Source organism: Haemorhous mexicanus, chromosome 11 (assembly GCF_027477595.1).
Source record: "Haemorhous mexicanus isolate bHaeMex1 chromosome 11, bHaeMex1.pri, whole genome shotgun sequence".
NCBI classification, from domain to species: domain Eukaryota; kingdom Metazoa; phylum Chordata; class Aves; order Passeriformes; family Fringillidae; genus Haemorhous; species Haemorhous mexicanus.
This window is the reverse complement of record NC_082351.1, coordinates 8,924,357-9,046,252: the sequence shown is the minus strand read 5'-3', so window position 1 is coordinate 9,046,252 and position 121,896 is coordinate 8,924,357. Positions and strand designations below refer to the sequence as shown.

General features: G+C 43.4%; 3 protein-coding genes and 1 long non-coding RNA gene across 6 annotated transcripts; 1 reads left to right on the top strand and 3 right to left on the bottom strand.

The window, feature by feature from the left end:
- Positions 1-208: 208 nt before the first annotated feature.
- MUSTN1 (musculoskeletal, embryonic nuclear protein 1) lies at positions 209-14,367 on the bottom strand. 2 transcript variants are annotated; one of them, XM_059856284.1, is made up of 4 exons: positions 14,356-14,367; positions 3,591-3,664; positions 743-863; positions 209-551 (listed from the first exon to the last, which is right to left on the bottom strand). In XM_059856284.1, exons 2-4 carry the CDS (start codon positions 3,597-3,599, stop codon positions 445-447), a joined length of 237 nt encoding a protein of 78 aa, XP_059712267.1. In that variant the 5' UTR covers positions 3,600-3,664; positions 14,356-14,367; the 3' UTR covers positions 209-444. The 2 variants fall into 2 exon arrangements, with proteins under 2 accessions (XP_059712267.1, XP_059712266.1); XM_059856283.1 differs by lacking the exon at positions 14,356-14,367 and having other exon boundaries at positions 3,591-3,915.
- Positions 6,287-39,026, bottom strand: STIMATE (STIM activating enhancer). Its single transcript, XM_059856282.1, has 8 exons — positions 38,843-39,026; positions 22,147-22,195; positions 20,251-20,346; positions 18,020-18,141; positions 12,994-13,106; positions 12,029-12,106; positions 11,127-11,276; positions 6,287-10,271 (listed from the first exon to the last, which is right to left on the bottom strand). The coding sequence occupies exons 1-8, from the start codon at positions 39,009-39,011 to the stop codon at positions 10,155-10,157; spliced, it is 894 nt and encodes a 297-aa protein (XP_059712265.1). The 5' UTR covers positions 39,012-39,026; the 3' UTR covers positions 6,287-10,154.
- A 134-nt stretch (positions 39,027-39,160) lies between these two features.
- On the top strand, positions 39,161-48,745 carry LOC132332221 (uncharacterized). The gene is made up of 2 exons (XR_009487840.1): positions 39,161-39,356; positions 47,322-48,745. It is a non-coding gene; the product is annotated as an uncharacterized LOC132332221 (long non-coding RNA).
- SFMBT1 (Scm like with four mbt domains 1) lies at positions 41,240-114,636 on the bottom strand. 2 transcript variants are annotated; one of them, XM_059856280.1, is made up of 21 exons: positions 114,499-114,636; positions 77,397-77,558; positions 70,712-70,806; positions 66,033-66,273; positions 65,570-65,658; positions 64,399-64,645; positions 63,624-63,721; positions 62,748-62,849; positions 61,741-61,891; positions 59,411-59,493; positions 57,399-57,525; positions 56,617-56,730; positions 55,169-55,211; positions 54,218-54,282; positions 52,648-52,787; positions 50,707-50,816; positions 48,870-49,045; positions 48,097-48,275; positions 47,726-47,971; positions 47,374-47,502; positions 41,240-46,675 (listed from the first exon to the last, which is right to left on the bottom strand). In XM_059856280.1, exons 2-21 carry the CDS (start codon positions 77,422-77,424, stop codon positions 46,535-46,537), a joined length of 2,604 nt encoding a protein of 867 aa, XP_059712263.1. In that variant the 5' UTR covers positions 77,425-77,558; positions 114,499-114,636; the 3' UTR covers positions 41,240-46,534. The 2 variants fall into 2 exon arrangements, with proteins under 2 accessions (XP_059712263.1, XP_059712264.1); XM_059856281.1 differs by lacking the exon at positions 114,499-114,636 and adding an exon at positions 113,392-113,493.
- Between the last annotated feature and the right edge of the window lie 7,260 nt (positions 114,637-121,896).

Genomic DNA, 121,896 nt, shown 5'->3' with positions numbered 1-121,896 from the left:
GGTCTCCAGATTTCTGTGCTGCCCCTTTGATCAGCTCCTCCTCAGCTCCCTCCTGGTGAGGGCACGGTGTGAAGAAATTGCACTGACACTGAGCCATCAGGTTGTGTTTTCCTTGCTTTTGACAGACAAAATCATTGCCTGTAGTGCCAAAGTGCCCACAAAATTAATCTGAGCCCAAAGTGAAATGAATCACCACAGTGTGCCAAGCTGAGTCCAACAACCTTTTTTATTAAACAATTATAGCAAATGTTATCCAATATATAGAAAGGAAGCATGTAATAAAAATGAACATGGAAGTTTTACTCTTTGACATGAGTATATTCCCTACTTAAGGACTTAGAGTGGAAATTATCTGCTTGAGTCTACAGTGACTTTAGTGCAAGGAACAGAAATTTTGAAAAATGTTACAACAATCATTTTGGTGAGTCATGTCCAGCTCCACTGTCAACCAAAGACGCTCTTGGCTGGCTCATCCTTCGGTTTCTCAAAGACTGTTTCACCCCCTGTCCGAGCCCCGCTGAATACGGAAGGTGCTGCAGAGCCCATTTGTTCTTAGAAAAGAGAACCAGGAGACACAATCAGTGAAATACCACCCAAATTCAAGGGAGTCAAATTAGTGCTGCTGAAATACATATATGATAAATACTTCACTTGTCCATCAGATGAGGAACCCTTTCACTTGAAAAGGGCAATTAAGTCAATGTTTTACTCTGCTTAATTTCTTCCAGTCGAGGAAACTTACCACACTGCCTCATCACTTGGTAGGTTTTAGACTTTATTTCCTGGTTTTTGGCAAGGTTTCCTCTGGCTCCTTTGAGGTCTTCTTCCTTCACTGGAGGACGCTTCTTTTTCACAGGGGCTGGCTAAGAAACAGAACAACACATCAGTATTTTGTGCTCAAAGCACAGGGAACAAAGCTGCCTTCACCCAAAGGCTACAACATACAGAGTTGCTAACACAATATTTCACCTATTTCAGTTCTGAAATTACATACTCAACTCCCATAATCACAATTTCACTGCCCTTCCCAAAATCTGCTACCATTCTTACTGCTCTGAAATTGTCTTTTTATTGTACAGTCTTTGAAAGAGCAATGGACTGCTTAATTAAAAAAAAAAGAAAAAAAATCTTAGATTTTTCTCTGTCCAGCCCTATCTGCTTATTCTGCAAGTACTGATTGGTAATTCAAGAACCTGTCCAATAGAAAGGAAAAATCACTTTATTACTAAATTTGGCTTGTGCCTCAGTCGACTTACTACTTCTTTGGGAAACCTGTCAGAGAGATTCCAAATCTGGACTTGTCTTAAGTTCAAATAAACACTTGACCCATAGTTGATCATCTTAAATTTAAGGAACAAAAGTATCTAAGCACTCAACAGGGCTCTCTACTGAACACATCTAAAGGCCTGGACTTGGAACCCAAAGAAGGAGAAGGAAACCTAATACAGAAACAGATGCATCATCAGGTGGTGCACTGCTAAAGCCAAGTACTAATCTGTTCACAGTTTATTCCACTACAAGGAAACAAGGATAGCATTGCTTCATCAGCCTACCCCTATCTTTAAATTAGGACTGCCCAGTCAGACACAACCCCACTCTGCAGCAGCCAACACCATAAGCATTCCTCCATCAGTTTATTATTCCATGGACAGATTTTCAATGTCCCACCAGGCAGCCCTCATGGCAAGATTCAGGGGCACAGGGATATGATTAAGAGGAACAGAAGACCCCCACACTCCAACTCTAATAGATTTGCACACTGAAACATCAACAAGAAACTTCTCTGACCATCGCTACATATTTGGGCTCTGGCAGTGGTGGAGCCCACCCAGCATTTCCAGGCACTGCCTGTGAGGCTAAAAGCAGTTGTGGAGGGAAACAAATCCCTCAAGGCCTACGGATGGCTGGAGCAGCGAGTCCCGGGGAGCCTGCAGAGACAGTGCCTGCATGGCTGGCTCCTGGAAGGGTGGGCTGGCTCCACTGGAGCCTTCAGCACGATTTCTGCCTGCAGCAAATTCCTGGGAACGCTCAGAATAGCTCACTGTCAATCCCACTTGCATGTGTTGTGGGAAATAAAACATTTATGAGATCTCTGGGGAAAACACTCATGAGTAGTAAAGCAAGCGAGGGGAAAGGGTGTCAGCAAACCCTTCAAAATTCACAACACCTCGTGCATGGTTGTTCTGCTGGTGAGCCAAACATGCCCACAGCCAGGAGTCACCTGTCCTTCTGGAATGACAACTGGCACATGATGGGAACAGTCCCTCATGCCCATGGCATGCTCCACAGGCAGCCAACCCAGGAAGGGAAAAAGCCCCTTGCTTTAAGAGCAGTGTGAAGTCTGCAAAGGTCCTTCACCCATTATTGGTAACAGACAGTTACTGTGAGACTTCTACCCACCGGGACAAGGGAATTCCTGGGGACAAGATGAGGAAAGGTAGCTCTTGGCATGCACAAAGATACAGCCAGGCTCAGCAGAGCTCTTGAATGTCACCCAGTTATTTTAAAATAAACCATCTCATGCTTTGATCACAGAGGATTTTCCAGCAGGACAGTTGCTGTGAATTAGTCGGCCCCAGCTGAAGAGCAAAGCTGGTGCACAGAGAGGTTATGGTTAGCCCTGGCCAGCAGCTGCCACTGTCACAGCCCCACCACTGCTAACTGCTGCCAGAATTTCTGAGCAGGGGTTGCCAGGAGCCATTCCTGGCACGGGAGTGCAGCCTGTGCTTTATCTACTCCTGTCACAAGACAGAAAGTGCTACTTTACAAGACATACAACTGGGTTTTAAGTACGATTTTCTTTGGAGTAAAGAAAATCAGCTGAACTGAGTTACTCTCTATGGCTGAAGAACTGTGCTCTCCTACTTTCTCTGTGTTCCTACTCTCCATTGCACCACTCCTGTAAAACTCTCATGCTGAGGAGAGCTCTGCCAAGCACACTCAGCTTGTGATGCAAATGTAACATTTACCTGAAACCTCACCATTTCTGAGCTCATTTCAAGAGCACTTTGAAACACTGATTATTGTGGCATGCATTAAAGACAAACCATTAGTTATAAAATGAATATAAAAGTATTCATTTTATACAAAATTTCAGTCTCAAATATCTTATCCTAACAGTTAGAATTTTCAGTCACACTCTTTTCTCCTGCACGTTAATGCACTAAGCTTTACACAGGAACATTTCAGCACAGGCACCTCTTTGCAAAACAGAATTTCAGAATCACTGTCTGAGAAAGTGTGTTAGAAAGGCAGAGATTCCTCCATCTGTGAAACATCCCAATTCAGAGCAGGGGAAAGGATTTTTCCCTTTCTACGAAAAGAAAAATATTTAAGGTAAACCAGAACATTTTAAAGCTAAATTAATTAATCATGTAGAGAGCAGCTGCTTTTCTTCTTCACTGAATAACCCATGATAAGTATGTCCTTGTTAAAATATTTTAATCACACAGGTCACAGAGTAGTAAAGCTGAATTCACTGGTTAACCAGAGGAACTCGCTAATAAGCTTTTCCAAGCACAGCATCCAAACCAGTAGCAGGTTTGCCAGGCGCTGCTCCGAGGGCTGGCAGCGCACAGATGTCCCCGTACCTGTGACATAACTGCGGTGCTCCCTCGCTGAAATCCCTCCCAGGTCGTTCCCGACTTTGATTAAATCCAGCCCGTGAGCTCTGCGAGCGCCTGTTGTTTTTCTGGACTTATATAGAGCATCCGAGCGAAGTCATGGGCTGGGTCATGTTCCCGAAGCAGCGGCGGGATGATTCAGGTCGAGGCAGGCTGTTGTTGTCGGAGGTTTATTCCTGGCGATGACTCGGGCGTGCAGCACTCACCGGGCTGGGCTGACGGGGGCAGGCAGCTGCGGCAGCGGGGAAGCCGGGTCCCTGCAAAAACGCTTCCCGGGAAGTCCGCTGGGGCTCTATTTATAGCTTTAAAAGGCAAAAATGTTGTTATGGACACAAAATTGACTCTGAACCCTCCTGGGGGAGGGAAAAAAAAAAAGAGTGGGCATTGCTTTCCCAGCATAACAAAATATGTGCTCTCTAAAGATGATACAAACCCGAAGTCCAAAGCATAACTGTGCCCTGAATCACTTTAGCACAGGAATCTTTAACGGGAGAGTGCTTTGTGTCTTTTGGAGAGCTAATAAAGTAGAGTATGGTTATACCCTTACAGCTCTATCTCTGATTGTGCTCCAGTGCTGGCTCTTACACAACTGAGAGAGTAAAATCACTTTCTACTTCCAGCACTATCTGCAAGTTTAACCATTTCACCCACATCTGTACAGGAACAGCTTACTGAGACACAGATAAACTCAGTGTTCCCCACTGCACTTGCTGACAGCAGTAAAACCTTTCTCAGAACTTTTAATATTTGTTCTCTAAACAATTTTTTAATTAAGTAAAGCCCTACTATCTCTGAGCATGAATTCTATTTTTCATTACTGACAGAGGTTTGAGTGGAAGATTGTTTCCCTTTGTGTTTTTTATATGAAATCTTTACATCATGCAAAAAAAAAAAAAAAAATCAGCTTCTGTGACTGCACTAAACACCTACAAAGAACCAAGACTCCAGCCAGATAGGTTAATGTGAGAAGAGCAGGCATGGCAGACCTCCAAACACCTTCCACTAGAGTGATCAACTGTTGTAGTGGTAGAAATCTGCCCTAGCCTTTCCTCAGGCTCCGCCAGTGTTTTTAGGGTACAGAGAAGCACAAGAGGTAACAAAAATTTGTTTTTCACTATGAAAACATGACATCAAAGCAGAGCTCCAGCACTGTATGAGCAGGACTGTGGGATCTGTTGGCTATGAACTACTTCCCAGGCCTCCCAATGCCCAAACTGCCTTTAAGCTGAACTCTTTCCAGGCCTGAGATCTTCTCCTTTATTGGGGGAATTATTTGTAGGCTAAGAAGCAGTTTGGATGTTTCGTCCTTAGTTATTACTTAGGTTTTCTATTTTAAACCCATGTCTTAGTAACCAAAAGAAGCATTTCTGCAGAGCAGCAGTGCCCTTAGTAGGCCAACAAAACAGAAGAATAAAACACTGACCTTAGAAAAAACAGATTTTTTTTTCTGTTGTACAAAGTAACAGTTCTCTACTGAGATGTTTCTCTACAGTCCCACAAGTGTCACTGTTCTGACTATCTATTATGACAGCAAAATAACATTCTGCATGTTTAAAGCAAATTTTTAGAATTCAAGACACTGAACTATTATTTTCCCTTCAGCTTTCAAAATTGCTTCAGTTAATTGGTACTACATATTCCTCACTCAAAAGCAACAGAGTTGTGCTTTCATAGCAATTTAATCTATACAAACAAAATCAAACCACTCACACCTTGCTTGCCATTTGGGGCAGGTGAATTGCTTAGAGAGGCAGGCAGCTTATCCTGGGGTTTCTAGAACATCCCCAAAGCCTGGAGTGTTCTGTTCTCTTCCATTTCCTAAACCAGCACTCAACAAGGGGCACAACCATTTGTTTGCACAAATTATGGGCTATTTTTCCTCAAAGAAAAAGAAAGAACCCAGCCTAAATCTACATTTCTTAATTTTTAGAGTAGAAATCCTGTTCACCTGGTTGAGGTTCTCGAGATCTGTTAAATGGGACATGAATGACAATGGAACAAGATGGCTCCTTTATCCAACAGTGGCTATTAAAAATACAAGTTGTAATCTTCCACTGCAATAGGAATTGTGGAAAACTCCTTTGCTGGAGGAATGGTTCCAACTAAAATATATCAATGACCATAGAGAATTAAGTGAGTGTACACACGGCTGCCACTGTGGTCTCCAAATCTCAGGGAAGATTTGACTTCTCCAGGAAAGTGCTAACAACCTCTCAGGGGACTGACACTTTAGGTAGAGTGAAGATTATACTCTGAATTCCCTGTACAGGTGCAGTGGGTATGGGGCTGCTTGGATGTGGTAGGTGGAAAGTATGAAAATAATAGGGAAATGTAACAGAGGAGGTACAGAGGCAGGATTGGGTCCATCCTGTTCAGCTCCAGCCCTAAAAAAATCTTCCTCAGGAAATGGATCTGAGAGGAGCCTGCAAGGATTCTTAAACTTGTAAACAAAACTTGCATCTTAAGAACAATGGCTCTTCCTGACCAAACGGGACTTGCCATTAAGGTAAAGAAATATACTGAAATTAAAATCAACATAACAGGGTGCACAATTAGTGCTGATGTTAAACTCAAGTAGCAGAACTTGCTTCCCACAAGAGCACACCATAGACACTGAAATACAGGCACTCTGACACAGAAGAAGTATAAAACAAGTGTACAAATCTGTAATAAGTCAGACTTTATTGTAAACCATTATAATGTAATTACATCAGATACCCTTAAAAGTTTAAGGTAACACCACTGATTAAACAATATGGTCCAAACAGAGGGCAGCAGAATACAGCTGTTGGTTTTGCTCACATTGGCTATACTCTGAATTTACTTACAAACAAACCCCACATTCAATTTGAGATGGATACCCACACAAGACGAAACACCTACAAAAGAGTCCCTTTTTTAAAGATACTGCAGTTTTACTTTGTAAAACCATAGTAGTCATTTTCAGTAATTGAACTGGAAACTTCACCTAAAAAAGTTTGCACACCTATGCTGTAGATTTACTCTGACTTGGTGTGGCTGAATTTATTAGCTTTCACTACTGGTTTCTCCTGTAAAAAGCACAGCAAAGTTGCAAACACGGGTTAGTCAAGCACAGTGGCAGAGATTCCTTGTGATGCTCAGCTCTGAGCAGAGCGGGAGAGCCCAGGCCCCCCTCCCCAGGCTCGGCAGGGATCAGAGCAGACACCTGCCCGAGGGGATCACTTTGCATTGCTCTAATTTGCAACTCAGTTTCTGAGTTTTCCCTGAAGAAAAGCTATAGTACATTTTAGTTAGTAACATGAACAGACAGCATTCACCTACTTAAAGTAAGACAAGGGGACCTGAACATATTGAAGCCAGAACTTGGAAACCACACACTAGACAACACCAGTGTTTTAAGTTTATGCAGATGTGTCACAGGTCAGATACTAGGAACAGTTAATGTATTTAGGTTGACCACTCGTGGTAAATTCCATCTCCACCAATATTTGTGTCTCTTCACTAAGTCCCTTCCTCTTACTTTGGCATTCACTACATCACTTATTTTCTTTAAACAGAATCCTATTTTCTAAGCACAGCCTGAATTAAACCTTTGCTACAGGTTGTCCTGAAGTACATTTGCCAGGCAGAAATCTGAGTGACAGCTGGAGGATAATGCAAACATGGTGTTGCAATCTCACACTGGATCAACTCCTTATGAAAAGTCCATTTCAGACTGCACTGCCAGTACATTTTAACAAGTGGTAAGACACAGTGAAGCACTAAGCACACACTCCCTGCTCACACATGCAAGCCTGTCAGACAAAAGGACTTGTCCTACTCATAATTACTATTTCCAATTTTCACCTTACAGAGAGGAAAATGACTAGTTTTACATTTTCCATCTCTTTCACAATGGTAACAAAGAATGTATAGAAAAAACAGCCAAATTTTGTTACTTACCTAAAATTCTGAATAGAATTATTGTCTCAGTAGAGAATTTATTTTTTTCCCCTCTGAAGGTTGCTCCTCCTGTTACTACTGTGGTATTTAAAATACTTCTGTGTCTTTGGATCATAGTGCTTTACTACATCATCTGGCTAGCCATATCTAGATCTCACAAGAAGAGACATTTAAGCACTTAAGACATGAAAAACTAGGAATTCAGAACCTTTTCTATAACCACCTTCAAAAAACTGCTCCGTAGTGCTTCATACTGTTTTTTACTTGGTCAATAAGCTTGAGGTCTGCTCAAAAGAAATATTTTTACATGATTAAGGCCATAATTTTATACTGACACTTCACAGACTAAACATGAGACTAGAACCATTTTGATAATTGAAGTAACTGCAGGAGGGAAAAGGAAGATAAGATGCAAGCTCGCACAGGTAAATTTGTGTGCGCTGCTCAGTTATCTCAGCTGGCGAGGACAGCCATGGCTCCGCACTGGGATGTAGCATGTGTTCAGTAGCCTGAGCTCACTATCAGAAATAGAACAAATCCTATGCTAAAAAAATAAATGCTGACAATTGTGACAAGAGCCAGTCCCAGCTCTTAAATCCCTTTGGAAAAGTGAGCTGTAGGAGACTATTCTGTTGATGAATTCCTTGAAGTACTGTGCTTTTGGAGATGTGCGCCCGCCCAGTGGTCAATAGTCAAGAGAAGGTGCGAGTGATACAATCAATAAAAAACCCACACCCCCCAAACCAGAGGCAACACTGATTAGGGACATTTCCCCATCCCCACCCCCCCCCATGTCAAAAGGACTCAGGTAAGCTTCCACTGTCATTAGTCTCTAAATTTAGTCTAAAGGAAACACTAGTACTGTAACTTATTGCAGTTCTTACGTTTCAGTGCACAGTAACAAAGGTCAGGGGCTCAACTAAAACCTTGGGTTTGGTAAATGTTCCTTTGAGCTGGCTGGACACCCTGAGGTGTCAGAGCATCGTGTCCCCTTGGAAGCCACCAGGAAAAGGGATGCTGGAATAGTGAAAGTAAGCATGGGAGCGCACAGTTCAGTATTTACTAAGGCCCAGTTAAGTGGTCTGGATAATAAATCACATTAAGACCTAGTAAATCTATAAAAAAATGTAAAAAATCTTAAAAAGTTCTGAGCAGTTTTCCAATGAAACTGGTTTAAGGCTTGGAATTTTTCTGGTGTCCAGACACTACAACAGATTTTCATTCAAGGTCTGTTGTCACCTCTTTGACACATCGCCTTGTCCTGCACAAGGTTTAGCTAAGCAAGGAAAGCTGTCAGAAACAATCATTTAGAAAATATGCAAAGCAAAAGGATATCACTGAAAACATGTCTGCTAGGTTTCAGATCACCACGTGCTCTCAATTATCAGAAGAGACACTGAAAATCCCAGAAATGCTGCGGTAACAACTGCACTGTACCCCTTGGGGCTGTTCTTTCACTACTGAAGGATAATGAAACTTAATGGAAATTAAATAGGAGAAATTTTGTTGTTGTTGCTGTTAAGCACATTAAGTAGAAGATTGCTTTTCCAACAAAAAACAAGGGACAGAATTGTATTTGCAATATTGTAGCACAACTGCTATAATGAGATCACAGTCCTGTACTGCAGGCCCTATAACAGGAAAAGTATCAGAAATGTTCCATCTCTTTTGGGTCATTTGAGAGGTATGCACAAGAGACTTGCAGAAAAAGAAATAATTAGAGTATCCATAGATACTCATTTCACAAATAACTTATCACAATGGATTTTTGTTATACACTAAAGTGCACCTTTGTCAAATATGCAAACACCACCTCCTACTGAAAAAGGTATTTTCAAATTACATGGTCAAGAGCACACAGAGGACTGCATTTTTTAGTGATATTTGGTGACTTCAGCAGTGACAGAGCTTTTCTCTTTGCAATCCCTTTGTCTTAAATCAGGAGACAAGGATAAATAAGATTTTCATTACAAATCTTTTGACCTGTTCTGCACAAAAAAGGGAACGGTACCCATTTCTCTGATAAAGAGAATTTTTAAATACAACTGTATGAAAATATAACTTAAATATAAAATAGTCAGATAGATTTGAGAAGACTTGGAAAAAAATCTTTGTTCCACCTATTAGTTCCATAGGTACCCGGTAGCAAGTAAACATTTGTACTTAAAAAAATAATGTTAAGTTACAGCTTGTAACCATAAACTATTCTGCTCTAGGAATTATGCTGCAAAAGCCAGTTTTAGTAATAAAACACACTCCTTTAACTTAGTCAACTTTGATGCCTTTTGGAGAACTCCATACACTGTCCCATCAGTAACTGAAAGTGAAAGATTCTGTATCTGTTCTCTCTGATCTTCTCTGACACCTCCCACACGAATCCTTAGTGACTCGTCCATTTCCCACACATGATGAGGAGACATTCTTGCATAACTGGTCAGTGTGTTTGTAGTGCAACTGAACTGGAAGTCTTCCAACTGCTTTGCCTTCTGTTGGTAGACCTTGCTTCTAAGTCAGTTTGTATGAAAAGGGAGATGCAATTGCAACATTAAACCCCACTGACAGAAGTTTTTGCCATGAAACCTGCAAGTCCACAGGCCAAGGAATGTGTCATACGGGCAGACCAAAGCGATGCTTCTTCTTCTTGATGGGCTTTAAGTTGGTCAGTCTGCGCAGGTCCTCCTCAGCATCCGACTCCTCCATCTCATCATCTGCTGAAATAAGGATCTAAAAACAAATTACAGCTTCTGAGCACGTGGAGCAGACTCCTTCTTTCTACTTTTAAACTTTACTTTTTTATGCTTGCAAAGCATCTTATTATTTGCTCAGGAAAGAGCTTAGAACACAATTAGGATTTACTGTCACGTCATTGCAGATACTATCAGAAACCTCCAGTAAATTTTGCAGAAGGATGGATGCATATTAATCTCACTGCAGCCCACTGACTCTGAACCCAAAGAGTGATGCCAGAACAGTGGAGGCAGCTCGAGAGAATATTTAAGGTCTTGATCCACACTGGTAACAAGGCACTCACATTACCTGGCAAGCCCCATATAAATAGCACTGTTTATCACACAGAAAAGTTACATTAACTTACTAAACCTAAACCAACTCACCTTCAAATAAACCACCCATCTTTCAGCTGAACTAAAAACTGCTCACTTAATGTAATTTAGAATAACGTTATGCTAAGGCAGCTATGTAAATAGTTCTCAAAAATCAGGTCAGTTGCCTCCACCAGCTCCCTTTCAGTTTAAGCTATTAACCTCTCTTCGAATTAGAATTGTCTATTAGTTTGGATTCCCTGTAAGGTTTTTTTTAGAAGCACTTGCAGCACAGCTCACTGGTGGTATTTACATATATTATTGTGTCTTCCTGCCCATCTGCAAGCAAATTACCTGCCAGAGTGGTACAGCAATGACTTTTTCCTTAACTGGTTCTCAACTGCCAATGCCAGGAGCTACTGCTAGAGGTACACGCTCAGCAAATCAAACCTAAGTTGACAGTGCTACAATGAAATCAGTATCAGGAGGGATGAACTGGATTGATATTGCATTAACTGCAATAATTAACTCTACATACTTCTGACTCTGACTCCTCATGTGATGCTGCTCTCCTGTATCGGACTTTACTTCCATTTCTTGAATCTTGTCCTGCTTCCTTTTCTTCAAGTTTAGCTTTTGTCTTCCCTTTCTTCATAAGGAAATTATCTACTACCCAGAACATTAACGCCTGTTAAAAAGAAGGGGAAAGCAACAGTTCAGCTTTCTTCAGAGTAGAAGAAAGTCCAAATACTGACCAAATGAGCTTGAAAATAATTCTCAATTGGCCAAAAGCTAAATCTTGCATAGGCACAGTGTCACATATCTTATTACACCTTTCAGGAATGCTCTAGAGCCCAGCTACTTTATCCCTTAGTGGAAGAGAAGAAAATCAGAAAAGTAGTGATTATTCACAGTGATTGTATATTAACTCTTCATGTAGCAATGCTTTACCAGCAGTTACTACATGCAAGGACACCCTCTGTCTATGGCTCTAATCCCTAAATCCCTGATTGCTGCAAGAGTGTACTTTGGGAAGGATGACTGCACGCTTGCCCTTTTCCTCTGCTCCACCACAGGTCAGCTGCTATTAGCTATGGTCAGACACAGGACACTTCACAGGAGTGTCCTTAGACCAACTGCTTCCTGAAGCAAATTTCTCTGTAATTTTATAATCTCTGTGTCAGTCAATCTACTGAAGTCATCAGGCCAAAGGAGTCGTCTAAAAGACATTTCTGCCCCTCTCCTGAACCTGGTTCTTTTGCTCCATATGGATTTCAGCTTTGTAAAAATCTACATATTCAGACAATTTACCCATTCTTTAGCAGCCCTTAGATTAAATTAAGCACCAAGGTACAGAGTATTTTAAGGACTGATGTTAATTAATGAACACATGGCAGAAGGATATCCAAGTAAACATCTCATGAAGTGAGTGGTACTAACGTTAACAAAGAAGGGAACTATCAGCATGACGATTGCCAGCTCCAGCTGGGGGTTCTCTATGGGGTTCAATAAAGCCACCTGTGGAAAGAAAAGGACTGAATTCAGCTCACAGCAGCATGTGCACCCAACTGGCTTAGGCAGGGCAATGTTCATGTACAAGCTAATGTGACAGAAATAATGCAGGTGAACCAAAAAAGGGCAGCTTTGAGAAAAGTAAAGTATTTAGGACAGCTCATAAATTACCACAGATAAGTAAGTGGGGCTGACAAGAAACTTATCTCTGTCATTTTTGTTTACAGAAGACTGAGGAGTTGCCTTAGAATCATCTTGAACATTTTAGAGCTGCTCCCAAGGAACATGTTGCAGATCCATTTTTAGGAAATTTAAACAGAGCAGAGTTTTACAAAATACCCAGTAAGGAGAACAGAGTTCCTGAAGTAGTCCAGGGCATATAACAGAGCTATCTGGTTTTAATGGGCAGTAACAGCACCACTTTGAATATATGGTTGCACAGAGTCCATCAAAATAAAGGTTAATCCAGTCAGCACCAGTGGATTCACTAATCCACCACAGATTTCTAAAAGTGTACACTTCAAACCTATCAACAAGGTCAGGCAAAGAAAATTCTTCAAAATACTACAAGAATACAAAATAGCTGTAGGGAAGAATTAGAGTTAAGAAAAGAAATAACCACTTAGTAGTTTCAAGGGTACTTCAGACAAGGAGATAGAATTAAATTTTGGATATTTCAGTTTACAGAAATCCTCCAAATACAATATGATATTCCTGGCAATGGATAAAGGTCTCATTAGCAGTATCCCAATTAAACTAAAAGAACATAACACTACTACAGAGTTAATTGGCAATGAGTGTAGACAATCACGATGCTTGAGCCAAACCAATAAACACTGCTGGAAGTCTTTACAGCTTCCACCTAAAATTCACTTGTCTGTAAAAACACCAACCTCTTTCCACTGAGGTATAAGCAGCACTATGATGATGATGGTTTTCTCAAATGTCATAATCATTATGTACAGAGCACATTGGCCCATCCAAGCACTGCACTGCAGGGGGTCACCTGCAAGAAAGAAGAAAGGTTCAATATATGCATAGGTTTGATTTACTTCATAGTAAACATCTTAAAAAATCAGTTTTGGAAGAGACAGCAGAGCAGCTAAATCCTCCAGAAGTGCCTTCTCCAATTCCTTCAGTGCTCCTCCTTCCCCTCCCTCTGCCTCACCCCAGCTTTCAAAAAGTATCAGAAACTGAATCTAACAGGACTTGTCCCATCCAGCAGTACCTGTGATATGCTCATACTGTTTCATATAATCTGATGAAAGCAAGACAGACAAACTCTTATTGTGTTTATCCTCATATTGTTAATTTTTGATCCTCTGTCATGACATATTAAGTGTCTTAAAGGGGAAAATTTAGGGAAACATGGTTGGGGAAAACACATTTCCCTTCAGTCTAAATAGAACTTAGATTTCCACCATTGTCTCTGGGCTACCTTAAAGGTATCTTTCATCTCTACAGAGTGAGTTACCATAAGTAACCAATTGAAGGTGCAAGAGCTGCTATAAAAAATTAGGCTGAATAAAAAATTAGGATAATTTTCTAGTTCCAGTGTGAAAGGGTTTGAAATTCTGCTGCACCTGAGTGCAGGAGGTGCACTCAAGAGAGTGAGAACCTCAGTGCATGAAGTTATCTGCCAGAACATAAAGAAGACCACAAATATTTGAACAGGAAAACTTAAGCACAAGATTACACTCTTTGAAAGAAGGCAGAGAAAGAAAAAGAAGACAAAAAAGGGGAAAAAAGAGGATTGGTAAGCCTAACAAGCTTTGCAGGTGAGTTTGAAGCTGCACTTCACCAGAAAACAAAAGCAAGCTCTGGAGAGGGGTGACAGATTTTTAGTCTTTGCAGCAGCCTCTGCAATCTCATCAAAGGCAGCTCCAAACCCTCAGCCTGGGGATGAATAATGTGCAATGGAAAATCAGATGCCTTTATGTGCTTGTAATGCATAATGGACAGTTGCTGCTTCCTTTTCTGGAACACTCCTGAAGGCTTTCAGTATTAATACTTGGTAATAGTCTGAGACTGAGGGTTTGCTGCTGAAATGCTACACAGAGAAACTGATAAATCAGACTGGAGTCCAAAACAACAAATACTTCCTAACCAAATTTTACAGGATCAGTTTCTGATCAACACTCAACAGTCTGAGAGGAAAGCAATTAAAATGCTCAAGTTTTACAATTAAATATTGCAGTTGCAGCTTCTCTTGCAAATGAAGAGCTGGAGGAAAAAGATGCATCAAATACAATTTCCGAGCTCTGCCATGGAGAAGCAAAGCCAAGGAAAGAGGCCACAGCACAATTCAGTTGCCAGTGGAGTTTATAACCACCAGGAGGGATTTATCACCTGTCTTCTACTTGCAGCAGCTAAAGTAGCTCAAGACAAGAAGGGAAGGAGAATGCAGGCAACATTCTTTTCAGTACAGATCATGACTGGTTTTCTCCTCTTTACAGACTCAAATATATTAACTGATTGTGCACGTCTATTAAAATCCAACTGCTGAAGTAATGAATCTGAAAATACAAAACCATAGATATGAAGAGAAATCCAATAAAATTAAAAATTCTGATGTAAAAAGCCCTTGAGGGAGCGTCATGGCCCTTTGTTCATAAATCAGACCAGAGTGCTGTTTTGCTGTACAAACAGGCACCATTTATAATTGCTGATATTTTGGTATCCATTCCTTCCTTGAGGCATTTATGCTTAAAAACTATCCTCCATATAAAGAAGAGGCTTTTAAAACCAGCAGGACACTGCTATTTTTGTGACAGCTTCAAGTAATGAATCACCAGGGATCAAGTAATAGAGCTAAGAAGGGAAATGAGCTCACAGTGAGAACTAACTTGAGACAAATGATTATTTAGGCTCTAGAAACACAAACATCACTCAGTCACAAGAAGAGACTTGTCGGGGGTGGAAGGAGGGCTCCTGTTTGTTTTCCCACATTTACAAACAAACTGAAATCCCACTGATCTCCAAGCTGAGGACTTGACTCTACTACTCCAGATAAAATGCTCTAAGACTCTGATACTCTTTAGAGAACCGTGGGTGGAGAAGAGAGGAGATGTGTGGAGAAGAGAAAGCTCCAGGGTGATCTTATTGCAGCATTTCAGTACCTGAGAGGGCTCCAAGAGAGCTGGAGAGGGACTGTGGAAAAGGCTGTGGAGCAAGAGGACAAGGGGGGATGGCTGCCCACTGCCAGAGGGCAGGGAGGGTCAGATATTGGGAAGGAATTGCTCCCTGGAAGGGTGGGCAGGCCCTGGCACAGGGTGCCCAGAGAAGCTGTGGCTGCCCCTGGATCCCTGGCAGTGTCCAAGGCCAGGCTGGATGTGGCTTGGAGCCAGCTGGGATAGTGGAAGGTGCCCCTGTCCATGGAACAAAATGGGCTTTGAGTTCTCCTCCAAACCAAACCACTCTGTGATTCTAGGCTACACATTCCATGTTTAATTTTAAAATCCCAAGTTCTAAACACACTTGCAACCCCACTGAGCTGCATTTTAGTCCCCTCTTTTACCCTACATTATTTTAAAAAATCTTACAAAAAATAACAGTGTTCTTTGGGTCAAACTGAAAAATGTTAAATAAACTGGTGACAGGAAGGTTTTCACTTCAGGAACACCAAGGACACTTAAAAGAAGATGACAGCAAATGATCCAATGCAACTTGTCCTTTTAGATGGGATTTCTTACAGAGGGCCTAACCTTACTGCACCTACTTAGTTTTAGCCAAAACAAATAACTTTCCATCTGCTCTCTAATTCTCTTTATACCAGGAGCCTCTCCCACATGATTAATGGAAATGCAGATTTGCAATATGCTTTAAAGCAGTCCTGACAATAGCTTGATTAAAAATCTAACACACTAAGGGCAGGACAGCACATTAATAAAGATGCAGAAAAGAAAGTTAGAGACTAATAGAATGATCTGACACTAGAGAGAACAACTAACAAAAGAGGGTTTATGTAATTTCATACATCACTTATACACACACACAGAGGAGAATACTCAATAAACAGGTTCAGGTGTTTCAGATCTCCTAAATCGAACTGACAATACTGGAGCAGCCACAGACCACCTCCAAAGCACTACACAAGTTCATCTGTTGATTTTAAGAGCTTAATTACTGCAGTCAGAAATGCCTCATAACTAAAACAGACCTGGGTTTATTTTGAAAGTCAGTAAGAAATAGAGAAATTTCAGGGGAGTGAATATATTCCTCACATCTCCCCATCCACAGACTGCTTACTGTTGAAAGAACATTAAAACAGGAAAGGACAACAGATTACAAACAAAAAATTCAAAACGTTATTAGGAAGAAATAAAATCTAATATCTGACATGATTACAAATACCTACCTATAACTGTAATAGATACACTTTTTTTCTCTCTAAGAGGAAACTCAAGTTTTATATGAGCTGAATGCTGCTCAAACATCTTTAAATGGCTTCAAGCCAAACCAACAATCAGAAAACGGGGCTCTGGGCAAGAGGCCTCACCTCTTTCCTTGCCCCTTTGCCTTCCCTGGGCATTGGTGCTTACCTAATCCCTTAGAGACACGAGCCTGGGACTAATCTGGAGGAACGATTTCCTTTTTTTACATCTAGTGAATTTTTGATGGTTTAGCTCTCTTGGTCAATTCCCTGAAGAGTCAGATATGCACCAGTCCAAGGAAAAGAGTGGAAATACTGGACTGTGGCACGTGGGATAAAAGCAGACAAGCAGCGTTGCAGCAGTGCTGATTTAAACAGCTTAAGTGGCTACAAACTGTACCCTAAAAGATAGACATTAAATCTCTGTAAATCTAACATGCCCTAATGGCATAGGCAGTTATTTCTAAGTTACTTGTTATCATACCTAAACCTCCGACATCAAAGCAAATAGCAATTAATGTTATTTGACTGCAAACTTCTCAAGCTTTTAAAGTACTCCAATTTCACAAGGCCTTTACTTATTCTTAGTTCTGTCAGCTACTTAGGATCATTAAAACCAAAGAAATCTACAAAACCAAAATCCTACCAGTAATAATTATAAAACTGCTGTGAAAGCTCCTAATTTGTTAGGCAAACATTTTTAACTTTCTTAAACTTCTTCCCCCCTAAACCACTGGGGTTGTTGTTTTTCTCTCTGATGAAGAGCCACAGCTCTCTTTTAAGGCAACATCTCCTCCCATTCCTGTCTTGAGGAGCTGCAAATGTGATTTCTAGCATGTACACAAAAATTTCATTTTCATTTTCAGCAATCTGAGAAAAACAGACTGAACAAAATTTAATGCTGATGTTAAGAATGTGTGATTCTCAACTGCAGCTGCAAATCCACAACTTCTGCACATCAGTGGACTCCTGAGTAACAGAAGATAAACTCTGCAACTTCACCTGGAAGTGATTTCACAGTCTGTCCCCCACGCATTTTTCCCCAGTGATACAGCCCCTACATGCACAAGCTCCAGATCATTACTTGAGGAGCAGCACAGACCATCTTGCCATTCCCTTCTCTGAAGGGATGTGGCTGCTTAAGAGGGCTGGCAGAACTCTTGGTCTGTATCTTCAGACAGTGGCACGAGGAGCAGTGCAAGCTTTACTAGGAAATGACCTTCCAGCAATCATTTTTCTAGAAGTGTTTCAGAGTAAATTCATCATGCTGGTATTTTTTCCATGAGATTAGCCAATATCATAATTTGTAGAATCACTCCTTAAAAAAATATATTCAAGCAGTCATTCCCAACTCAGTGAATACTCAGAGACTTGTTGAGCTTTCTAAGACACAAGGTGAATACTGAGATATAGAACTTAAAAGAACCCTCATGACAAGTGAAACACTAAAATGACTGTACAACGATTTTAGGATGAGTTAACCACTTGCTGAAATACTCTGGGATTCCACCCTGAGAATCACCTCAGCACCAGAGCAGAACATTTACCATATTCCCCAAAGCGAAGGGACTCCCACTGCTGCCACTCCACGATGCTGCTGACAGCACGGATCCCGATGTAGATCAGCAGCATTCCTAAGGTGGCATCCAGCAAGAAGTTGATAAGGTACCTGAAAGGAAAGTCAGAAAAAAACCCCAAGGAGTCAGGGTCTATTTTCTACAGGTTCGGGATATTTAAACACCTTGATTGATAAAAGATCTTTAAGTATGTTGAGAAGCCAGAGTATTGAGAACAATCATTTACCCACTTCTGTAATTACACGGAGTGCCTACAATTTAAATAATTTTAGCAGTCTCAACTTATTTTTTCCTGTCCTTAAAGATCACCAAACTTCCTAAAAATAGTTATCTTCAAATAACTGTTCACCAAATCAGAGTTTTAATTAATGTTGCATTAGTCAAACGTTAAAATCAAGGCTGTGTCTGCAGAGGAACGTCGGCAATCCCGATTCTGCACGAGTCCCGCCGAGGCCACAAGAGGCTGCTGTAAGCCCGCAGCAGGAAGGCGGCAGCAGCAGCAGGAGGGAAGTCAGAGGTGCCAGCACCTATTCCACAGCCAGAGAGGGCTCCCGGTCCCCAGGGATGCCCAGGATTTCCCAGAGCACCGAGATTCTCCAGCACGCCGGGCTCACCCCGGGATGCGTCCTTAACCTGCCCACAGGACCTGCTGTGCTGCTGCCAGGCAATCTGGACCCACCTTCAAACTCAGGGATATTTTTCCAAAAACAGATTTTGGTTAATGCTGTGTCATATTTTTTCTGCTATCAAGAACCTGCACCCTTGTCTGAGAAATTATCTAGCTCCACACTGTAATTTCAGTTATCCTGAGAGCACTGAATAATCTCACTGTCTTACTGGTTTTGTGTCATGTTACACTTAGATTAAAAGTGAGATTTGAAAATAAAAATATGTAGATGCAGGAGAGAATGCACAGGTCAGTAAACCTTTTATTTTGCCTAACAAAATGCTTTGTGTTATTTTTAATAAACAAAGTATTTTTAATTTAAAATACTGTAATACACTATGGTGCCTTATCTTTAAATGCTGACAATTTCTGACATGCTTTTGTTACCCCACTTGAATATATACCTTGAGTTATAAAAATTGAATGAAAGTAATTTTCACCTGCCAGTTTTTAAACCTATGAGGAAATTCTTAAATCTATAAGTAAGGAAAATCCTACAATGATGCCTGGTTGAAAGTGCCATAATTATAACTCAAATTTTACATTTAATGTGCTAAAATAAATGCATTTTGCCTAAGAGAATGCTTTGTGGTAGGAAGAGAAAAGCAGTGTTCTTGCACATTTCTACCATGTAGGAGCACAGAAGGAACCAAGGAGGAATTAGGAATAAAAACTGTCTTGTGCAGCAACACAACCACTTTCCTTGAGCTGGGTCTCTCCTTTGTTTACCCAAGAACAAGAAGTGAGCAGATGCCATCGAAAGGAACTGGACTGGTTCCAAAAGGCAAGTTACTGGGCTTTTAAAAGTAATTTCACAGCTTTCACTACCAGCAATGTGTAAGCTACTTTGAGCATGAGCCTTATCAAGAACAAACCCAAACAACTACCATTTGCTTCAGGAGCTCCTGTAAAGAGCCTGCTGGGGTCTTAGTCATAAAATCTTCAGGTTTAATACACTACAGAGAAATGCTTATCTATTTAGTCACACTGCTCCAAGCGTGACATTGCAGAATTAATTTCTGTACCAACTGCCTGGCTACCAAGCAAGATTTCCCATTTTTAACAAAATGAAAAAAATACTGCAGCAGCCAATGTAGGTTTAAGAAGCAAATACCAACACAAATGATTTTTGCTAAATAACCCTGAAAGCAACCTCACTTTGTATTACAGCCTTGCTTTTCTACAGTGAATACAACAGGATATTCATTTCCTTTGGTCCCAGCACCTTGAGTAAACAAACCTGAACTGCAATGTGCATCTCAAGTCCCCATTCATTCACTGGAGAGGGACAAGTAGCAAGGATTTGCCCTTTAGGTTAAAGAAACCACACACAGTCCAGACACCTGCCAGCCATGAACTTAAACAGAAGAATCCTGATCCTTGATTACCCAATTTTAAACCACAGGTTTTTTAAAGTGACTGATTTTTACCATGAAAACTGTCTTCTCAGCTTTATCTTGCCTTACTATCCACATACACCAACTCAGCCCCAGAACTTCCATAAAGGCCAGTTATTCCAAAATCAAACACTCACAGTGAACAGGGGTCTTCTTCTGTCAGGTCTGATAAATAGACATTTGCAAAGTGGATGAACAACATCCCTATGGCTTGCTTGGAAGTATCTAAAAACCTATGTAAAGTAAAAACAGTTTTTAAGACACACAAAACTGTTTACAACACAGCCAGACATTGCAAATTTATGCTAATTAAAACTCCATCTCTGTTACTAATGTTTTTTTCTCCAAATGAGAACACCAGAATGACAAAAGTATCATAGTATTTAGTTCTTTTTTAACGTTTCATTTTCAATTCTGCCCCTATTTTTTCTAACAATAACCCAAATCATATTAACTCGAAACCTACCATTGTAAATGTAAAGTCTACAGATATCCTCTTGGTATCATATGCATGATCCAAGAGCTAATCCTGACTAACTCTAGCTAAGTCTTTAATAACCTCCTGGAAACAATGAGTATCTCAATCCTGATAGGTATTTTGGACCTTTTGTGTTTATGCATTTTTAGCAAGCTTATGGCACAGACAAAAATAAAATCCTCATCATGTGCTTGTAGGCGAACAACTTAATAGTGACTAATGAGTCCTTTATCTACAGTATTTCATTTAAAAGCCAGCATATTTTTCACCTGGAAGCATGAAGTGGTTTCACTGACTTTTATCTACAGTGCAGAGCTCAGAACACACTGCAAAAGAATTCCAACCTTGACAATATTATCTCCAAAGCAGATGATCAAGTCAGAGAGAAAAGAGTTTGTTACTCAAGGGGAAAATATAAAGCCTCACTTAGACAGTGATTCAGTAATGACTCCAGCCCTTAGCATTCTTTTTTCATCATCCTTTGCATACAATCAAAACTTTCAGCGGATGTTTCATTAAATGTAAAACATAAGATTCATAATAAACATTCTGCAGGCAAGAGTGTGTTCTTTGTATTATTCAGAAAAACAACCATTTTGCCTGATGTTTGCATGTCTAAAAAGATCTAAACACCCCAACAGATCCAAATGACATTTTATGCCTGAATTCACCTACCCTCCCTGATAACTGTCTTGAACTTCAATCTCTTCATTCATTGCATGACACAGAGAGTTGAGTGTTGGAGATGAGGCAGGAAGCCAGTGAGTTACATATCTAATCAGTACACTCTGCTATAAATAACAATACTTGAGTCCCAGAACAAGATTCTTTGCTTAAAAATTAAGGGCTATCAGTGCACTTGTCAGAATTTCAGGCTGAGGTATACTGTAGTACACAAAGATTTTGCACTTCTTTTTTTCAGTAAAATAAAGGTCAATGTTAGTTTTGAGAAGCAGCTTTGTATGAGTGGAATTTAAACCACTGAAGTCTCAAACAAGTGGAATGGCAGCCTAACACACACCAGTCTCAAAACTGGTACAGTTTATGTTGGCATTGCTTCAATCCAGGAGCTTTTAAAGTGTAATAAACACAAACACACTTCTTATACCTTGTATTTTTTATGGTTGATGTACTTGTATTTTTTATCATCCTGATCTCTATTTTATACATAGCAGGATACCAAGAAGACATGGAATTTTATTTGAGCCCAGCTGAGATCTTCCTCTAAGCTTATGCAAGTTTGTAAATGTTCACATGCATCTTAGGGCTACTCTAATTTTCTGTCTTTAGGAAGAAGCACAAATTGAAGCTTTATGGCTAAGTGCACACCTCTACATATTCCTGGAACTGTTCAGTAAGAAATGACTACCCAGGAAACACACAGGAGGTAGCCTGACTCTAGTATTTTGGTAACTTTTTTGGGTCCTCACTGACAGTTACCAATATCTTGTCATCACTTTTCTTTATGTTAACCATCATACACTAACACCATCCCTTCAATTTCTACAACATGCAAGAAGAAAAGAAGTTAAGAATAAAGCATGCAGAAACTTACCATATCCTCCAGGGACGTCTTTCATGCTTTGGTTCTCTGAAGCGTTTTACTAGGGAGAAAAAAAATGAAATTGAAGACAATCAGCAGCCTCCAAAGCAACAAAAATATAGAAAAGTGAAAGCAAACAGTCTTGCAGAAATGTTACAGCCTTCAATGAAATGGATCTTTCACTACTGCACTTCACCATATCAAACTCCAAGGATCCATTTTCAAAGAAACTCCCTTCTGTCACCCCTCAGTTCCGAGAGCTCCATTCTCTGACTGCCAGTATCCCTCACATGAAACAACAATCCACAATGACCACCATGCCATTGGCCTGAGCTTTTATGACTGCCCATCCAGAAAATTTAATTTCCAACAATAAAGCAGGTATTAGACAGAGCTGTTTCTTTCTCTCACTGGAGACCCAAACCCAAACTGGGAAAGTATTCTCAGAACTTGGTCCAGTCCATAATATCAGAATGAAATTAAGTGAATCAGTAGAAGGACAAATACATTCTCTGACAACGTGTCTCTATTTTGTTGGCAAACTGAATTACAGAAGGAAAGAAGGACAGATTTTTTTTTTCAGTCTGAGAATCCCTTCACAGAAAGGCAGACAATTTTAATGTACTGGAAACAAACAAAAGAAATCAGTACTAAAATAATGACAACTACACACAAAGGCAAGCAAGTAGCTAAGTTGGTCTATTGCAGTTTCATTGCAGTTTATTATAGAAACTGCTTGAGATCTGACAGAAAGCTCCTCTCACACCCTGCCCAGCTACTTCCATGTACTTCCAACCCAAGCCAGGTCCATCTGGAAGGACTCCTGAAGAACAAGTGTGGGAAAACAGAGGAACAAGGGCATAAAAGCAGTTGCTGATGTGCAAACTGTGCCTGGTCCATATATTCACTCTGTCTGAAGTTTGCCCCATCTCTTTAAGAAATTCCGTTTCTAACTCCTTCTGGGCAAGAAAACCTTTTTCCTGCTGGAACCTCGGGTCAGAGCTGGGGCAGCCTCACCTCTGTCAGATGTGGCCTCATATCCTAACACAGATTTACTCTTTGTTACGCCTGCAAGATACTAAATTCTTACACATCCCAAAGAACACAAACACAACAAGCTAGTGCAAAACCTTTCCACTAAGAATGGGGTTTACATAAGGGTTTTCCTTCCTTCTGCCCAAATTTCAGTACCACTCACCAGTTCCTTCAACATACATTCTTGAAAAACAATTATTTAGGCTCTTATTTCAGAAATGACCTCTTATTAAAAAAAAAAATAAAAATCCTTGATTCTCCTCCACCCCTTCAAATTGCAGATATTCTGGTTCAAGAGGCACAAACCATAGCAGGTATAGTCAGACAAAATATCAACAGGCATTTTAACCTGCTTCTCCAGGTATTAGTGATGAATTTCAGTTTAACATAGGATGCTCTGTGTACATCATGCTTGCCCAGCTTACAAGCCTTTAAACCACATTCTGGTTTCTGAACCAATCATAACTTTTTCACAAGTAAGGCAATTTTCCCCAAAGTCAACTGTCCTCATAAAACAATTAAATAAATCACCTCCAAGGTGGAGGGGCAGCACTTTCAGGGAACACCAACCTGCCACCTCACTGTCACTGCTTCTGACAGCAGAGAGAAACTGTTTCACCCCCACGAGAAGCTAAAAAGTGACAAGACAAAAACACTGTACATTTACACCAAAGATAAAGTTGTAATAGCAACATTTGCCAGCAGTTTTCCCTGTGAAAAGCATGACATAAATACAAAACTTCTGTTAAAAATGAGCAACACTCAGCCAAGTTAACCAGTTTGTTATTTATGACAAGTCCTCCCCAGTCACACTATGGATTACTTTAATTAGTAGCACTTTTGAGTAAAAACAGGAAGCCACAAAGCATCACAAAACAAATGCAAGAAACAGAAGTTTCAACTTTCTGTGGAGTTAGTGCAAGATGCTTTTCTGCAGAAAAAAATGGCAATAAACTGTCATGGTGTGCCTGCTTTGGGTAGGGGTTGAGTTCCAAACCTCAATTCTGTTATTGCTATGAAGTTGTACATTGCCTCTGGATTCATTAATTTCTTTTAAAAACTCATAACAATTCATTTTGGAAGAGGATATTCAAAAGCAGTTCCACTAACAGCATTTCAAATTTTATCTGTACTGAGAAACAGCCTGGATAAGGTCTGTGTTTCTCTGGCCAGTTCTAGAAAGACAACATTTCATCTGAGTTCACATTAAACAGGACAGCAAGCTTGGAAAGCCTCTGCAGCTGTCTTTTTGGAATGGACTGACTGGCTGATGTCACCACAAAAATGTATGCCCCCAAATTAAATGAATAAAATCTTGAGGAGGTGCAACCTGATGAATATGTACCTGTGCACTTGAAAGCCCAGTAGGTCCACATGAAAGTGCTGTTTGCCCAGCCCAGCTCCTTGCAGCAGTGTCTGTGAGCATCAGGTGTTTCTGACAGATACAGACATTGCCAGGCACTTCTCAACATACCCCTGGTGCAGAATTTGAGCCTTCCCAGTAACTAAACTGAGCAAAAGCCCAACAGGCTGCAGACAACCACACTGGTAAGCTCAGGGTCCTCAGCATGCTTGGTAGGAATACATTAATTTTGGAACCAAAAGCCAGCACACGCTTCTTGCAGAATCTTTACTGGCACTTTCTAAGCACCTATCAAGTTGGGGAAGGGAAAGTAATTTCTCCCCTTGTGCTCCCCCAAAAGCAGTCAGGATTGCTGCTCCCAGCCCCAGCCTCAGCTTCTCTTGGCAGTCTGAGCACAGAGTGGGGCTGGTGCGTGTGTCAGCTGACAGATGGATCTCAATCTGCCGGCTCTGCCTGCGAGGACGCGCCGCTGCTCCATATGCTGCGGCTCGGAGCGCCGCGCTCGCAGCGGCAGCCATCCACCACAGTTCATATTAATTAACTAATAACGTGCACTAGCTCATGCTGAATTATAAATGAAGAAAGAAGGGCTGCTTGTTTACGTATTCCATGCCAGAATTTTTCAGGAAAGGAAATAAAAGCACTTCTGCCAACAAGCATGTGAGTTGCCAGATGGACAGATAATAGATAAGCATATAAGACACAGTATTATTGCTAATGCAAAATTCAAGTTCATTGAATTGTCTTCCCACTTCATTGAAATTCTAGGAATAATTAATGCCAGAGTACTGTGGAAGGGTTTCTAACACTTACTTGAATGTGGGAGTTTGGCAATCAGAATTTCAGAAGACTCATGGGGAAAAATAACGGCCAGAACAGAGACAAGAAATGAAATAAAACCTCTCCAAGTTGTCAATACGCAAAGCAACACTCGAAATCCAGCCTTTCTCTCTCTCCTTCATCTCCTCAAGAAGTCCCACAGGAACTATTTTGCTGATGTGAAGTAACTTCAATATGGATTCAAGAACTCTTAGTTTCTGGATGATTGCTCTTGTAGCAGCACAAACCTGGCTCATCTCACACCTTTGAAATGTTTCTATGTATCATGCACTACTGCATGTCTTAGATGCAGGTTCTGGAAGTTCTCATTAAGAATCTTTATGACCCCAGTAAAGATCAAAGATTGCTCTAGTTCATTAACTTGAAAAAAAAAAAATAAAATCAACATGTTCCATGTCCTCTGCAGCTGCACTATGACAACACTGCTCTTCTGAGGCGAGAGCTGGGAATTTCACCTGTGTTTCCAGGGCTTCTCAAAACTTTTTCAAAGCTGGGTTACAGACAAAGCATGTGGCTGATTCATTTCATAAACCTCCTATACATTTCTGCCATCAGACCTCAGCAGAGCGACAGCTGAGCTGGCCAAAGAGAAAAGGAAGAAAGGCTGGTGAAGATCACATTTGCAGATCACATTCACATTTCCTCACGTGCGTGGGCACTTTCAGCTGGGGCAGGATGGGACCCTTCTCTCAAGTGCACAGGCCACAGGAAACAGCCACAAGCTGGAGTGAGGGAAATTCCAAGGTGAAAGAAGTAAAAAATTTCCAGTGAGGGCAATTAAATTCTGCAACAAGTTGCCCAAAGAACATGCAGCGACTGCAGTCTGACAGAGCTTGAAAATTGCCCTGGACAATGCTCCAAGCAAGGGGACATGGGCCAGCCCTGCTCTGAGCAGGAGCTGGGAGCAGGTGACATTTGGAGTACCTTCCAAAAAAATTGGAACTCATTTTCCTGTCATCTGACACTTAAAAAGTTCTAAGATTTAAACCAATTATCAAAGGACTAAAGTATGGCTAACTGAAAGCCACACACACACATATGTGGAGGGACAATCTCACACTGAGAAATCTGCTGCAGTGTCAGCTTCCCAAATAACACATTTGCAACCAGACAGATCCTCCAACACAGCCCTCAGAGTGCAAGACTCCTGAGATCTGCAGGCTACTTTGGTGTTGATTCACACAATCTCCAGCATTCCTGACAAGGATTACAAGTTTCCTGTACAAGGCTGTTTGCTCACTGTGTGTGGAGTAACACAAAAGTTACACCAAGCAGTAGCAGCCGAGCTCGGAATCCGATGCAGATTTTCAGATGACCACTCCCAGAGAATGGCACTATTTCCAGAACATTTGGTTATCAGACCATATGCCTCACAAATTTGAACCTACACTTTCTAACCTTGTAAAAAACTTGTAAAGTCAACTACATACGCAGGCCAGATTTTTATTTTTTAAAACTCTGTTTGGGAAGACTTTGAAAAGCACTATTCTACTTGTTAGTACCAACACTTCCCACAACAGTGGAACCGTGTCTGTTCTGAACAAGCATATGCATGCTAATAAGTCCTGAAAATTCACATGACTATGGAATGACAACTACCAATGAATTTCATGTTATTTGTGATCTTTTTTATTAAATTTGCACTTACCTCCCTTTACTATTAAAGCAAAGCCTTTAAGAGGCTTGTCTTGCCATTTCACTTTGTCCCTTTCCCATTATTTTCTTGGTAGCAGCACAGTGAGAATAAATAATTACGTGAGCTTACATAAAAGATTTCCCCAAAATAAAATATTTCTTTTTAGAATTAACTGTGCAAGAAACAACATGTCCAATGAGAATAGGCTACAATGATGCCTTACAAAAGATATATAGTTGTGCAGACCATGTATCACTCAATTGCCAAAAGCTTTTGTGACACTTAGGAGCTCAGCATCTCCCCATACTCCAAGTTTAAAAAAAAAAAAAAAAAAGTTCTGTCTACATCTGTTTTAAAAGAGGTACCAAATGTGATTGCAATAAAACACCAAAAGAACCAATGGTTTTGGTGTGCTGCTCATTTCTCCAGCCCCAAAATGGACTATGCTCTTGGCAACTCATTTTTTGCCCTTCTGCAAATTCTTCCTTCTACTCCTATGTCCCATTAGCTACATACTCAAATGCAGGACACCCTAAGCCTGCTGCTTATTTTCCTGCATAAGAGCCCCAGAATTGTACATAATATTTTTTGCTTAAGGACGCAGACTTCTCCACACATGAGACACCCACGATACTAAAGCAGAAATTATATTGGACTAGAACTGATTTCCAGTGATATTGCTGCATTGGAGAAACACACCAGGAACCATGGCTTCTTCATGATGAAAACAGTTATGGAATAACTCACTCAAGGGAAAATTTTGTTCTAGTCAGTATCAGACTGACATACTATGAAGTGCATGAGCCCCCAGCTTTGCTGCCCAGCAAAAAGGATTTTTAAAACTTCTGTAAGAGAGAAAACAGCATTAGCCATCCAAGAACCCAAGCCCTTTCTTAATTCCACTGTGCCCTTGGCCTTAATGATTCTGTAGTGTAATTAAGAACTGGTCCATTAAAGATCACCCAGGGAGAAACTTTATAGAAAGCTGGACACGATAAAGTTTAATGACCCAGCCAGCTGGTTATTCAGGGACACGTCACACTAAAGATGCAGTGCCTGGACAGCCACGAGGTACCTGCAAACCACAGATCTTATCTCAGTCTCTGTTCCACTGCCAGCAGTGACTACAATGTTGTGATAAGGCAGCAAAACCTTTGTGTGCCTGACTGGAACTTCTGTCAGAGCGCAGGAAAAGGGGCCCTCTTTTACTGCAAAGTTAAACCCTCCAGTGCCAAGCATCCATCAAGCCCAGCTCTCTCATGACCTGGGCTCCTTTGTCTCAACACAGATGACAAGAGATGACTGAAAGCAAGGTGTCAGCACTGGATTTCACATTATTTATCAGAAGGGCAGAAGTGCTTGCTAGATAAACGCTGGTGAAATACAGTAACCCAAAGTTACCTGTGTAAAAGCATTTACTTCCTACCTGCTTCCACAGCCAGCTAAAAACCTAGCCTGTCCCTTCAAAGGTTTAGTGAGAGCTAAAACTTTATAGTCATTCTGCAGGAAATGGCTATCACAAAGTAAAGCTCCCCTTCACAGTGCAGGGGAGGAGAGGACAAATCATTATCAGGAAAAGAACCCTAAATACTGCTGTCTGAGTTTTGGAATAAATCAGATTATTCTGCTGCTTAAGGAAAGGCAGCCAAATGCATTACATGAGGCTGGTGAGTTTTTTTTCCCTAACATGTACGTACTTTAGGCTCCAAAAAATTTCCTAAATCCTTAGCTTGGATAGATTGGCTGTGAGAGACACAAATAAATCATATTACCTGCATACAACTCAGCCTAAGACAATTTCAGCAAGACTGATCTCATGCACCCTGGTAGCACATGACTGTGTGGCTCTGACAGATGCATTAACTTGGCTGTCAATAGAGGAAACAAATACAACTTAGCAGAGCCAGCAGCCCAGGCACACCACATCAATAGCCATTGTCATGGGGCTTTTTTCCTTTTTCTTAAAGGTAAAGTTTACTTTTAAAACAACTATAACTTAGCAGAGGGAGGATTGCACACAACTTCACACTTTTGATTACTAACCTATTTGCTGTCTCCCTAGAGAAAGGAGCACTTTAGAAATCATAAAATGCATCTACAACACACCCTGTAAACAAAAGCATCCAGCCCTCAGCTCCCAAAAGCCATGGAAATACTAAAAATAAAGGGATGCAAGTAACTGCTTTAAGAACTCTAAGGTAAACAGCACAAGTAGCTTAGGAAATATTTATCCAAAGAATAAAGTTAAAAGCCACGATTCAGTCTTAAGAGACAGGCATTTGTTATCTTTGCATTTAGCATACACAGCATGGTCGGGTCAAGGTGTGCTCTGTTTGAAAGTCATAATAAATCAGTTTCCCAGCACTTTCAGAGAGAGATGCATTTGCTATTCTGTTTCTTCAACAGGTATGAGATAGTTAAAGCAAAGCAAATCTAAGCTTCCACTGAAAATGCCTGTGAGATTGGCATTGGAAAGTTGATACAGATCCCTCCTGCAAACACTTTTATATTCTGAAGCAGGTATCATTAAACAACTGCCAAATGAAAAAGCAAGGTTGCTAGAAAAACAGCTGTGCCACTCCTGCCATGCTATGCAAGCACCCAGTGAAGACTGAAAAATACAGTCTGCTGTGTTCAAGTGGATTTTTTTTTCTCTGTTAGAAATCAGAACCATTTGGGAAACATGAATTATTTAGTACAAGACAAATAGAATCAATCCATATTAATGTGCACTAAGCAGCAATTTACGATTCACAACACCATTTTCACATACAGCATTCACAAGATCACTCAATAATACATGAAGCTTTCTGAACATTATTAGTATGACAACAGGTATCAATGAACTTTAAGTCATTCAAGCTGCTTCTTTTAAATCAGCTCTTGGGAACGGGCAGAACTGCCACAGCACAGCTCCAAACTCAATCACCATTCATTAAAATATTAAGCAAGGCAGAAACTGTAGCAGTTTTAAAAGCAGAAAGCAAACCTGAAATGTAAGTTCAGATACAAAAAGATGCAAAAGGGAAACTGTAAAAACTTTGCAAAAAATTATAAAACAGCAAATATGTTAAATCAAGGAGGCCAAAGGTAGATGTAAACTGTATGTTCAGAGGCCATTGAAATTCTAAAGAGCCTTGCTTACCAGATTCAGTCTTTCTAGGTTGGAACTATCAGAGCACTGAATTGCAAGACAGGCATTTCATACAACACCAACTGTTTTAAAAAGAACAAAAGATACACAACCTACTTTCATATATTCTCTTTACACATGATCAAATATCATGAGAGGAGAGTCAGAGGTCAATTATGCAGACTTCTTTGATATAATGTATCTAACAACTAGCTATACACGTCATAAATTAAATTTATGAAATCAGAATGAAATCATGTAACGATTTCCACCTGCAAAAGGCTTTTTACTCCTTAACTCCATCAAGACCTAATGCCAGCACTGAAAACATACTGCCATAAGTAACTCATGGTGTTAAGATTAGATGGAGGAGGGTAGGACTTCCCCCCTCCCCCCCCCATAATTTTAAAGCTCCTTAGACTATTTCATCTTCTAACATTACAATTACCTTCCAAAGAAAGCATTTAAGTCCTATGTATATAAAATGATGTAGGCTGTTAGACACACCACCTGCCACAAAGCAAGGAAGATGTGCTGGAAGATAGTGAATAGCAGCTTCTCCAGTACCAGGAAGGAACTAAAGGAAGTAAATTATTTTAAAATGGAATTAAAATTTTAGAGCATAGTATCTTCAGAAATTATCAGAGACAGAGGTAATATGCTGGTAGTTGTGAATAGCTGCTTATAATTTAAAAGTCTTTTTTGTTCCATGGAAAAATCCTGTATTTTTGAGAAACAGAAAAAAAATTTATCACAGTGAAACAAGAAAAAGCAAGCAAAGATTGTTTCTGTAACTAAAGAACTTTCTCAAGGGGACTGCCTAGACTGTCCAAGATTGCTGTGGTGAACCTTACTTGTATTTACTTCCTTTTCACAGGGTCAGTGGAGCAATGGAGAAACCTCTCAAACAGAAGCAGCACCCAAATAAACTCCTTGTCACAAATCTTCACCTCCTGAGCATGCTGCAGCTCCCAGACCAGCTGCTCCCGAGCTTGGTACTGTCCCACCACCAGAGAAAACAAGGAACTGTGGCACAGTTCTCCTCTTCTCTCAGGCAAGCCAACATGTATCAACCACCATGAGAGGAGGAATGCTTGGCCTTAGAACCTGGGGTAGCCAAAAATGTGACAGAAGACAAAATGACCAAAACCATATCAAAACATATCAAATTACAAAACAATGCTTGCTTATTATTATTTTTTAAAAAGTGCAACATTTAAAGGAAGAAACATCATAAAACCCAGAAAAAAACAAACTTAATAACTTTCTTGACATGACTTTTCCCTGCTGTAGCTCTGCATGTCTGTAAAATAACTCACACCTGGAACTACAAATATGAACCTTGAACAGTGAGCTCTGAGGAATCTGAAGTGTAAATCCATTTTAGCTCATTTTTATCTTCAACCTTCCTTACATATGACAACATATGTATGAGGTTAAGACAATACATAAATATAAAATGTGTGATTCAGGCTAAGTGGCAGAAAAATAGGTCTTCTCTATCATGACCATCACTGTGAATAGGTTTAGTTATCCCTGACTAAACCCTAAAACCTCAAGCCCACACCACACTGCCTGCAGACTCAAGCAAGCTCTGAGCTTGTGTTCAGTCTGCCAGAGATTTAGCAAACTGAGTTTCACAGGGAATAAATTTTGCTGAGATCAAGAAATCTTTGAGAATGCAAAGCATTTCCTACCAGCAGGCATGAGAAAGTAGACCTGATTTTTCACTTCATCAACAAAATCTACATAGATAAGACCTTGTTAAATACCACTTCAAGAATGTAAACTTCATTAACCATGAAATTAATATCATCACAGAATGCAAAACTGCAGCCTGTGTGTCTGTACAAATCAGCTCCTTACAGATTTAATTATAAAACACCAGTCAGAAGACATTCAATATGCACTTTAGAGTTAAACACCAGTTTAGCTAACAGTCCAGAAGTTCATCCTAATTAAACACAGCTTCAGAGTTCCTGGATAATTTATCATTCTAATAGTTTACAAATGTCAACATAACTTATCCTTTTCCCTAAACATTTCATAATGTGAATGACATGTGTAATTATACTTAGAACAATCCTATTATGGGGCCTACAACTACATCCAGCAATCAGCTGAGTAATAAGAAAATGTGACACTTCCTGAGCCAGCAAGACAGAGTAGGGCATCAGACCTAATGAAGAGAGACTCAGAGACTGCAGATTATTGGTCTAAATTGGTGCCTTATTTTCCTTGTCTTAACTTCTACTGGCATGGTGTTTCAAGGATAGTTAGTGACACTAAAATATTAATGACCTGTCATGATCAGGACACGAGGACCAATAAAGTGCTCTTACAATCTATGGCAACTAAGAACTGGACATCTTGGAAGCAGTTTTAATAAAAAAACCAGGTTATTTCCTTCACTTACAGAGGATCAGTTTCCAAACCTATTATTACATGCTTTTGTACAGCATGAAATTTGTCAGCAAGATCTGCCTTCTTCTGGAGAGTTCACCATGGACAGAATTTATTCCATGGAGATTTTTCATATGTTAAATAGTAATACAATATTAGCACGGCAAAAGAAAGTAATTTACTTTGCTAACTCAGCCAGGGTTGGACTTCTTTTTTCTGCTACAGCTCGTGTGCATCTCTCCTATTTGTCTCAAACACAGCTCGGGATGTCACAGAGGCACTGGAAGGGCTGATAATTTATTTAAAACAAACAAGCAGCAGCAATGCTACATGGCTGCAAGCGACACCTCACCATCTGGGGCTAGGGAAACACTGGATCATTGTAAGGCACAATTTACTTGGCCCTGACCAAAGTGACCTCACAGGGCTTTTCCAAGTCCCGCAGCTACAAGCAGACACTTAACCTACACAACAACAGCTACTGCATGGGCCCGAAGGAGGAAGAGAGTAACACACATCTCTACTGCCATCACCCCATCCTGTTTCCTGGCTGGCGCGCAGCCGGGCGGGAGGAGCTGCCTCAGCCGTGCGCTGCCAGCGGCCGAACCCCCGCGCACGGTGCCGCAGGGTGCCCGTCCCTCGCCCCGCAGCTGCAGCGGCCGCAGCCCCGCCTCGGCCCCGGGCAGGGCCCGCTCGGGCCCGGCGGGGCTGCCCGCGGCCCCGGGAGCTGTCCAGGGTCCTGCCCCGACCCCGCCACTCGCGAGTCCCGCTGCTCCCCGGGGGAGCTTTTGGCACTCCTACTTCTTAAAAATGCTCTCCCGAGCCTCGCCTTTTAGCACAGTTCAACAGCACATCTTGCCAGTGCTCCTTTACCTGCAGAGGGATTCACGCCCTGCTGCGGTACCCCAGAGCGCTCCTTCGACTCGCTCCAAGCAGACATTGCAATGCCAGCTCTGCATTCACCTGGCAAGCCACCAGGAGCCTGCACTTGTGAGAGTTCTAGGAGAACGAATAAAGTGAGTTTTGCATCGTGCCTGCGGTGTGCGAGCACAATGCTGTTCATATTTTTACAACTAGGAAAGCTCCCATTTGTAGTCTGACACTTTTGAGACAAGTTTTACTACCAGACACAAAAAGGACCCTGCTGAGAGGTCCTCAGGAATTCGTGTGAACATTAACTGCATCACTCAGAGCAAATACATTCAAAGATGCAGTATTAGCAAGTCAGAATCATATATAATCTTTTGAAGAAATGCTTTCATTAATAAAGCTAGCAGGCCACTGCCCAGCATCTCAGGAAATGCCATGCATAATAAGCTAGTTGCTGTTACTCAGAGGTCTGTATTCCACTGCTGATGTTACAGGCTATCAAATTTTCATATTTTCTAAGCCTGCTCAAGCAGAAAGAAAATTGCTATAGAAACAACTAAATCATATGGTTTAGACCTTTTGTATCCATTAGCTTATTTTATGCTTTTTTCTTAAAGGCAACTGGAAGTACCTTTAATTCCTTCTCCCCAGAACATTATTCCCATAAAATTACTCCGTTACCTTCATGTAAATATGAAATAATTCCTCTGAAAAGCACATTTTTGCTAAGGCATTTCAAATTCTACTAAATTACCTACTAAGATAGCTTATTATGTGAAAAAGCATTCCTTCTCCTTGGACAGCTTTCTAAGTGGGAAAACCTTGCTGTAAAGTTCGATGGCATTAAGGATGTAGTTTTTAAGGTATTTCCTTTAAGGTACTGTAAGCAAAGAGAGCAGCTTACAACATACATATAATATTTTTTATTGGAACAGTTTCTTTTTGTTTCATCTGTGACTCACAGCAAACCCACCTACTGGGTTATTCACTGCACCTGTACCCAATCACTCCACTTTTGTAAACCCTTCTCAGCTTGAGTACAGACACAAACTGTAACAAGGCCATAAAAAAGGAATAGACTCCCCCACTCTGGTTTCCTTTACAGCATATTTGTATTTTCCTCACAGACAGACACAAACCTTCTACTTACAGAGAACCAACTGACTCCTCTATTTCAATAATTCATCATACAACTCACATCTGATTTCTCAGCCATTCCTAAGTAGCCCAAAACAAACACTGCCACACTCCAATAAGGTACCCATCTTCTGGCAAACAAGCTTAGTAAATAAACTACTTTAAACAGTTTGTCAGACAGAGTAACGAGATGGGCAGTGGCTTTTCCCCCATGTCTATCCCAGGTTTGGGTAATAAAAATGGAGCTATTTAAACCTCCATCTAACATCATACATGTATGAGAATACTGTGCTAATATCCCTCTCTTATCATGCACTACCAATGCTCAAAAGGTGCTTGTAATTACAGACAGAACACATGGTATTATACTAAAGTATTTAAAACCTGCTTTGTGGCATCAGGAAAAAAACACAAATATTGCACCAAGGAACCTCAAACACCTAAGGAGCAAAGTTATCATTTAAAATCAAGATCCTGTGAAACAGGATACAAATATGATAGCAGCAAACTTTGAAAAAATATTATCTTTGGCTTAGTGACCTGTTGCATAAACATCATTTCTTCCATCAAGGGAAACTCATTAAGACTTCCTGTTATGAAGTGGCTTGGTACAAACAAACCAGGGTGAAAAACAGATGCATATGTAAGGCAGGAGGAACAAGAACAAAACCAAGCAATACACTTAAAACCAGAGTCCAAGAGGGCTGCCAGTCCAAGCAGACTTGCCAAAATGAGGTGGTTTTTCATCAGTTAGTTCCCTTGGATAGGGAGTGAGAGCCTGTGGTCAGAAGAGACCCAACAGAAGTTGTCACACCCAACTTCAGATCAGCTCTTCCTGTACTGGAACCTCTGTAGCATCTGGGTGAAACTGTTTCACACATCTTTAGCCTCACAGCTGAGCAGTAAAATTAATTCATACTAATTAAACACAACAGGTGGGCTCTGATAGTATTAAGTAAATTCACTACTGCTTCAGACATCAGAAAAGGACCTCCCTGCACATGCTTCACATCAAGAACAGCAGGGTACAATCTGGAATCAGAGAGACTAAGGAGTGAATTTAGGTGGCCTTAACTTAAAACAATAAAAACCATGTGCAAACTTCAACTCTTTTAAAGGGAGATAGGGAAGCTCCCATATAAACTCGAGATAGATGATCACTAGCTAAAGCACCTCCCACAAGAAAAAGGTTAGGGGATGTGACAGGTTATATTTGAATCTGGAAAAAACTAGAATGAAGTCATTCATTTAAACAGTAAGGTGGGGTGAGTGGGTGAAACTGATCCTCATTCCCTGTGTGTGTCAAAACAGGGAATCAAGAACTACAAGGAAAAGGAAACCTAGGAATTCATGTCAAATGAACATTTTGTCAGCTCAGAGTGAGAAATTCAGCATTCCTGTCACTTCTTGGTTGTGCCCATTCAGTAGTGGGAACACACAAGGTAGGCTGGTAATGTGCCTGGGGTAAAAGCCTTTCCCACCAGTATCAGAAGACAGACACAGCAGGGCAGCTCCCACACTCTCCCTGGCAGAGAGCCACCACATTTTCCACAAACTAAAAACCTGACACTTAACACATTTTAGCCCTTCAACTATGAAGTTTGAATGATGTCATTGGCAGGTCAGCTGACAGCACAGCTTTACAGCAACTGAACAGGGGCATGAACAAAAAGGTGGCACACTGGAGTGTCAGATCTTAAATAATTTTGCTTTCAGAACAGTCCTTCAGTTCTTTGTAGATGAACATCCAGCAGTGGGGCACAGAAAAGGTCCTTCTTCTCTTACAGCTTACATTTAAAAATATTTTCTTTCTTCCACTGAATGCAAGCATGGTAAAATTTGTCTAGAAAAGGGCGCATCTGGGTCAGCCTTTGATTTAGCCACTTACCAAAATTTCTTATTCTTTACATGTCAAATCAAATATTTTTCAAAGAAAGACAGTTTCTGTGCATAAAGAGCAATTGTGCAATGTATCTCTGGTGCCATTACTTTAATTTCTTTCACTACACAGGGCTCAGTACCATTAATCTCAACTGAAATATTAGAACATCTCCTTCTAGTGCTTCCTTTCGGGAAAAAAAAAAAAAAAGACAAAAGACAAGTGGCTTCCTCCTTATTAAATTTAAATACCAGACCAGTAAGGCAAGAGCTGGAGAAATGATACAGCTGCACACAGAGAATTACTGCTATTCCCAAGGGGGCTGACTGCAGTCACAAATCTCAAGCAGCCTCTGCCCACAGCCACTTGTTTCTCCCTCTGTGCCAGACAGCTTCAGGACCAGAGCTACTCCAGCTCAAATGCAACCAGTCCTGTGATGCAGCTCCAGCAGCTGTGTCACCCCTCCTGCCCCAGCAGCCTGGGGGCAGGAACAGCTGTGCAGGTGCCCAGATGTTTGCTGAGGTCACACTCTCCCTCCATTCTCAGCCACAAGTTCCTGCTCTTCTGTCACATCTTACCTGTCACAAAAAGCCCCATTTGTTAAGGAAACTTTAAAGGGTTTGGAACAACACACTAGGTGTTCTCCATACGACATAAAAGGTGTCCTGGGGTGACTTTATGATGCTAGTGAATAGAAACATGCAGAAATAGCTATCAGACAAACAGAATTTTTGCACAAAGCAGCCCCTAACAGAGAGAGCTGCTCTTGTACCACTGCAACAGGCCCATGTGGGTCTCCAGCTTCTCCTCCTGCTCAGGGAGAGGCACAAAATACTGTGGAAGAGAATGTGGCTGGCAAAGCTGGGACAAACAAACCTGTCCTGTTTTTGAATACATGCACTTTGAAGAATGATAAATTGCTATGTTTTTGCTCTAGTCTGCTTTGAACACAGACTCCTTTCTCACCAGTACATTGTGAGGACTGGCTGCCTTCCACTCCCTTCTGCCACCAGTGCATCAACAGTCTCCTCCCAGTTCATGGTTTAACAATTCCTAACTCAAGTCAAAAAGTGCAGCCAACAACAAGGTTTTCATTTTTCTACTCCCTGCTTTCTATAGGTGATTTTTATTGGCATCACTTAGTCCAGTGTTACTGTAATATGCATAAAGACACTATTTCCAGAAAAAAATATACCATCTTGACAACTAACAACGTAGTTCTTCATCTTTTGATGCCAAATCCATAAAAATTACCTATTTGTATTCCTTAAATCTAAAACCAACACTGTGTACTCATCACCTTCTTACACAGAGGTACTTCTGTTTAGAAACTGCTAAAACTTCTAATTATGAGGCTGCTGTCACTGGCCAAATACTACACTGCTGATTAGTGCTGCCCCTCAGCCACAGGATGACAGCTACACACATAGCTTTTAGAAGAGCAATGTAATTGTCAATAGCGACTGAGACACTAAGTAAGGCATGCAAATATAACGTGGTAGCAAATGTCTGAGTTAACCATAAGGGTATGACAGCAGCATGAAAAGGCATCAGTGCAATTCTAATGTAAACAGGATGTAAGTCTTCAGATCAAACTATAAAACATGTGCCTGATGTTCTCTTTTTCCTCTCCCATTTTTTGCTACCAGCAAGGTCACAGTCAGCTGAGTAATGACACCGGGCTTCTTTTCCACTCCTCCACCCAAAGGATACTAACTAGACCACGGGACAGAGACAAACCCACCAGAATTGTTTCACGTTGCTGTGACTGCCTCACCACAGGGCTGGAGCCACCAGACCTGCCTTGCCTTTCCACCACACTCAGAGAGCAGGGTCAGGAGTGCTGCCCATCAGTGGAGCTCTGCCAGCGGCCACACAGCTCTCGGGCTGCTCCAGCTCCCAGGAACGGCCCTCCAAGGGAGCGAGGCACGACCGAAACAAGAGTGACTTTGCTGCTGGTGACATGACAGGGTAGGTGCACCTGCAGCAAAACCGATCAGCCAAACCCGTGACTTGTGTACATTCCAAACCCGAGCGGCTCCGCACACACCACCTCCTCCTGCTGGCAGAATCCCAAGCAGAACTCACACCCACCCAATAAATTCTACCAGCACGGGTACGAGCATTGGGAAGACAAGTTTAAGAAAGCGAAAGGACGCGAGCCACCGCCTCTGAGGCCTCCCCGCACGGCCCCGCTCCAGCTCACCCGGCGCCCACAAAGCGCCGCCGGCGGCTGCGCCCCCGAGGCCGCCGCGGCCCTTCCGAGCCCTCCCCGGCCGGGAGCCCGGGACAGCCGGGCCCTTCCCGGGACGGCCTCGGGGCAGCGCGGCCGCCGCACCGCTACCGAGCCCGACCCGTCCGCGGGCCGCCCCCGCTCCCCGCCAGGCCGGAGGCCGCGGCCCCGCCACTCACGCATGAGGGTGCTGAAGGCCACGACGCCCAGGAGCCCCTGCAGGAAGATGCCGAATCTGTCCATGAGGGCGCCGTTCTCGCAGCCGCGGTCCCCGGGCCCCGGCGCCCCTGCGGGCCGCGGGGTGCCGGCGGTGAGGCCGAGGCTGCCGTTGGGCGGCGGCGCCCCCATGGCGAGGCCCGGCCGGCGCCCTCAGCGGCGCATGGCGGCCGTGCCGGCCCCGCCGCCGCTCCGCCCCGCTGCCTGCGCTGCCGGCCCGCCCCGCTCCCCGGCCCGCACCGCCCCTGCCCGCCCCGCCGCGTCAGCGCGCCGCCCCTGGGCCCTCCGCCCGTGACACGGACTGCGAGCGGGAGCCGGGGCTTCAGCCGCAACCCTCCGGCAGCGCCGGCTGAGGAGCACGAAAGAGCAGTGCCCGTGGCGGGCAGCTGCCAAACGCTGTCTGGCTCCAGCATCCAAACACCGGCTCCAGCGTCCATCCCTTTTCCAAACCGCGCCACAGCCCCGAGGAATCCCCGGGTAAGAACCACAGCACAGGAGGCTTTGCTTAGCCCAGACCGCACAGGGTCGAGCAAGGCTGCTATCACCCTAGCAAGAAGAAAATATGACCTGGGTTCTTTAGCGAAAATGTTTCATCCTTTGTAAAGGGCAACCCCCGGCCCAATGGATTAAACAAAACATGTCAGCACTTTCATTTGGAAAACTGTGAAACTGGACGTGTTGGTCAGTGAGCCTCGACTGGCCCCGTTGTGCTGTGCCCCTCTTCATCCTCGCCAGCCACAACTGCATCAAGTGTCGGCTCTTATTTTTAGTGCAGGATCAACCCAGGTCACGTTGCATTGTATTGCTTTCTTACACAATTTCTTTAATTCCTTTAAATAATTTAAAATCCCTGTCTAAATAGGAATTCACTTACAAATATGACCCAGAAAGCACGTGTTTAAGTCTATCAGAAAGCAAAGCCAGGCACATGAACCAATAGTTCTTTAAATAACATTTGTTGTGTCTACATCACAAACCTACCTATGTGACTGTCCTTCCTGGCAGGTGATGCCAAACAGTACTGGCACACGACAGTGATTTTTCTGATTTTTAGGTGGTTTATAAATGTCTGGAAGTTGCAGCTAGAAAAAGAAATGCTCTCAGCTCTCTGACCTAGAGAGCACACAGCCAAAATGCTCTGTCCAGTGTCTCTGGCCCCAAGTCAGCTCTCTTCTGCTCTGAGCTGCCGAAAGCAAGAGCTCAGGAAAGCAAATAGTTAACTAACAGAAAAGACATGGACCAAAGCAGGTTACTTTTTCTCCCCCTTGCACACAGTGGTAACAGCCATCAAGCACTGCATTTGCAACCTGGACTTGACCTATTTGCTTGTGGCCCAGGGTGGATTTTTAGCTTTCACAGCTGCTGCTGAACATCAGACATCCCACACACATACCTGACCTTAACCCCAATATTGGTTAAAGATTTACCTAATGCTATTTACACATAAAACCTATGTTTCAGACATGAATCTGGAAACAAAACTCTAAGGGCTTATGCCTCATGTTACTCCACATTCCATGCTTTAAACCAGATCATTCCCCCAAAATGCCTCTTCAAGGGTTTCATCTCATCATGACTCCTATAAGCCCTTCTGAAACCTGTGGCAGACAAATCACTGCCTCCTGCTATGTACTATTCACAAGCCTTCAGATTTCTCTCAGGCAGACAGTGCTCTGTGAAGGCAAGTAGAAGATTTATGATAAATCCCACTTATTTATAGAGGTCTAAAGACAGCGTTAAGCAAATCAGTTTCATCCCACTCCTATGCATTTTTTGCATCCAGTGTAAAATCAGCTCAAGGTAACTGAAGTGCAGCCAAGAAACAAGTGTTGAGTACAATCTGTTGGAATGCCAAGTAAGGAAACAAGAACTTTGCAAGGCAAAGTTTTCTGAAACATCTCATGTTATTCAGAGGAAGCAAAGCCAGCCTTTTTTAAAATTTCAGCTTGCTGGGGTAGCACTAACCTTTACAAAACCATCCAGGAGCTACAGCACCTGCAAGGTTTGCAGTGGATTGTATCAAGCATCTTCCAAGGTTCAAAGAATGCAATAAAAGAAAATTACTCCAATTTGTAGGTCCTGTCCTCAGCTCCTGTATATTAATTGGATTCAGCATCCTGTGAAACAAAACCTGTAACCTTAGAAGAAGCTTTGATAAAGAGGACTCCTACATTTGAGGGAACTGAATAAACCCAATCAAGCTCTTCAGCATGAAGGCTCTCCATGTGGTATTTATGTGGCTTGCATTTACGTTTTATGCAAGCAATGGAACATTCCAGACAACTTTCCACAGTTTTCCAAGATGAAAAATTGCTCATGGTTAGCAGCAGTATTTATGATATTAATACCAAAGTCATCAGTAACAGTTTAAGTATCTTTTTTAATTTTCTTACAACCACTTAAAACTGTCATATAACACAAACTTTTGTACACTATTTACAGACAAAACAAGTAAAATATCCATCCAAAATATTTTTTTAAAAAATCCTCTGATTAAATTGTTACACCTGCTCAAACAATGGTGGGACTTAATAGGCATATTTTCTTGTGCATGTTTCTCTTCCATGTAGTACTTCAGTCTCACTGCATATATATTTTTTTCTTTTAAAAGATAAAGAAAGATAAAACAAGCAGAAGGGACACAACACAATATGCATTTAAATCTTTAAGAACAAGCAGCTAATTAAAAAAGGCAAAATACAGGAAAAGTGCATCAGTTCCAATGAGTTAGTATAAGAAAGAGGCCCACAGGTGTGGAGCTGGCACCCTTTTGGGTAGAGATTCCTAGAAGACCTCTGATTGTCTATAGAGATTATTTATTTTAAACAGAAATAATAAAAAAAAAAAATAAAAAAGGAGAGGAGAAACATGACACCTCCAGATTTTGTTTGTTTTGCCATGAGGTTTCTTGGAAACTGGTGCCCAACAACTTTCAGAGTGGGTGAGAATTCCTTTGTGCCCAGAGCTCAGTGCTGACTCCGTGCCACGAGCTGTCCCCGAGCCCCAGGGCTGCTCCCCCTGGTCTGTGCCAGGCCAGGGGTGCCATTGTTTGTGCTAAGTCACTCAGACCCCCTGCCTTGGAGCTCTGTCAGCACAAGATCTGCTCGTTTCCATGGCTTAAAGCTGAGCCAAACACTGCAGGCTGGGCACCTGGACTGAGCAACTTGGTCTTCTCATCAAGAGTCCACTTGCATGTCTGGTGCATTTCAGAACAGACACCACCAAAATGACCACGGAGACAAACTGTCACTAACCTTAACTCATTTTTGTTGTGTTTCATACAGATTGGTATTTTGGTTTTGCAACAATAAAAGAGGCTTGTTGTCTCTGGTGTTCCCAAATCCCATTGCAATCCTTTACCCAAAAGGCTGCCTTTGAAAACAAGGCTACATGCATGTTTGGGGAAGGGCAGCAGCACTCTGAAACAAGGGCTCAGCACATGATCCCTTGGAAGGGGAGCCTTCATCCTACAGCTGAAGTCTCCTGACCCAGCCTATGTCTTTGTGCTTAGTTACTTTTAGGTAATCTGAGCTCACAGTAGGCAGTAACCAGGCTGACACTTTGTGACAGGACTGGTTAAGGAGTAGCTTTGTACAGGATCATATTTTTGGCTTTCTGGTAAGGCTACTTCATCTAGTAACAAGAGATTTGGTCCAAAGGTATCCAGTCTCCAACTCAAGCTTGATAGTTTTGAAGCCTATTCCATTACATTCAAAAATCTCACAAGCCACTGGGCTTTCTGCCAACAAAGTACCAAGGCTTGTACTTCATACAGAAGAATGGAGTGCTCAGTCCAATTGCCTGTAAATATATTTACACTTCTGTGGACTTAGCAGCTAAATACTCCTTCCCTCCTTTAAAGCATCACTTGAATAAAGAACAAGCACTAGCAAATCCTAAAACAACAACAAAATACTGCTAAAAGTCGTGACAGAGAAAGTAATCTTTAAAACCACTCCCAAACTCTGTATTCCATTAACCCCAGGAGAGACTGCAAACAATCCTGGAGTTCTTTACAATACAGAAATTAATCTGCCTTTTATTTCATTCCTCAAAGAGGAACTTTCAGAAATGTTTAGATATAGGAAAAAAGTAGTCTTCATTCACCAAGATCAGTGCTGTACCTCTCCTCTCCTGGAAGGACTGCTTTCAGTTTAAGATGGACTGCAAGCTGCTTGTGCTTTGGGAATAATTCTACCACATTAAACCTCCATGGCATTTTTGGAGGTCAAATACTTCTCAAGTTCTGTTACAGAATCCTTGAGCTGGTGCAGAAAGCACACAACAGTGACCCAGCAAAATCCTCCTGCCTAACAAGGCTAAGCTTAGCACAGTCAAAGTGGCACCACCAGGTTCCTAAAGCTACAATGTGCAAACCCAGGACTGCACAATGCATATGAAAACATGACAAGCAAGAACACAAACCCTCAGTGGGTCAAGCCAAGGGTAAAATCCTGTTACCAGCCACATTAAGAGTACACAAGGCTCAGTGGAGAGTTCATTTTCTTGCACTGGAGACATTTGTTAAGACATCAGTGCCTTTTCCTGGACTCCAGCTTTGTTGTACTGTATGGTGAATTATGTGCTAGAGGACAGCACAAACCCCTGAACCTTAAATTACTGCAGTCCCAGTGATTTCTGATGGTGAAACACTGCTGTCACCCAAATCCAAGATTCAGCCACCAGCTACACACAATCCAGTTTTGAAGAAACAGAGTGACCAAAGCAGCACGTGAGCTCATTTCAAGTCATACTGGAGTAAGATGAACAAGTAAGTGCAGTTGTGTCATCTGCCACGTGTAGAGAAAGAGGAACTTGAAACAGAGTCAAGTAGAAACACCATCCATCAAGATAAAGCCCCAATTATCCCTTTTAAATCCAGCAATAAAACAGAGTGCATTTTTTTTCCAGGAAACAGAGTGTACAGTACCCGTGTGCAGCATAAAAACATTTCACAAATAATGAAAACATCCCTTTTGAAAATCTCAACAAAAATAGATCCCATTGGGACCAGACTGTCAGTGCCTCCCAAAACAAGGCAGAAAAATCCAGCCTATAAAACATGCCAAAGGTGACCAGTGAGTATCCCGCTAATAGCTGAAACTGCTGACTGCTTTATTTACTGAGAAAAGGAGTATGACATTTGTATTTAAAACCCCAGGCACCATGTTAACAGGTCCACTAAATGACAAGTTCAGCTCTGTTCTCTCCTGACAAGTACTTGAAAAGACATCTATCTGTCCATGGGGAAAGGTGGAAGCAACATCTCCTGGCTATGCAGGGCAATCCTGCCAGGCACCAGGACAACAGAACCCTGGGAATTGTACTGCACTGACCCAAAAGCATCATCTTCCAGCCCAGAAGTTCTCTGCTGGTCAAATTTCTCAAGACAAGATGCTGACAGCAAAGCAGCAGTGTTTCTTTAGAAATTTTTTCAAGCCTAATGGCTTATGAATGAGTTTGTCCTAAGGGACTGGAGTACAGGCAAATGATCTAAGCACAATATGAAGAGGCAAAACAACCATTTATTGGCCACATATCTGGTGTAAGGAGGAAAAAGGGACACTTTGATTTAATTTAATTGTGTCTTCACACTCTGCTTACAATATGGGAGAAAAATTGTCCTAGCTACACACTGCCCTCCCTCAGGAATATTCAGCTATTAAATAATCTGACATTTATATTTTGATTCTGGACTGAAAAAAAAAAATCTGATTTTAATAATTGTGTGAATAGTTCTGCCTTGACTGGGGAGTTACTCTAAGGAGCAAAAGCAACCACCCCCAGTTACTGAGCTCTGCTTAGTCCCAGCAGTTTTCACTGGAGGCAGCTCCCCCTCCACACCAAGCTGGCAGGTGAAGTCACAGGCTGTGCCAACTCAGCTCTCAGCCTACAGACCACATCCTTGCTGAATCCTGCAGCTCACAGCTTTGGAATGGCCAGTCACACTGGGCCTAAGGGACACTCCAATCATTCCATTTGACCAGAGTAATCCCTGTTCATCAGAACCCAATAACTGCATCCTTCCAAAACCCATTCCTGCAGCAAGCACCTTCCTAACTCACATGTAGGCCAGGGGCTTCCTGCAGAGGTGGATTTGAACAGGACATAAAGGAGCAGAGCTTCACACATCCAGCTCCTGCCTGTGCTCCTCCAAACACTCTGAGAACAGGCAGAGTGAATGAATGCAAGCCAGCTGAAACTCAACACGGATGTGATGCAGATCTTGAGCCTGGTGTGAGTTTCCCCACACCTTTAATGGAAAGTAACGTAAGCCCTGTTACTCCAGGTGTAAAGCACTGGCCTACAGCAAGTGGCTGACTGGGTTTTATTACTATGGAAAATTAAAATCAGCAGTTCATCCTACTGTGAGTCTACTGACAGAACTAAGATGTCCCACTGGTCCTTTTCCTTTTCTGTAATAAAAGCACACTAATCCCTTGCCAACCCACCAAATTTTCATCAAGTCTGATCCTGAGCATCTGTAGATAGTTAAAAATACAAAGTCAAGCTCATAAGAGTTTCCAGAATGCAAACACTGGCAGAGCTATGTTGCAGTCCTCTATTGATTGCAGTTTCCTTAGTGTGTTCTCTAAATAGATGTTCAGGTAGCAAAGCAAAAGTCTGCTGACAGGCTCTATGTACATGGCCCAATTGTTTGCTAGAAGAAAAAGGAAATAACTTCATAGAATAAAGAAAAAAAAATCTGACAACCCAAATATAGAAAATGCAGAGGCACTTTCTCTTTCCTTCCTTATGTCCTACAGCCTGTCTGTAAGAGAAGTGCAAAATAATTCAGTTTTCTGACATCTGAAAAAAGGAAACATCCAGGTTATGCCTACAGAAGTTTCAGCTAAAGCTTTGGAACAGAAGCTGACATTGGTTTGCACTCTGGACATGCCCACAGAAGCCAGACTGCTGTGCAGCCACTGACCACGTGTCCAGAAAGAGCAGTTCCCTCCCTTTTTAGTTCATCACTTCTACTGTTCAGACTACAGAGGTAGTAAAAACAAAAGCAAAACCAACAACAGTGAAACAAACCAAACCAACCAAACAAACATAAAAAACCTTCAAAAGGAACCACACTCTTGCTATACTGTACATTCAGAACCCTGTGGCCACATTGTTGTCCTAACAATGAACAAATTCATTAAAAATCTCAACATTAACACACGAATGTGCAAAGAACACATTCCAAAGTCAGTGCTGTGGTAAAGCAAGTGTTCATCCACAGGGAGGGCAGGGGATTCTGTGAAACATCAGGAACAGAAGGTTATTTCTGGCAGCCTACATGCGAACGTAAACAGGATCCGTTTCTCCTTTTAAAGTTCCGTGCCAACAGAACTATTGAAATGCCATTTCCTACAAGAGGAGACTTTTCTGTCATCATTAAAAAATACATTAAAAAAAGGGAACCATAGAGCAAGAGACTATTGTGTTCCCGAGCTGGCAGCTGGTAGAGTAGCCCCTGTGTTTGCATTGGCATTTTGCTCCAGATGTTGTCTTCCTTCTGTTGAAATAGAAAAAATTGAGGCTGACACACACTTTTAGGTCACCAGGGCCTCAGTTTAAGTTCATTTGGCTTTACTTGCTAGAGAGGAAGGAGCATGTTTTTGTAGTTGTGCTTCAAAGGTCCACTTCAACTTGGCTGCTCCTCAGTTTGCAAACTGCTGGTAGAAGGCAAGTTTGACCCTCTCAATGTGATGGCAGAGCTTAATAGCTGGTCCAAGCTTCAAGTCCATGCACTCCTGAACAGTGGGCAGGGTCAGCAGCAGCAGTGCCTGGCCATCGATTTCCTGTCAGAAGACAAAAATTCCAGAGTGACTTTGTTGTTATTCTCCCTGCTCCTTCAGCTTTGACTTGCTGTAATTTCAGATTTGTGATTGTTTGTGAATTAGATGTTTCTTTCATGTTCCCCCAGGCAGCTTGAAAAATCTCTCTCACACACAACAAATTAACTCCTTTCTTAAAATGCCAGCTCAAATCCACTGAGGCACAGACTCTTGGGAGATTCTACTGTAAAAAATACAACCCAACAACAGAAACCAAGGGAATTTCAAGCAGAAAGTAATTTTAACCAACCATGCATCTTTCTGTAGAAACAGAGGTTCCACAAGGTGAAGTATATCTGCAACATCCACCACTACAAGCCACCCCTACCATTAGTGCTAATATCACAGTTTTAATGGATACTGGTTTTATGGCAAATTTTAACCAAGACGCAAACAAAATGTTGACTTTTGTCATGGTGCTTTGTTGTAGGCATTATTTGTAGTTTTAGGATTCAGATGCTCTGCAGACCAAAATATCCTTCCCCCCAAGTAGTGAGAAACCTGAAAATTCTGGTCATTCCCTGAACTCCCCTCTCAAACTGCTGCAGGTTGCACAAATGTATGTTTCCTCTGAACCCTATTAAAAAAATTTCATTTTCTGACTCCTTAGGGGATAAGAAGCCAAGTGACAGATTCAACATTCAACAGCCAGAAAATGATACCTGATCAAGGAAAATCCTTGCCAGGGGAGCACAGTCAGTGGATTTGAGGAATCGTACCACATCAGCCACGCTCCATTCCAGAGGGTTACTGTCCAGCTGCAGCTTTTCAGCAACTTCCATCTTTATGTCCTAGACAAGCCAAAACAATTCCCAAAATATCACATGCTTGGCCTTTATTACAGTCCTATGACCCAACCATAACAAACATCAGGGATTTTAATTATTCTGTAGAGTTTTCACAACACCCTTCACGGGGAAACAGAGAACACACATATTGTGGTTAATACCCCCAAGATTTTGGTGCTTGCCCAGCAGGCAGCAAGCCAGGGCAGAAATCTACATTCCAAGCTACCTTTGGCGAAGGAGGTTTATTTTCATCATCAGAAAAGGAGAAGGTCCTGAGCTTCCTCTTCCGCTTGTCTCGGTCCTGAGCCAGGGAATGAGACAGTTCACTCTGGGTGGGAGATGATGATAGGGATTTCTTCTCTGACACCTCTGATTCTTCAAGCAGCTCATCTTGGTGCTCTGAGGTGCTGTCCTCAGTCAGAGACTCTTCATCCACCTCGTCCTGGTCATCCTCCTCCTCTGCCCCACTGCCCTGAAGAGTTTGGAGAAAAGAAAGAAAGAAGGCAGCTGTAACCCTGAAGTTGCAAGGAACTAACATTTGCTGTTTCAAATGAAGCAGTCAAAGATCACATCCCAGATCCATGAGCACTGTCCTACCTGGGGAGATCCAGCTGGAGTGTTATCCACAGACGTGGAAGAACGTTTTTTCTTATGAACAAAGAAATGTTTTCGTCTCTTCCGTCTTTTATTTGGTTTCTTCATGGCTACTTCCAGGTTGCTGTGGCCACCCGGGGGCCGCCCTATCCGCTTGTTTTTCCGCTTTCCATAATAGTGTGCTGCCAGGACAGAAGGAAGGAGCACACTGTTGAAATGCACCTTCAGTGTCACTAGTTATGCTTGCCCCTCATCAGGACTGGAAAATCAGTAGAAGGACATTTCCCAATAGGAATCCCAGTTCTGCAAATCTTCAAAATCACTATGTCTCCATCTTCCACTTCAATTTGGTTTAAGGAACAAGAGTTACTGATCAGTTTTGTTTGCCCTGTAAAGATTTACTTCCTCCATCTCTGGGAAGCCCCCAGATGATCCTATTTTATACAAAACTTATCAAGGATTTGGTCCAATTTAATGGTGCTTTTTATGATGATTTGTAGTTTTTAAACATAGCCTCAATGCACTGTTCGTTCTCGCAGTGTCAAATGGTTAAAGCCAGTCTACAAAAACCCTAAAAACTAAGAATAGAGCTTGAGGGTGTTGCATGTTTTTCCCCATGACAAATCAATAAAAGGAATTATAATGCCATGAATATTTTGTAGGCCTCTCTTACGTAGTGCTTGAGCTGCTCCTTCTGGAGTCAAAGCCAAAATTTAGCCAAAACTAAAATATAACGCTCCAAATTCCACCTTGGTGTGGACTGGGGAACTACTCACTGTATTTTGTCTTTGTCAGGACAGAGCAGTTCTCTGAACACTTATCCAGCACCATCTGAGGGCCAAAGAGGTTTGGACAACATTCCAGCTTGATGCAGGTTTTCCTGCAGAAATCTGCCACCCGATCTGCCGTCCTCACAACCTCCACGGTCGCACGGTAGCTCTTGCCTTTGTATCTAGCATTGAAAATACAGGCATAATTAGCAATCTTCTAATTACCAGGATAAAAGGACTTCCTTGAAAGGTGTACAAAAATACTGAGATCAAACTGAGAAAAAAATATGAGCAATGATGAACTGTATGGACTGCCAAGTCCAGAAAACAGGAGCTCCTGTCTCTTCTGTCAGATCCCCAAATAAAGAAAATCCATCACAGAGGTGGCTGCAGTACCAAACAGCAGCACTGCCCCATCAACAGCTACAAAACACCATCTGAGGGGACTGTCCCAGAGTTCAGATACTTTGTTTTCTTGGTTCACAGATGGTTTGCTCTCTCCTTGCTTTTATGGGACTGCAGAAATGCCCACTGTGACATGGACAGCTGGTTCCTCAAACCAAGGCTGAGAGCACCCACTGAGCTCATTCAGATAACAGCAGACAGCTCTTGGTGAGCCTTTCTGTGCTCATCCTATGGAGGCAAGGGGACCACTGCCACATTTCCAATCAGCTTTTGTCCAACTGCTGAACAATTCCCTGGGACAGTCACTTGCACAACTCCACATACTGCTCCTCTTTGATTTAAATGAAGAAATTATTCCTTTTTGTTCACCAACCTTGCCATTACACTGAAAGAGCTGCACTGGGCAATACCTACCAAAGCTGCCCAGCATTTCTGCTTTGTCCTCCCAGCACAGCTACAAGCATGTGCTGATATCTACCAGAGATGTTTCAGGCCTGCAAGTACCTAGGTAATACCTTGTAAAAACCAACAGTATCATCATAGTCCAGATACCCCTGGTGTCACTACTGTGGCAAAAGAAAGTCAACAGCAACTTCAGTGAGACTAAACAAATATTTTTTTCTTTATTCTTCAGCTACACCTTCTGTTTACACTAACCTTTGTCATCTTCCAATTGCCCAATTCAGAGCAGTCCTCCAATATATGGAAAGATGTCTTTTTATACATGAAACTGATCCAGCAAATGAATTACTGACACGTTCAAAATTATGTAGGGAAGTGTGCAGTGGCACATTGGGAAAATCTAATCTCTAATATGCAAACACAGTGACCTAATTACAAAACCATCCCTAGACTATAAAGGAGTATCTGGACTTATCAAATATATGCAAATATGTTCACTGCTCTTTTCCTAGCTGTAAAAGTAATCTTGCAAAGAAGCTTCACCCAAAAAGCTCAGCAGGAAAACTGGGAGTGCTTTAGGCTAGACTGCTGTAAAAAGACATCCATATCAGGCCATTTCAAAGCTTCTAACTTTATTTCTGAAGAATCTTTTTCCACTAAGAAATTTTTGTGGAAATGCCTGAGAAGCTTCCCAAGCAGTACATGTTTTTCCTTTAAATCACTAACAATTATCTTCAGGGGAATTAAATCATCTTAAACTTCACCCACAGGTCTGTCAGTACAATGCTGTACCAGTGCCACACCAGCCTCTAGCTGCTCACATGCCTGTAGCAGAGTACACTGCCATATTACAGAGCATTAAAATCACATGCACTCCACCAGAACTCATAAAGAAATTTATAAAGAATGCAACAGTTAATGGCTGCTGGCCTCTTGATATGCTCTGAGCAATTTTTCCTTCCCTGCTTCCATAAAGCAGAGCCTGCAGAGAACAACTACTGGGACTGAGGAGCCAGGGAACAGGACAGGAATTTACTTGGCTTTTAGGGTCTCTCCATGGCCATGCCAGGCAGCCTCTTCATCCAGCTGCAGCTCTCGCAGGACACGGCTGGGTTTGTAGGCGGCGTTGATCAATAAAGTGAGAACCTACAGCGCAGGAGGGAAGAGCAGAAAACACGTGTAAGTTATTTGTACAATAAATCTGTTTTAAAGTGCCAGGGCAGAATAGGAAATTACTCCTATTCATCCAAATTATCTAGCATCAAAGCACTCATTCACAGCAGGATTACAGACACCTCCTGACAGTGCCAAAACGAACACTGAGAGCAGCCGACACTTTGGGCCTTCCCAGCCCTCAGAATTTGTCTGCAGAGTCACGAGTGTATCCAGCCATTTCCAAGTCATTGCCCTTGAATTACACATCACTAAATTAATGCCTGGGGCTGAGAAGTCCCAAACTTGCATAACCTTGGCTAAATCTGAGCGATTATCTTAAAGATTGTATGTCATGTGAAGTCGTGCCAAAAAACGCTGCAGGATTTTGCTGCCTGCTTACCTCCTGCTTACAGCAAAACCATAGTGCAGAATCCTAAACTCTTCTCTGTTTTGCTTCCATGAACCATGATAAGGTCTGTATTTTAATAAAATAATAATTTCTCGAGTACTGTAACTTGGAAGTTGTGAATAACCTGAAGTTAGTGGGGGATAGTACAAAATGTGCACTCTAATTGTACTTTTTATTCCAAATCATTCCCAACTGGGTGCATAACAACTTTGACATTACAAATTTGCAGTTTTATTGCTACTAATGTAGCAGTCCAGAAATCAAAGAAAAGTATTAAATATAATTCAAGCACCAAACTCTCTCTAGGATTCCTACAGGAGCAAGACTCACAATGGAAATGAATACAACTGAGCAGACTGGCTGAGCCTTCAGCACCACTCAGCACCTGCACATCAGCAGGATTTGTGCACACTTTCTGCTTTCAGGCAATGAAGCAGAGTAAACCTTCAAGATTAAATGAAGCTGCCACAGAATTTCACATTTGCTCTTTTGCAGTTCTTTCAATAAAATACTGAAACAGGCAGAAAGGATAGGGGACTTTTCTGCACGCAAAATTGGACCTTTTTCAATAGTCTGCTTGATTCTTGACAACCAGACTCTTGTTTTACAGCATGCCTGCCAGAAAGTCTTTCTTAAGGTCTCTCCCCGTTAAGATACTTGGTAGGGAAGGTAAAAATTCCAGGTATGTTGAGCCAATTCTTTATATATAAAGTGATCATTTAATGACAGCTCAAGTGTGCATATCCAGTTAGTTATGTCTTGGGAAATTTCCAGCCTCTCAGGTCAGATAACAACCACCTCATAATCTTTTTTGGAATTTCAGAATGATAATTATTACATTGAAGTATCTGTAAATTCGCTGTGAAACACCTTCTGGAGAAGAAGCTCTCTGGCATTAAAGAATGGCCTCCTCCTCCCTCAGTTACATTAAGAAGCCAAACTGTAACTTCACCTGATCTATGCAAATTGTATCCAACTTATAAAGCACAGATAACTCTTTTCATTTCCCAGTTACTGAATGTAGTTTGCATTTTGACTCAGAAAATCTGCATTTCCTCTGTTTTACCATCAACAGCGCAAACTGTAAAGGAATTTTGGGATTATCTCCAGCTAATTTCTGTTAATTAAAATAGCAACATTTATTACAGCTATAAAAAGATACTAACTCCTTTGATTGTGGTAATTACAGGTTATACTGTTTTAACAGAAAATAAAATTCAGCAGTAGGAGGCTGAGTGTTACTTAGATAAATGAGAGGCTTTTACTCTTATCAGCCATTCATAAAAGCATTCATGATTTATACTTTATTATATGCAAAAAGACACTCTTTACTTATCATCAGCTTAAATTTCTGAATTAGCCATCTGTAATTAGAGAGATACTCTGCTGTTTGCAGTGTATCCATCAGCTCACCTCCTTCAGCACCAGCACACAGTTGCCAGGTCCCACGGACTGGGGCAGCTCTGCAATCCTGCCTTTGTTCAGGTAAGGCCCCGAGAAGCACCGGTGGTTGAAGTAGATCTTTGGGCAGCAGTACTTGCCATTAATTACCACTGGGAAGTGAGAAATGAGAAAACAAACATTTAAATCACACGCTGCAAATGCCCCAGGAAAGAATCTCACAGTAGGTAACAGTTTATCTGCTGTAAAAAAAGGAGGGGAAAAAGTCCTGAATGACAGGGATTTGAGGTAGTTTCTGTGTCACGTTTGCAATGGCACCATTAGTTATTCCACGTTGTCAAAACATTTTTCATGCTTCACACCCGTGCTTGCAAATTGTCAAGCTGCAGTAAATAAAGATGGTCATGTATCAGAAAAGAAACATTCCCTCCTGGCTAGTCTGCTGCTTCATGGTATCACACCAGTGAGAACAGCAAAGACAAAGACAATCTCAACTTTTTGGTAGCAGAAGCAGTTCCTACACAGCAATTACAGACACATTTTCCAGTAAATTTTCTCTCCCCCAAATTTCTGCCACCAGAGAAACTGGCAGTTAATTTTCCACTGTTTATCCTAAACTGCAGCATCACATTGTTTTGCATTTTTAAATCCTTTTCCTTTGATTAGCAAACAAAAAATTCAGCAACTGACAAACTGACCTTTGATGAAGTGACATCAAGCTCTCTGAATCTATTTAATGGTTCAGCATTGCTCAAAATTCAAGTATTAATATATATTGCAATACACTTATGTACAAAACCAATATTGTTTTACCCAGCAGTGTTCTAGTTTTTCTTGGCTGAGTAACACTACCACTTAAAGACCTTAAATTCAGCAGTTGAAAACTGGCAGATAAATAAATGAAGTCAAATTTACATTATGACTCTATTAAAAGCCAATTAAAATGATAAACAAGGACACATCATTTTTATCTTGCTTTCAGTGAAGCTTCAGATGTGCACTTCACTGTACAGAAAACAGCAGAGGAGGAGGCACTGTGTTGCCAAATGGAAGGATCTGTGTGACTTTCACCAGCAGATGTACTTATTCATCACATTCCTTCTTGCAACAGTTGAGAAAATTATTAGATTTTGCCATCTGGCACACAAAGCAGTTTGCTGTTTGAATTGGTTTTGTTTATCACCATGAAGTTAACAAAAAAAGCAGAGAGATCTGCTTCTCAAAGCCAGAATCCAACAATCTGAGCAGAGATACAGCACACCTGCTTCTCCCACATCATCAGACTGAACAGGTGACAAGAGGTCACCTGCACAGTCACAGTGCACATTGAGCTTCACATATCCTCTGCTGGAGGGGCAATGTTCTGGTGTAAGAATCTGATTTTCAGGCTTAATGCACATATTACATGCAGAACACAAGTAACTGCAGGTTTTTGTTTGTTATATCCATTTCTGAGGTTCAACAAATCATCAAGGGATGAAAATCTCCAAACCCTTTCCTCATCCTCCCTCTTGTAACAGGACTGAGCAGGTGAACTCTTACAGGATATTGCCTTTGTTAGCCTGACCTCTGTGATCAATACCTGAGTCAGAAGAGTTCAGTTCCTGGTTCTTTAGTCCATCATGAACTGTTCTTGAAGATAAAATTCTGAAATTGAAAGAAGAAGGTTGGGAAAACAAACAGACAGTCATGACAGTCACCTCTCTGTGACTAAAACACCATAACACTTTTTTTCCTCAGCTCCAGCCTTATTAACCTGCTTTTTATACCTCCCCTGTTTCACAATAACATGCAGAAACTACCAAATTCCAATTGGAAAGGACTTCTGTCCTGCTACAGACAGCAGCAGTCCTTCCTTGCTTGAAGTCCATGGGTCACCATGGTGACAGACACCTCCCAAAGCTACCCACAGGATTTTAAACCCCTTGACTCCTCCTAACTTCACATTTCATAGCACAGGCAGTGCACCCTCACCTTATGCATTCTGAAAAAGCTGCATTGGAAACAAAATACAACCAAAATGACTCCAGTACTTTGGTAAGGATCCCAACTGCAAAACATGGGGGAACAGTCTGCTCAGTGTTTTAGGAGCAATGCAAACACTGGCAGGACTACTGACAGCTCTGGTGTTTGTAAAGCTGTAAGAGTCAATAAAGCCAACTGTGAGCATTCCATGGAGCATTTCTGAGCAGGCTCACGAGACTGAGCTCCACTGCCTGAAAGAGTTTCTAGACTAATTGTAGATATTAGCAGAACTCTTCTTTCTGCCTGCTTTGGGCCAAATTTTATCTGGGAAGGAGCAATTACAAAAAACCAAATTCCAGGCTTTCTATCTCTTCTTACTGTAGTGCAAAAGGTCTTTCTGAACATCAGCAGAATCTACGAGCATTAACACAAATGGACTGTGGAATCTCTCAACCCTCAGTACAGCACTTTTGCAAATGTACATCTTCCCTAACACAGCATATTTTCCAGTTGAAAAATAAAGAGAAAAAACTCAACAAAAAACAACAGCAAATAACCTGTTACTTACTGTTTCTCTGGTTGAACTACTGCAATTTTTTTCTGCTTGTTTACTGAAAGGAAAAAAAAAAAAAAAGCAAAATATGAGAGGCAAACTAATGAAGCATCCAGAACTCTATATATATATATATATATATATATATATATATATATATATATATGACTCATTTCATTAAATTATACAGCAAAAAGGATCTATGTTCCCATCACTGCAGTGTCAGACAACTGACCCAGCTGCATGAGAGGTACACTGGCCCAAGTAATTTGAAGAGAACCAGAAGGTTTACTTCAACTTCCATTAAAAATTCTTTAAATCAAGCATGCATATGCCCAGTTTTCTACAAAATTTTACCTTCTGTGCCTCTTCATTTGCATCAGAGCCCCAAAATCACCTGTACTACCAGCCAGAAAAGGAATGACATGATTTCTTTTTCAGCACCCAAAGGTTAATGTTCTTTGGCCCAACGTGTCACTTTACTGGCACAGTAACTTCAGCACTTTAACTTTGAAATGGAAGGAAATCAGCTGGTTGGAAACACCAATGACTTCAGCCAATTGCTAGGCAGGAAAACACTGTTGCAACCAAGTCAGTCATTTAGGTGATGGGTCCACTTGCTAATTCTGGCTTTCACAACCAGGTAGTAAAATAAAACAAGGTAATGCAACATTATGCCTCTTCAGCAATTTCATGCTTTGGCCCCAAAAAACTTTTGGATTTCTTTTTTCAAATCATCTTTTATCTAATTAGGATCTCCCCTCTTCTTCCTCATCTCTCCTTGGCACTGCAAGCAGATTAATTTCTCTTGCCCTGACTTGCAGAAAATGACAGCTTGTTTCAATTTAAAAATTTTCTTATCTTACTTAGTGAACACTGAAGAAATTCTTCAGTTTCTCCAGCCCCCATTAAACTTTCATAAACATGCCTCACTAACCAGTTGAGAGAAGACACTTATTCTACCTTCTAGTGTGGTTAAAAAGGTAGAGTTTACTCTTCAGCACTTTGTCATTAGGGATCCTCACCACCTGGCCCATTGAGAAAATCAGCCCCCTTTATTTTGACTCCAAATGTGCACACACTCCACACTGCTTTGTTGTGGCATTAACATTTGCACAAGTGCACATGTAAAATCAGTATCAGGGTCAGACACATAGCAAGAACTGCTCAGATAGAAGTAAATGCAGAGCATGGGGGGTGCTCATACACAGACAGGATTTCTTTGCTAGGCCAGTGGATTGCCCCCACAGCGTGCAGGGGCCTCAAGCCAACACTGTGGGGTTTGAAGTTGTAAGGCTTCCAACCGGCCCTAACAGCCAGAGGGACAGTTGTGCAACACACAGATTCTCTGAGCATGAGGAATGTTTCCAAACTCAGCCATGCCAGCAGTAATTCTGCAGCAATTTGCTCTGGCAGGTCTCACCAGCTCCACCCCACCCCTGCAAACAGAAGAGAACTGGTACCTATTGCTTTGCGAGGAGGCCTGAGCTGATATCCATTCGTCTCACACCAACCCACTGGAAATATATTCATTGATTCCACACTCACTATACACTCAGGGACGGGTTTCTTGGAGCCTGTTCAGTTCAGAAAAGGAAAAACTGAAACAAGTCATAAAACCTCTAATTTGGTTAACACTTGCTGCATGTTTGTTAGTGAAGCTGCTTTGATTTATGGTGTATCTGGAACACAATAACAATCATTTATTCATCCCCTTTTACTGACCAGATTCTTTCCTGACCTCATTTACTTCCCCCTAAAGGCTGGAGATGGGAATTTTCCTTCTGCAGTTTAGCAGAGATGCACAGTGCATAGCAAGTGCATGCTGATGTACTTCCAATCAAGAAATGGGATTATAATGGAGAACAGCTGACACAGGCTTACTCTATCTTAATGAAGAAACTTTCCTTCCCAGGTCTGGCCAAGGCTTGCTCAGAATGCAGGTCACTCATCTGTGAAACTGTCACAAGGCCCCGCTCAGCACTCTGCACGGTGCATGAGCCCAGCACTGACACTGCAATGCACAAATGCCATTTTTGGCTTAAATAAGCAGTGCCAACCAAGGCAAACTGGAAACAGACAATGCAAGTGGGTTTTGACTATAATTTCATTGAGGAAACAGCGCCCTGCTGCCCATATTCTGCACACAGCGAGTTTGCTCCAAATACTCCTCAGGTTTGGGGATGGCACTACAAACAAGTGTAGTGATGGGCAAGCACTCCTCTCTCCCCCCAAACCAGCTTACCCTCCAGCTGAAGCCAGAGGTATGAGTCTTTTAACTTGGTGACTGTAGCAATGCAAACTTCTTCAGGATCAACTGGGTTCACAGCCTCGAGTTTCATGTTCTCTTTAAATCCATGGTCAGAAGTGAACTAGGAAAAAGCCAGAATACTTCAGTAAGGCACCAGCTGTGTATCCAGGATAGGATATGAATATCCATGAACAGGAGCAACACAAAGCCCTCAGAGCCTGAATAACACAGAAAGATACTCAACACAGACATAGGAGATTTCAGATAATTAGCACACTGTAAACAAGTAAGATATATCAGGAACGACAACGAATTTAAGTTTAAAAAGGCTCAACAGACAGACCTAGCAAATTTGTCCTCAAAAAATAAGGATGCTAAGGTTCACTGAAAAGATTGAGTGCATTCTCAGCAATCAGAAATTCTCTGCTGCTTGCCACCTGAGTGATAAGTCTGACAAATAGTCTGACCAGGTTCTCTATTCTATCATGTTAACTTGGAAATCCACTTTACGTATGCAAATAACATTCCTGCCTCATCTGAGTTCTGGCAGGCAGAATAGGAAGCTTTCTTTTCATTTTACATTTTTTGGATAAGCAGGGTCTTACTTTATTCACCAATATAGTCTGCATTTATACAAAAAAAAAAAAAAATCCCTTAAACATAAGAATAGGTATTTATCCAGCTCTGGAGCTCTTGAATTAAAGATAAGAAGTACCAGCCAGACAGAGGACTCTTCTTCCCAGAGCCACTCTGCAATGTAATTACAGGATCAATACATTATGAATTCTGGAACTAGCCTACAGTGATCAACTCTTCTCAGAAAAGGGATAATAAATTCAGTGACCTGTTCTAAGATGCCATAGTTTACAAGACAGAGCAAGGGCAACAAGAATTCATAGCCGGCAACACTCTCTTCATAAACTGGTAATTATTCATTCTAATTTCTCCCCCTAAGCACTGCAATAGCCCAAGTATGGCAAATGGAACTGGAAGGCAGGTGTACCCTTTCCTGCTTGACAAGGTATTGTGCTTTGGGGGACAGCAATACTGTCACTGAACCAACAAAAGCCCAAAATCCTGCACGTCCTTCAGGCACTGGTTAATGTAAAATAATTATTTGGTACTAATCTAAGATGACTTTGTATTGATTAATACAATGGAATTGATTTTTCAAGCTGAAAGGAGGGAAGATTGAAAGAGTACCCTTAGTAAATGAAAATAAGGTCTATTAAAAGGCCCTGTTTCCACAGTTACAGGAGTGCCAATGATTGATGCTGTTCTATGTCTCTTCCACGGACCCTTACACATCTCAATTTCACAAAACAAACATTTATTTTCAGTCTGCTTTATCACAACTGAAACATTTGGTCCACTGCTTCCCTATCTAGGAAGCTGGCATGCAACTATTTCAGTTCATTCTCATTTATACTCTTATCTCTTCTGCCTCCTGAGTTATCACAGGTAAGGTGTTAAGGTGCACAAATGTGTCCAGAGGAGGACAACAAAGCTGGTGAAAGGCTGGAAGGAATGCCCTGTGAGGAAAAGCTCAGGACTGGGTTGGTCCAATTTGGAGAAAAGGAGGATGAGGAGTGACCTCACTGCTCCCTGCAGCTCCCAGAGGAGGGGACGTGCAGAGGAAGGTGCTGATCTCCAGGGACAGGATGTGTGGGAATGCTTCCAAGGGCAGGTTCAGACTGGACACTGGGCAGCACCTCTTCACTGAGAGGGTGGTCAAACACTGGAACAGGCCTCCCAGAGAGGGGCTCATAGCTCCATCATCCCTGTCAGTGTTTGGACAACACCCTTAACAACACATTTTAATTTTTGCTTAGCCCAGAAGAGGGTCAGGCATTGGATGGGATAATTGATCAGTTCAGGTCCCGTCCAGCTCAAATATTCTATTCTACTTGGAAAAGCAATTAAAGTAAGAAACAAAAAAGGTTCCTTTCCCTGAAATCAGGGTGTCACTGAGGCAGCAGAGGGACTTTCCTGCAGGAGAACCTTACCAAAGGGAAGCAGCTCTGGGGAGCTGCCTCAGCTCCGCACTGTTTGAGGTAGTCAGCCCAGTCGAAGTCCTGCCCAGGGTACCCTAGGACAGCAAAGAGCCAAGGGTTAGAGTTTAACAGCTGGGACTCATTTCAAACCCACCTGATACACGGAGCCTGAGATCTGTTTGGGTCACTCAGGTTTGTGAGCTGACTTAGGGCTTCAGGGAGTCATGTGGGGTCAGACCACTCCAACATGAATCATGAATCTGCCAAGCTGACAAGGGCAGCAACTGAAACATGGGAAAGCAGTTTCACCCCTAACAGTTTCACCCATCTTAAACAGTTTCACAGAGTACAGATGAAATTCAGGAAACATTTCTGCAACTGCTGTTGTGTCAGCTCTGAAGCTATTTTTTTAAAACAGAGCACTCAAAACCGTCACAATATCAGCACACTGCTCCCTCAAAGACATGTTAAATGCTAAGTCATTAAAGAGAGCAGTAAGATGTGCCAAGAGCCTCATCAAGTCTGCTAACAGCTGTGGATGTGCACACGTCTGAAGGGAAGTGTCTTAACAAGGAGTCCATCAGGAGACAGAGAATCCTTACAAGAAAAATTATATTCTTCTTGGGGGGAAATACTTGGCTTGCCTGTGATCTAACAAAAATAACTGAAGGAAATGGGGCCCAAAAGTGTGGTGCCATGTCAGTTTGAGGCTGGCAGTAAATTAGCAAGGACACAGGTGCTCTACTTATTCCACTCCCCTTTAAGGGACACCTGTGACAACAGTTTAGAAATCAAACAACATTTTAAACCCAGTGTAAGAATATGGCAATAAAGTGACAATCTAAAATTGTAGCCATCCAAAGTTTTCCCCAGAGCCTCCTTTTCTCAAGGTACCCCCTGCTCCCTCAGCTGCTCCTCACAGAACTTGGGCTCCAGCCCCTTTCCCAGTTCCATTCCCTTCCCTGGACACACTCCAGTCCCTCAACATCTGTCTTGTAGTGAGAGGTCCACAACTGAAGCCAGGGTTTGAGCAATGACCTCACCAGTCCAACCTAACTTATTCTGTGACTCTTCTCCTCATAAAGGGCTGAACCACAGAAAGACTTAATTATTCATTTTTCTCAATTTTACCAGTGCCAGTAGGGCTCTTGAGACCTCACACAATTCAGAATGACCATCACGTCCAGAGAGATGAGAACAGAAACTTAAAATCTTTGTCAGCTCCAGTCACATGCCTATAAAGTGAGATTTCACTTTTCAGATGCAAAATTCTAGGAAATGCTAGTCAGGCAGAGCCACTTTTCACACCTTATCTAAGCAAAGGCAGGAGACAAACATCCTACAGTCTCTGCTCCCCTGATGTAAGGAGCAGCTAAAACAAAACCCTCTGAATTGTGGGGTGGCAATTAAGAGAGCAGAGGACCAGGCCTTACAGTACCATTGACATTTCTAGTTTGAGAAAATGAATAAATATTTCAGCAGTGCAGGAACACTACCCTATTCCCTTATGTCCTGAAGCAATGTTTCAACAATCTGCAACGGTGCCTGATAGGCCATTGGTCAAAAAAATAGTTCATTAACTTCTGAGTGATAAGATAGCCTAAAAATATCATAAAATGTTGGATAACAATGTTCCACTCTGACCAGAAGCAAAAATCCAATGCAAATGACTACAGGCTTCTGATTTCATGTTAATTTATTCTGAAATCAACATTTCTTTCAGGCCTGGAACACTCACTCCATCCATTTGAGTTGTTATGCATGACATCCTCAGCCTCTCTCATCCTCCCAAACCCACGCTCATGCCTGGGAAACCTCAGTTCCCTAAACTCAAAGCTCCTGATTTTCAGAGCAGGATTGTCACATTCACATTTTCTGAAAAATCCCTTCGTCCAGGATTTTTCTCCTGGGAAGCTGAGAAGCCTCAGAGAACAATGAAAACAGTGATTATCTGATTTGCTTCTCCTGTGTTTTGCTCCTTTGGAACATGTTTGGAGATTGTTTCATTGGTGTCTGGTGAGCTGTTTTATCTCATTGGCCAATCAGTGCCAAGCTGTGTCAGGACTCTGGAGAGAGTCACAAGTTCTCATTATCTTTTTAGCATTCTGTAAGTATCCTTTCTGTACTCCATAGTATAGTATAGTTTGGTATTCTTTAATGTAATATAGTATCATAAAATAATAAATTAGCCTTCTGAGAGCATGGAGTCAGGTTCATCATCCCTCCCTTCGTCTGGGGGCAGCACAAATACAACACTGCATCTTTCCTGTGCTGCTCAGTCCATTGCTCTGCCAGGTGCTGTGCTGAGCAGAGGTGGGCAGGAGGAGGCTGCCCAGACACACCTGGGGGGGGGCTGAGGTGCAGCCCGTTCTTCAGGCTCCACTGCACGGGGAAGATGCCGGCGCTGTGGAGGTGACAGACGTAGCGCTGGCTGCTCGCGCGCTCGGCTCGCAGGTCATCAATTTCTATCATGAAATATTTGTCATTGTACACCTGCAAAAGAGAACCACGGGCTCTTGTGAGATGCAGATTCTGATAGCTTTATTAAACAGCAGCATTGCCTGATGGAAACCCTTTACCTTGAAATACTGGGAGGGCTACGAAAATATAAAACTAAAAGAATCTGTGTGATTCATAAACCAGCAGACTCATCTGCGTTATCCAGAAACTTAACAAATATAAATAATAAAACTTTATGTCTGAGCACTTAAAAGATAAGGTGACCTAGTCCTTTAGGGAATTTTCTCATGAAAAATGCACAGAAATTAGCATCTGTGGTCTTCCTACTATTCTGTAACAAAGTGCTTATTTCAACAAGGCTGAACTGCATCCTGGGATGGACTGTCACAAACAAAACCACTACACTCCCGAAGCAAATAGAAGCAGGACAAGCAAATAGCAGGAAAAGGAATGCCTGATCATGTTGGAGAGTTTTCATTTCAACTTTGAAACCCCTCATCTGGAAATCAGGCCATCTAAATGTCATGTGTACACAGTAATGACATAACCTTCACAAAATCAAAACCCCAAAAAACTATCTCCAGGTGGATACGCAGATTGTGAGGGTATACACCCAATTTTAAAAGTCTGGGTTTGACAATTTTCATCATTTGATATTTTGAGCTTGTATCTTTATGGAAGTTTTCCCCTCCACTGAAATCCAGTGGCTTCACCACCAGCAGCTGTCTGATCAGGCAGCCTGTTCCCTAAGGGAGACATACAAAACACTTCACTTGGAAACTAGCACAAGATTTTAGGATACCCAGTTAATGAGAATTCCTTGAGCATTTAAGAACAGAAGTAGCAGTAGAAGTGAATCTCAGCAGGACTGGTTTGAGAACTCTGGTACCTTGAGAACTGTAGCAGGAGAGATAACAAAGGGAGCCATTGGGTCCACAGCTTCCAGCTTCATGCCTTCAGAGAACGAGTGCACTCCAATCACAGGTTTATCCTGGAAAATGATTGGTGTGTTGCTCTGATTACCTGCCCTCCTCCATCAAAAAAGAGACATACCTCACATATATTAACTGAAGAGGATGAGTTTTTAAGGAGTTTTTATCAGTTCATTCCAAGAAATTAACATGTCCCAGTACCAGCAACTTCTCTGAACGAAAAGGCCAACCATGCCCCCTGAGATGAGAGTTTTTGATGAGTTTTAGGGAATTGAGTCCCTGTGACTTCTTCCTCTGCCTCATTCTCCACACAGAAGCAAGATGTGATAATACAGAGTGGTCTTGTAAGTCGACAGAAATGTTTGAAGGTTTTTCCCTGTACCTTTAGCACTCCTCATGAACTACACTAAATGAGAACTATACAGGCCTCCATTTCCAGTCTAACAGAAACCTGCAGGACAGGGCTCCTGCTCCAGAATTATCCACACCTCTGTACATCACCCAACAAATTCAAGAGCAACAGCACCTCTACTTCTACTTATGGGTCCAAACAAAGCTGAGAAAAATGGACTAAGAACCTGAAGGACTACAACATGTGAACCAGGACAACTAATGACTCACACAACTGTGATGGGTGCATTGTCTAACTTACCAAGAATTGACACCAGTATGATCATTTTCCCTTATAATTACATTTTTAAACCAGAGAGAGAGGGACTAAATTTTAAAAACCAACAAAACAAAACAAGGAAAGAATTTTGGGTGTCTGACTTCCCTGAATGATTGCTCAGGAATACAGCATTTCCATGGTATCATCCACAGCATTAAACTACCTTAAAAAGATCTGTAGGAACAGATGACTCCTCCTCTTCCTCTTTCACCTTCTTCAAGATCTCTTGCCAATCTGCTTCACTCCTCAAGGACCTAATGGCTTGAGGAAAAAGAGAGGGAAAGAGTGAGTAGTCATTTTTTTTCTTCTTTTCTCTCAGAACACACAGCAATAAAGTTTGATTTGTGCCCCTCTAAACTGCCAAAATCGTTATCCCAAGGTTTCCCCTCATCAGGAAACATGTTACATTCACTAGCAAGCTCACAAGCTATCCCCTTTTCTGTTTCTGCCACTTTTTGTCCCCTTCCTCGGATGCCCTTACATAGATATGCCTGAAAGATGTGTCCACCTCTGCTTCTGCTTCCACACACTTGCTCCTTCTTTTAAGATTTTCATATTTTTAAATGGTATCTAAATCAGTCCAGTAGGCTTGAGCTGCAAAAGTTTCTGCTGAGCAGTACTCCAAAACCGTAAGACTTTTTACACCCCAGGAAAACAAACATACCAAAAATAACCAAAATCATGAAGGCAATCCCTTCCTCACTTCTTTCCTTTGCACACACAGGAGGAAAGTTTTGACAGGCAAAAGCATTCAGAACAAGTGGGTGAAAAGCCTTGTAGGACTGTTTGTGCCTTCACCTACATTTTATTAGGTACAGGACTTGTCAGATCCCACAGATTATGTGAGCACCACGGGCACCCAGAAGGACAATTCAGAGCACTAAAGCAGCAGCCTCTACCCTCTGATCACCACACACAAGATCTGCACTTTCAAGTACCTGAAGGTGGTTGCAGGCTGTATCCATGCTGAGCTGCCCAACCCACTTGGTGAAGGAAAGGGTCCAAATAGAAGATCCACTGGTCAAATTTGTCCAGGTCCTCCAGGCCCTCGTATCGCAGCTTGAGCCTCCCACCAACGTTTTCCACCACGGTGACGATCCAGGCCTCCAGGGAGTCCCGGGTGTTCTGCAGCTCCAGTCGGGAGCCGGGCGCGATGAGGTCCAATGGATTTTTCCCTCTGTGAAGCTACAGAAAGAATACAAATTATTCTGTACAACAGAACAAAACAAATGCCATACTTCCACCTCCTTACACACATTCTGTCTGCATAAATAAAGTATGAGCACAGAAGCACAGAAATCCGTGTCCCTCCCTAACACAAGCCAGAAGTGAGGGTGTTCAGAATCGCTGGTGTTTGTGTCAGAGCTTCTGCACTGCCTGTAGATACAGCCACACTTTTCACTGAAGTCCTCATTATCATTTGCAGAGACATTATCATTTATATATTCCAGGTTTGAAGGAAACATGAATAACCTCTTTCTAAAACTGAGCCACAGCATACAAAGATGACTAGACAGAAACATACAGACAGAACTGTTAGCTGTAATGAAGGTGTCAAAGGCATTTTCCAAAAACCATTATGTTCTGTACTTTACAACCAGACACTGATATAAGGTGCAGATATTGTTTTAAGTGCAGAGCAGGGGATAAAAAATTTGATTCTTCACTAGCAAAGATGTAATTAAGTGAAACAATAATATGACTGTTAGTAAAAAATTCCCAAACAAAACAATTCAAAGTGAAGGAGTTAATTGAGAAAGGAGACAACATGAAAGCCAGATAAATAAAGCATTATTTTCTTAGAGCTGTATGGAGGAGGAACAGAACAGGAAGAAGATTGAAACCTTAGGGAGTTGAAAAAGGTCTTTCTTTTGCCAGGATTAATGAACCACCCAAACCTGCAGCAACAGATATGTTTCAGGACAACACTATAAAAATTAAATACTGTAAATAGGAAACACTAGAGAGTGGAACTCAAGGGTCAACAGCATATTACAATGCTCCCTAAACTTATGAAGGGAATTGAACGGACAGTTCAAATAAGGTCCCCTTAATGATGAAGGGCAAAGCCAAGACAAAACCCAGTATGCAGCCCCTTGCAGCACTTACCCCCTCCAGCAGGTTAGCAGGGGCACTGCAGGCCCCCTTCAGCACCCGCTGAAGGAACTCCTCCTGGTCAGGTATCTTGTCCTTGATACCTAAGCAAAGAGTGAAAGAGAAAGACTGTGATTTTTCCTGCCAGATAAAGATTATTCAGACACAATATGTTACCACAACCTTGCATTGCCTAATTCAAGAGAATCTGCCACACACCTGTAACAACTTAAAGCAAAGAAACAAAACAAAATACAACTTAAAGGAAATGTCTAAGCAGTAGATTTTGGAGGTGATGATTAAGATAACCACAAGCCTCTGCTATGGGATTTCAGGAAAACACAGCAGATAACCTCAGCTTGTCCCCACAGCAACAGCACCTGCACACCACAGCACCCACCCAGGCTGCCTGCCCAGCTAGCACAGCACAACAGCAACTCCTGGTGCATTCCCCTGTGTCTGCACACAGGGCTGGTACCTTCAGGCACTTTGAGAATCTTCTTGTTCTGCTGACACCAGCCGATGGGGTGCAGGTCAGCAGTCAGGATGTCGCACCAGAAGTCGGCCTTGCGGTCCTCGCCGTAGCCGTCGTAGCGCAGCAGCAGCAGCTGCCCGCACGTGGTGATGATGGTGGCAACCCAGTAGGTGTTCTGGTCAGACTTGACAGCCACTTCCAGCTTCATGCCAGGGGCAAAACCATTCTGCAAACTTGTATCCACCTGAAGAGGACGAAGAAGATCATCACATCTGAGGGCCTCTGGAGCCAAATGCCACCCAGCCTCTTTGGAGAAACAGCTTTATCACATTATGGGAACCAAGCTGGAATGCACACACAATCAGCATTAATGAAATCTTCTTTGCAGTTTAGAGTATCTTTTCAAGCTAAAAGCAACTGTGCCATTCATTTTCAGCCCTGGACAATACCTTCCCCCTCCACTGAAAGACTTTCCCACTCACAGCTGGGCTGGCAACCTGGGCAAAACTAAAGGCCAAAGTCAGCACCACAACTTTGACTCATTGTGTTAAATTGTGTCATCCAAGGTCTTTGGACAAAAAGCCCATTTAAAGTACACACACATGCCTCAGGTAACAGTATCTGTCTCTTCCACCACGCTCATCTAAGAAGTCACAAACCTGCACGAAGTGCAGAATAAGGATTTTTAACCTCTATGCAAGAACCTAAATTATTCCATATGCAGCACTGTTACATAAATTGCATGGAACACAATCAGTCTGTATTCTTCATGCTTTGACAACAATAAAGCACCAGACAGACACTGGAAGTGCTCTGTTTGTATGTGGGTGTGCTGTGTGCAGGTGACCAATCTGACTGCACAGAACTGAGACACTGAAATGAGAGACTTAAAAGAGAAGGCAACACCTTAAGTTTCTCATACCCCTAATTTCTCCCAAATCCCAAAAGAGCAGATGGACTCTGTTCTGCTCTCTCTATAGAATGTTCTGATCTATGCTTAATTCCAGGACCTCAGTCCTAACTGAAACTCTGACATGTCCACTCCCCATTCTCAGTTGGCTGTAACTCGTGGTTTTTTTCTTTTTTAAAGAGACACCTCTTTCCTCTTTGAACCTACTAAAAGAAAGGCTTTCAGCATGATGCAGATGGAGCAGATATTTTCTGAGGTATTTATTCCCAGTTCTGTGCTGACAGTTCAGTAACTGCCATAGCTATTATAGTCTCATCAGCCAGCACATACTGGTTTGCTAAAAATAAAACTAAGAGAACTACACCAGGAAGAAAAGCATATGCCTGTGCTAACTGTTCATATCCTTCAGGTTAATACCCTTCACTTAGAGAAATCTCTTCTTAAAAACCTCATCAGCAGGACCCAATACCTGCAGGCATTTTGAAGTGGTATTATAGAGGATGTCTCTTCAAAAAGACAGTTGTCTTGCTGACAAAAAACTTCATGTTCTGATTCCTGAGAGAAAAGCCTCGAGCTCAACGCGGCATTTGAAGAATTGGGAAATCTGTGCTGCTCCCTTTACCCGATCTTTCAGCACAGCAGGCAGAGCAGGTTCCAGCAACACCAAGAGCAGCAGGAGGAGCGCTCCCCGCCGCCGGTGCCGTTGCGGAGCGGTGCCCGCGCCCTCTCCCGGCAGCGCCGCCGGGCTGGGAGCGCCGAGCGCCAACTGCTCCGAGGAGCCTCCCGGGCCAGGCTGGCCAGCAGGGATGGGCACCCTCCAGAGCATCTCCTCTGGAGCAGCGGGCCCGAGAGGGCAGCTGAGCGGCCCAGCAGCTGTGACCCCAACCCCCGTCCCCCCTTCCCATCAGGAGATGTTCCCAGGCTGTGCCACGGCACAAGCCAGAGCCAGGGATGCAGCTCAGTTTGGGGAGATAATGATAAGGAACAGATAAAGAGGAATAAGAGCATGCAAGAACACAGAGCAGATAAATGTGTTCAGATGATGCTGAAGACCAACTTGTTTTTCATGGACACACGATGTCGTAAAGGGCAGAAAGGAATTTCAAAAGAGCATTTGGTTCTGGAGGATGAGTATTTAGACCTGGGGGCATAACAACACTGGCATTCATTACAGCTCCATTACAGTTTTTGGTAAGTTCTTTTTCCTGCTACATTTTATGCCAAACAGTCACTTTAATCTTGATATTGTTTAATTTTTAAAATGCTAACAAATTAAACATTAGAACACACTTAATTTGAGAAGTAGCTTAAATTCTCCAATGTGTCTTACTCATAGCAAGGCAAAACTCTCAGAATTAATTTAAGCACACAAATTTAGAAAGTCACCTCTCCCATAATCAAGTCCAGTGCTTTGCTAACAAGCATGGGTTACACTTCCTTAACCTGACCATGTATTCTCCTACAACATGAGTTAGATATTTCTCACCCACAACTCACAATGGGAGCTCACTACTTCAGTATTTAAAAAGAATCAAACTAAAACCATACAGTTCCATTTTAAAATGCATTCATACTAATTAATTTATCATACAGGTTCATTTGCTCTTGTGCCAATACTATTCTTCAGCTCAGAATTTTTCACTCTTTTTTTGAGAGTAAAGCTTGCTAGCTTTCCTGATGGTGGATGATAAAAGTATGCCATTCCTAAAGTCAAGAAACTGGGACCACGGATTTGAGCTGGAGGGAATACAATCAGCAGCACAGGCACACCAGTGCCTGCCTGCTTGCCACTGACAGCCACTCACCTGATGCACCCTGCAATCACACTAACCCTGCTCAGGGCTGTCACAAAGACAGGCTGGCACTCTCCACTGGGAGGCAGTGAGGCTCTCTACTCCACCTTTTCCAGCACATTACCTTCTAATGGACCACAGAAACCCCCAGCATGTGACCTTGCACTCCTGCACTTCTGTTAACAGCAGGACTATGATATAAATATGCTCCTCCCTCTGCCTGTCAATTCAGTGTCAGCAATAATTCCTCAGAATTTTATGCCAAGCTTATTACAGAGAACAGCAACATTGGTGTCTGGACAAATTCTAAGGAGCTCTGGTAGAAAATGCCCAATAGTTGCATTCTGAACATGCAGGCATCTATTTCCATGCTCACTGATGACCTCCTTGCAGAGGTCCAGGCCCCCTGACCCCCCAGGGCTTTGCCCACACCTCCTCACCACTCCCCATCACAATGTCACCTCACCAGCAACACAGCACTGTGTTCCTCACTAATAATAATAATACTAAAAACAATACAAAATGCAGAGGTTTTTTAAAACCTAATTGCATTTTTTATCAACCATGGCCACAGCCACCAGACCTCAGACTTGACACAGCTGAGCTGGTGCAGGTGCAGTGAGTCTTTCAAAGTGTGTCTTCTGCTAATTAACAAAATCCAGCCACAACATTAATTCAGTTGGCCACTGCTGTAAAGCTGGCATTACAATTAGTTATATAGTGTCTAAGCTATGATAGCAGGCCTCTTTAACAGAGATCCAGTGAGGTAAACCACACCAGAGGAGACAGACCATTCCCTGTATTATGCAAAATGCCATTGCTCTGGTTCCATGCTGTGCCCTCAGTGTGAGCTGCATGGACACCACCACTCTGAGCTGGCTCTTGCTACAGGCTCAGTACACCCAGGAAAAATAAAGCAAGCACAGTCCCCTTCCCTTCAGAAATGAGATACCTGAATTTTTACTTTGAACAAAAACCTTACAATTACATCCCAGTGTTCTCACAGCCTCTGTGAAGTCTGTATTTTCTGTGCATCTTCACTACTAACACAACTGACATAGTTTAACAGATTATTTAATAGTCTTCATTCCTCCAGGTGACCCTTGGACTCAAAATGCTTTGTGATCCTTCACAAACAGACCTCAGGCTGTTTTCCTGCTGATTTAAGTTTCCTCATACTGAAAGTCATGGTGTTGGACCCAAAAGCCTGAGCACCACAGGGTGTCTTCCAAGCAATGTGTCACACACAGTCTCCAGTCTGGCAGTCTGGAAGGTGCTTTAATAGTTGGAAGAGAAGCAACAGGTTTGGACACCAGCTCTGTACAGCTCACCTTCACTGAGGACCCTGTACAAGAAGGCAGATTTCACTTTCAGGTCTCCCCCAATGGGACAGTGCTCTCCAGGACTTTACCAGCAGACATTTAAGATGTCCAAGGGCAAAGACAAGGGCTTATCAAGACTTCATCCTATTCATTAAGCCTGTGATCAACAATTATCCTAATCAGTTTTCTAACTACTACAGTCAGGTGTTTGGCAGAGCTGTTATTTTCTCCTTGCCTCCTTGAGGTCTGCCACTAAAGCCTTCTCTAAGAGCACATTTGAATTCTGCTGCTCAAGAACTATTCTGCTACCAGCTTTCAAAAGCTACTCCTCCATAACAGTTGTCCAAGAGCAAAAGAAGAAAGAGACTGGATATTTTGAGCTTCTTGAGAAAAATCAAGCTTATCTTCTGGTGCAGAAAAGACCTTAACTCCTTGGATTTCAGCATTTCTGGGTGGGGTTACCCTGTGCTACATACAGGGACCAAGACAAGAAACAGTAATAAAAAGGTTAAATTCTGCATGTATCTATAAAAAAACATGATTCTAGTTAGTCTTCCAAATTTGAGAGCAGTAACTCATTCAAAGAAACCCTAAACACTTTGTGAATCAAAGAAACAATGCAGGAGATGCCAAGCACACACACGCTCCCTTACTCACGTGTTTAAAAGATCCATGGGGGACTGCAGTTGCTCCTGTGTCTTCTAGATACTCATCCCAGTTGAATTCCATTTCTTCCACACTGGAACCAGCATCTGGAAGAGAAGCCAAACACTTCTAATTCTGTGGCTTTAGGCTACTACAAGCCACAGCAAAACCCACTTTGATTCCAAATGACTGAGTACACCAGTGTGCAGTGAACACATATCAAGAAATGGACAGCACTACTTGGCCTTTCATTGCCTGTGAACAGCACTTTTAAGCTGGACTTGGTCTGGAAAACAGTGAAATCCTGAGGATTTTGGTTTAGCACAAATTTGCTTACAATTTGTGAGAAGGAAACGAAGGCAGAAGAGCTTTGTATTTGTATCCACAAATATGAGAGTCTCAGAACTCCAGGCACACTGGACTGTTGGGGTTTTAAATTAAAAACCACTCAGGAAAGAGCAGTACCACGAGTAAGAGATTTGAAAAGAAAGTCTAAAAAAATCCTTTGAAATATGACTGTGCTCTTTTTAAAGTCAGATAGTATACACTTCGCTGTTCCAAAACACCAAAAGCAAAGAGAGGGATTCAGGGTAGTTCTAAAGAAAACAACTTGAGACACGACTGAAATCAAGTCCTTTCAACTTGGTCACTTCAAAAGTCCAGCTTGTAAGGTGTAACAGCTTCTTTAGACCAAGAAAACCTCATTATGGGATGCATTTGAAGCATAAATGTGCTAAAACCACTCAAACCACAGTTCAAAGCTCACCCAGGCTGTTAGGGAAGCAAGCACCTGTAACAAGCCACACTACAGATTAGTCAAATTCTCTATTATTACTGTCAAACATGTACCCCAGCCTTGGTCTCCCCTTCAGTTCTGGCCTGGCCTCCTTCCCTGCTGCTCTCCGATCCCTATTTTCTCCAACATGTATCCACCTTGCTAAAAAGACACCAAGCTGGCCCAGGGTGGATTTCAGGTCCCCTATTTAGTTCATTTTTCCTGCAGGAACGCAGTGGGATGGCCAGTGAGGGTCCCAGCCCATGCAAGCAGCATTTTTTAACCTCAACACACCAGGTTCAGGTTCAGCAGCAAAATGGGGTGGCAGTGACAGCACACAAGAGCAGAGCTTTCATTTTTATTTTCAGGCTTGGTTCCACCATCTGCCCCAGAGCTGTCTATGAATGAACAACAGAGCTTTCCCCCTCTCAGCACCAGGAAACCTGACACCTTGTTTATATTTGAAAACAGAGAAATCTCTGTGTATCACAAGGCCAAGGAGAGCTCAGCAAAGGTTACAGGACACTGGCATTTCCTACACCCCCTGCCTTTCCTAGGGCAGGCAGGAACTGATCTTTCCAGCAGCAGTCGTTCGAGTAGGAAACATTACATATTAAAAAAATGAATTCATTACCACCACGTGTCCTTATCAGCCCCCTGGACAGGCTAACAAGCTAAGTAAGCTCTGGGACAATTCCCAGTCTTCCAACAGAAAGGAGCAAATATTTGTCCAAAAGTCTGAGATACGTTAAATAGACTAAAACTTAAAAGTCTTGAGTTTAATAGGTTCATTTTACCTTCAGACTGATGGTTAAGCTCATCTTTGACTTTTCATTGTGACTCTAGGAGTTATCACTTCCCAAAACTTAAAAATGTATATTCAGTTAGCTGTTGTTTGCTGATGACATTATCTATTTTAAAAGAGGCTCTTATCTCTCCAGAACCCAACTCTGTCTGTTTTTAACCAACCACAGCTGGTTATTTTGGCCCCTCATAGCTCAAAAGATTCAGAGCTTGAATATCACCATCACTTTTAAAGAATAATTTTAAACTTACTGTAGAAATTACCTGGAGAAATAAATAAGGAGTTTTATTTTGAAATTTTTTTAGGAAATAAAAGGTTAAGACACAGACCACAGTTGTTTGCAAATTAGGGTGGAGCTGATCAAAGCTTTGGCTGCAAGCCATTCTAAGAAAAACAATTTCATGCAAACTATTGTTAAAATAGATTAAGATTTCTCAACTCATTTTAACAGAATTTTAGTTTTATATAACCATAAAAACGCCGAAGTTCACAGCTCCAGAATCAAAAAGGCAGCAAACACCAGCTCTGGTCAGTCAGAGCCAGGAGCGAATTCTAATTTTGCTCCCACCCAAAGAAAACCATCTCACCCTTCCCATCAAAAATCCCCCTGCAGCAAGAACCCCGCTCCCCTCCAGCCCCAAGAAGCCAGTCCTCCGTGGGGTGACACGGTGGCACTGCTGGAAGGGAGCGGAGCAGAGCTGGGGAGGCGCTCGGAGCGGCAGCGCCCCGGGAGCGCCGCCGGGAGCCGGGGCCGCTCCGGCCCCGCACGGCGAGTCCCCAGCCCCGTTATCATCAGATAACCGCCAGGGGCACTTAAGCTCCTTAAATGAGCCACAGGTCACTTCACACACTGAAAGGGTCAATTAGTAACTTCTGTTGCCACTTAATTGCTACAAGGAGCTCCCAGGAAAGCCGGCTCGCCTGCCGCTGCTCAGCGAGCCCTGCCTCGAACTGCGGCTGAAGCCAATCCCGGCGGTCAGACACGGCAGCAACTCCGTCCCTGCTCATCCTGGGCCCTGCAGCCTGTCCCTCACCCAGAGCGGCTCTCTCCTGCCAGGCAGCTCCTCTGTGCCCGCTCACCCTCGGTCTCACAGCCTGTCCCCATCCCAGAGCGGCTCTCTCCAGCCAGGCAGCTCCTCTGTCCCCGTTCACCCCCGGTCCCACAGCCTGTCCCTCACCCAGAGCGGCTCTCTCCTGCCAGGCAGCTCCCCTGTCCCCGTTCACCTTCGGTCTCACAGCCTGTCCCTCACCCAGAGCGGCTCTCTCCTGCCAGGCAGCTCCCCTGTCCCCGGCACCCTCGGTCCCACAGCCTGTCCCCCTCCCAGAGCGGCTCTCTCCGTGCAGGGCTGGCTGTGGTGAGACGGGCTCCGTCCTGCACAGCACCCACAGCTCATCAGCACAGCCAAAAGCTCACTCAAATCCGTTTTTCATAGGAAAAACAAAACCCCCAACAAACCCAACCCAATCAACTCAAAAACCAACACCACTCCCCCCTCCCCAAAAAACCCAACAAAACACAAATCCCTATCCAACACTCATGGCAAATTTAATACTCTTGCCATTTTCTTTTAGGGAGTTTCTTTCAGTCAGAGGGACTTTTAAAAACTTCTGCAAAAAGCACCCACAACTTTTTCTATTCATTCATTCACAAAAGCTGAACCCAGCTTGTGTTCACATTTCACCAAGGTTTTACAACTGAGGTGATCAACCTCTCACTTCCACCACTGAGCACAGAGCTGGGGAATTTTCCTCCCTTTTGGAGGCTGCCCCAGCTGAGGTTTGTGCTTAGCCATGGTTTGAACCATCCTGTTTGCTGCTTCTCCACAAACCTGCCACTGCACCCCAGGTTATTTAGCAGAGCTCCTTCTGAGCAACGTAGAGCAGGAAAAGCTCTCAGAATAAAGCTCCAGGTGAAAACGCTGTATGAGGATTCACAGTGAGAGCAGTAAATCAGCTTTTTTATTATGGTATGTGGTAGGACTACACAAACAAAGAAAAACCCCTGAAATAAGTCTCTCTTTTTCAACATCTGAATGCAGAAGCACTCCAAAGGTGCAGCAAAGGACCATCTCTCTGGTAAGGCTTTCAGAGTCAGAATCCAATCACTTTTCTGGTTTTATTGGCAGGACAGTGGCAGCAGAGCAGGCCCTGCTAAAATCAAGCCTTTGAACTGTTTTGCTGGTATTTTTTGCAAGACCCCACTGCACAGCTCCATCCTCACAGGTTGGCAGACCCCTGGAGACTCAGGACCAGTTTAATGAAGCCACATTCCTGAGAGGCCACAACTCTGCATTAAACACCCTGATCAGTCTGAGTTCAGAATGTTCAGTAAAACCTCAGACATTTACAGCAGAGGCTCTTGCTACTGTGAGAAAACTTGCACATCAGTGGGACAGATGACAACAAGCAAAACCATATTTAATGCATTTGATTCCAAAGCACAATTTATTCATCTAATTCTGCATGCGTGTACATATTTATGCTCTCTCCTTCTCCCCAGATCCTTAATTGCTACAAGCCCTAAATAAATTCATCTTTCTTCTATGTGGAGACTTATTTCTTTGTGTTAGACAGGATGACTGAGCAGCACATTAGCCCAGAGGCAAAGCACAACTTTGGCAAAGGCAGGGGAAGAAACCTGACACAATTCCCATCTCTCTGGCCTTGCCATGCAACCAGTTTGTGTCAGGAGAACTTCCAAATCAAGCTAACATTTTCTTAAGTAAAATCTGAGAAGGGTCCTACAGAGGCTCTGTAGAGAATATTCATCCGCTTTGGAGGTGAGAAAATTCTCTGTATGAATATCAGCAGTTTCCTAGGCAGGTGCATCACTTCCCATTTGTCCCTATTTCTACTGGCCTTAGGGGGAACACTCACTTTTTCTGAATTTTATCACAAATTACATCCTGCTGCTCTCTGATACACACAGGTAGAGAAAGAATATGGAATTATACCACTTGGACTGGAGAATGTAGTGAAATATTAAGGAAGTTAGCCCTTAAAAAATATCTGAAATGGAAACAGTCTACATTAGGCTGTTCTCATCTTTGGATTTGAGCTAAATTCTCACTGCAAATAACTTTCATGCATTTTTAATGTCATTTAGCTGAAGACTGTCACATTGGACATTTAAGTACATCACAATTGAAGGTCTTGCAGACTTCAGTAAGGCTAACCCAAAGGTTTCTCACCCTGAAATGTAGATATAGTTCAATCTGATTTTAATAACAGTTAATCTTTTTCATCTCCACCAGCTGCGAGGCCATGAATAAATAAAGACAGGTTGGAATTTCAGGAGTTGAAAAAGACTGTGACTTGAATAAAAGTTGTTTTTTTCCCTCATAGCACAAGGGAGCATTACAACCAACAACCATGAGCCCTGTCTGGTTCTTGGAGCCAGAGAGCCTGGATGTAAAACCAGAAAAAACAGAGGAGAACCTCCAAAAGCTGCTGCAAATTATCAAGTGGAAGAAAATTACACCAGTCAAAGACTATGAAAGCAATGTTCCAGCAGTGGTTTGGACTAGTGTAACTCAAAAGCACTTTAGAAAACAGTATTAGAGGGCACAACAAAACCAATGTGCTTATGCTTACACAGGTATTTCCTGGGAACTATCTCTGAATGCAAGTAAAGCTCTCATCATTTATTGTTTGCTCTTCACAGCCTCCTGTACTCAAACCTGCACAAAAGGATGCTCAGGGAAATAGCTGCTGAGTAATTTCAAGCCAGTATCAAACCTTTCCTCAGCTATTCAAAAGCACCCAGTGAGAGAGGACTCTCTGACCTGCTACTTTTTGAGAAAGATGGAAAAATGTCAATAAAGGTTTTAAGACTGAGGGATGTGCTATCACAGCCTGTGGACACACCACTGCTGACCATGTAAACAACTCCTCACTCTTCTTCTCCCTTCCTTACACTCTGTGACAGAAGCCTGCAATTTCCACTAGGCAAGGAAAATGTGCCAGAAGAAATTCTACATCCACGCCCACGATGCCTTTTCTGGACTATTTGAGAATACAACATTGACAACAACTTGACTGACTTGCTGTAATTAATAATAAAAAAACACATTTCAACATCATAAAGCGGATGATACCATTCTCCTAAAAAGCACTAATGATTAAAAGTATGTGATTTTAATCTAATGATTAAAATTATGTGATTTTAATCTAATGATGAAAATAATCATTTCTTCAGCAACACTGACAACAATTAGATTTTCATAAAGTAAAGGTAGAAAAATGACCAAGAGTGAATTATCCTATGAGAAGAGCAGCTTGTTGAACAAAGTACCAAAGGAAAGTAATACTCAGATCAAATCTTGGTCCAATTGTTTACCCTGATAATTACAAATTATAATTTGTTTTATATAAACTGTGATGGGAAAGGACCTCCTCAAAGAAAAGGGACAAGCCATGGCAGGCAAGACAGAGCAAATGGACGGTCCCAACCCCCACATTTCAGAAAGCTGTTAGTATTCCCAGCCATCCCACACTAACACTCTTCCTGGCCTGGTGTTCCAAGGTGATGCAAAACCTGAGCTGATTTCTCATAACACACCACTCTGCAGGAGGTTAGGTACTGATATCACAAGCCTATCAAAGAGGACACACCAAGGCACTTTGGAAAAACAGGACTGCAGAAAAACAGATTACAATGGCTGCAAACAGCTTCAGTTATCTGACTCTTCCAACCAGCACCAAAAGCTTGCCAAAATATTAAGAAGATAAAGACAAGGACAGAACTAGGTATAAACCACTCTGAAAGATAAATGCCTTAAAACAATAAGTGTTAACACCACCAAGCTTTTCACAAGCCCACCTCATAGTGGTACCACAGAAAGGAAAGATGCAGCTTCTTGAAAACACAACCACCAAGGTGGGCCAGATTTTGTTTCCATTTAAGCCAGTGGTACACCCTGCTCTGATACAGAGCAGTAACAAACACAGCCATGATAACCCCAGAGCCAGAGCACAACCCAGAACCTGTGAACCTGGAGCTTCTCCCTTGAACAGCACCAGGCTCATGCACTGTGGGACACTCACTGTGCTCATCTTTCCCCCACACTGCCCACGTTTTTAGAGAAGCTGGCCAGGGAGCTGGGCTGGACTGTTACCTGCATCATACTGCTGTTCTCCATTCATCTCCACAGGAGCCCAGTGGCTGTTCCCAGCAGCCAGAAGCAGGGGGGTCCGAGGCTGTCACTGTTTGGTGGTCATGAGTCGCCTCCCGCCTTCCACAGCAGCCGGGACATTCAGGAAGGGATCCTGGAAAACACCTGAAAGGAACAGCTGGTAAGGAAACCTTCATGGGATCTTCAGCTACTTTTAAGATAGAATCCTAGAGAGGTTTGGGTTGGAAGAGAACTCGAAGTTCATCTCATTCCATGGGCAGGGACACCTTCCACTCCCCCAGGCTGCCCAGGTCCCATCCCACCTGGCCTTGGGCATTCCAGGGATCCAGGGACAGCCACAGCTGCTCTGGGCACCTGTGCCAGGGCCTCACCACCCTCACAGGGAAACATTCCTCCCTAATATCCAATTTACAAACCTATTCCTATTAGCAATTCAATAATTGTTTCATGATGAATGCTAGAAAGTAAGTAAAAACAGGACTGAGGCAAGCCCACCAGTTCATTAGAAGTGAACCACCAGTTTTGCTTCTTTACAAAATTTTCCACAAAAGCAAAGTTGCATAGTAAATAAGAGTCAAGGTAACATGTTTATTTAGAAATAACACACTTTGACTGACATCTTTGTATAAATCAAAGAGAAGAGTGGTCATAAAACCAAGATTATTGGCTTGAAAATTCTTGTAAGAAAAAGGTAATCTAAAAAACCCTTTGCATTCTTGTTGAATATGTCTGTGAAGCACCTGTTTTATTTAAGAGATATACCTGAAATAATAGAGGAGACAAAAAATCAGGTTCTAAAAAGCATAGGTTGTGCTTCTGAAATGAACACATTTTGAATAACAAAGCTTTATAAAAAGGAAGTCCTACACACTTGAAAAGTCCCTGATTTTGAGTTTTGCTCAGCTATAATGTCTATGCAGACTACCTGATAACCCTTAGAGACACACAACACTGGTAGCTTCATTCACACACAAATAACATCAAACTTGAATGGAATAAAATATCCAGCAGCAGTGCTCAGTCATGTAGGAAGTTCAAGTACAATCAAAACTACAGGCAACTTCAAAAATTTTCATTACATGTGAAAAAAAAATTTTGAGAGTAGCAAGAGTTATCATTAAGAGCTCCTATTGAATGGCAGCTTAATGCCACAAAAATCTACTGTGTGGAAGATACTAATAACTTTTATTCATTACAGCTTCACAGGAATGTGTCTGGAATGGAACCCAGCTGCCAATTTCTGCTGGGTGCCTCTAACCTGCTCCACTCCAGCTCAGAAAGTCTGAGCTCAGCATGCAACCACAAGGTCACACATGAACTCCCACCCAGCTCTGCCTCTGTGAGAAAAGTACTGAGAAATCAGGCACAGGCTCCACTCACTCTCCACTGGTTGCCCACAGTTGTTCCAGGCCCAGAGGACAAAGCAGAGCAGGGTAAGGTAACTCAAGCATATGTTCCCAGACTATCCTCTCCCTACACAGGCTGAGCTTCCATCTATTCCATCTTTTACAAGGTGATGCTGGAAGAGGATGTCACTGGCACGATGCTCAGCACACAGAGAAGAACTAACCAACAAAACACTTTTTAATCATTCATCAAAACATGCCTTGGTAATGGCCTATCCCAAGTCTATCAGCTGTCACAGTGCTAAGCCAAAACAAAGGCAATGCTGTGAGCAAAGCATGTATTCCACAAGCCTGAGGACATGCCAGTGCTTTAGAATAGTGTAGCCCTGGCACAGCATACTCAGAATTAATTGCAATTAAGCTATTTTCAGTTTATGGGATACAGTTCTCAATTAGCTTCTATAACTAAACTGTGTGACGCAATTACACTCCTTTTTTTTTCTTTTTTCTTTATGTAACATGAAAACATTTAGGATGCTACCCTCCCCACCAAAACCCCAAAACAAACCCACAAAACCAAACTCCAAGCACCAAAGAGGCTGTTGATTTAGAAGATGCCAAACACTGGCAGCTCTTGTTGAAGCTGATTGATATTCTGCCCAAGTCAAGTTGGGTTGTTACGCAGGATTTCATAAGCAGTTGTGGTGTTTTATGTACACAAAATTGAGAGCACTTGTAATTAGCACCCACCACGGCTGCTGCTTACAGTCTGGCACCCCAAAGATTATCTTTTGATAAATCTCGAGGGAAGTGGAGCACAAGTGCTGCTGGAACAGAACTGCTTTGGAAATACTTTGGACTCTTCAGTCTCACTTCTGCATTTCAAATCTCCTTTCAGCACATGAAATATTCAGATGTTAGCAACTGGAGGCAGCATTAAAAACAGTTACAGTTCATTAAAGCCAGATGGCTCACTTGAATATGAAAAGAAATCAAACATAAGTTGGCTGTTGAATTAAAGTAAATCAGCTGGCGTCTGAGGCTTAATATCATTTTAAAACAAAGGCTCATGAGACAAAGGGGACAGGAGCCACCCCTTAGGACAGAGCGCCAGCAAGGATCGGGTTTCAGCAAATTCCTTCATGCCGAGGCACCCAGAAAAATCTATTTCAAACTGTGTCCAGCACGGAGCTGCTCCCGGCCGGGCAGCAGGAAACCTGTCCGGGGCGGGGCAGGGCGGGGCTGGGCTCCTGCACACCCAGAGCCTGCTCGCTCCGCTCCGGAGATGGACAGGGCAGGGCAGGGCAGGGCAGGGCAGGGCAGGGCAGGGCAGGGCAGGGCAGGGCAGGGCTCCTGCACACCCAGAGCCTGCTCGCTCCGCTCCGGAGATGTGCAGGGCAGGGCAGGGCAGGGCTCCTGCATACCCAGAGCCTGCTCGCTCCGCTCCGGAGATGGGCAGGGCAGGGCAGGGCAGGGCAGGGCTCCTGCGCACCCAGAGCCTGCTCGCTCCGCTCCGGAGATGGGCAGGGCAGGGCAGGGCAGGGCAGGGCTCCTGCGCACCCAGAGCCTGCTCGCTCCGCTCCGGAGATGGGCAGGGCAGGGCAGGGCAGGGCAGGGCAGGGCAGGGCTCCTGCACACCCAGAGCCTGCTCGCTCCGCTCCGGAGATGTGCAGGGCAGGGCAGGGGTCCTGCGCACCCAGAGCCTGCTCGCTCCGCTCCGGAGATGGACAGGGCAGGGCAGGGCTCCTGCGCACCCAGAGCCTGCTCGCTCCGCTCCGGAGATGGGCAGGGCAGGGCAGGGCAGGGCAGGGCTCCTGCACACCCAGAGCCTGCTCGCTCCGCTCCGGAGATGGGCAGGGCAGGGCAGGGCAGGGCAGGGCAGGGCTCCTGCACACCCAGAGCCTGCTCGCTCCGCTCCGGAGATGGACAGGGCAGGGCAGGGCAGGGCTCCTGCACACCCAGAGCCTGCTCGCTCCGCTCCGGAGATGGGCAGGGCAGGGCAGGGCAGGGCTCCTGCCCACCCAGAGCCTGCTCGCTCCGCTCCGGAGATGGGCAGGGCAGGGCAGGGCAGGGCAGGGCTCCTGCGCACCCAGAGCCTGCTCGCTCCGCTCCGGAGATGTGCAGGGCAGGAAAGGGCAGGGCAGGGCTCCTGCGCACCCAGAGCCTGCTCACTCCGCTCCGGAGATGGGCAGGGCAGGGCAGGGCTCCTGCGCACCCAGAGCCTGCTCGCTCCGCTCCGGAGATGCGCGGCCGGGGCAGCTCGCATCCCTGCCTCTGTTACTCTGGAGGGGGTGGCAGGAGAAGGCTCAATGTCCTCCGGGTCCCTGTGCCTATTCACACGTTTAGCCGGGCTTTTTCACCACGAGAAACAGCAACGATGCGTTTCTTCTTATAAAGAATTTGTAACTAGTTTTTCTCTAGGATCGGGTGGGCCCGATCCTGGCGCTGCGCAGAACGGGGCTCCAAGCCACGGGGCACAGACCCCCCCCCCCCAATCCTAATTCCTAACGCTGCCGTGCAAAACCCACACTTCATTTGCTCTGCTTCTATTATTGCTGCAGAAAGCAGCCATTCCCACAGCCTCCAAAAAGCCCACCGCTCCAAGCAGCTTTTTAAAACCTTTTTCTACTCTACCACCACTACAGTCAATCATGAATACAGGTCTCAGCCGGCCCTTTTGCTACACGAAGATGAGATAGCGGCTCCAGGGAAAAGGGGAGCATGTTTGAACTGAGATTTGTGTGTGACTGGGTACTCGCAGGCCACACAGCTTATCAATGCACGAGCAGAGCTAAGGCAGAGATGCAGCTGCATGCGGTCCTCTGCCCCAGGAGATAAGCCAGGCTTAACACATCAGCCCTTGGGAGAGCACATCTGCACCCGCTCAGGGGGCAGGGACTCCACCCAGCCTGACTGAGACTCCTCACTGACACTACCAAGTCAAAAATGGAAAGGACCTTCTCGGATGACAACTTAAGTTGAAGTGTTTTATATGGAAAAATTAAATTCTACAGCGCAAAAAGAATCCAATGCAATAAACGATGCAGGTAGGAGCCAATGTAATTTTAGGTTCAACTTACAACGTGTAGCCCTTGATTCATAAATATTTTTGTGAAATGCATTACAGGTATACTGGCGAGTTCCATATCACTCTCAGTTAACTGTCTTCAGCACAAAAAAATATATATTGTGCAAATTTCTCAACCAGAACCAAAATCAACGGCGCTGGAGAAAATTATTTTTCAAGCTATTCAGTGTGAGTTTCATTCACCATTTTGTAGCAATATACTTGCAGTCACAGAAATATCCAAACTCCCACACTGGCATCAGCACAATTCCTTAAAATAGCCCCATCCTTTTAGGGGGAAAAAGCCAGAGACTCTGGCTAAGCACTGCTGCCAGCTCTGTGGAAGGACACAGCTGATTACCTGCCACAGCAGATCAGCAACCACCTCCATCAGGCACAATGGCAGATTTCTGCCTCCTTTGAACAAAACCCTCACCCTTGAAATCAGGGCTGAGAAAGGCAAAAGCAAACAAACATTCAGAAGAGCATCTGGTGTAGGAAATCTTTAATTCCTGTGAAGGAACTGTTTAAGATTCCCAGATCAAGTGTCTGAAGCCACCAAGGCTTTGCCCACCTCCTCTCCCCCACCTGAGGGATTCTTAACTCCAGTGACACATTGCAGGAGCAGGGAGGGCACAAACCCAGCCTCTCTCTCAGCTGCCACATGGAACAGGACCCATGTTTTCTCATTCAACAACCACATCAACTCTTTTGTCAGACAGGACATGAAAAATATTTTCTTGGGAAGCAAAATATTATTGTACACACATCTATGCCCTTCCCTCTTGCTCCATCCTGCTGCCATTGTCCCTGCTGGAGCCCTTGGCAGAGGTCCTGCTTCTCCAAGAAAGGGTCTCTAGAGTCCCATACTTCATGCAAGCTCCTAGTTCTCCAAGCCTTTTAGAGTCAAAATAGGGTTTAAGGCTTTCCTTATAATTTTGTCTTCTCTTCTTTAGTCCCTACCAGCTGGAAGCCTGGATAACATTTTAGATAATTTCTAACTTTCAGTTGTAAAAACAAAATAAGTATTTCACAAGCCTTCCTAGTACCTGATGTCCCACAAACAAAAGACAAAGTGGAAAACTTCTTACAATGTCCAATTTATGCTGAAGTTCCAAATTTCCAAGCCATTGTAATTGTTATTCTGTGACAAGAAGAAAAAAAAATCACTTTTGGTTGTTTCTGTAGGGAAGAAAACGACCTGTCACAGAAGCCCTGGCTCAGCATTGTTAGCACACTCCAAATGTTTCCAAGACCTGCAAGGCCCAGAAGGCAGACTATGGATAGGCAAAATAAAGTTTGATGCCTCTCTAACAAAGTAATAAAAATACTACCAACTTCATTAGCCACAGCTGCTGAAGGAAGTATCCCACCCCATGTAGAGAACAGAAACCTTTGGCTGACTTGCAGTTCTTTAAGGCATTATTTTTACATACACAAATGAAACAGCTGGTCTGTGAAAAGCAGCTTATTTGCCTGATTCTGTAAGGATTTATCAAATACAAACAAACCACTGAGTCACCTTTTATGCAGGTAGAACCAACATCTAGCAAGGTAGAACATCTCCTTTAAGTTGTCTTATCTGAAAAGCAAAACTCCACTGATACCATTGAACTTGAAGATTATATATGTATATAAATGCAAATAGGAACTATCACCAGAGTTAGATTCATTATTAAAATTTACTAAAATTTCTCTCACACCTGTGCTGAAATCTCTACTCACAGACCAGTAGCCCTGACAACTCCCTGCTGCTCCCATTAAATCTGTTTTAGCAGAAGAGAACTCATGCTCATCCACTCCATTGCAACAGCAACGCTGTGACTCCTCAAAGAGAAGTGCATTTAAAGAACACACCTTGTGTTCTTAGCCTCCCAAAGCAATTCTTGTAAGATGGCAAAGGGGCAAAGACTCTGCTGAGGAGGTTCCAGGCCATTGCCAACATCAGCAGGCCAGGCTTACAGACTTGTGTGGCTCTGGAACACGCCTCACACCTTCCACGTGGAGCTAACCACAAACAAGCACCCTGCAGGGGATGCAGCCTGCACCACTGCCCTGCAATGCAACAAGAAAGGGATTAGTTCTGTTCCAAGGGTTTACTCAAAATAGAAGGCCTGTGTTTGTGACAGATCCCCTGCACTGACACAGTCTGACCCATCAAGGTGGGCAGAGCCAGCAGAGGCTGCTCTGTGCACACTGAACCAGCAAAGCCCACTGTGCTCCGTGCACAGACACCTCCAGCACTCAGACAGGTGTCCAAGCACTCCCACAGCAGCACCCCAGCTGTGCTCCTGGCCCCTCCTTGCCTGCAGCACACAGGACAGCGTGGCTGTGTCACCAGGACAGGGCACGGGGACGCTGCACCAGGGAACCAGAGCCCCTCACATCAGGATAAATGCAGCAAGTGCTGGCATTACAATCAAATAAACAGGAATCTCACAGCAGACTGAAAGGTTACAGCCTGGCAGTCCTTTCTGCCTTGAACATGTGCAGATGTCTGTGAATGTACATTTTAACAGCATAAAAACATTTACCAGAGAAAAGGAGTCACGAAATGAGACCTTTAACTCCATCTTTCATCAGAGCTACTGTACATCACAGAAAAAAACAATGAACAATAACCCATTTAGCAGAATTTTGCTGATACCATGCATGATGCTGATCTTTTCCACTTAGATTAGGTCAATTAATGTCTGTTTTCCAACCCTGACCCCTGCCTGAAGTCCAGTGGCTTCCAGGATTTGACTCAGAGCCTGGATCTGCCTGACCATCCAGGTAACACACCTGGAACTGGAAGCCTGGTCAATGAATCTTGAAACACACAGGTCCAGCGCAACAAATTACAGATCTGACTTTACATCCCGTGTTGAGCTCCCCAGCCAGTAAAGCAATTTCCACGGGACTGCAGGTTAAGTCCAGGTGAGAATGGAACAGTCACAGCTCTATTCCCAGCTAATTTAAATGCCACTGGACAGAGAGAGGACTGACTTGATAGGGGAATAACACTCAACAGGGTGTTCCAAAAAGTTCCCTTAGGTTTGTAAGTGGTTGCAAAGAGGAGCTGTTAAATACAGTTTGCCTCTAATGTTTAAGATAGTCGGGAGTTCTGTTTCTTTTTTAAAAGCAAAATCTTCAGCATTATTCTGCTCTCTTCATCTGCTTTCATGGCAGGCAGACTACAAGCACGTTGGGGGTTATGGGCCAAATAAAGAAACCACACAGAACAGACTGCTTGTTTTCATTGTTGATTTTTTTTAAATTCATGTCCTATTGCATGAATATAACTGTCTGAAGTTACAAGCTGGAAAAGAAGATGAAGGAAAAACGTGAAGTTCCTGCTGCTACCAAGTCCCAGACAACAGCCTGGCAGCTTCTTATCCTCCTCACAAAGACAAGCAGCATGAACAAGCAAATATTCTACCAGTAAAATGTAGTATGATTCATGGTGAGATAAAAGAGAGTGCTCAGATGGAAAGAAACTGACTTCTACCTCTGGATCTGAATCCCTGGTGCATATAAGTATGGAATCCCATGGGATACAGTGATGGGGAAAGGGATGCTGCCTGTGAGGAAGCCATAGGCAAGAGTTAATCTGCCAGCAGAGGAAGGAACCCTTCACACTCCCTTTGAGGAGCCTATCCACTACGTGAGAGAAAAGAGTTTTAAATCAAAAAGTACCTTCACTGCACATACACTGGGGCAATTACCAAAGATACAAATTAATCTGTAAGTGCCCAAAACATAAGAATTACTGGAGAAAACTCAGAACACCAGGTTTGGAAACTAATTTCAATCTACAAAGGATGCCAGGCCTGCAGACAACATAAGAAGGTCAATGCAGTCTTCACAGAGTTACAATAAATGGTTCCCTAACTCTGCCACAAGGTTTGATTTGTTCAAACAAGCCTTTGCTGCCGACTCATATTCTGTGCATGTGTTACAGGAAAGTCTTTGAATAAAACCTGAACAGGACACTCAGCTTGACTCAACACCCAAGTCACATGAAGGGGAAAAAACTCGGCACAATCTCCCAAATCCTTCTTTGGAAATGAGCTCCTGTTTCAGAGAACAACTAATGGATGGCACCACTGCAGACAATACAACAATTAAAGGAGAAGCCTGGTGGGGGAAGGAAGGCATCTTGCAAGTAAGACATTTAAGAAAAAATCCATGACATAAAATGCCTTTTGCATGTAAAAGCACACTCCTACTCTTTTCCTTCTTTTGCCATGCCCTTGAAATGGCACACGATGCAGAAAAAAGTAATATATTACACTCATTTCTCATCCACAAGCTACACTCTAAAAGGGCAACACTCCCATGAGTGCCACCACAACCACAGGGCAACTCAGATTTGGGTTTAGAAATTGACTCAGTTGTTGAACTTTATATTCCTGTTTTTAAAATATTGTCAGTGGCAGGCTGGAGTGAAAATTAAAACAGAAAATAACTTATTTCAAAGTTTGCAGTTTTGGCATCATATAATTTCAATCTAAGTAATTTAATCTTAAATAATTTCAATTAAAAAGCCCTTAATCATAGCATCTTTATTTGTTTTTATGCCCACTAATGTTATTTGAACATAAGGTCTATACAAACAGACGCAACTGCAAATCAAACTGTCCAAGAGACAGAAAGCCTGTTTTAACAAGCAGTGGCACTAAAAAAAAAACCCTCCATGACTGCAAATAAAAGCTGCAGAAGCAAATAGGACACAGTTTTAGCAAAAGCAGTCATCACAACAAATCAAGTTGGATCAAAACAGACTAAGAACCCCTTACAAAGACAAAGAACTCCTTATGATTTTCCTTACAAAGAAATTAACTAACTTACTCCTGAGTGGCCAGTACAGGGGAAGTGCTCTTTGGAAAGTGACATCTGAGGTCATTTTCCCTAACAAGGATGCTGGGGTACCTACTAGCAAGAAGATGAACAGGAAAGAGGACTCTAAAAGGACTCTAAGGTGACAGCCACACCCAACACACACTGACCCCACTCTACAATGCCACCTCATCATCAAGGCCATCAGTGCTCAGGCCTTTCAGAAAAGCTGAGAAGCAGCTCTTCATTTCAGATGAAACTCAAATAAATGAGACTACAGATTTCAAAGAGTCAGGTCTCGGGCCTGCCCTGTCATTTTCTCCACAAACCCATGTTTCAGAGTCCAGCACCACTCCAGGACTTGTGTCCCTCAGGTTTTTACTGTCATAGCTCAATCTTGCTGGTTCATTACTGTGCAAGGCAGGTCTGATGACCAGAGCAGTCCTGGAACGTTCCCAAAGAGCTCTGCAGGCAGCAGGTGCCAGCACCAGCACAGCATCTGCACAGGGACACAGAGCCCTGCTCTGCCAGCCTGGGGACAAGGAGGGAGGACACCCCTTCCTCCTCCTCCTCCTCGCAGCTCCTGCAGCCTGGGACTGACCAGCCTTCCCAAAGTGCTCCCCCAGCACTGCACAGAAACAGCAGCAGCACAGACAATGCAACAGCAGCAGGTCTCACTTCTTCTGCAAGGATATGTTCTCCTCCCCTGCTCCCCAGCAGACAGCTCAATTCAATGCATGTTACCCATACACCATCCAGATGTTAAACCTTGCCAGACTACAGTGATTTCCTACTCACAGGCACTCCCCAGTTTGAAAGTCAAAACATGACTGTCAATTATCCCCCTAAAATTGAGGGGAAGCCAAAAACAAAACTACAATTCTACCATGCATGGGCACCACTGGGGAGTGTATCTCAAAGCCCATGTCCCTCTGCTCGAGCCTCCAAATGTGAATATAAGAACTTCTAATTCCATTTTTATTAAATAGAATCACTTTCCACCTCAACCACTGAGTAAAAACTATCACCTCAAATCAGAAATCCTAGATGAGGCAAAATTCAACTTCCTACAATGCCTACTGAAAGGCCTTTCATAAAAATAAGTGCTGAGAGCAGGTAATCCTACATCTTAAGTTCCACCAGTTGTACAAGAAAAAGCCCTCTGCAGCCTGGGTTCGAGAGATCTTTATTTGATCCCCAGCCTGTTTCATGGGTCTCCTGTGCACTCTTGAACACCCCCTGTGCTGTTACCAGGAGATGCATCCTGACCTGAGCTGCTCCATATATCCTCCAAAGACAGCATCACTGATGAGGAAGCCTTGAGTATAATCACCTCAAACTCATCTAATCCACGTTACTTTAGGACTGATAGGACAAGATTCCCCATTCCAGGGCAGGATCTATCACTCCCATGTGAGACATGATAAAACTGCAGAGGAGGTTACATGATTTCCCTGCAGGTGCAGGAAAGCTCATGGCAGGAGCAGGAGCAGGAGGTGTGCCTCTGTGAGCATCTGGCAGATACTGCTGGGGCTTCACAGTGTAACAGCAAAAATAAGTGTATTTTCCCTGATGGTGACAAATATGAGTTTACTGACACAGCTCCAATGCTAAAAGCAAAGCCAGTGATACTGAATAACTAGACAGAAATATCTGAATTATTTAGTAGACAGTGCAGAAGCACCAAACAAGCCAAAGCATGATCTGACCAAGAAAAGAACAAGGGGAAAAAAACCAAAACCCAACAGCTATTAGTTTCCTGCTGGAGAGAAGAAACAGCTGACTGCAGGATTAAGACAGCAGCCATGGCAGAGAGGAGGGCGAGGCTGCATGGCCAGGGATGGTGACAAGCAGCACTGCTGCTTTCTGATTGCCAAATACTACATTGGCTGAGCTGCAACATGAGATAACATCCCCAGACTTTTTTTTTTCTCTTGGGCAATCTTTCTGAAACACTATCCGAAGCCCTGAAGTATTCCTTGGCTAGTATCAAAAAGGAATGGAAAATCCACATTTCAACCACTCCTTTTAATAATCCTGGAGAGAAAATCCTGACCAACTGATCACAGCTAATATTTCTTCCTCATTTAACTTCCAAAACACTGTCTCCTGCAAATGACATTTTATTTATAGCAGTGGTATTTGCTGTATAACTGATTGGGGAAGGCTGTAAATGAGCATCATTGCATATATATGGAAAACAATGATAAAGCAGTCATCAAAAAGCTACAGAACATTTAAATATTCAAATAAGGCAATCTGCATAACCCCCCACCTGAATTTAAATTTTTACAAAACTTATTTCATACCTTTGTGCCATAGATGATCTGTACAAGCTACTTCTTTTCCACAGAAAAATGGCACCTTTCACTTTTAGATGTGTCCAAGTGCTATTAATTTTAATTCTCAGGGTGAAGGGTAAAGGAGGCTTTGCCACAGGAGGATAGGTTATTTTTTAAAGTCTAAGTGCTCAAGGCAAGAAGGCAAAGGTGAAGATGCTGATGAGTCCCAGTAAGGTTGCAGTGGCACTGAACTGCATCGAGGCTCCTCGCCTGCCCAGCAAAACAAGGTTACAACCTGCAGCTCTCTAAAATGGGAGCTACCAAAATAGGAAGGAGAGACAAACAGTGCTGTGAGGTATGGGAGAGACATCACAGCAAATCAGCCTTTAGAGTGAGGCAAGGACTTCCAAGGGAAAAAGAGGATCAACTTGTGGGGGACCCCATAAAGAAGCAGCTTTAACCAAGCAGGACAAAAAGATGTCATCATGAGCTGGAAGGTTAAACTAACACCTGGCAGCTCTGGAGCTGGGATCACTCACAAGGCACTTTACTTAAAAAACCAAAACAAACCCAAACACAGTGCTCCTGCAGCCTTGCAATGCTGAAGTCAGAACATTCAAAAACTGTACCTTTGCACTTCAGATGCTGGAAATGCAACAGGTAAAGATCAGGAGCTTTTCTTATTCAAACCTTACTCTGAAATCTTGAGCGAGGCAGATTTTAAACACTTTTTCTTTCCATGCACTTTCAAACATTATCTTACATGTGTTCACTCAGTGGTACCAGTTACTTCTTTAGCATTTTTGAGTGTGGAGATTCACTACTGCCTTGGAAACAGCTCTGCTCCATCCTTAGTGCTGCTTGGATTATAAAGAGCAAACACCAGAATATTCCTCAGACAACAAGATCACTTTTAGCAGCACTCAATTCCCCGACCACAGACACATTAGGTCATGCATATTTAAAGAAGTATCATGCCTGAAAAACTTAGATTTGATAAGAAAAGCCTCACGTAGGAAAGGGTGTTAGGCTCTTCCTCCTGGTACACTCAGCTGGGGAGAGGGGGAGCAAGGGAGAGAAGAGGGAAAAGAGGGGGTCAGTAAAAGCAATCACTGCAGTTTTGCCCTCAGCATCAGAGAAACTCAGGGGAAAAGTAAGAGCAAACACCTAGAAAACAGCCAGCTGCTTCAGAAACAAAATTTCCTTCTTTAAACATTAACTAGTTAGTCCAGAGATTATCATTAAGAAGTTGGGGACCAAGCCCACCAACCCTCCAGCAGAAGACTGGGTAATTTATTTTACTGCTTTCACAAACAAGTGAGCAACAATGAAGAGAACAAAAATCAAACAGTAAATGTCCAAATAAGTTCTTGCCTCAACATGTGCTATGAGAACCTTTGATGTTAAAGAAAGAAGAGGAACCTGAAAGAAGAGGTCAGGCTTTCCTTGAGAATAACAGCTCCTCAGGGCTCAGCCTCAGCATGGAACAAGGACATGGACCTCAAAACGTTTGTTTCCAGACTTCACCACTTACATGTTCTTAAAAGACTTGTGAACATGCTTTGTAACTTGGCTGTAGTTCTGCTCATAACTTCAGGAAAATAAGGCTGCACCACTCTGGAGAAGGCAGTTCCACACCCACTCATTCATCCTACCCCACACTAAACTTTCCACGGGGACAAACTCCCAGCAAAGCCAAAGAGGAGACCGTGTCTAGGCTAAACCTTTATTTATGAGATTTATAAACAACTACTACCCCCTTCATCTTCCTGATCAGGCACAGCATTCAATTCTAACAGCAGAGATGAATTAAGCTTCCAGTCTTCTGTTATTTATAAGCCTGTCAGTGTCCCATCACCCTGGCTGTCACACAGTGTGCTTTGCTCCACAGGATGATGGAGCACAGGAAATATCCAAGCACAGAGCAGAGGCTGTGGAGCTCAAGTAAGAAAATGTTGACTTTCCAGATTCACCTGAACTGCCCCAAGCTCTCAAGCAGGCATTAACTGGCAACATCAGCAGTGGCAGCACCCAGCTGACAGGTCAGGGACTGTTGTTCCTGAGGAGGGATGTGCAGCACAGCTCAAGCACGAGCCCGTCCTGCAGCCATGGAGCAGCACAGCAGCCTGGCACTGTTCTGTGGCTCTCACATTTTGGAAATTTCCCCAGGCACCGTGCCAGGAGAAGCCATGGGAAAACAGCTCTGTCACTAGGACCTAGCTGATCAGTGCAACTTAAATCTGGATCTACACAGCAGCTTTCAGTGAGTTATGGAGTGCAAAACAGGAGTTTGGATCACACTTTCAGGTTACCTGCACTTACAGCAACAGCTGATTTCTCTAGGTATCAGTCCCAAATAACGTTTGGGAAGCCTTGAAACCCTTTTCCCCCTTCTAGCTGTTTGCTCTCAATGCTTTCCACCCACCAGAGCATCACCCACTGCTCCAGAGGTTCTGTGCTGTGAACAGAAGAGCAGTGCTCCTACAGCTCTAGGAGATCTACACAGCACAGTCCTCAAAAATACCAATTCACAACCAGCACGAGGGAATTCAGCCTTGTTGTGTAAGTTAGATGTTGGTACTTAACAAGCTTCACATAGTCAGTCACTGGATGGCTGCACACACAAAGCTGACCTGTTTTATTTAAATTATATTTTAGTTACCCTAAGGACAAAATTCCATATACTGCACTTTCACTTTTTTAATCTAAGAACTTGCAGAGCTGAGACACCTCTATGAGATCAGTGTCACTAAAGCTGGTTCTGATGAGAGAACCATTATGCCCAGATTGTCTGAAATGAGCACAGCCATGCAGAGACTCATTTATCAGCTAAGCTGTATCACACTATGCCATTTCACTATGCATTAAATAAGCTGTCCTCCATAAGCTAAAAAATAATTAAAAAAAAAAAAAAACCAACACCTTCTCTCAGTCAGAAAAAGCGCCACAGGAAACACAGGCATACAGTGACCAAAAAAAATAAAAAAATAAAAAAAAAAAAATCAGGATTTCTGTATGGATGGTTGTTACCCCTGCTTCTCTGACACCAGCAGTATTGCCAAGGACTTGGAGGGGCCACATCCATCAGCATTCACCAGCACTTGATTAAGTGCTCCTGATCAGTTTCCCACTCAGTGCTGAACAGGAGATGACCTTATCTGTGCTGATATCTGAAGTACACACAACAGCAACTGCCATCCAGGCATGTTATATAAATTAACTTAACCAGCATGGTTTGCACCTCATTGCATGGATTCTTCCAACACAGCAATCTGAGGAAGGAATTCCCCCTCTCTCCAATCCTTTGGGTGGCCAGTCAGAGAAGCTCCAGCACCACCCTCCTTTAATGGAAGGCCAAGCCCATGGTGAACTCCATCCTTTCAGTGTGCCAGGGAAGTCCACAGGCAGACTAACAGTTAATGAAACAAGCATCTATTATTGCACTAACACTGAACTTGGATACTTTAGAGAAGACTGAAGCTATTTTACTCAATAGCAGCTGTGTTTACACTATAGCACAGTCTGGTACCTCTGAAACTCAAGTGAACTTATATCCCACAGTAACTGTGCTGGTTCCAAGGGAAAAAAACCTGTTAAGACAAGGAAACATGCTTCAGCTTTTCGTGTCAAATAAAAACCTTTACTTTAGCAGCTGCTTTTAAAGGTACAACTTCATTTATGATAGATCAGGAATACAGGCTGAACCCTAAATATAGGGAAAAGAGTGGTTTCATTTATCCACTTCAGTATATTTCATTTACTTATATGTAAAAATTCATCTGTGCTCACCAGACCAAACTTTAAAGGTACACAAATACATTTTTATCAATATAAAAGCCAGCTTACAGTTTAGACTCTGAGCTGCATCCATCAGTCACTGCCAAGAACACAGCATCTGCACTCCAGCTTCCTTCACATGAAAAAATGTTCATTGTCAAGAGAATTCAGTGATACTTATTAATGATTTAGGTGAGTGGTATCTTCCTGCCTCCTCTTAGCACTCACTGAACAGTGGGAAATAACACTTTTATTTAATGGGAAATACCACTTTTATCCAGAACTACCAAAAGCCTCAGACATCTATCCTGCACCGTGCAGTCAGCTGGACCAGATCTGTGAAACTCATTGCTCAGAAGAGGAAATAGCTCCTTGCTTTCACCTGAAAACCACTGTTTGTGCTACAATGATGATGCCAGGTCCATCACAAGAGTCACAGAGCTAAGTCCCCAGGTGGGGAATGCCATCAGCCTTGAGCATCATCTGTGAGCCCTCTGCTCTGGCTAAGCAGAAAAACCATTTGGCACAGCACTGGCACAGCCACAGCCACCAGTGCTCTGAAGCTGCCACCTGGCTCCTGGCACAAACAGCACCAGCTGTTCAACCTTGGAAAACTGACCCTTCAGCCTGGTCATTTCACTCCTTGCTCAGGATAATATAATGTCATTTTGTGGGTTTTACTTAATAGTTCTTCTCGGGCAATCACTCTTTAATTTTAATTGAGGCTTACTCAATTTGCCTTTGGTTTATGGGGCCAGATCTGTTTTGGACTGGTGAATAAAGATGATTTCCCCTGAGCTTAGAGTAACACAGGTAGAACAGATCTAAAGAGCAGCAAATTAAGTTCAGAGGTCTCTATTGCCCAGCACATCACATCACCCTGCTGCCTCTAGAGTGCAGCAAGAGGACAGCTGCCTGCTGCTGCAGCTGAGCTCTGGAGAAGGGAATGTGACATTCCAACTTTCCAGCGTGCCCTGCATCCCTGGCACTCTTCTCTAAAAGCCAGGCAATGAACCCCAGTGCACCAGTCAGTTTGTCTACCTAGTCCTGGCTTTCTTCTAAGCCAGCAGAGAAGACAAAATAACAGAAATTAGAAAGACCTGAAAGTGCTACATCTAAATACGGAGGGATGCAATCCTCCCACACTCGTAGGGGAAAACACAGTGAGAAAAACGAGAAAATGTGGAATTTATGGCTGGCTTTTTCCTCAGGCTGGCTGTTTCCAGCTCCTTCCACTGCTGCAAGGCTGACCAGAAAAGCTTTCCCAAAAGGCATTCCTAGGAGGTAGCTGGGGATTAAAGATGCTAAAGCCAAATGCTGCTCAGGAGTTGAAGATAAAATTCAGAGCTGCCCTTAAGTTTCCTGCCCTCCCTGCTCCAGAGCCAGTCCATTGTCACCACAAACACAAATATACCCAAGTGGTGGCAGGGCCACCTCTGCAGCACCACCAGTGCTGACCTGTGAGCAGCTGCCACTGAACCCATCCACGGGCCAGAGACCACGAGCAGCACTCAGGGGGTGGCAGCCAGCACTGCCACACAGCAGCTCAGGCAACACACAATCTTCTCATTCCCTTAATCAAAATTACTAGAAGTGCAATGGGTTCTGGTTTTAGTTGTCACTGAACACAGCCAAGGTGGATTAGCTCAGCAATGCTGTGTGACATTGGGCATGCTCTGGATTTGAGTGAACCCACACTGGCTCTCTGCCTCTGCCTTCAGTACCTTCTCATTTAATGCAAAACCCCAAGTTTATTTTTTCACAGCTGATGCATTTATAGTCAGTTCAGACAGGGATCACATCATTAACATCTATTACCAAGAACTTGTAACTACCCAAAAAGCACATAAATGACAGCATCTTCAGAAACATCCTGATCTTAAACAGATGCCTACCAAAAAAAACCCCAAAACAATTCTGTTACAGTGATTCTTAGTCATCACTGTAGCACAGCCTATAAAACTGTGCTATGAAGAAATTGTGGGCAGAGGACACTCAAAATTAGCTTCCACAATTTATGGCACCACTGATGCTAAAAACAATAATGGCAACAGGAATAAATAAAGTAGGAGTTAAGTTAAATGCATTGAGGGCTTATTAATTTATAATGTAACCAAATTAATCTACTATCAGTACCTAAAGAAAAACTACTGAAATCATGTGCTCTTGGGGAGTTTTTAAAGGGAAATGAGAAATTTGGTTTAGTCTTCACTGCCTCTTAACCCTTTTAACAATATGGGATTCCAGGCTCACACTCCAGATCTCCTGTTTTAAACGGCAAAACTGAAAATAACCTCCCACTTTACCAGCATGTGCTTTTTGTTCTCTGATGCACCAAGCTAAAGACTTAATATGGGAGTGTTGTCTGCAGACAGGAAAACAACATCTGGCATCCTTCCGAGGATGCTGCCTGAAGTGACTCCTCACTGCAAACTGCACAGGAAATCTGCTGGCAGAGCTGGGTGAGGCCCCAGCTACCAGCCAAGCCTTCACATCACACTTCTACTCACCTGAGATTCAGACTCCTATGCTGAACTGCTGAGCTACTCTACCAGGTGTCTCAAGAGGGGACAGGTGCCTCCCCCAGGATTGCACTTGTACTTCACAACAGCTTCTCCTTGGAGCACAACCAGAGCTGGGGAGCTCAGCTCAGGTGTGTGGGACTTGTGTGGGAACACCTGAAGTGATGCTGCTGTACAAACACCACTGTGCCTTGCAGTGCCAGCCTCTGAGTGAAAAAAAAGACATTCTTGCAAAGAGACAGTACTTAAGGTGACTTTTAAAAGGGAAAGCTAATAAAGATTAAAGTCATTTTGAAAGCATCTACAGAGCAGACCCCCAGAGCCAAAGCTAAACCAGACAGGTCACCTCTGCCACTGAGTGAATGAGACCATGCAGAAGGAGTCCCAGTGGCATGACATCATGATGATGTGATGTCACACAGGAAATCAAAATTTAATCAAAACGTGGAGGAATTGCAGATCTTGGGTTGGTCAAAACAACCACATTTCAGCACAGCTTAAAACATGTGGAACATGTCAGCACTTCCTAGAAATCCACTATAGTTATTCACATCACACCTTCCTTATTCAAAGTTTCTACCCAATTTTTCTACATAAGCTCCAGGGAGCACTTACTCCAACAGCAAGCTCAGACTGTCACCTCAGTTATTCAAAAGTATTAAGTTATAAACCTTAAAATGTTTACTAAATTATTAAAACATATTTATCAACAGCTTTGCCTTAGATATCAGATTAAACAAGACCCAATATCTAGCTTTTCACCTGCTCAGTGAAATAGCTTTCAGCTTTGTATACACAATAAAATGACAACATCAGAGAAACAGATGATGTAAATTTAGGAGAACCATACACCATCAAAAGAACAGGAAAATTCATGGTTAAGGAGAAACTGAAATCAACTAGAAGGGAGACAGAAATTTTGCACAGCACACCACTTTCCCCACACTCCTAATCAGTCACGGGCAAGCAGCTGAAAAGCACCTGACACATTTATTGGAGGGAGCTGCAGAGCTCAGGGGTTTTGGCAGACATTGAAGCTCACCCAGAAGTGCTCCCCAGTTTGAGCAGTGCCAGGGTCTCCCCATGGCACTCAGGGCAGGTTGGGAGCTCTCCCTGCTGCTCTGTGAGCTGGGCTGAGCACAGATAAGGTGAGAGAGGAAAGCTGGCACTGAAGCAGCTCTGACAGAGGCAGAGGAAGCCCTGCACATCAGGCAGCCCCAGGCTGGCAGCTTGGGCAGCTCAAGCTGGGAGGTCAAGAGCCACTGCTGGTGTCTGTACAGTAACACAAAGCAAGGCAGGTAGCACAGGGCAGGGACAACATCCCACGGGCTCCCTGCCTCCTTCATCCTGGCCAGAAATGGGCTCAACTGACAGCAAAACCAACCCATTTCTGCTCCAACTAGAAGAGACAAATGGCTTTGCTGCAGTTACACAGAGCAATGCCTGAAAAGCTACAACAGCCAAAACCAGGAATTTTTTAAAGTGTTTTTTCTTGTCTGGTCTCTCAAAGAAAAGATTGTTATGGAAGGTCTTCAAGCAACAAAAACCAGGCAGGTATCAAAAATGGATCATTACATTTTGTGTATTATGGGCACATTAAACCAAGGCCAGCCCATTCCAGGCTCTCTCTCTCTGCCAGCCTGTTATTTCTGAGAGCCACTGTTAACTCCAGTCCTTCCATGCACTGGGACCTCCCCTTCCCTGACCAAGACTCTCACTCTCTCCTCCAGCCACAGCATTCACTGTAACACTCTTTATCTTGTGCCCAAAATCATACTGAGAGCAGAAACAAGCAGAGATGAATTCTCTATTTTCCTCATGTCACTTTGTATAATTTTTAAGGGTTTCTTCTATTTGGGTAGATACAATCTTGTTTCTATCCTAACACAATATTCTATTTCAGTTCTTAAACCCTGATAGGAAACCCACAAAAATACAGAAGGCCCATTAAACCTCTTATCTGCTGCAACTCTGAACTAATGTTACTGCAGACTTTGTGCTGTTTTCATGACAGGACAAATGGTTTCAGCCTTTTTATTTATATAAAGTCTACAAAGGCTTTGCCATTCTGCAGGGGAGAGTGTGGTAAGAGGAGAAAGTGGTAAATTACTAAAGGCTTGGTTTTCCAACATTAACCTATCTAACATGATTATAATGTCCACACTGATGAGAAGAGCTTTAGTCTAAGCTCAGTCTACTTTTCAAATACTTAAATATATGCTTTTCAAAAACACTTAAATACACAATGAAAAATTATCAGCAAACATTTGTTATCAGTATAGCTTCCTGCAGAAGACTGTCAAAACTATCTTTTTAGGCTTACAACAATTTATAAAACTGATTATTATGATAAAAATCAGGCTAATGAGCAGCCACATATGAAGTCTTATTGGCCAATATAAGGGAATAACAATACAGAGAAGTTTAAATAAAGTTCAAGTTAAAAGAATCTTGCTACAAGTTCCTGGTTTACAGTTATTAGTTATTGAAAGACACAGGACAAGTCATAAAGATCAACTCTGTATTAGCATACCTGCAGCAGAGTTAAAGCTATGCCTTTGCAGTTTACATATATTTTTTTCTTTAATTTTCCAAATCACCCTTCCTCAAGATGAATTAATGCTAGGTTCACTTTCTATTAACTTCCACTTGCTTCCCTGAAGCAAACTTTGGGCAACGGAGAAAGAAAAACATCCCACAAATCTGGGGACCCTCGTAACTTTGTATTTGTAGCATGGAAATGATCCAGCCAGTGGGCAGAGAAGGTATTTTAGGTCCAAGTCAGCAAAGGCAGCTCTCATCTGCAAGAGGATGCACAGCCTGCAAACACACAGGAATGCCTTGTGCATCTCTTTGTATGTGGCTTGTGATGAATAAGAAAACAAAACCAAATCACTGCTGGAAGGGAGTGCTGACAGAAGTGTATCCCCAGCACTGCATTGACAATAACAATCTGACTTCAAAATTAACAACCACCCATCAAAACTGGGAAGATACAAACTTTTGTGAAAGGTATGGCAGCGTGTGGGTGACTTATTACAAAAAATAATAAACCAGAAATACCCTACTCATGTAAAAGTGGCAGTGGTAAAAAAGGCAAATTCCTGCTCTTGGGGAAGAGAGCCACCTGTGGGCATGCACACTGTCCTGTATTTAATCTGCTCTGTAAATCACACTCTGCACTTCTTTGGCACCTGCAGCAGGTGAAAACTGCTGAGCCCTGTAACTCTGTGTGAGGAAGCATCAGAAACATCTAGAATATACTTGCTTGACATGACAGTATGCTATAGCAACTCTAAAAACAATCCAAAGACTTTCAACATTCACAGCAAACTACATGAGACCTGCTCAAAGCAGAAAAGTTTGTTATATATTTTATTTTTAGAATTCTCTACCTTTCCCTTGATATGGCTTTCTACTGATACTCAAACTTCTCCCCAAATGAAATACTTGGAAGTCACTGTTACAGTCTCCAAGTCCCAAACATCTACACTGCAGTTGCATCATTAATTCAATCCATCCCAAAAGTGGGTTTAGACACCATCAAGACCTTCCCTGCAATCCCAGCTCCATTCCCCAGCAACACCAGCCCACTGCCAGCAGCTAATTACCAAACCCATCATAGATGAGGCTCCTCAAAGGACTACAGCCACTTAAAGGCATTTAAAAGCTGCTGTGAAACTTTTAATGCAAGACACGTTTGGCAAAGGCCAGTTGCAGATTGAAGCCCAGAACTTCTCAGTCTGGCAGAGCTGCCAGGAAACACGTCCTGAGGGAAGGATCCGAGCCACACTCGGTGTTCAGTCCATGAAAAGCACGATGAACATGCTGAGGTGCCTCCATTTCTATCTATCTATCTCCCAGAAGATCAGGAGAAAACAAGCAAGCTCGTCTCTTGCAGAAACAGGTTTTCCACTGGCTTTTTCTGAAAGGATTGTGATTTTTTTTTATAGATTCAAAATGCAAATGCACTGGTTGCAACCTGAATTTGGGAACCTGCTCTCTGAGCAGTGATTACACACTTGCTCTCTCCAGCTGAAAAGCATAGCTGCTTTTAGTTTCTGATTGCATATCTTCTAATTATTAGTTTTATCAAAGGAACTGAATTGATGGCACAAGCTATTTTTACAAAAGCAGACAAACAGGACATAGGGTATTCCAGGTAAAAGATGAATAGAGACAAGAATATTTTCTGACTAAGAAACCTCACGACTTAAATTTACTCAAGCAATTTTTCTTTAGGCTTGCACACAATATTTACGCAGATAACAAAACATGCACATCAACTGCTATAAGAAATTATAGCAGTTCTCTGCTATAATTTAAATATATACTTTTCAAAAGTATATATTTCTTTACAATAACTCAAAATATTTCCCTAACAGAGAAATTTTTTGCACAAAATAATTTATTAAATAATACCACTAATATTTTATCAAGCTATCAGCCTAAAATATTAAATATTCCAAGGCATTTGTAATACTAATCTCTAGAATACTGGGAAAGACCTGAGTTACTGAATGGTATTAAGAGCAGAGCACTCAAAAGACATTCTGAAACCTCTTGACTGTCAAGTTCATGTTCAACCCTCATTTCTATACTCATCTTCATTTTTCTTTTGCCAGTTCCCTCCCACATTTTCTTCCTCACAGCTTCTTCCTCTCCATCAAATCAGGCATCATCCCTGCTTGTGAAATCAAACCAGCTGCAGTTCCTGAAGGAATGAGCTCTGAAGATGGACAGCCTGTCACCTTCAATCACTCTGAACACCTACAGGCTCCTTTGTGACCCAGCTGCAGAGCAGGTCCGTGTGTGCCAGCACCTCACCCTGCTGTAGACAGAATCTCAGTATTTCTACCATAAAAGCCAGTCCTGATAAAGAAATGCTGTAACTCCAGCCAGGGATTGCCTCACTACCAAGAAGATAGGTGGTCTAACCCAACTCCTGCCATTAGCATTAGACTAAGCTGCTAATTAGCAGAGGAACAGCACAGCAGAGCAGATGTGTATTTACTACAGCACCCATTAGCACAGACTCCAGAGAGGCTTCTCCAGTTCCCAGACTCATGGGGACCTCGGGCTGTACATCCTATCCAAGGCTTTAGGCACCTCTGTGGATCACTTCAGTGGGAGTTGGACTCCAAATGCTCTGAAAATCCAGGTCCAAACTGCTGAACTTAGGGAACCAAGTGCTGGATTGGAGGTGAGAGGGAGAATGAGCTGTCCCTGTGCTGCCTCTGGTTCCTCCTGCTGCCTGCAGCACTCGGGCTGACAGGACAACTGCTGCTAGCGTGAGAAAAAAGGAGAAGCAGCACTTCATTTCAGCACCTTTTTTTTTTTGTCAAAGAAAGATTAGCAAGCAGAGAAGGAAAACTCTCCAGCAAACTGCCTTAAGTAGAATGCTCGTGTGAAATCCCACCGACAGACGTCATCCTTTTCACATCCTCTCCGAAGTGTTTCCCCCAGGAAACTAAATCAATAATCTTAAGCAATAGCAACTGCACACACAAAGCAGGCTGCTTTAAATATAACATGAAAAAGCACTGTTCGTGTTGTTTTTAGGATTATGTGTTTTAATTACACCCCTTCACTCTCCTTCTTGCTTTGTAATTGAATTTTCTTTTATCTTTAGAAGGCTAACTTTATTCATAAGAGGCTGTGGATGGCAGAGTTCAATCCTTTCACTGTAGAGTCCTGAGGTCTCCCACTGCTTTCCAAGATTTTATTCACGTTTTGTTTTAAAAGGGCTCCAGCTCAGATTAGCAAATGGGTTTTTAATGGAAATGCATGCATATCTAGAGGAGGTGCCTTGTAAGGGTAATATACAAAAATTTCCCTTTTTATCTGAAGGCAACCCAGAAATATCAATGTCCCAAGTTCCATCACAAATCTCTTAGAAGAAGTCTGCTCAACCAGCAGATACTTACAGGACACACAATTCTATGTGAAATTACAGGTCTGGCTACCATAACATATTTTTCATTCTACCTGTGAGATCCAACAAGCCTCACAAAGACCAGCTGGCTTGAATACACTGCCATTGTGTCAGCAATACACAATACTCCTGGCTGCCTGATGCCCTGACACAACTTCTTGTGTGTGAAAAGAAAACCCCTCTCCAGCTATCAGTACTGACCGAGCAGAGCCCAGGCACTATTTCAGTTCCACTGCCAGCACATCTCTTAACATTGTGTCCAAGCAGAAATAACAAGAGGCTAAAAACACAGAAATATGGCTCCTTCTCACAGCCTGGATTACTTCATACACTTTAGGTGCTAAAGCAGCACCCAAGCCTTTCAAGTGAAGTAAGAGAATTTTCATAACAGGCTGAGAAAACATCTCAGAGTAACAAGGCTTTAAATGTGGCACTTTAACTGAAGAAAACTGAGAAAAACATACACACCAGGCTGGCTATAGTGTCAGTCTAGGTCTTCCTGGATTGATTAATTCCAAGAGACTTCAGGCATCAACATAAATAATCATCATAAGTCCCCTCATATGATCTTGGAACATCTTCAACCAAACATGATCTTCAAACCCTCTGATGGGGAGCCAAACAGGCACCTATTTTCACTGCAGCTCCTGAGCTGTGCCTCCACCATCCACTGAAACCATCCATGCACTGTCCATGCTGTTTCCACCTGCTACAGCTCCCTTTGAGTCACCTACCACTCCTTGCAGATGTAAACTGGGATGGCAGAGCAAAGCTTTCCTCTGGATCTTTTCCCCTAAATAGAATTACTGTATTAGGAGCTGTGCTAAACCATGGAATTCTCTCTCTCTAGGCAATACCACAAAAATATGGCCTTGCCTTTTTTTATTGCCCATGAACTGATGTGCTCCCTTCTCATTACTCCATTTGAAAAGTACTGAAAGCTTAAAAAGGAAGGAAAACAAAAAAGAACAAGAAAAGAAAAACAACAGCCTTTAACTACACATTTTGAAACCCAAGAACATGACCAGGCCTACAGGCCCAAGAACAGTTAAAACACAGGGGTTTAGTAAAGAGCTCACAGCAAGGGATGATGCTCTTATTACCCCAACATCAGGAATGGTAAAATTACAAGAAAATCTGTTCTCATTTTAAGATTTTTTTTCTTCATGTCTGCTCATACAGAGAGAAAAACAAGACTTGAGCCTAAGGGCTCAAAAGACAGTGCAACTGAAAAAAGATTTCTCTATTTTTAGGAGTACAATTTCAAAGCTTGATCCTGACAACACTGGAACATTTTACACTGTCATAAAAAGTGTTTTCAAATTCATACTTCCCCCCCACCCCCACTAAATAATTTTTGCAGCCCTTTCCCTGCAAAGTCCAATATGTATTTTTTCAGACATCACCGTGCTGTCACAGGCAACCTTGTTTCATTAATACATACAAAAGAGAGATAATGCTCTTCTATTCAAGTTCCACTTCAACTTTTGAATCATTAGTTGTGATCATTAAAACAGAATTTTAATACTATAGCAGGATGTAAAAAAACCAGTGCCTCAGAAAAGCCAAAGGACACCTTTGTCCTGAAAACACTACCTTAAAAAGTTATTTTATGAAGTCTCCTGCATTTTCTCCCCCCCATGTCAGTATTCTGCATCTAAGTGTAGCCCATGGAAGTTCTTTAGAGCTAAACCCACTAGAAATACCTGTGTATGTTATAATCACATCCTTCTGCTGTGACATTCAATTTTAAATATACTCTCAATTAAATGGAAAAGAAAAGCGTTCGTCTGCTTGTGCTTAAAGAACACATCTCTGCTGACAGCCCAAGTCTGTTTTGATTTGCTCCCTATAGAAATGGAGCTGCTAGAAAACATTAAGTGGCAAGTGCAGCACTGGATGTAAATTACACCATCTCCACTTAAGTGCTGCCCTCAGCAGCAACCGGAAATTGCACAGCCCAGCACTGCCACAATCGCTCCAGGAGCAACAGGGATGTAAAAAAATGAATTATCAGATCTCTATGCAAAGCAAGAGCATCAACTGAGTGAAGAACTGGCCTGGAAAAATACTCCCTAAAAGCTTTCCAAAGCTGAGGTCAACATCTCTGCAACTTCTTAACTTTAATTCTCGGTAAGGTACTTTGTTAGCCTTTATGGTTATAAAAAGGGTCTTCTAAACACAAAAGATTAAAAGCTCCTTCCCTGATATGAGGGCTGGGCACACCCAGAAGAAGTGAATGGCCACAAAATGAACAGAAAACTGCTGAGGTACAGACAAAGAGTGAATGGATTTTTCTAAAGGGCGACAGAAAAACACTCATTAACAGCAAAATGAAATCACTTTTCATAGTTCAACAATCTCCAACACACTTACTACCTTATAGCAAAGTAAATCAGGTGGAATGTAAACCCTTTGGATTGTGGCATATTCCCATGCAATGGGGATTAATGTAAGATGCATTTTCTCCTGTGTCCATCACACAAGGCACCGTGGAGCCACCACAAGGACACTGATCTGATCTTGTTCTTCCAGACCAGGGATGTTCATGTTGTCCTTTTCCAAACTGAAGCACCCACTGATCTACTCACACCACAGCATGGAGGCTTGGTGTCTAGGAATACATATCTGAATTACCAGCATTTCAAAAGCTTCACAACCTGGGAACTTCAGAATAATATTTTTTAAATGTTGAAAATATCAGTGTTAAATTCCATACCATATGCTGCACAGCAGATCTAGTCAAAGATCACTAAATGGCAACACTTCATTAAATGAAGGTAATTTATCAACCAATTTGTCGAGAAGCAAGAGTTTTAGAAAGCAGATAAAACAATGTGGGCATTTAGGCCAAACCCAAGTGATCACCTTAGTTTAGAGGGTGCTCTCATCCAATGAGACTTGAAATATTGTGGAGCTTCTTCTAGTACATCTCCTACTTAACAGGCTGTTTATAAAGACATGGAGTAATGATAGAAAGAAAAAGCATTTGTTCACAATACCAGGAGGACCAATGACTGTACTGTGTCCTGCTTTTCAAGGGAAGCACACAAACATTAAATGAGTGCAAAGTTTTAAGACAATACAGAACCATTCAAGAGATAAAAAATAAAGCTGTTTGCTAAGAACAGCAGAAGGATAATAGCAGATGAAATTAAAGGCAAGATAATAAGACATAGAAAAAGAAATAACCTCACCTATACAATGTGATCTAAATTAGCTACTGCAACTCGGAATTTTGAAACTGTTACAACTAATTCTCTTGGAACATCAATTTCATACTCATTAAGAGCCCCAAGGAATGGAGAAGAAAACAACAAACACTGTACTACAACCCTAGAAATCCAGACCCCCCCTTGAGACAGCTTGCAGTGCTGGTGCCACAGAGCCATGGAAATACTAGAAGATGCACAAAAAGAAGGTAAGAAAGAGCATCAGAGGCTTGAAACACTTCTGTATTAATAGGGATGGATGTATAACCCAGTTTTAGAGCAAAGGCAAGAAACACCCACAACCAGAAAGAGCACCCCTGTCCAGCACTGCACACACAAGCTCCAGATGGGCTCCAGCATCTTCTGCACAACACACAGGGTTTCCTTCTTGGAGCTGAACAGAGCAACTATGGGAGAGCACGAGAGCTGTGCACAATCAAAGCTAGGATCAAAAAGAAGTACAAAGAAAGGTTATTCTCCATTTCTTCTACCACAAGGAGCAGAAAACACAGACTGAGCACCTTTTGACATGGCACAGAATAAACTGCAGACCCATAACCAGGTGTGGGTTCAGAGCAGGGAACAGCTCCAGTCCCCGGCTCCTGCACAGAGCGCGCAGAGCTCTGCTGCACTGCCCCTGATCCTCATCTCGAGAGATTGCTGAGCTGAGACAAGGACTGGGGGTCTGATCTGACACATTATGGCAATTTTTATGATCATCCCAATTTCAGCAAGACTTGAAGCTGCTCTTACTCCAGCAATGCAATGAAATTTCTCAGCTACACCCAAGAGCCGTGGCAGTGGCTTTTTGTTTCAAATGTCACTGCTAAGGTAGAATCTCAGAAGGGTTAATTTCACACACTGAAGTGGATTTTGCCATGCTGTTTATCAGATGCATTAAGGTAAGGCAGATAATGAAGAAATCATTCACCATTAGTCTTTGAAACCCAAAAAACACTGCTTCATTCAGAGACTCGTCCAGGCAGACCACTGTAACCACTGTGACCCAGCTTTCTAAACCTGTACCTCTTCAGAAGCAACAATGCTGCTATTTTTCTATAAAGATGCCTTCAATAATTGATAGAAAGTTATTTTTTTCTGCAATATTATTTACATTCACATTTGCATGTAAGAATGATCAAGACTAACAAAGTGTATTTTGATTCATTACCTACATCACAGCACAAAAGGAAAGCATTTATTTAAATTGCCTTAAATAAAAGCATACTAAACTATGCAATACTGCTATTTCTCAATAACCTAAAAATAGTTCCCAGTAAGATGCAACCACTGTTTTGAAACAAAATATAAATGCAAAAGATTAAATCTGACTATAGAAATAAAAACTTAGACTGACTATGAAAAGATAATTTCAGCACTTCTTATTGGATAATCACAATTATTAAAATTTTTGTCAAGTTGCTTTTAGATGGAAACTGAACTTCAATTAGACATAATACTACACTTTAATTGGATAATGAGTATTCTTACCTTAAAAGCATATACAGAGAAGGCAGAAACAAAAAACAATATTCTGGTATTCATTAAGTAAGAACATAGAGTTAAACCAAGGAACACTAACATCAGTTTAAAAATTTTTGGCTTTGTCACCTTGCCCTTCCAGCTGTTACTCTGCTGTCTTTTCTTTTGTATGAAGACCAGAAGAAGAAAAAACTTTCCCTGATTCTTTAGTTACCAGTCATTATCTCTTTCTTGCATAAGATGAACCAGTAAAAAAATCAAAACCAGACGAAGCAGCTGTTGGACACACTCCGTCTACACTTGCAGTGAGGCTAGAATTATCCAGAACTGGCTTCTTATCAAAACAAACTGGACTCATGTGCTTCCACCAAATCACTTCCCTAAATACACTGGTTTTCATTAAGGGGAGTGACAAAATACATGTTTAAATTTGCTAAGGAGCAAGTTTAAAATGTAAGATTTGCCTGCAAGAAAAAGGGGATTTCAAAATTAAACTCTTTCTCCCTCCACAAAATCTATTTAAAAAGTTCAACAAATGACTTACAGTATAAAATAATCCCAAGAAAAAGAAGACTTTTGCTCATGGCCACTGGACTAAAAAGCCTCACAGCCAAATTGATTGGATTTTATTACTCAAAAAGAAGAGAAAAACCTCCCTGGAAGAGGGGAAGATTTCCCTATGCTCGTGCCCATGGTCACATCCATTAAAAAGGAGTTGATTAGCTTGGTTCAATTGGCCAATTAGTGCTGTATCTGTAACACTTGTGACTGATCCAGGCCTTGCATTATTTCTTAGGGCCATTAGTTTAACCCTCATGGTAACACTTTAAAGAGCAATGAGCAGAGTTAATCCTGGAAGGGAATCGCTGCCTCCTTCCATAATTTCTAGTTTAGGCTGTGCATTCTGTGAGTTTTGCTGGCCCAACTGCAAGGAAGCATCTCCATGCTCTCCCCCTGCCTGTCTGCCTGGCATTCCCTACCTGGACATTTCTTTAGGAACCTAATGACAGGCCCTGTAATTTACTTAAAAACACCACTTCAGCAATTTAGTGCTTAACACATTAATGGGGGCATGCTTGGAAAAATAAACACTAACATAATAATTAGGAAAAAATAAACACTAATATTTTTATATATATGTGAGGGAAAGCCTATAGCACATACCCCTGTCAGGCTTCACTAGCAATCTTCCATATTGCTGTGAAACCCCACAGCTTTTTCAGCACCAGGTCCTCATTCAAAGTCATTGGGCACCAAAGCCAGCATTGGCCTCCTTTCAAAAGTTGCTTTGACACTGAAGATACTCTCAAAAACCCACAGTGGTTTCAGACAAAGCTTTACAATATAATGGAGTATCACTGTCCTTAGATTTAAAATTTTTTAAAAGATTTTTTATGAGTTCAAGACAAATAAGTTTCTTTTTTTAAACCAGAGGCCACGGCTCCCTGTGCAGAGAGCAAAGTGCATGCCTGAGCTACAAACGTGCACATTACTACAGCTCCCAAGGAGGTGAGGAATCCTAAAAGGATTTCATTCAGTCAGGCAACAAAAGGAAAAAAAAATACACCATATAATAAAAAAATAAATGGTACATTTGTATGTATTTTCCCAGGTCAAGATAAAAGATAAGAAATGCCAGAGCATCACCTGCTCCAGCACAGAGAGGTGAGACACCCACAGGACTCGCAGAACCATTTGTAATAAATGTGCACCCAGCATCAGAGGGGAAGTGCCTTCACTTCCTGACTTGATTGGTTTCTTCTGGAAGCAATGACAAATCTGAAGGTGCTATTTATGGCTTTCTGTCACCCATTGCCAGAAGAAATAGTGACTACAGCCTCTAAATACATCAAGACAGAGTTCATCTTCTCCAATCCACTTGATATCTACCTCAGGATCACTGCTGCAGTCCCTCACATCCTTGAAAAGGATTAAGTGACAAACAGCAAAACCTTGCAGGGTTCCCCACCACCACCATTATTTCCAGCCAATGACCCAATTCTGCAAGACAGAGCACCTCTTGAGATATGCTGAGGGCCCTCAACTCCAATCAGCCAAAATGGAAGAGGAGGTAACTCAGCCCTGCATCATTTACTCTTAGAGAAAAAAATAATCCAAGATGCATCTCTCCTCTCACTGATCAGTACTCTCAGAGAATCTCAAAGCTGGTTTAATAGCTGTGTCATTTTTAGATAACATCACATTCCGCTAATCTCCTTCCCAACTCATCTGTTTGAAGAAAGAGATCATTTCTGTAGTGAACAGAAGTGTCCTCAAGTGTAACAGCAAATAAACCAGTGTAAATGAAGTGCCACAGCAATATAAACAATGACCTTGAACACCAGCAAACTGCTGCTCAGGATGACTCTAGGGACAATAATCACATTTTAAATGTCCACATCATCCGAACAAATTGCTGAGATTACCTCTAGCTACAACTCACCTGCACTGTAGGTAAAAGCATCTGCAACCTGTCCATGTGCTATATCCCAGTGGGTGGAAAAACCCAAACCAAAATACATGGCTCCCACCAACTTTAAGTGAAGGGAAAACTCTTACTTGTGCATTATTTACCACAAGTAATCCATGCAGCAAAAAGCTTGTGTCACTTAAGGCTGTTCTGTCTTATACAAAAGCACCCTTGAAAGAGCAGAAATCCCAGTTCCAGAGTGAGGCATTACAGAAGAGATGGTTGTGCCACTGCAAACCTCACTGAAGCCCTTCCTACTTCAGGTTTTAACATTATTGCTTACCTGGTTATCCCAGCAAACAGACTCATTACAGCAACATGGAATACCTGCATGTGTGCAGTTTTTTGCCTCCCCTCCCAGGACTCTTCCCCAAACCAAGTCAACAAAACGTGACTGAGGGTCTGGGGTTTCTGTGACACCAAGATCCAGCAGGTGTTGCACTAGGATGCTTATTTTCACAGGGAAAACAAATCTGAACATCACTGTCTCCACTGGAAGATGAATGAAGACATCCCAGACAATCCACAAGACACAAAGAAAGGGAACAAGAGGAGGGCCAGACAGATGAAGAAAGAGTCCTTGGGACCTGGGCTTCCTCAGCCCTGTGGGGCCCAGGCCTTCTTTATTTGCACAGTTCCCAGCTGACCCCTCCTCAGTGGTGTCTGTGGGTGACAATCCAACACTCCCAAGCCAAACAAAGCAGAAAAGTACCCCAAAGACTTATGGCTTTCCACCTTCAGAGGTTATTAGGGCATTCCCCTACCACTCAGGAGCCACCATGCAGCTTTGCATTAGTTAAAATTCACTAATTTCCCAGAGATGTGGAGAGCCACCTGGAGAGTCCCACCTGGTAAGCATAATATCTCCTTCCAGCCTAAGTTCACACCCTCCTTTCTCACAGGGGAACATTTAAACTATTCAAACATGTAATTCCCCTAAGAGATGTCCTATTAAGGATGCAGAGAAAAATTCATGTTGTAATGCTTTAATTCTACAGACCAGCCTTTACTAGGAACACTTAAAAAACCACAATCTCACCCAAAAATAGGGGCAAAACAATGATGATAATTGTTACCATGATGATGATTATTATTACTATTATTACTATTGCCACTATTATTATCATATGACCACCACCAATCCACAAAGATTGTCAGCAAAGTCTGGGAAAAAGGAGGAAAAATTAACACAGATACAAAGTGAAAAGAAAACGTGTGTCTCACATGCATGAAATTTAACTTAAAAATGTATTTATATTCTGTACCCTGGGAACCAAAACTATTTTAAAATCAAAAGAGTACTAATTAGCATCTCAATGCTTCTTTCATAGGTTTTATCAATATAAAGAAAATTTCATGCAGCAGAAAGAAGTATGGATTAAAGTCAGAAAAATATATAATTACAATAAAATATCATTGCACTGATGTCATGGCTTTAAAAACCATAAGATACTAATATAAATATAAGACAAAAATTTACTCTCATTTTTTACTTTTTCTGAACTTCAAGAATGCAAAATGCTAAATGTCACATTCAGGACATTTTCAGGATCTCACACACTGACAGAGTGTTTGCCTTCAGCACCGTTTGAACAAGCATTTGAATCAAAACAAAACAAAACAAAAAAATCAACTCCTTCCCCTTCATTCTCTCCCTTGACTTTTCAAGTAAGAAAGTAATCCTGAGAGGAAGAACCCCCACGACCTTAAAAGCTTTAAATAACATCCACTTCAAGTTTAAACACCTAAAACCTGACAGCCACTTCCCAAAAGCAGAAGGAAAGGAGCACAAAGTCCAGTCAACTACCAGCAGCAACACTGATGCTCCAAGAGACCAAAACAAAGATGACACATAAAATCTGCTAATCATCAAGCAAGATTAGTCAGATGAACAACACAAAAGAAAGCTGTAATAGGTCCAGAAAACATTTGTAACTTGCACAGGCTACACTGTTTCAAGTCAATGACCAATCTATAAGACACAGAATTGCACACTTAAAAAGTCAAGAAACCAAACCCCAAAACAATTCTGTAGCATTAAGGCTGCCATGTCATTATAGGAACAATGGATGTAATGCAAGCCCTGTGGTTTTAGACACTGGAAGCCCTCTCCCCAAGATGCCCCTTGCTAAGCACCTCCAGGTTTAATTTTCCCAAGCCCTTAAAGGACACTGTAGTGGATTTCACATGAATCATTTCACTGCCAGCGTGTTCGTGTAATTAAGTTGCCACGTGCCTCGAGTGCATCACTTGTAGGACAATTACTTAAGTCAAGCCAGCACCAAATGACTGTATTGATGTCTGCATCACTGCATGATGATCATGCCACGGCCAAACTTCACAACTGGAAGCACAGCAGTGATGTTAAGGTGAATTCCAAATACTGTGGATTCAAAAGGCAACCACGACGGAAAGATTGTGGTTACAGTTGTCACTAGTTTGCTATGAAATGACAAAAAATCCCCTGGAAAGTGCTACCAAAACATCCCATGGCACATGTTGTTTTTGCAGGACTCGTTAACATCTTCCCCATGAGGCAGTGAAAGGGTTCCCAGAATATAAAGATCACACCGTGCAAACTCTATCAGTCATTAACATGTCAGCTTACACTTAATCCACCTTTTCCACACAGCAGCAATTGCTCAGGAGATTTGCCAGGTTTAAGAATCAGATAAGATAACTCAATACCGGCAAATTAATAGTACAGGGGGAAAAAAACAGCAAAGGAAAACCCATAAAGATCAATAACTACAGAGGTGTGCCACTGTTTCCCTGCTGTGTCCCATGAGGAGGAGGTGTCAGCTCTAATGTGACAGGATCCTGAGGTGTCCCAGGGTAAGTGCCTAGCACAGACACACCAAACAATGGCAAAGCCATTCTCCCAACACTCCCATGCCATCTCCTAACTTTGAGTTATTGAAAAAGGCAATGAGAGCAATTGTATTTGGTTGTCCATCTTGTCCATAAGCATCTTCCCAACACAGGTTCTGGGAAGAACGAGATTTCATTCTCATCCCTCAATCACAGCAACAATTCACAAACCAAATGCAAAAGAGGAAGTGGCTGAATCGAAGGCAGGAAGGCCACTAAGTGTTCTCCCTAGAGATGATCTTTTAGATAGACAGATACTTTTTAACTTTTTGTTTTTAAATTGTAAAATCCACATCAGTACCACCTACTACACAAGAAACCTAGGCTTTCAGTTAATTGATCTATTTTCATCTTCACATTGATTTACTTGGTCCTAACAGCTGGCTATTTTGAATCAGTCATCACAGACCGCAGCCAGACCAGGAATGCATCCTGCTGGATGCTGTGGATGCTACAAGTTACAGCCCCACTCCTGAAGGAACAAGATTTCTTGCCATTAACAACTTTTCCTCTTACAAATCCGATGTTTCTGACCAGTTCACACACATCACAAACCTTACCTAGGTTGCAACAATGGTATTTCTGAAGTTACAAGGTGGACTATCATTTTCTCCAGTGTGAGTTTTGGTGGTGCACCTTATATTCTGCCTCACAGAACTGTTCGCTATGGTAACCTCCTGGGCTACTGACAGCAGCCAGCTCCCATGAAGGAAGGAAGGTACAGCAAAGAAGCAGCAAGTTAGGCCTTTTCTCCTGCTGCGAAACCTCTTCCTCCAGAATTCTGATGTCAGAGTGGGTAAAACTGACAGACATGAGGGTTACCATGTACAATCTTTTTATAATGGCAACAAGTTTCTCCAAAGTAGATATAATTGTTTCGCTAAAGCTCGCATGTGACTGTGAAACAGACATCACTGGCCTATTTCTCAATAAATAAGGGCCTTGCAGAACTGCAACAGCGAACGTAGTTACAAATTCACAATTAACTGCCCGCGCTGTTTTTCTTCTCCTTTCATTATTTCCACTGTGTAGGGGGGGGGGGGGGGGGGGGGGGGGGGGGCTAGTAGCAAGTTTGCAAAAGCCACAGACGGAAAACTTGCTCAGTCCTTCCGATGCGGGCATTCCGCCCCGCCGCTTCCAGCCGGCGCTGCCCGGGCGGGAGCCCTCCCGCAGCCGCTGCCCCGGCGCCGCTCCCTCCCCAGCCCGAAGTTGGCGTCCCGGGGCATCCCCGGCGGCCACCCGGGCAGTGTCACCGGCGCCCGATTTACGACTTCAGGTGCAGGAGCGGCGGGCAGCGCAGACCGACTCCCCGAGAGACAAAGGCTGTGTGTCGCTCTCCGGAGCGCCGCCGGGCGCGGAGCCGCCGGAGGTGCGGAGCGGCGGCGGCGGCGGGCGCGGCGCGCACACAATGCCCGGCCCCGCGGCAGCGCAGGCCCCGCAGCGCGGGCGGCGGCGCTGCGGGAGAGCCGGCGGCGCGGCCGCGGAGGCGGCGCCCGCCCCTCTCCCCCCACACCCACCCACCCACCCAGCCCGACCGGGAGGCGAGAGCCGCTCGCTGACGGGCCACTTGACGGGGACCGACGCCAGCCGCTGCCCCGGGCGGGACGCGCGCCGCGCCGAGCGGAGCGCGGCCGCGCCCGGCGGGGGTGCGGAGCGGAGCGGCGCGGGGTTTAAAGGTCCCCTTCCACCGCCATTTTGAGGGGGAGGGGGGCGAGCGAGAGGCGCTCGGTGGGCTCGGCCCCCCACGGGCGCAGGCGGGGACCGGCCCCGCCGGGGCGGCGGCGCGGCGCGCACAAAGTTCCCGCGGGGGCCGGGCGCGTCCTCGGGCGGGCGCGGGGCCGGCCGGGAGGGCAACTTCGGCCGAGCGCGCCGCGGGACGCCGCGGGCCCCTGGCGGGAGCGCGCAGAGTTGCGCGCGGGCAGTTGCGCGGCGGCGCCCGGCCAGCCCCGCGCATCGCTCCTCGGCGCGGCCAAAGGCGCGTCCCCCCCGCGCTGCCGCTGCCGCCTCCCCGCCGCGCTCCGCCTGCCTCTTCCCTCCTCCTCCTCCTCCTGCCTCGCCGCCTTTTTCCCGCATCCAAACTTCGTTAGCCCGGAAAAACCCTCCGGGCCCCGCGCCCCGCCGGCAAAACGCCCCCAACAGCTGCGCTCGGGGCCGCTCCGCCCGCGCGCGGGCGCCGCCGCCGCCCGCCTCACCTGCGGGGAGTTTTTCCAGCCCTGCGCCGCTGCCGGGGCTCGGGCTCCCCGGCGCTCCGCTCACTGCCTCATTCCAATATGGCACGGCCCGCCAGAGCGCATGCGCCCGCCGCCCGCCCGCCTGCCTCCCCCCTCCCGCCCCTCCGCCCTCCCCTCCCCTCACGGCTTTTCGGGCGCTCCGGCTCCCTCCTGCCGCGGGCGCGCCGAGCCCGCCGCCGCCGCCCGCCCGGCCCCGCGAGGCCCGGCCCCGACCCCGCCCTCGCCGCGCTGCCCCGGGCTGCTGCCCCCGGACACCTGCTCCCGCCGCGCCGGGGGCAGCGCGGGCTCGGCCGCCGGTAACGGGACGCGCCGCCGTCGCGACTCTGCCGGGGCGAGGCGGGCGTCCACGCCCTGCCCGGGCGCCGCGGGAAGGGGCACGGCCCGGCGGCCGAGCGGGCGGTCGGTGCCTGCCGCGGGATGCGCGGTCCCGACTCCATCTCCCCCGCCCCGGCGAGGATTTAGTCCCCTTCCCCTCGGAGAGAACCAGCCCCGTCGGTCGCGGCCCGGGGACCGGCGGTGCCCCCCCCACTCCACCCCCGCGGGGCCGCGCAGCCGGCGGGGCCGCGCCAGCGCCGCAGTTGGCGGGGAGCGGGCGGGCGGCACCGGCCGTGTCGTCCCCCCCCAGCCAGGGCGGAGACCGGCGCCCCGCGCACTCGCCGCCGCTGCCCGCGGCGCAGCGAAGCGAAAGAAAAAGGAAGAGGGTTGTGCAACATCGCGGTCCTGCCCGTGCGGCGGGGACGGAGGGGCGAAAAGGGAGACCCCCCCCGCCCCGATCCGCACAGCCGGTCCGCACCGAAGCGGTGGCCGACAACGAGCCCGCCGATCGGCTGGGGACAGCGAGACCAGAGCGCGAAAAGCCTTTGCGCTTCCCGGGAGCGCATCCGCCCGCCGGCGGCGGCGGCCGGAGACGGCGGCGGGAGCGCTGCGGCCGCGCTCCGGTCCGCTCGCCGCCGGGAGGGACGCGCTCCCGAGCCGCGGGGTCTCGGTCGGCTCGCCCAGCCCGCGGGCACCGGGGCTTATCCGAGAGTACGTGCCCTCGCGTTGTTCTGGACACCAGTTGCTACCGACCCGAAATGAGTGTTCGAGGCGAAGAGCAGGCGGATCAAGTGAGCTGTGTGGTTTGTCTCTGGAGCAAAGAAGTGCCAACAAATAAACAGAGCGGTAGTGCCGGAACAGCGGGCAGGAAGAACGAATGGAACCATGAACTTGCTCGTTACGCATCCAGCGGGCAGATCGCTCACGCCGCTCTGCGCGCCGCGGCACCGCCGAGACGCGCCGGGCTCCCATTACTCCTGAGCGATGCGCTGCGATGCCAGGCAGGACGGAGCCGGCCACGCAGCTGCTCTCGCAGGAGAGATGCTGCTCTCCACGAGGATAAGAAACCTCCGTTTCCCACTGGCTTGAAGTAAAAAAGCGACGACGTTTGCCGTGGCGCTCGGGAGGGAGCACAGCGCGCCCGCCGCCAGGGACAGCGGGGCCCGCGCCCGGCGGGAGCCGCCCCGGGCTCGCCGCGGCCGCGGCGCTGCCCAAGGACGGCCCCCGCGGGGCTGGAGCGCTTCTTCCAGCGGTTCCGTTTCCCGGAGCGCCGGCCCGCCCGCTCCCGCTGCCGTTCCCGCCGAGGGGCGGGCGAGGCCCGGGCCCTCCGCTAGAGGGGGGTCTCGCCATGCCGATCCGCAGGGCCCCGCCGAGCGCTCCCGGCCCGGCACCGCGCAATTAACTATTCAAACGAAACCGCTGCCGCGCCGCCTAATTGAGTCCCAGCAGACACCGCCTGCAAAACCGAGCGCTCCTCCAGGCAGCCCCGGGCCAGCCCGGCCAGGCTCCGTGAGTCCCCCGGAACATCTCCGCGGCCACCTCCAGGCACAGCAGCCATCCCCTCCCCTAAGCACGGCCGCTAAGAACTGAGGACTTGTTCTGCAAAACCCCCAAATTGGTGTGCAACAGGAAGAAAACCTCAAGTCCAGTATCACAAACTTCCCAGGCTGGCAAGAGCAAGAAGCACGGCCTTTCAGATTGCTCTGCGATCCTGGAAATGAGTCCTTGGTACACACAACTGCGTAGAGGAAGAAACGTGACCCACCAGTCTGATCCGTGAAACATCTAAACGATCTTCTGTGTCCTATTAATCGTCAGCACAGAAGGACAGCTGCTTACAGAACCTTCGCCTGGCCAGCTCCATGACACGTTAGCTTGGTGTCATCTCTGGTGATTTGGAGGTTAAAAAGGCACAGAAAGGAAGTGGAATCTTGCTGGACCTTCTGGCATGTTAGCAAACTCCTGAAACGCGGGGCTAACACACTGCAAATACACATTTCATCACACGGGGATTAAATCTCCTTATATCCTCTTTGCAGGAATGGCAATTTGTGAGAAACCCAATACCATTTTATTATCCAGTTTGGAGGATGAACTGGGTAACTAAGCTGCCATCGGACAGCCAAGGTGCCTTACTTTTATCCTCAAGGCTTTTCTAGCATCCACTCTTCTGAAACTAGAAACTTTCTGATTTCCAGTGTAAATGTATTCACTACCAATTTATATCCATTAGGTCTTTACCATTTTGCCCTTTGAATTAAATAACTTTGCTTCTCTGATACTTACCTAAAATGTCCCTATAAATAGCAATTAGATCATCCATTCTCAGTCTTTCTGCTTTGCTTTTAATCTTCTCTCCAAATAGGTTTTCCACTCCTCCAGTGTCCTTTTATACCTTCTACCCTGTGTGCAGTGTTCTAAACAAGGTCTTAACAACTGCCTTGTACCACGATATTAATATCTCACTGTCTCCTGAAAATACCTCACTCAATGCATCCCAGAATACATTAGCATTTTTAAGACCACATTACAGTGGCATCACAGTTATCCTACAACCAATAACATACCTGGATTCCTCCTCTTGTAATCCCACATTTGATGAACCTCTGAGCTCACTCTCAGTTATTCTAATTAATCTTTAAGTGCATGACTTCTTGCTGTTACATTCCAACCCATTTCTGGTACTCCAGGCAATAGATCAATTGTGCTAGAGCAGTTTAAGATTCTATACCTTAAAAATATGCATCTTGTCCTATTTTTAAGATTATTTACCATTCAGCCTGCTCAGAGGTTTCACCTTTTCCAGCAGCTCACTTTGCAACTTGTCCACACTTTTGGCCACATAGGAAGGTGGCAAATGTTGTCTCTGTAAAGCAGCCTGCTCCTGGGATTCTGTGAAATGTCCTGGCTCCAGGCTACCCACAAATTCCTCAGTATGTCCCATTTCTTCAACCAAAGCTGTCCCTGGTAACACATGAATCTCCATGAACCACAGTGGTTCACCCGTTTCCCTACAACCTCTCGCTGTTTTGGCACTTGTTTTTGTTTTGGTGCAGACTGTGGTAGGCCATTCCTTCTACAAAATTAAACTGGAATGCTTCATGCAAAATAATCCAGGTCTTTTAGGAACCTCTTGATCATTAAAAACTAATTCTTCTTGTTTATGTTAAGTGATTAATAAGGAAATCCAAATTTTCCCTGAATTGATCCAGTAAGTCACATATATTGTTAGCATCACACCACGTTCTCCTTCAGCTGTTCTCTCATGTTAGGGAAGACCTGTTTTGAAGCTGAAGTGTTCAAGCTGTGTGAACAGCATTAGAGAATCAGTACCCAGGTTTAAGTGCAGCCAGTTTCTCTGAGCAGGGCTTTCTGCTCCTTTCAGTGAAACATTCAGTTTGCCTTTGTTTTGCTACATTAATTAGCACCACACTCCTAGAGACTGCAGGTGCCAAGAAGTCCCTCTGAATGTTTTTGTGCACAGACAGCAGGCTCAAGCTGTACATCCCTGCACTGAGGACAGGACTGGTGTGGGTTTGCAGCTCTGTGCTTGTACTCAAATGAAACTCGTGGAACAGAGCATTCCCCTTCAGTGAAGTGGGGATAATTAATTTACAGGAGCACTGTGTCTGCTTTGAGTTACAGATATATTCATTCAAATTAGTTACAGGTTGGTCAAAAGCTTTTGTCCTTACTTATAGGATAGATTTGGTTGAGTAAAGGTTGTGAGGCAGAAGAAGAACATATGCCAGGCATTTGTCTTACTGGAATTACTATTTGTGTCTTACATGGGAATCCAAGAGTGCTTCTGAAATCCTTGGACCTTCATCTGCAACCCATCCCATTAATGGGGCAGAAATTGGTGCTTGTGGGGGAAACAGGGCCCTTACAAGAGCTGCAGGGCAAACCAGCATTTCCCAGGATGCCCAAAGCTGAGCTGAGACCAAGCCCAGTCAGTCTGACTCCACAGAGAGCTGGACACAGTGGCTTGAGCTCAAGAAGTTTTCCATAACTACAGGGGCTTCCTCAGCAAATGCTGCTGCTCTTTAGCTGTTAGCTTAGAACTCCATGTCTTCTTCCAAATTGTACAGTATTCTACTGCAGTGTTAAAGAACATTTGCCAAGGCTCTTTAACCTTCAGTGCTCTCCAGAGCTTGTACTTCTGGGATAATAACCAGAGGCGTGCAGTTGCCATTTCTGTGGCCAGTGGATCAGACTAAGGCTAACCCAAAGGATAACCTGCTGTGGGTGACTGAGTGACATCCCTGGACTTCTGCTTTGCTCTTCCTGTTTTCAGACTTTGGTTGGCCTGAAAATTATGGCAGTTTTAGTGCTGGTGAAAGGCTCAGCTGCCAGCCATGTGAAGGACAACCAGTTCATCCTCAAAGGAACCCTAATGCAGGCACAAAGGAAGAGCCACTTGGACTCACTCTTCCCTTAGCTGTTGCTGGTGGCACATGAGGTGGTGCAGGTCAGATCATCCACCCCTTCAGTGGCCTGGTTAAAGATGGCCCTGCCATTAGGTGCCAGGTGTGGACACTGGGGATGTTAATAGTTACTGAGGCAACGCCTTCTTTCAAATATTAGAGACAGCTCTCTTTCATAGGCATTTTCTTGGCATGCAGATGAGCAGGTGCAGGATGAGGGGAAGGAACAGATCCAAGTGATTTGCCTGCTTTGTGGTTTACAGACTTCAGACTTGGCTCAAGAAGGCTTCAGGGCACATCATTTTAGTGATTTTAGGTAAGTGACAAAAAAAAAAGAGGCTACTGGGCCTTTAGTTAGACATTCAGCTGGCAGCAGCAAAGCATCTGTAGACTGGTCTCTGCAGCACAGGACACCCATCTTCCACCTTCTCTCTGTTCAGCTTCTGAGCATCTTTTCTGTTTGACTGCTTTTCCACCTGCATTTTTGCTTCTTTCTCATTTCTCCTGACTGCTGTACATCCTGTTTTATTATTTCCTATTAGCATCTATTGTACCTCACTTGGGTTGTTTGGTTCATTTTACATTTCAGATTAATTCCCAAAACTATAAGAAGAATAAATTCATGGAAGAAACCTGATTTTTAGCAGCCATGGTACTGTTCATTTTACATATTAATTTTCCCCTGCCCTTTGTTTAGTCTATTTAGACTTAGCTTTTCAGAGAGTTTTAATTTCTACTTTTGCAACAGCTCCCTGTATATGAGGTCCAGCATTAGCTGTGTTTCCCCAGGTTTATGTCACTAATTAAGATATTAGGATAGTTTCCATACTATGAAAACCCTCATAATTTTTAAATTTTTAACACAGCTGAAGACTTTGCATGTGTAAGGCACATCACACTGGTCACAACAGAGAGGGATAAATTTCTCAGGCTAAAGCCTGGGAGAGATGAGGGAGAAACTATGAGTAATCTTGCAGTTTTCCTAAATTATAGGCAGACGTGCTTGATGCCCTTTCCCCAGCTCACTGAGTACCAAATAGGAAATTACTGCTAACTCTGAAGATCTGTGATACCTGATAAAAATACAAGAAGCTCTATTCCTCCCTGATCTAGCTCCTTCCAGTCCTCTCTTTCTTTTTTGGTAAAAAGAGACCTTTTTCCAGGTCTCTGTGCATCTCCTGTTGCGTCTGGAAGCTCTGTGAGATGGTACAAGAGAAACACCCCAACCCGTAAGAAACAGTCAAACAATCCCAAAGAGACCCTAACAATGACCTAACAAAAGCCATCACCCAGCTCTGAAGGTAAAGCTGCACTGGGAGCACTTCTCTTACTGCTTAAATACATTTCTTTTTTCCTTGGCATCAAAGAGGTTGAGAAAGTTCCAGAGGAGGAAAAGGAATTTTCTGTCACCTTCTTCCAGTACAATTTTAGTAGCAGGCACCTGTATAACTGTCACAGAGGACTGAAATATTGTTTGTGCTTGTGGCAGGCAGAACACATGAACATTTAGGCACCACTTGCTTTTTCATGTGCCCATGGTTTTATATCTCTGCAGCGTGGGCTGTCCCTGTGGGCACATTACTGCAACAGAGCCAAGGTGGGCTGCAAAACAAGGAGAGCCAGGCCCAGGAAATTCAGAATAAAAATGAAGCAGAGGGAAAGTTGTAGTCACACAGCTGAGAAAAGCTGAGTACAGAAATACTCCATAAAGAAGATACCATGAGAACTAGAATATTCACCTTTAGAGAAAAACAAAGCTCCTCTGTTGACATGATATTAACTGTGCTCTTTCGTGGTTGTCCTCTTAGCATTCCTACCACTTCCCAGCTTCTCATACAATTAAAATTAACCTCTGTAAAGATGGTTTACATCAACACCCACTGCTCAAGTACCCTGCACTTCAATCAGGCCATAACCTTCCCACTGTTAACTTCCAAATACTGCCCATATTGTCAATATTTTCAGTGTATTTCACTGTGATCTCACCAACTGCTTAGTAAGGAAGAGATACAGGGAATTTTTTGGGGGGTTTAAAGAGATATAGATGGAAAAGAGAGGCAGACAACATGCTTTTTAGTGATAAAATTCAGATACCACTAGGAGATTGTGCAAGAACAATATTATCATTTACCTGAGAAGAAAAACCCAATTTACTGCTTTCAATTTACAGGCAAAGTGATTTTTTTCCCCCCAGATTAAAAACATTTATGTAGTTTTGGAAAATCCTGATCAGCCCAAGCACAGAAAACCATATTAGGAAGACCTACTATAAACAGCAGTAAAGCAGCCCATCTTGCTTCATTATGCAAGCCAAATGAAACACAGAAATTAAGCCAAGAGCGGGAAAACAACTAAGACTTAAAACTGTGTTGGGAATACTCCAAAGACTCATTAACAGATGAAAAAGTATGATTATCTTATTAGGAGTACTACCACCCATACAGAAGCTCTGATCAAAACAATAATTAAACCACCAATAACAATCTCCCTGCATCATTAAATACTTTTGTACAAATAAATTAACTCTGCCAGCCAGAAACATCAAATGGAGATAATTTACCTCAACCAGTTAATAAGTCCAAATACTCAGAAAGCCTCTTGCATTCTTACCTGGGAATGTGCTATCATTCTTCTTCCAAAAAAAAAGCTTTTAAATAAATGATTTTGACAGCATTCCTACACATTTTTGTATTTACTCCACCACGGATAAATCAATGAACCATGTGGCTTGAGATAACAACCTGTCCCTTTGCCAGTGGTGAAAACTGATTCTCTTCCAAGTAGCACATGCAGCTGGGCAGGAATATTTATCTCTGAGCAAAGTAAATGGACACTCAAGTGCAATTGTTGATATGCAGAATCTGGCAACAAATCAATACTGACTTTAAATACCCAATTTATGCCGTTACTTTTTAATACCCATGAATCTTGTTAAAATCCCATAGCATGATGTCCTGAAGTGACACAGCCTGCTTAATTTCTTTTGGTTTGTGGGTTTATCGAATTTGAGGCTTTAAGAATCCTGTTATTGGTGAGTGTCAGTTTCAGGCTTTTCCCTTTTATTGGTTTCCTTTGAAATATCTCTGGAACTCTTATATCTTCAATTTGATTTTTTTTCCCTGTGTCTGAGAAGGGTGCAGGTACAAATTTGGCAGGTGCTTATTACTGCCTTGACCTTACAGAGGCCACCACTACTGATATCTGGGGTTTTAGGGGCAGATACACTGCCTTTATTTATGCTCCTTTAAACAATCTAAAGAAGTGTAAATATATTAGACAATTTGCCAAATCGTTCAAAACTGCATTCTTGAGCTACATTTATAGCAATGCTCATGCATATGTACCATGTTATAGTATAATTATCAAAAATCCAAGATCAGGATGAATAAAATTGCCTAGATTTCCTAGGCAAGACTCAAAATTTGGACAAATATGATGCAGAAGCCAGGAATAAAGCGAAAACTAACCTTTCAGATGCACTGCCAAGAATGGATTTATCAGCAAAGCAGCACTTGTGGGGAACTTCAGCCACTCCTGCCCATGCTGGACCTGCTTTGGGGAAAGCAGAGTGGTGTAGAATCAGGGATGTGTTACTCTGGAAGCTTTAACCAGCAGAAAGCTCAAGAGAGTGTAAAATTACTGTTTTGAAATAGACGGTATCCAAGAAACCTTGTGTTACCATGAAGGCTTAATATGTATTTTTAGGAGCACCCACAAGGCAAGT

Excerpts from the sequence above, each read along its gene's own strand:
- STIMATE (XM_059856282.1), bottom strand. The coding sequence starts at position 39,011 with ATGGGGGCGCCGCCGCCCAACGGCAGCCTCGGCCTCACCGCCGGCACC. Across the intron at positions 22,196-38,842 it reads GGCCTTCAGCACCCTCATGC|TAAAACGCTTCAGAGAACCA; the intron begins GTGAGTGGCGGG and ends TTTTCTCCCTAG. Across the intron at positions 13,107-18,019 it reads CCTTCGCTTTGGGGAATATG|GTGACCCCCTGCAGTGCAGT; the intron begins GTAAATGTTCTG and ends TCTTTCTTGCAG.
- SFMBT1 (XM_059856280.1), bottom strand. The coding sequence starts at position 77,424 with ATGAATGGAGAACAGCAGTATGATGCAG. Across the intron at positions 70,807-77,396 it reads AGAACAGCAGTATGATGCAG|ATGCTGGTTCCAGTGTGGAA; the intron begins GTAACAGTCCAG and ends CTTCTCTTCCAG. Across the intron at positions 47,503-47,725 it reads ATAAACCTCCTTCGCCAAAG|GACATAAAGATGGAAGTTGC; the intron begins GTAGCTTGGAAT and ends TGGCTTGTCTAG.
- MUSTN1 (XM_059856284.1), bottom strand. Across the intron at positions 552-742 it reads CCAAGTGATGAGGCAGTGTG|AACAAATGGGCTCTGCAGCA; the intron begins GTAAGTTTCCTC and ends CTCTTTTCTAAG.